Below are 144,179 nucleotides of genomic sequence, written 5' to 3' on the forward strand. Positions count from 1 at the left end.
AGCATTCTGACAAATTTCTTTATGCTGTGTGCATTCATCTCACAGAGTTGAACATTTCTTTTCATTGGCCAGTTTTGAAACACTGTTTTAGTAGAATCTGGAAGTGGACATTTGGAGCACTTTGAGGCCTATGGTGGAAAAGGAAATACGTTCACATAAAAACTAGACAGAAGCATACTGACAAACTCCTTTGGATGTGTGCATGCATCTCATGGCGTTGAATATTTCTGTGGATTGAGCAGCTTTGAAACCCTCTTTTTCTAGAATCTTCAAGGGGACATTTGGAGCACTTTCAGGCCTATGGTTCAATAGGAAATATCTTCGCATAAAAACTAGACAGAAGCATTCTGACAAACTTCTCTGTGATGTGTGCATACATCTCAGAGAGTTGAACATTTCTTTTGCTAGACCAGCTTTGAAACACTCCATTTGTAGAATCTGGGAGTGGACATTTGGAGTGCTTTGAGGCTTATGGTAGAAAGGGAAATATCTTCATATAAAAACTAGACAGAAGCATTCTGAAAAACTTCTTTGTGATATGTGCATTCATGTCAAAGAGTTGAACTTTTCTTTTGATTGAACAGTCATGAAACCCTCTTTCTGTAGAATCTGCAAACGGACATTTGTTGTGCTTTGAGGCCTATGGTGGAAAAGATAATATCTTCACATAAAAACTAGTCAGAAGCATTCTGAAAACTGTCTTTGTGATACGTGCATTCATCTCACAGAGTTGAACCTTACTTTGGATTGAGCAGTTTGAAAGACTTTTTTTGTACTATAGGAAAGTGGATAATTGGAGTGCTTTGAGGCCGATCATGGAAAATTAAATATCTTCACATAAGAACAAGACAGAAGCATTCTGACAAATTTCTTTGTGATATGTGCATTCATCTCACAGAGTTGAACCTTAATTTTCATTGAGCAGTTTTGAAACACTCTTTTTGTAGAATCTGCAAGTAGTCATTTGGAGCGCTTTGAGGCCTTTGTTGGAAAACGAAATGTCTTCATATAATAACTAGACAGAAGCATTCTGAGAAACTTATTTGTGATATCTGCATTCATCTCACAGAGTTGAATCTTTCCTTTGATTGAGCAGCTTTGATACACTCTTTTTGTAGAGTCTGCAAGTAGCCATTTGGAGCGCTTTGAGGCCTTTGTTGGAAAACGAAATGTCTTCATATAATAACTAGACAGAAGCATTCTGAGAAACTTATTTGTGATATCTGCATTCATCTCACAGAGTTGAATCTTTCCTTTGATTGAGCAGCTTTGAAACACTCTGTTCGTAGAATCTGCTAGTGGACCTTTGGAGCGCTTTGAGGCCTATGGTGGGAAAGGCAATATCTTCACATAAAAACTAGACAGAAGCATTCTGACAAACTTCTTTGTGATGTGTGAATTTATTTCATAGATTTCAACTTTGTTGTGATTGATCAGTTTTCAAACACTCTTTTTGTAGAATCTGCAAGTGGACATTTGGAACGCTATGAAGCCTAAAGTGGAAAAGGAAATATCTTCACATAAAAATTAGACAGACGCATTTTGACAAACTGCTTCGAGATGTGTGAATTCATCTCACAGAGTTGAACCTTTCTTTTGATTAAGCAATCTTGAAACACTCTTTTTGTACAATCTGCAAGTGGATATTTGTTGTGCTTTGAGGCCTACGGTGGAAAAGGAAATATCTTCAAATAAAAACTTGACAGAAGCACTCTGAGAGCCTCCTTTGGGCTGTGTGCATTTATCTCTCAGACTTGACCCTTACTTTTGATTGAGCATCTTTGAAAGACCACATTTGTAATAAATGCAAGTGGACATTCGAAGTGCTTTGAGGCCTATGGTGGAAAAGAAAATATCTTCACATCAGAAGGAGACAGAAGCATTCTGACCAATTTCTTTGTGGTGTGTGCATTAATCTCACAGAGTTAAACCTTACTTTCAATTGAGCCATTTTGAAACACTTTTCGTAGAATCTGCAAGTGGACATTTGAAGCGCTTTAAGGCCTAGGGTCGAAAAAGAAATATATTCACATAAAAACTAGATGGAAGCCTTCTGACAAACTACTTTCTGATGTGTGCATTCATCTCACGGAGTTGAACCTTTCTTTTGATTGAGCAGCTTTGAAACCCTCTTTTTGTAGAATTTGCATGTGAACATTTGAAGCGCTTTGAGGCCTGTGGAGCAAAAGGAAATATCTCCACCTAAAAACTAGACAGAAGCATTCTGACAAACTTCTTTGTGATGTGTGCATTCATCTCACAGAGATGATCCTTACTTTTCATTGAGCAGTTTTGAAACACTCTTTTTGTAGAATCTGCAGGTGGATATTTGGAGGGCTTTGAGGCCTCTGGTGGATAACGAAATATCTTCACATAATAACTAGACAGAAGAATTCTCACAAACTTCTTTGTAATGTGAGCATTCATCTCACAGAGTTGAACTGTTCTTTTGACTGAGCAGCTTTGAAACAGTATTTTTATAAAATCTGCAAGTGGACATTTGGATCGCTTTGAGGCCACTGGTGGAAAACGAAATAGCTTCACAATAAAACTGGAGAGAAGCGTTCTGACCAACTTCTTTGTGATGTGCACATTCATCTCACGGAGTAGAACCTTGCTTTTCATTGAGCAGTTTTGAAACACACTTTTTGTAGAATTTGAAAGTGGACCTTTGGATTGCTTGGAGGCCTATGGTGGAAAAGGAAATATCTTCACATAAAGACTAGACAGAAGCATTGTGACAAACTCCTTTGTGATGTGTGCATTCAACTCACAGAGTTGAAACTTTCTTTTGACTGAGCAACTTTGAAACACTCTATGTGTAGAATCTCCCAGTGGATATTTGCAGTGCCTTGAGGCCTCTGACGGAAAAGGAAATATCTTCACATAAAAACTAGACAGAAGCACTCTGACAAACTTTCTTGTGATGTGTGCATTCTTCTCACAGAGTTGAACCTTACTTCTCATTGAGGAATTTTTAAATACTCTTTTTGTAGAATCTGCAAGATGACATTTGGAGCGCTTCAAGGCCTATGGTGGATAACGAAACGTCTTCAAGTAATAACTAGGGAGAAGCATTATGAGAAACTCCAATGTGATGTGTGCTTTCGTATCACACAGACTTTAACTTTTCTTTTGATTGAGCAGCTTTGAAACATTCTTTTTGTAGAATCTGAAAGTGGATATTTGGAGCTCTTGGAGGACTATGGTGGATAAAGAAATGATTTCGTATAATAATAACTAGAGAGAAGCATTCTGAGAAGCTTCTTTGTGACGTGAGAATTCATCTCACAGATTTGAACCTTCATTTGATTGAGTAGCTTTGAAGCTCTCTTTTTGTAGAATCTGCAAATGGACATTTCTAGCGGTTTGAGGCCTACAGTGGAAAAGGAAACGTCCTCACATGAAAAGGAGACAGAAGCATTCTCACAACATTTTTGAGATATATGCATTCATCTCAAAAAGCTGAACCTTACTTTTGATTGAGCAGTTTGGAAACCCCCTTTTTCTACTATCTGAAAATGGACATTTGGAGTGCTTTGAGGCCTATGGTGGAAAAGGAAATATCTTCACTTAAGAAGTAGACAGAAGGATTCTGATAAATTTCTTTGTGATGTGTGCATTCATCTCACAGAGTTGAACCTTACTCTGGTTGAACAATTTTGAAACACTGTTTTCGTAGAATCTGCAAGTGGACATTTTGAGCGCTTGGAGGGCTATGGTGGTAAAGGAAATATCTTCCCATAAGAACTAGACACAAGCATTCTGACAAGCTTCTTTGTGATGTGTGCATTCGTCTCACAGAGTTGAAACTATCTTTTAATTGAGCAGCTTTGAAACACTCTTTCTGCAGAATCTGCAAGTAGGCATTTGGAAGGTTTGGGGCCTATGGTGGAAAAGGAAATATCTTCACACAAAAATTAGACAGAAGCATTCGGACAACCTTCTTTGTGATATGTGCATTTATCACACAGAGTGAAACCTTACTTTTTATTGAGCAGTTTTGAAACCCCCTTTTTGAATGATCTGCATGTGGACATTTGGAGTGCTTTGAGGTCTATTGTGGCCAAGGAAATATCTTCACCTAAGAACTAGACAGAAGCATTCTGAGAAATTTCTTGTGATATGTGTATTCATCTCACAGAGTTGAACCTTACTTTGGATTGACCAGTTTTGAAACACGAAAAGGAAATATCTTCACATTAAAACTAGACAGAAGGATTTTGACAAACTACTTTGTGATGTGTACATTCATCTCACAGAGTTGAACCTTACTTTCCATTGAGCAGTTTTGAAACCTTCCTTTGGGGAATCTGCAAGTGGATTTTTGGAGCACTTTGAGGCCTTGGCTGGAAAGGAAATACATTCACAAAAAACCTAGACAGAAGCATTCTCACAAACTACTTTGGGATGCATGCATTCATCTCACAGGGCTGAACCTTGCTTTTCATTGAGTAGTTTTGAAACACTCTTTTGTAGCATCTGCAAGTGGACATTTCGAGTGCTCTGAGGCCTACGGTGGATAACGAAATATCTTCATATCACAGCTAGACAGAAGCTATCTGAGAAGCTTTCTATGTGATGTGTGCATTCATCTCACAGAGTTGAACCTTACTTTTCACTGAACAGTTTTGAAACACTCTTTTGGCAGAATCTACAAGTGGACCTTTGGAACGCTTTGAGGCCTACGGTGGAAAAGGAAATATCTTCACATAAGAACTAGACAGAAGCATACTGACAAATTTCTTTTTCGTGTGCGCATTCATCTCACAGAGTTGAAAGTTAATTTTCATTGAGCAGTTATGAAACATTCTTTTTGTGGAATCTGGATGTCGACATTTGGAGCACTTTGAGGCCTATCACGGAAAGGGAAATATCTTCATATGAAAATTAGATGGAGGCATTCTGAAAAACATCTTTGTGATGTGTGCATTCATCTCACAGAGTTGAACCTTTCTTTTGATTGACCAGCTTCGAAATGCTCTTTTAGAAGAACCTGAAAGTGGACATTTGGAGCCTTTTGTGGCCTATTGCGGAAAAGGAAATATCTTCACGTAAAAAGTAGACAGAAGCATTCTGACAAATTTCTTTATGCTGTGTGCATTCATCTCACAGAGTTGAACATTTCTTTTCATTGGCCAGTTTTGAAACACTGTTTTAGTAGAATCTGGAAGTGGACATTTGGAGCACTTTGAGGCCTATGGTGGAAAAGGAAATACGTTCACATAAAAACTAGACAGAAGCATACTGACAAACTCCTTTGGATGTGTGCATGCATCTCATGGCGTTGAATATTTCTGTGGATTGAGCAGCTTTGAAACCCTCTTTTTCTAGAATCTTCAAGGGGACATTTGGAGCACTTTCAGGCCTATGGTTCAATAGGAAATATCTTCGCATAAAAACTAGACAGAAGCATTCTGACAAACTTCTCTGTGATGTGTGCATACATCTCAGAGAGTTGAACATTTCTTTTGCTAGACCAGCTTTGAAACACTCCATTTGTAGAATCTGGGAGTGGACATTTGGAGTGCTTTGAGGCTTATGGTAGAAAGGGAAATATCTTCATATAAAAACTAGACAGAAGCATTCTGAAAAACTTCTTTGTGATATGTGCATTCATGTCAAAGAGTTGAACTTTTCTTTTGATTGAACAGTCATGAAACCCTCTTTCTGTAGAATCTGCAAACGGACATTTGTTGTGCTTTGAGGCCTATGGTGGAAAAGATAATATCTTCACATAAAAACTAGTCAGAAGCATTCTGAAAACTGTCTTTGTGATACGTGCATTCATCTCACAGAGTTGAACCTTACTTTGGATTGAGCAGTTTGAAAGACTTTTTTTGTACTATAGGAAAGTGGATAATTGGAGTGCTTTGAGGCCGATCATGGAAAATTAAATATCTTCACATAAGAACAAGACAGAAGCATTCTGACAAATTTCCTTGTGATATGTGCATTCATCTCACAGAGTTGAACCTTAATTTTCATTGAGCAGTTTTGAAACACTCTTTTTGTAGAATCTGCAAGTAGTCATTTGGAGCGCTTTGAGGCCTTTGTTGGAAAACGAAATGTCTTCATATAATAACTAGACAGAAGCATTCTGAGAAACTTATTTGTGATATCTGCATTCATCTCACAGAGTTGAATCTTTCCTTTGATTGAGCAGCTTTGATACACTCTTTTTGTAGAGTCTGCAAGTAGCCATTTGGAGCGCTTTGAGGCCTTTGTTGGAAAACGAAATGTCTTCATATAATAACTAGACAGAAGCATTCTGAGAAACTTATTTGTGATATCTGCATTCATCTCACAGAGTTGAATCTTTCCTTTGATTGAGCAGCTTTGAAACACTCTGTTCGTAGAATCTGCTAGTGGACCTTTGGAGCGCTTTGAGGCCTATGGTGGGAAAGGCAATATCTTCACATAAAAACTAGACAGAAGCATTCTGACAAACTTCTTTGTGATGTGTGAATTTATTTCATAGATTTCAACTTTGTTGTGATTGATCAGTTTTCAAACACTCTTTTTGTAGAATCTGCAAGTGGACATTTGGAACGCTATGAAGCCTAAGGTGGAAAAGGAAATATCTTCACATAAAAATTAGACAGACGCATTTTGACAAACTGCTTCGAGATGTGTGAATTCATCTCACAGAGTTGAACCTTTCTTTTGATTAAGCAATCTTGAAACACTCTTTTTGTACAATCTGCAAGTGGATATTTGTTGTGCTTTGAGGCCTACGGTGGAAAAGGAAATATCTTCAAATAAAAACTTGACAGAAGCACTCTGAGAGCCTCCTTTGGGCTGTGTGCATTTATCTCTCAGACTTAACCCTTACTTTTGTTTGAGCATCTTTGAAAGACCGCATTTGTAATAAATGCAAGTGGACATTCGAAGTGCTTTGAGGCCTATGGTGGAAAAGAAAATATCTTCACATCAGAAGGAGACAGAAGCATTCTGACCAATTTCTTTGTGGTGTGTGCATTAATCTCACAGAGTTAAACCTTACTTTCAATTGAGCCATTTTGAAACACTTTTCGTAGAATCTGCAAGTGGACATTTGAAGCGCTTTGAGGCCTAGGGTCGAAAAAGAAATATATTCACATAAAAACTAGATGGAAGCCTTCTGACAAACTACTTTCTGATGTGTGCATTCATCTCACGGAGTTGAACCTTTCTTTTGATTGAGCAGCTTTGAAACCCTCTTTTTGTAGAATTTGCATGTGAACATTTGAAGCGCTTTGAGGCCTGTGGAGCAAAAGGAAATATCTCCACCTAAAAACTAGACAGAAGCATTCTGACAAACTTCTTTGTGATGTGTGCATTCATCTCACAGAGATGATCCTTACTTTTCATTGAGCAGTTTTGAAACACTCTTTTTGTAGAATCTGCAGGTGGATATTTGGAGGGCTTTGAGGCCTCTGGTGGATAACGAAATATCTTCACATAATAACTAGACAGAAGAATTCTCACAAACTTCTTTGTAATGTGAGCATTCATCTCACAGAGTTGAACTGTTCTTTTGACTGAGCAGCTTTGAAACAGTATTTTTATAAAATCTGCAAGTGGACATTTGGATCGCTTTGAGGCCACTGGTGGAAAACGAAATAGCTTCACAATAAAACTGGAGAGAAGCGTTCTGACCAACTTCTTTGTGATGTGCACATTCATCTCACGGAGTAGAACCTTGCTTTTCATTGAGCAGTTTTGAAACACACTTTTTGTAGAATTTGAAAGTGGACCTTTGGATTGCTTGGAGGCCTATGGTGGAAAAGGAAATATCTTCACATAAAGACTAGACAGAAGCATTGTGACAAACTCCTTTGTGATGTGTGCATTCAACTCACAGAGTTGAAACTTTCTTTTGACTGAGCAACTTTGAAACACTCTATGTGTAGAATCTCCCAGTGGATATTTGCAGTGCCTTGAGGCCTCTGACGGAAAAGGAAATATCTTCACATAAAAACTAGACAGAAGCACTCTGACAAACTTTCTTGTGATGTGTGCATTCTTCTCACAGAGTTGAACCTTACTTTTCATTGAGGAATTTTTAAATACTCTTTTTGTAGAATCTGCAAGATGACATTTGGAGCGCTTCAAGGCCTATGGTGGATAACGAAACGTCTTCAAGTAATAACTAGGGAGAAGCATTATGAGAAACTCCAATGTGATGTGTGCTTTCGTATCACACAGACTTTAACTTTTCTTTTGATTGAGCAGCTTTGAAACATTCTTTTTGTAGAATCTGAAAGTGGATATTTGGAGCTCTTGGAGGACTATGGTGGATAAAGAAATGATTTCGTATAATAATAACTAGAGAGAAGCATTCTGAGAAGCTTCTTTGTGACGTGAGAATTCATCTCACAGATTTGAACCTTCATTTGATTGAGTAGCTTTGAAGCTCTCTTTTTGTAGAATCTGCAAATGGACATTTCTAGCGGTTTGAGGCCTACAGTGGAAAAGGAAACGTCCTCACATGAAAAGGAGACAGAAGCATTCTCACAACATTTTTGAGATATATGCATTCATCTCAAAAAGCTGAACCTTACTTTTGATTGAGCAGTTTGGAAACCCCCTTTTTCTACTATCTGAAAATGGACATTTGGAGTGCTTTGAGGCCTATGGTGGAAAAGGAAATATCTTCACTTAAGAAGTAGACAGAAGGATTCTGATAAATTTCTTTGTGATGTGTGCATTCATCTCACAGAGTTGAATCTTACTCTGGTTGAACAATTTTGAAACACTGTTTTCGTAGAATCTGCAAGTGGACATTTTGAGCGCTTGGAGGGCTATGGTGGTAAAGGAAATATCTTCCCATAAGAACTAGACACAAGCATTCTGACAAGCTTCTTTGTGATGTGTGCATTCGTCTCACAGAGTTGAAACTATCTTTTAATTGAGCAGCTTTGAAACACTCTTTCTGCAGAATCTGCAAGTAGGCATTTGGAAGGTTTGGGGCCTATGGTGGAAAAGGAAATATCTTCACACAAAAATTAGACAGAAGCATTCGGACAACCTTCTTTGTGATATGTGCATTTATCACACAGAGTGAAACCTTACTTTTTATTGAGCAGTTTTGAAACCCCCTTTTTGAATGATCTGCATGTGGACATTTGGAGTGCTTTGAGGTCTATTGTGGCCAAGGAAATATCTTCACCTAAGAACTAGACAGAAGCATTCTGAGAAATTTCTTGTGATATGTGTATTCATCTCACAGAGTTGAACCTTACTTTGGATTGACCAGTTTTGAAACACGAAAAGGAAATATCTTCACATTAAAACTAGACAGAAGGATTTTGACAAACTACTTTGTGATGTGTACATTCATCTCACAGAGTTGAACCTTACTTTCCATTGAGCAGTTTTGAAACCTTCCTTTGGGGAATCTGCAAGTGGATTTTTGGAGCACTTTGAGGCCTTGGCTGGAAAGGAAATACATTCACAAAAAACCTAGACAGAAGCATTCTCACAAACTACTTTGGGATGCATGCATTCATCTCACAGGGCTGAACCTTGCTTTTCATTGAGTAGTTTTGAAACACTCTTTTGTAGCATCTGCAAGTGGACATTTCGAGTGCTCTGAGGCCTACGGTGGATAACGAAATATCTTCATATCACAGCTAGACAGAAGCTATCTGAGAAGCTTTCTATGTGATGTGTGCATTCATCTCACAGAGTTGAACCTTACTTTTCACTGAACAGTTTTGAAACACTCTTTTGGCAGAATCTACAAGTGGACCTTTGGAACGCTTTGAGGCCTACGGTGGAAAAGGAAATATCTTCACATAAGAACTAGACAGAAGCATACTGACAAATTTCTTTTTCGTGTGCGCATTCATCTCACAGAGTTGAAAGTTAATTTTCATTGAGCAGTTATGAAACATTCTTTTTGTGGAATCTGGATGTCGACATTTGGAGCACTTTGAGGCCTATCACGGAAAGGGAAATATCTTCATATGAAAATTAGATGGAGGCATTCTGAAAAACATCTTTGTGATGTGTGCATTCATCTCACAGAGTTGAACCTTCCTTTTGATTGACCAGCTTCGAAATGCTCTTTTAGAAGAACCTGAAAGTGGACATTTGGAGCCTTTTGTGGCCTATTGCGGAAAAGGAAATATCTTCACGTAAAAAGTAGACAGAAGCATTCTGACAAATTTCTTTATGCTGTGTGCATTCATCTCACAGAGTTGAACATTTCTTTTCATTGGCCAGTTTTGAAACACTGTTTTAGTAGAATCTGGAAGTGGACATTTGGAGCACTTTGAGGCCTATGGTGGAAAAGGAAATACGTTCACATAAAAACTAGACAGAAGCATACTGACAAACTCCTTTGGATGTGTGCATGCATCTCATGGCGTTGAATATTTCTGTGGATTGAGCAGCTTTGAAACCCTCTTTTTCTAGAATCTTCAAGGGGACATTTGGAGCACTTTCAGGCCTATGGTTCAATAGGAAATATCTTCGCATAAAAACTAGACAGAAGCATTCTGACAAACTTCTCTGTGATGTGTGCATACATCTCAGAGAGTTGAACATTTCTTTTGCTAGACCAGCTTTGAAACACTCCATTTGTAGAATCTGGGAGTGGACATTTGGAGTGCTTTGAGGCTTATGGTAGAAAGGGAAATATCTTCATATAAAAACTAGACAGAAGCATTCTGAAAAACTTCTTTGTGATATGTGCATTCATGTCAAAGAGTTGAACTTTTCTTTTGATTGAACAGTCATGAAACCCTCTTTCTGTAGAATCTGCAAACGGACATTTGTTGTGCTTTGAGGCCTATGGTGGAAAAGATAATATCTTCACATAAAAACTAGTCAGAAGCATTCTGAAAACTGTCTTTGTGATACGTGCATTCATCTCACAGAGTTGAACCTTACTTTGGATTGAGCAGTTTGAAAGACTTTTTTTGTACTATAGGAAAGTGGATAATTGGAGTGCTTTGAGGCCGATCATGGAAAATTAAATATCTTCACATAAGAACAAGACAGAAGCATTCTGACAAATTTCTTTGTGATATGTGCATTCATCTCACAGAGTTGAACCTTAATTTTCATTGAGCAGTTTTGAAACACTCTTTTTGTAGAATCTGCAAGTAGTCATTTGGAGCGCTTTGAGGCCTTTGTTGGAAAACGAAATGTCTTCATATAATAACTAGACAGAAGCATTCTGAGAAACTTATTTGTGATATCTGCATTCATCTCACAGAGTTGAATCTTTCCTTTGATTGAGCAGCTTTGATACACTCTTTTTGTAGAGTCTGCAAGTAGCCATTTGGAGCGCTTTGAGGCCTTTGTTGGAAAACGAAATGTCTTCATATAATAACTAGACAGAAGCATTCTGAGAAACTTATTTGTGATATCTGCATTCATCTCACAGAGTTGAATCTTTCCTTTGATTGAGCAGCTTTGAAACACTCTGTTCGTAGAATCTGCTAGTGGACCTTTGGAGCGCTTTGAGGCCTATGGTGGGAAAGGCAATATCTTCACATAAAAACTAGACAGAAGCATTCTGACAAACTTCTTTGTGATGTGTGAATTTATTTCATAGATTTCAACTTTGTTGTGATTGATCAGTTTTCAAACACTCTTTTTGTAGAATCTGCAAGTGGACATTTGGAACGCTATGAAGCCTAAGGTGGAAAAGGAAATATCTTCACATAAAAATTAGACAGACGCATTTTGACAAACTGCTTCGAGATGTGTGAATTCATCTCACAGAGTTGAACCTTTCTTTTGATTAAGCAATCTTGAAACACTCTTTTTGTAGAATCTGCAAGTGGATATTTGTTGTGCTTTGAGGCCTACGGTGGAAAAGGAAATATCTTCAAATAAAAACTTGACAGAAGCACTCTGAGAGCCTCCTTTGGGCTGTGTGCATTTATCTCTCAGACTTGACCCTTACTTTTGATTGAGCATCTTTGAAAGACCACTTTTGTAATAAATGCAAGTGGACATCCGAAGTGCTTTGAGGCCTATGGTGGAAAAGAAAATATCTTCACATCAGAAGGAGACAGAAGCATTCTGACCAATTTCTTTGTGGTTTGTGCATTAATCTCACAGAGTTAAACATTACTTTCAATTGAGCCATTTTGAAACACTTTTCGTAGAATCTGCAAGTGGACATTTGAAGCGTTTTGAGGCCTAGGGTCGAAAAAGAAATATATTCACATAAAAACTAGATGGAAGCCTTCTGACAAACTACTTTCTGATGTGTGCATTCATCTCACGGAGTTGAACCTTTCTTTTGATTGAGCAGCTTTGAAACCCTCTTTTTGTAGAATTTGCATGTGAACATTTGAAGCGCTTTGAGGCCTGTGGAGCAAAAGGAAATATCTCCACCTAAAAACTAGACAGAAGCATTCTGACAAACTTCTTTGTGATGTGTGCATTCATCTCACAGAGATGATCCTTACTTTTCATTGAGCAGTTTTGAAACACTCTTTTTGTAGAATCTGCAGGTGGATATTTGGAGGGCTTTGAGGCCTCTGGTGGATAACGAAATATCTTCACATAATAACTAGACAGAAGAATTCTCACAAACTTCTTTGTAATGTGAGCATTCATCTCACAGAGTTGAACAGTTCTTTTGACTGAGCAGCTTTGAAACAGTATTTTTATAAAATCTGCAAGTGGACATTTGGATCGCTTTGAGGCCACTGGTGGAAAACGAAATAGCTTCACAATAAAACTTGGAGAGAAGCGTTCTGACAAACTTCTTTGTGATGTGTGAATTTATTTCATAGATTTCAACTTTCTTGTGATTGAGCAGTTGTGAAACACTCTTTTTGTAGAATCTGCAAGTGGACATTTGGAACGCTATGAAGCCTAAGGTGGAAAAGGAAATATCTTCACGTAAAAAGTAGACAGAAGCATTCTGACAAATTCCTTTATGCTGTGTGCATTCATCTCACAGAGTTGAACATTTCTTTTCATTGGCCAGTTTTGAAACACTGTTTTAGTAGAATCTGGAAGTGGACATTTGGAGCACTTTGAGGCCTATTGTGGAAAAGGAAATACCTTCACATAAAAACTAGACAGAAGCATTCTGACAAACTCCTTTGGATGTGTGCATGCATCTCATGGCGTTGAATATTTCTGTGGATTGAGCAGCTTTGAAACACTCTTTTTCTAGAATCTTCAAGGGGACATTTGGAGCACTTTCAGGCCTATGGTTCAATAGGAAATATCTTCACATAAAAACTAGACAGAAGCATTCTGACAAACTTCTCTGTGATGTGTGCATACATCTCAGAGAGTTGAACATTTCTTTTGCTAGACCAGCTTTGAAACACTCCATTTGTAGAATCTGGGAGTGGACATTTGGAGTGCTTTGAGGCTTATGGTAGAAAGGGAAATATCTTCATATAAAAACTAGACAGAAGCATTCTGAAAAACTTCTTTGTGATATGTGCATTCATGTCAAAGAGTTGAACTTTTCTTTTGATTGAACAGTCATGAAACTCTCTTTCTGTAGAATCTGCAAACGGACATTTGTTGTGCTTTGAGGCCTATGGTGGAAAAGATAATATCTTCACATAAAAACTAGTCAGAAGCATTCTGAAAACTGTCTTTGTGATACGTGCATTCATCTCACAGAGTTGAACCTTACTTTGGATTGAGCAGTTTGAAAGACTTTTTTTGTACTATAGGAAAGTGGATAATTGGAGTGCTTTGAGGCCGATCATGGAAAATTAAATATCTTCACATAAGAACAAGACAGAAGCATTCTGACAAATTTCTTTGTGATATGTGCATTCATCTCACAGAGTTGAACCTTAATTTTCATTGAGCAGTTTTGAAACACTCTTTTTGTAGAATCTGCAAGTAGTCATTTGGAGCGCTTTGAGGCCTTTGTTGGAAAATGAAATGTCTTCATATAATAACTAGACAGAAGCATTCTGAGAAACTTATTTGTGATATCTGCATTCATCTCACAGAGTTGAATCTTTCCTTTGATTCAGCAGCTTTGAAACACTCTTTTCGTAGAATCCGCTAGTGGACCTTTGGAGCGCTTTGAGGCCTATGGTGGGAAAGGCAATATCTTCACATAAAAACTAGACAGAAGCATTCTGACAAACTTCTTTGTGATGTGTGAATTTATTTCATAGATTTCAACTTTCTTGTGATTGAGCAGTTGTGAAACACTCTTTTTGTAGAATCTGCAAGTGGACATTTGGAACGCTATGAAGCCTAAGGTGGAAAAGGAAATATCTTCACATAAAAATTAGACAGACGCATTTTGACAAACTTCTTCGAGATGTGTGCATTCATCTCACAGAATTGAACCTTTCTTTTGATTAAGCAATCTTGAAACACTCTTTTTGTAGAATCTGCAAGTGGATATTTGTTGTGCTTTGAGGCCTATGGTGGAAAAGGAAATATCTTCAAATAAAAACTTGACAGAAGCACTCTGAGAGCCTCCTTTGGGCTGTGTGCATTTATCTCTCAGACTTGACCCTTACTTTTGATTGAGCATCTTTGAAAGACCACTTTTGTAATAAATGCATGTGGACATTCGAAGTGCTTTGAGGCCTATGGTGGAAAAGAAAATATCTTCACATCAGAAGGAGACAGAAGCATTCTGACCAATTTCTTTGTGGTGTGTGCATTAATCTCACAGAGTTAAACCTTACTTTCAATTGAGCCATTTTGAAACACTTTTCGTAGAATCTGCAAGTGGACATTTGAAGCGCTTTGAGGCCTAGGGTCGAAAAAGAAATATATTCACATAAAAACTACATGGAAGCCTTCTGACAAACTTCTTTCTGATGTGTGCATTCATCTCACGGAGTTGAACCTTTCTTTTGATTGAGCAGCTTTGAAACCCTCTTTTTGTAGAATTTGCATGTGAACATTTGAAGCGCTTTGAGGCCTGTGGAGCAAAAGGAAATATCTCCAACTAAAAACTAGACAGAAGCATTCTGACAAACTTCTTTGTGATGTGTGCATTCATCTCACGGAGTTGATCCTTACTTTTCATTGAGCAGTTTTGAAACACTCTTTTTGTAGAATCTGCAGGTGGATATTTGGAGGGATTTGAGGCCTCTGGTGGATAACGAAATATCTTCACATAATAACTAGACAGAAGAATTCTCACAAACTTCTTTGTAATGTGAGCATTCGTCTCACAGAGTTGAACTGTTCTTTTGACTGAGCAGCTTTGAAACAGTATTTTCATAAAATCTGCAAGTGGACATTTGGATCGCTTTGAGGCCTCTGGTGGAAAACGAAATAGCTTCACAATAAAACTGGAGAGAAGCGTTCTGACAAACTTCTTTGTGATGTGCACATTCATCTCACGGAGTTGAACCTTGCTTTTCATTGAGCAGTTTTGAAACACACTTTTTGTAGAATTTGAAAGTGGACCTTTGGATTGCTTGGAGGCCTATGGTGGAAAAGGAAATATCTTCACATAAAGACTAGACAGAAGCATTGTGACAAACTCCTTTGTGATGTGTGCATTCAACTCACAGAGTTGAAACTTTCTTTTGACTGAGCAACTTTGAAACACTCTATGTGTAGAATCTCCCAGTGGATATTTGCAGTGCCTTGAGGCCTCTGACGGAAAAGGAAATATCTTCACATAAAAACTAGACAGAAGCACTCTGACAAACTTTCTTGTGATGTGTGCATTCTTCTCACAGAGTTGAACCTTACTTTTCATTGAGGAATTTTTAAATACTCTTTTTGTAGAATCTGCAACATGACATTTGGAGCGCTTCAAGGCCTATGGTGGATAACGAAACGTCTTCAAGTAATAACTAGGGAGAAGCATTATGAGAAACTCCAATGTGATGTGTGCTTTCGTATCACACAGACTTTAACTTTTCTTTTGATTGAGCAGCTTTGAAACATTCTTTTTGTAGAATCTGAAAGTGGATATTTGGAGCTCTTGGAGGACTATGGTGGATAAAGAAATGATTTCGTATAATAATAACTAGAGAGAAGCATTCTGAGAAGCTTCTTTGTGACGTGAGAATTCATCTCACAGATTTGAACCTTCATTTGATTGAGTAGCTTTGAAGCTCTCTTTTTGTAGAATCTGCAAATGGACATTTCTAGCGGTTTGAGGCCTACAGTGGAAAAGGAAACGTCCTCACATGAAAAGGAGACAGAAGCATTCTCACAACATTTTTGAGATATATGCATTCATCTCAAAAAGCTGAACCTTACTTTTGATTGAGCAGTTTGGAAACCCCCTTTTTCTACTATCTGAAAATGGACATTTGGAGTGCTTTGAGGCCTATGGTGGAAAAGGAAATATCTTCACTTAAGAAGTAGACAGAAGGATTCTGATAAATTTCTTTGTGATGTGTGCATTCATCTCACAGAGTTGAACCTTACTCTGGTTGAACAATTTTGAAACACTGTTTTCGTAGAATCTGCAAGTGGACATTTTGAGCGCTTGGAGGGCTATGGTGGTAAAGGAAATATCTTCCCATAAGAACTAGACACAAGCATTCTGACAAGCTTCTTTGTGATGTGTGCATTCGTCTCACAGAGTTGAAACTATCTTTTAATTGAGCAGCTTTGAAACACTCTTTCTGCAGAATCTGCAAGTAGGCATTTGGAAGGTTTGGGGCCTATGGTGGAAAAGGAAATATCTTCACACAAAAATTAGACAGAAGCATTCGGACAACCTTCTTTGTGATATGTGCATTTATCACACAGAGTGAAACCTTACTTTTTATTGAGCAGTTTTGAAACCCCCTTTTTGAATGATCTGCATGTGGACATTTGGAGTGCTTTGAGGTCTATTGTGGCCAAGGAAATATCTTCACCTAAGAACTAGACAGAAGCATTCTGAGAAATTTCTTGTGATATGTGTATTCATCTCACAGAGTTGAACCTTACTTTGGATTGACCAGTTTTGAAACACGAAAAGGAAATATCTTCACATTAAAACTAGACAGAAGGATTTTGACAAACTACTTTGTGATGTGTACATTCATCTCACAGAGTTGAACCTTACTTTCCATTGAGCAGTTTTGAAACCTTCCTTTGGGGAATCTGCAAGTGGATTTTTGGAGCACTTTGAGGCCTTGGCTGGAAAGGAAATACATTCACAAAAAACCTAGACAGAAGCATTCTCACAAACTACTTTGGGATGCATGCATTCATCTCACAGGGCTGAACCTTGCTTTTCATTGAGTAGTTTTGAAACACTCTTTTGTAGCATCTGCAAGTGGACATTTCGAGTGCTCTGAGGCCTACGGTGGATAACGAAATATCTTCATATCACAGCTAGACAGAAGCTATCTGAGAAGCTTTCTATGTGATGTGTGCATTCATCTCACAGAGTTGAACCTTACTTTTCACTGAACAGTTTTGAAACACTCTTTTGGCAGAATCTACAAGTGGACCTTTGGAACGCTTTGAGGCCTACGGTGGAAAAGGAAATATCTTCACATAAGAACTAGACAGAAGCATACTGACAAATTTCTTTTTCGTGTGCGCATTCATCTCACAGAGTTGAAAGTTAATTTTCATTGAGCAGTTATGAAACATTCTTTTTGTGGAATCTGGATGTCGACATTTGGAGCACTTTGAGGCCTATCACGGAAAGGGAAATATCTTCATATGAAAATTAGATGGAGGCATTCTGAAAAACATCTTTGTGATGTGTGCATTCATCTCACAGAGTTGAACCTTCCTTTTGATTGACCAGCTTCGAAATGCTCTTTTAGAAGAACCTGAAAGTGGACATTTGGAGCCTTTTGTGGCCTATTGCGGAAAAGGAAATATCTTCACGTAAAAAGTAGACAGAAGCATTCTGACAAATTTCTTTATGCTGTGTGCATTCATCTCACAGAGTTGAACATTTCTTTTCATTGGCCAGTTTTGAAACACTGTTTTAGTAGAATCTGGAAGTGGACATTTGGAGCACTTTGAGGCCTATGGTGGAAAAGGAAATACGTTCACATAAAAACTAGACAGAAGCATACTGACAAACTCCTTTGGATGTGTGCATGCATCTCATGGCGTTGAATATTTCTGTGGATTGAGCAGCTTTGAAACCCTCTTTTTCTAGAATCTTCAAGGGGACATTTGGAGCACTTTCAGGCCTATGGTTCAATAGGAAATATCTTCGCATAAAAACTAGACAGAAGCATTCTGACAAACTTCTCTGTGATGTGTGCATACATCTCAGAGAGTTGAACATTTCTTTTGCTAGACCAGCTTTGAAACACTCCATTTGTAGAATCTGGGAGTGGACATTTGGAGTGCTTTGAGGCTTATGGTAGAAAGGGAAATATCTTCATATAAAAACTAGACAGAAGCATTCTGAAAAACTTCTTTGTGATATGTGCATTCATGTCAAAGAGTTGAACTTTTCTTTTGATTGAACAGTCATGAAACCCTCTTTCTGTAGAATCTGCAAACGGACATTTGTTGTGCTTTGAGGCCTATGGTGGAAAAGATAATATCTTCACATAAAAACTAGTCAGAAGCATTCTGAAAACTGTCTTTGTGATACGTGCATTCATCTCACAGAGTTGAACCTTACTTTGGATTGAGCAGTTTGAAAGACTTTTTTTGTACTATAGGAAAGTGGATAATTGGAGTGCTTTGAGGCCGATCATGGAAAATTAAATATCTTCACATAAGAACAAGACAGAAGCATTCTGACAAATTTCTTTGTGATATGTGCATTCATCTCACAGAGTTGAACCTTAATTTTCATTGAGCAGTTTTGAAACACTCTTTTTGTAGAATCTGCAAGTAGTCATTTGGAGCGCTTTGAGGCCTTTGTTGGAAAACGAAATGTCTTCATATAATAACTAGACAGAAGCATTCTGAGAAACTTATTTGTGATATCTGCATTCATCTCACAGAGTTGAATCTTTCCTTTGATTGAGCAGCTTTGATACACTCTTTTTGTAGAGTCTGCAAGTAGCCATTTGGAGCGCTTTGAGGCCTTTGTTGGAAAACGAAATGTCTTCATATAATAACTAGACAGAAGCATTCTGAGAAACTTATTTGTGATATCTGCATTCATCTCACAGAGTTGAATCTTTCCTTTGATTGAGCAGCTTTGAAACACTCTGTTCGTAGAATCTGCTAGTGGACCTTTGGAGCGCTTTGAGGCCTATGGTGGGAAAGGCAATATCTTCACATAAAAACTAGACAGAAGCATTCTGACAAACTTCTTTGTGATGTGTGAATTTATTTCATAGATTTCAACTTTGTTGTGATTGATCAGTTTTCAAACACTCTTTTTGTAGAATCTGCAAGTGGACATTTGGAACGCTATGAAGCCTAAGGTGGAAAAGGAAATATCTTCACATAAAAATTAGACAGACGCATTTTGACAAACTGCTTCGAGATGTGTGAATTCATCTCACAGAGTTGAACCTTTCTTTTGATTAAGCAATCTTGAAACACTCTTTTTGTACAATCTGCAAGTGGATATTTGTTGTGCTTTGAGGCCTACGGTGGAAAAGGAAATATCTTCAAATAAAAACTTGACAGAAGCACTCTGAGAGCCTCCTTTGGGCTGTGTGCATTTATCTCTCAGACTTAACCCTTACTTTTGATTGAGCATCTTTGAAAGACCGCATTTGTAATAAATGCAAGTGGACATTCGAAGTGCTTTGAGGCCTATGGTGGAAAAGAAAATATCTTCACATCAGAAGGAGACAGAAGCATTCTGACCAATTTCTTTGTGGTGTGTGCATTAATCTCACAGAGTTAAACCTTACTTTCAATTGAGCCATTTTGAAACACTTTTCGTAGAATCTGCAAGTGGACATTTGAAGCGCTTTGAGGCCTAGGGTCGAAAAAGAAATATATTCACATAAAAACTAGATGGAAGCCTTCTGACAAACTACTTTCTGATGTGTGCATTCATCTCACGGAGTTGAACCTTTCTTTTGATTGAGCAGCTTTGAAACCCTCTTTTTGTAGAATTTGCATGTGAACATTTGAAGCGCTTTGAGGCCTGTGGAGCAAAAGGAAATATCTCCACCTAAAAACTAGACAGAAGCATTCTGACAAACTTCTTTGTGATGTGTGCATTCATCTCACAGAGATGATCCTTACTTTTCATTGAGCAGTTTTGAAACACTCTTTTTGTAGAATCTGCAGGTGGATATTTGGAGGGCTTTGAGGCCTCTGGTGGATAACGAAATATCTTCACATAATAACTAGACAGAAGAATTCTCACAAACTTCTTTGTAATGTGAGCATTCATCTCACAGAGTTGAACTGTTCTTTTGACTGAGCAGCTTTGAAACAGTATTTTTATAAAATCTGCAAGTGGACATTTGGATCGCTTTGAGGCCACTGGTGGAAAACGAAATAGCTTCACAATAAAACTGGAGAGAAGCGTTCTGACCAACTTCTTTGTGATGTGCACATTCATCTCACGGAGTAGAACCTTGCTTTTCATTGAGCAGTTTTGAAACACACTTTTTGTAGAATTTGAAAGTGGACCTTTGGATTGCTTGGAGGCCTATGGTGGAAAAGGAAATATCTTCACATAAAGACTAGACAGAAGCATTGTGACAAACTCCTTTGTGATGTGTGCATTCAACTCACAGAGTTGAAACTTTCTTTTGACTGAGCAACTTTGAAACACTCTATGTGTAGAATCTCCCAGTGGATATTTGCAGTGCCTTGAGGCCTCTGACGGAAAAGGAAATATCTTCACATAAAAACTAGACAGAAGCACTCTGACAAACTTTCTTGTGATGTGTGCATTCTTCTCACAGAGTTGAACCTTACTTTTCATTGAGGAATTTTTAAATACTCTTTTTGTAGAATCTGCAAGATGACATTTGGAGCGCTTCAAGGCCTATGGTGGATAACGAAACGTCTTCAAGTAATAACTAGGGAGAAGCATTATGAGAAACTCCAATGTGATGTGTGCTTTCGTATCACACAGACTTTAACTTTTCTTTTGATTGAGCAGCTTTGAAACATTCTTTTTGTAGAATCTGAAAGTGGATATTTGGAGCTCTTGGAGGACTATGGTGGATAAAGAAATGATTTCGTATAATAATAACTAGAGAGAAGCATTCTGAGAAGCTTCTTTGTGACGTGAGAATTCATCTCACAGATTTGAACCTTCATTTGATTGAGTAGCTTTGAAGCTCTCTTTTTGTAGAATCTGCAAATGGACATTTCTAGCGGTTTGAGGCCTACAGTGGAAAAGGAAACGTCCTCACATGAAAAGGAGACAGAAGCATTCTCACAACATTTTTGAGATATATGCATTCATCTCAAAAAGCTGAACCTTACTTTTGATTGAGCAGTTTGGAAACCCCCTTTTTCTACTATCTGAAAATGGACATTTGGAGTGCTTTGAGGCCTATGGTGGAAAAGGAAATATCTTCACTTAAGAAGTAGACAGAAGGATTCTGATAAATTTCTTTGTGATGTGTGCATTCATCTCACAGAGTTGAACCTTACTCTGGTTGAACAATTTTGAAACACTGTTTTCGTAGAATCTGCAAGTGGACATTTTGAGCGCTTGGAGGGCTATGGTGGTAAAGGAAATATCTTCCCATAAGAACTAGACACAAGCATTCTGACAAGCTTCTTTGTGATGTGTGCATTCGTCTCACAGAGTTGAAACTATCTTTTAATTGAGCAGCTTTGAAACACTCTTTCTGCAGAATCTGCAAGTAGGCATTTGGAAGGTTTGGGGCCTATGGTGGAAAAGGAAATATCTTCACACAAAAATTAGACAGAAGCATTCGGACAACCTTCTTTGTGATATGTGCATTTATCACACAGAGTGAAACCTTACTTTTTATTGAGCAGTTTTGAAACCCCCTTTTTGAATGATCTGCATGTGGACATTTGGAGTGCTTTGAGGTCTATTGTGTCCAAGGAAATATCTTCACCTAAGAACTAGACAGAAGCATTCTGAGAAATTTCTTGTGATATGTGTATTCATCTCACAGAGTTGAACCTTACTTTGGATTGACCAGTTTTGAAACACGAAAAGGAAATATCTTCACATTAAAACTAGACAGAAGGATTTTGACAAACTACTTTGTGATGTGTACATTCATCTCACAGAGTTGAACCTTACTTTCCATTGAGCAGTTTTGAAACCTTCCTTTGGGGAATCTGCAAGTGGATTTTTGGAGCACTTTGAGGCCTTGGCTGGAAAGGAAATACATTCACAAAAAACCTAGACAGAAGCATTCTCACAAACTACTTTGGGATGCATGCATTCATCTCACAGGGCTGAACCTTGCTTTTCATTGAGTAGTTTTGAAACACTCTTTTGTAGCATCTGCAAGTGGACATTTCGAGTGCTCTGAGGCCTACGGTGGATAACGAAATATCTTCATATCACAGCTAGACAGAAGCTATCTGAGAAGCTTTCTATGTGATGTGTGCATTCATCTCACAGAGTTGAACCTTACTTTTCACTGAACAGTTTTGAAACACTCTTTTGGCAGAATCTACAAGTGGACCTTTGGAACGCTTTGAGGCCTACGGTGGAAAAGGAAATATCTTCACATAAGAACTAGACAGAAGCATACTGACAAATTTCTTTTTCGTGTGCGCATTCATCTCACAGAGTTGAAAGTTAATTTTCATTGAGCAGTTATGAAACATTCTTTTTGTGGAATCTGGATGTCGACATTTGGAGCACTTTGAGGCCTATCACGGAAAGGGAAATATCTTCATATGAAAATTAGATGGAGGCATTCTGAAAAACATCTTTGTGATGTGTGCATTCATCTCACAGAGTTGAACCTTCCTTTTGATTGACCAGCTTCGAAATGCTCTTTTAGAAGAACCTGAAAGTGGACATTTGGAGCCTTTTGTGGCCTATTGCGGAAAAGGAAATATCTTCACGTAAAAAGTAGACAGAAGCATTCTGACAAATTTCTTTATGCTGTGTGCATTCATCTCACAGAGTTGAACATTTCTTTTCATTGGCCAGTTTTGAAACACTGTTTTAGTAGAATCTGGAAGTGGACATTTGGAGCACTTTGAGGCCTATGGTGGAAAAGGAAATACGTTCACATAAAAACTAGACAGAAGCATACTGACAAACTCCTTTGGATGTGTGCATGCATCTCATGGCGTTGAATATTTCTGTGGATTGAGCAGCTTTGAAACCCTCTTTTTCTAGAATCTTCAAGGGGACATTTGGAGCACTTTCAGGCCTATGGTTCAATAGGAAATATCTTCGCATAAAAACTAGACAGAAGCATTCTGACAAACTTCTCTGTGATGTGTGCATACATCTCAGAGAGTTGAACATTTCTTTTGCTAGACCAGCTTTGAAACACTCCATTTGTAGAATCTGGGAGTGGACATTTGGAGTGCTTTGAGGCTTATGGTAGAAAGGGAAATATCTTCATATAAAAACTAGACAGAAGCATTCTGAAAAACTTCTTTGTGATATGTGCATTCATGTCAAAGAGTTGAACTTTTCTTTTGATTGAACAGTCATGAAACCCTCTTTCTGTAGAATCTGCAAACGGACATTTGTTGTGCTTTGAGGCCTATGGTGGAAAAGATAATATCTTCACATAAAAACTAGTCAGAAGCATTCTGAAAACTGTCTTTGTGATACGTGCATTCATCTCACAGAGTTGAACCTTACTTTGGATTGAGCAGTTTGAAAGACTTTTTTTGTACTATAGGAAAGTGGATAATTGGAGTGCTTTGAGGCCGATCATGGAAAATTAAATATCTTCACATAAGAACAAGACAGAAGCATTCTGACAAATTTCTTTGTGATATGTGCATTCATCTCACAGAGTTGAACCTTAATTTTCATTGAGCAGTTTTGAAACACTCTTTTTGTAGAATCTGCAAGTAGTCATTTGGAGCGCTTTGAGGCCTTTGTTGGAAAACGAAATGTCTTCATATAATAACTAGACAGAAGCATTCTGAGAAACTTATTTGTGATATCTGCATTCATCTCACAGAGTTGAATCTTTCCTTTGATTGAGCAGCTTTGATACACTCTTTTTGTAGAGTCTGCAAGTAGCCATTTGGAGCGCTTTGAGGCCTTTGTTGGAAAACGAAATGTCTTCATATAATAACTAGACAGAAGCATTCTGAGAAACTTATTTGTGATATCTGCATTCATCTCACAGAGTTGAATCTTTCCTTTGATTGAGCAGCTTTGAAACACTCTGTTCGTAGAATCTGCTAGTGGACCTTTGGAGCGCTTTGAGGCCTATGGTGGGAAAGGCAATATCTTCACATAAAAACTAGACAGAAGCATTCTGACAAACTTCTTTGTGATGTGTGAATTTATTTCATAGATTTCAACTTTGTTGTGATTGATCAGTTTTCAAACACTCTTTTTGTAGAATCTGCAAGTGGACATTTGGAACGCTATGAAGCCTAAGGTGGAAAAGGAAATATCTTCACATAAAAATTAGACAGACGCATTTTGACAAACTGCTTCGAGATGTGTGAATTCATCTCACAGAGTTGAACCTTTCTTTTGATTAAGCAATCTTGAAACACTCTTTTTGTACAATCTGCAAGTGGATATTTGTTGTGCTTTGAGGCCTACGGTGGAAAAGGAAATATCTTCAAATAAAAACTTGACAGAAGCACTCTGAGAGCCTCCTTTGGGCTGTGTGCATTTATCTCTCAGACTTAACCCTTACTTTTGATTGAGCATCTTTGAAAGACCGCATTTGTAATAAATGCAAGTGGACATTCGAAGTGCTTTGAGGCCTATGGTGGAAAAGAAAATATCTTCACATCAGAAGGAGACAGAAGCATTCTGACCAATTTCTTTGTGGTGTGTGCATTAATCTCACAGAGTTAAACCTTACTTTCAATTGAGCCATTTTGAAACACTTTTCGTAGAATCTGCAAGTGGACATTTGAAGCGCTTTGAGGCCTAGGGTCGAAAAAGAAATATATTCACATAAAAACTAGATGGAAGCCTTCTGACAAACTACTTTCTGATGTGTGCATTCATCTCACGGAGTTGAACCTTTCTTTTGATTGAGCAGCTTTGAAACCCTCTTTTTGTAGAATTTGCATGTGAACATTTGAAGCGCTTTGAGGCCTGTGGAGCAAAAGGAAATATCTCCACCTAAAAACTAGACAGAAGCATTCTGACAAACTTCTTTGTGATGTGTGCATTCATCTCACAGAGATGATCCTTACTTTTCATTGAGCAGTTTTGAAACACTCTTTTTGTAGAATCTGCAGGTGGATATTTGGAGGGCTTTGAGGCCTCTGGTGGATAACGAAATATCTTCACATAATAACTAGACAGAAGAATTCTCACAAACTTCTTTGTAATGTGAGCATTCATCTCACAGAGTTGAACTGTTCTTTTGACTGAGCAGCTTTGAAACAGTATTTTTATAAAATCTGCAAGTGGACATTTGGATCGCTTTGAGGCCACTGGTGGAAAACGAAATAGCTTCACAATAAAACTGGAGAGAAGCGTTCTGACCAACTTCTTTGTGATGTGCACATTCATCTCACGGAGTAGAACCTTGCTTTTCATTGAGCAGTTTTGAAACACACTTTTTGTAGAATTTGAAAGTGGACCTTTGGATTGCTTGGAGGCCTATGGTGGAAAAGGAAATATCTTCACATAAAGACTAGACAGAAGCATTGTGACAAACTCCTTTGTGATGTGTGCATTCAACTCACAGAGTTGAAACTTTCTTTTGACTGAGCAACTTTGAAACACTCTATGTGTAGAATCTCCCAGTGGATATTTGCAGTGCCTTGAGGCCTCTGACGGAAAAGGAAATATCTTCACATAAAAACTAGACAGAAGCACTCTGACAAACTTTCTTGTGATGTGTGCATTCTTCTCACAGAGTTGAACCTTACTTTTCATTGAGGAATTTTTAAATACTCTTTTTGTAGAATCTGCAAGATGACATTTGGAGCGCTTCAAGGCCTATGGTGGATAACGAAACGTCTTCAAGTAATAACTAGGGAGAAGCATTATGAGAAACTCCAATGTGATGTGTGCTTTCGTATCACACAGACTTTAACTTTTCTTTTGATTGAGCAGCTTTGAAACATTCTTTTTGTAGAATCTGAAAGTGGATATTTGGAGCTCTTGGAGGACTATGGTGGATAAAGAAATGATTTCGTATAATAATAACTAGAGAGAAGCATTCTGAGAAGCTTCTTTGTGACGTGAGAATTCATCTCACAGATTTGAACCTTCATTTGATTGAGTAGCTTTGAAGCTCTCTTTTTGTAGAATCTGCAAATGGACATTTCTAGCGGTTTGAGGCCTACAGTGGAAAAGGAAACGTCCTCACATGAAAAGGAGACAGAAGCATTCTCACAACATTTTTGAGATATATGCATTCATCTCAAAAAGCTGAACCTTACTTTTGATTGAGCAGTTTGGAAACCCCCTTTTTCTACTATCTGAAAATGGACATTTGGAGTGCTTTGAGGCCTATGGTGGAAAAGGAAATATCTTCACTTAAGAAGTAGACAGAAGGATTCTGATAAATTTCTTTGTGATGTGTGCATTCATCTCACAGAGTTGAATCTTACTCTGGTTGAACAATTTTGAAACACTGTTTTCGTAGAATCTGCAAGTGGACATTTTGAGCGCTTGGAGGGCTATGGTGGTAAAGGAAATATCTTCCCATAAGAACTAGACACAAGCATTCTGACAAGCTTCTTTGTGATGTGTGCATTCGTCTCACAGAGTTGAAACTATCTTTTAATTGAGCAGCTTTGAAACACTCTTTCTGCAGAATCTGCAAGTAGGCATTTGGAAGGTTTGGGGCCTATGGTGGAAAAGGAAATATCTTCACACAAAAATTAGACAGAAGCATTCGGACAACCTTCTTTGTGATATGTGCATTTATCACACAGAGTGAAACCTTACTTTTTATTGAGCAGTTTTGAAACACCCTTTTTGAATGATCTGCATGTGGACATTTGGAGTGCTTTGAGGTCTATTGTGGCCAAGGAAATATCTTCACCTAAGAACTAGACAGAAGCATTCTGAGAAATTTCTTGTGATATGTGTATTCATCTCACAGAGTTGAACCTTACTTTGGATTGACCAGTTTTGAAACACGAAAAGGAAATATCTTCACATTAAAACTAGACAGAAGGATTTTGACAAACTACTTTGTGATGTGTACATTCATCTCACAGAGTTGAACCTTACTTTCCATTGAGCAGTTTTGAAACCTTCCTTTGGGGAATCTGCAAGTGGATTTTTGGAGCACTTTGAGGCCTTGGCTGGAAAGGAAATACATTCACAAAAAACCTAGACAGAAGCATTCTCACAAACTACTTTGGGATGCATGCATTCATCTCACAGGGCTGAACCTTGCTTTTCATTGAGTAGTTTTGAAACACTCTTTTGTAGCATCTGCAAGTGGACATTTCGAGTGCTCTGAGGCCTACGGTGGATAACGAAATATCTTCATATCACAGCTAGACAGAAGCTATCTGAGAAGCTTTCTATGTGATGTGTGCATTCATCTCACAGAGTTGAACCTTACTTTTCACTGAACAGTTTTGAAACACTCTTTTGGCAGAATCTACAAGTGGACCTTTGGAACGCTTTGAGGCCTACGGTGGAAAAGGAAATATCTTCACATAAGAACTAGACAGAAGCATACTGACAAATTTCTTTTTCGTGTGTGCATTCATCTCACAGAGTTGAAAGTTAATTTTCATTGAGCAGTTATGAAACATTCTTTTTGTGGAATCTGGATGTCGACATTTGGAGCACTTTGAGGCCTATCACGGAAAGGGAAATATCTTCATATGAAAATTAGATGGAGGCATTCTGAAAAACATCTTTGTGATGTGTGCATTCATCTCACAGAGTTGAACCTTCCTTTTGATTGACCAGCTTCGAAATGCTCTTTTAGAAGAACCTGAAAGTGGACATTTGGAGCCTTTTGTGGCCTATTGCGGAAAAGGAAATATCTTCACGTAAAAAGTAGACAGAAGCATTCTGACAAATTTCTTTATGCTGTGTGCATTCATCTCACAGAGTTGAACATTTCTTTTCATTGGCCAGTTTTGAAACACTGTTTTAGTAGAATCTGGAAGTGGACATTTGGAGCACTTTGAGGCCTATGGTGGAAAAGGAAATACGTTCACATAAAAACTAGACAGAAGCATACTGACAAACTCCTTTGGATGTGTGCATGCATCTCATGGCGTTGAATATTTCTGTGGATTGAGCAGCTTTGAAACCCTCTTTTTCTAGAATCTTCAAGGGGACATTTGGAGCACTTTCAGGCCTATGGTTCAATAGGAAATATCTTCGCATAAAAACTAGACAGAAGCATTCTGACAAACTTCTCTGTGATGTGTGCATACATCTCAGAGAGTTGAACATTTCTTTTGCTAGACCAGCTTTGAAACACTCCATTTGTAGAATCTGGGAGTGGACATTTGGAGTGCTTTGAGGCTTATGGTAGAAAGGGAAATATCTTCATATAAAAACTAGACAGAAGCATTCTGAAAAACTTCTTTGTGATATGTGCATTCATGTCAAAGAGTTGAACTTTTCTTTTGATTGAACAGTCATGAAACCCTCTTTCTGTAGAATCTGCAAACGGACATTTGTTGTGCTTTGAGGCCTATGGTGGAAAAGATAATATCTTCACATAAAAACTAGTCAGAAGCATTCTGAAAACTGTCTTTGTGATACGTGCATTCATCTCACAGAGTTGAACCTTACTTTGGATTGAGCAGTTTGAAAGACTTTTTTTGTACTATAGGAAAGTGGATAATTGGAGTGCTTTGAGGCCGATCATGGAAAATTAAATATCTTCACATAAGAACAAGACAGAAGCATTCTGACAAATTTCTTTGTGATATGTGCATTCATCTCACAGAGTTGAACCTTAATTTTCATTGAGCAGTTTTGAAACACTCTTTTTGTAGAATCTGCAAGTAGTCATTTGGAGCGCTTTGAGGCCTTTGTTGGAAAACGAAATGTCTTCATATAATAACTAGACAGAAGCATTCTGAGAAACTTATTTGTGATATCTGCATTCATCTCACAGAGTTGAATCTTTCCTTTGATTGAGCAGCTTTGATACACTCTTTTTGTAGAGTCTGCAAGTAGCCATTTGGAGCGCTTTGAGGCCTTTGTTGGAAAACGAAATGTCTTCATATAATAACTAGACAGAAGCATTCTGAGAAACTTATTTGTGATATCTGCATTCATCTCACAGAGTTGAATCTTTCCTTTGATTGAGCAGCTTTGAAACACTCTGTTCGTAGAATCTGCTAGTGGACCTTTGGAGCGCTTTGAGGCCTATGGTGGGAAAGGCAATATCTTCACATAAAAACTAGACAGAAGCATTCTGACAAACTTCTTTGTGATGTGTGAATTTATTTCATAGATTTCAACTTTGTTGTGATTGATCAGTTTTCAAACACTCTTTTTGTAGAATCTGCAAGTGGACATTTGGAACGCTATGAAGCCTAAGGTGGAAAAGGAAATATCTTCACATAAAAATTAGACAGACGCATTTTGACAAACTGCTTCGAGATGTGTGAATTCATCTCACAGAGTTGAACCTTTCTTTTGATTAAGCAATCTTGAAACACTCTTTTTGTACAATCTGCAAGTGGATATTTGTTGTGCTTTGAGGCCTACGGTGGAAAAGGAAATATCTTCAAATAAAAACTTGACAGAAGCACTCTGAGAGCCTCCTTTGGGCTGTGTGCATTTATCTCTCAGACTTGACCCTTACTTTTGATTGAGCATCTTTGAAAGACCACTTTTGTAATAAATGCAAGTGGACATCCGAAGTGCTTTGAGGCCTATGGTGGAAAAGAAAATATCTTCACATCAGAAGGAGACAGAAGCATTCTGACCAATTTCTTTGTGGTTTGTGCATTAATCTCACAGAGTTAAACATTACTTTCAATTGAGCCATTTTGAAACACTTTTCGTAGAATCTGCAAGTGGACATTTGAAGCGCTTTGAGGCCTAGGGTCGAAAAAGAAATATATTCACATAAAAACTAGATGGAAGCCTTCTGACAAACTACTTTCTGATGTGTGCATTCATCTCACGGAGTTGAACCTTTCTTTTGATTGAGCAGCTTTGAAACCCTCTTTTTGTAGAATTTGCATGTGAACATTTGAAGCGCTTTGAGGCCTGTGGAGCAAAAGGAAATATCTCCACCTAAAAACTAGACAGAAGCATTCTGACAAACTTCTTTGTGATGTGTGCATTCATCTCACAGAGATGATCCTTACTTTTCATTGAGCAGTTTTGAAACACTCTTTTTGTAGAATCTGCAGGTGGATATTTGGAGGGCTTTGAGGCCTCTGGTGGATAACGAAATATCTTCACATAATAACTAGACAGAAGAATTCTCACAAACTTCTTTGTAATGTGAGCATTCATCTCACAGAGTTGAACAGTTCTTTTGACTGAGCAGCTTTGAAACAGTATTTTTATAAAATCTGCAAGTGGACATTTGGATCGCTTTGAGGCCACTGGTGGAAAACGAAATAGCTTCACAATAAAACTTGGAGAGAAGCGTTCTGACAAACTTCTTTGTGATGTGTGAATTTATTTCATAGATTTCAACTTTCTTGTGATTGAGCAGTTGTGAAACACTCTTTTTGTAGAATCTGCAAGTGGACATTTGGAACGCTATGAAGCCTAAGGTGGAAAAGGAAATATCTTCACGTAAAAAGTAGACAGAAGCATTCTGACAAATTCCTTTATGCTGTGTGCATTCATCTCACAGAGTTGAACATTTCTTTTCATTGGCCAGTTTTGAAACACTGTTTTAGTAGAATCTGGAAGTGGACATTTGGAGCACTTTGAGGCCTATTGTGGAAAAGGAAATACCTTCACATAAAAACTAGACAGAAGCATTCTGACAAACTCCTTTGGATGTGTGCATGCATCTCATGGCGTTGAATATTTCTGTGGATTGAGCAGCTTTGAAACACTCTTTTTCTAGAATCTTCAAGGGGACATTTGGAGCACTTTCAGGCCTATGGTTCAATAGGAAATATCTTCACATAAAAACTAGACAGAAGCATTCTGACAAACTTCTCTGTGATGTGTGCATACATCTCAGAGAGTTGAACATTTCTTTTGCTAGACCAGCTTTGAAACACTCCATTTGTAGAATCTGGGAGTGGACATTTGGAGTGCTTTGAGGCTTATGGTAGAAAGGGAAATATCTTCATATAAAAACTAGACAGAAGCATTCTGAAAAACTTCTTTGTGATATGTGCATTCATGTCAAAGAGTTGAACTTTTCTTTTGATTGAACAGTCATGAAACTCTCTTTCTGTAGAATCTGCAAACGGACATTTGTTGTGCTTTGAGGCCTATGGTGGAAAAGATAATATCTTCACATAAAAACTAGTCAGAAGCATTCTGAAAACTGTCTTTGTGATACGTGCATTCATCTCACAGAGTTGAACCTTACTTTGGATTGAGCAGTTTGAAAGACTTTTTTTGTACTATAGGAAAGTGGATAATTGGAGTGCTTTGAGGCCGATCATGGAAAATTAAATATCTTCACATAAGAACAAGACAGAAGCATTCTGACAAATTTCTTTGTGATATGTGCATTCATCTCACAGAGTTGAACCTTAATTTTCATTGAGCAGTTTTGAAACACTCTTTTTGTAGAATCTGCAAGTAGTCATTTGGAGCGCTTTGAGGCCTTTGTTGGAAAATGAAATGTCTTCATATAATAACTAGACAGAAGCATTCTGAGAAACTTATTTGTGATATCTGCATTCATCTCACAGAGTTGAATCTTTCCTTTGATTGAGCAGCTTTGAAACACTCTTTTCGTAGAATCCGCTAGTGGACCTTTGGAGCGCTTTGAGGCCTATGGTGGGAAAGGCAATATCTTCACATAAAAACTAGACAGAAGCATTCTGACAAACTTCTTTGTGATGTGTGAATTTATTTCATAGATTTCAACTTTCTTGTGATTGAGCAGTTGTGAAACACTCTTTTTGTAGAATCTGCAAGTGGACATTTGGAACGCTATGAAGCCTAAGGTGGAAAAGGAAATATCTTCACATAAAAATTAGACAGACGCATTTTGACAAACTTCTTCGAGATGTGTGCATTCATCTCACAGAATTGAACCTTTCTTTTGATTAAGCAATCTTGAAACACTCTTTTTGTAGAATCTGCAAGTGGATATTTGTTGTGCTTTGAGGCCTATGGTGGAAAAGGAAATATCTTCAAATAAAAACTTGACAGAAGCACTCTGAGAGCCTCCTTTGGGCTGTGTGCATTTATCTCTCAGACTTGACCCTTACTTTTGATTGAGCATCTTTGAAAGACCACTTTTGTAATAAATGCATGTGGACATTCGAAGTGCTTTGAGGCCTATGGTGGAAAAGAAAATATCTTCACATCAGAAGGAGACAGAAGCATTCTGACCAATTTCTTTGTGGTGTGTGCATTAATCTCACAGAGTTAAACCTTACTTTCAATTGAGCCATTTTGAAACACTTTTCGTAGAATCTGCAAGTGGACATTTGAAGCGCTTTGAGGCCTAGGGTCGAAAAAGAAATATATTCACATAAAAACTACATGGAAGCCTTCTGACAAACTTCTTTCTGATGTGTGCATTCATCTCACGGAGTTGAACCTTTCTTTTGATTGAGCAGCTTTGAAACCCTCTTTTTGTAGAATTTGCATGTGAACATTTGAAGCGCTTTGAGGCCTGTGGAGCAAAAGGAAATATCTCCAACTAAAAACTAGACAGAAGCATTCTGACAAACTTCTTTGTGATGTGTGCATTCATCTCACGGAGTTGATCCTTACTTTTCATTGAGCAGTTTTGAAACACTCTTTTTGTAGAATCTGCAGGTGGATATTTGGAGGGATTTGAGGCCTCTGGTGGATAACGAAATATCTTCACATAATAACTAGACAGAAGAATTCTCACAAACTTCTTTGTAATGTGAGCATTCGTCTCACAGAGTTGAACTGTTCTTTTGACTGAGCAGCTTTGAAACAGTATTTTCATAAAATCTGCAAGTGGACATTTGGATCGCTTTGAGGCCTCTGGTGGAAAACGAAATAGCTTCACAATAAAACTGGAGAGAAGCGTTCTGACAAACTTCTTTGTGATGTGCACATTCATCTCACGGAGTTGAACCTTGCTTTTCATTGAGCAGTTTTGAAACACACTTTTTGTAGAATTTGAAAGTGGACCTTTGGATTGCTTGGAGGCCTATGGTGGAAAAGGAAATATCTTCACATAAAGACTAGACAGAAGCATTGTGACAAACTCCTTTGTGATGTGTGCATTCAACTCACAGAGTTGAACCTTTCTTTTGACTGAGCAACTTTGAAACACTCTCTCTGTAGAATCTCCCAGTGGATATTTGCAGTGGCTTGAGGCCTCTGACGGAAAAGGAAATATCTTCACATAACAACTAGACAGAAGCACTCTGACAAACTTTTCTGTGATGTGTGCGTTCTTCTCACAGAGTTGAACCTTACTTTTCATTGAGGAATTTTTAAATACTCTTTTTGTAGAATCTGCAAGATGACATTTGGAGCGCTTCAAGGCCTATGGTGGATAACGAAACGTCTTCAAGTAATAACTAGGCAGAAGCATTATGAGAAACTCCAATGTGATGTGTGCTTTCGTATCACACAGACTTTAACTTTTCTTTTGATTGAGCAGCTTTGAAACATTCTTTTTGTAGAATCTGAAAGTGGATATTTGGAGCTCTTGGAGGCCTATCATGGATAAAGAAATGACTTCGTATAATAATAACTAGAGAGATGCATTCTGAGAAGCTTCTTTGTGACATGAGAATTCATCTCACAGATTTGAACCTTCGTTTGATTGAGTAGCTTTGAAGCTCTCTTTTTGTAGAATCTGAAAATGGACATTTGGAGCGGTTTGAGGCCTACAGTGGAAAAGGAAACGTCCTCACATAAAAAGGCGACAGAAGCATTCTCACAACATTCTTTGAGTTATATGCATTCATCTCACAAAGCTGAACCTTACTTTTGATTGAGCAGTTTGGAAACCCCCTTTTTCTACTATCTGAAAATGGACATTTGGAGTGCTTTGAGGCCTATGGTGGAAAAGGAAATATCTTCACTTAAGAAGTAGACAGAAGGATTCTGATAAATTTCTTTGTGATGTGTGCATTCATCTCACAGAGTTGAACCTTACTCTGGTTGAACAGTTTTGAAACACTGTTTTCGTAGAATCTGCAAGTGGACATTTGGAGCGCTTGGAGGGCTATGGTGGTAAAGGAAATATCTTCCCATAAGAACTAGACACAAGCATTCTGACAAGCTTCTTTGTGATGTGTGCATTCGTCTCACAGAGTTGAAACTATCTTTTAATTGAGCAGCTTTGAAACACTCTTTCTGCAGAATCTGCAAGTAGGCATTTGGAAGGTTTGGGGCCTGTGGTGGAAAAGGAAATATCTTCACATAAAAATTAGACAGAAGCATTCTGACAACCTTCTTTGTGATATGTGCATTTATCACACAGAGTGAAACCTTACTTTTTATTGAGCAGTTTTGAAACACCCTTTTTGAGTGATCTGCATGTGGACATTTGGAGTGCTTTGAGGTCTATTGTGGCCAAGGAAATATCTTCACCTAAGAACTAGACAGAAGCATTCTGAGAAATTTCTTGTGATATGTGTATTCATCTCACAGAGTTGAACCTTACTTTGGATTGACCAGTTTTGAAACACGAAAAGGAAATATCTTCACATTAAAACTAGACAGAAGGATTTTGACAAACTACTTTGTGATGTGTACATTCATCTCACAGAGTTGAACCTTACTTTCCATTGAGCAGTTTTGATACCTTCCTTTGGGGAATCTGCAAGTGGATTTTTGGAGCACTTTGAGGCCTTGGCTGGAAAGGAAATACATTCACAAAAAACCTAGACAGAAGCATTCTCACAAACTACTTTGGGATGCATGCATTCATCTCACGGGGCTGTACCTTGCTTTTCATTGAGTAGTTTTGAAACACTCTTTTGTAGCATCTGCAAGTGGACATTTCGAGTGCTCTGAGGCCTACGGTGGATAACGAAATATCTTCATATCACAGCTAGACAGAAGCTATCTGAGAAGCTTTCTATGTGATGTGTGCATTCATCTCACAGAGTTGAACCTTACTTTTCACTGAACAGTTTTGAAACACTCTTTTGGCAGAATCTACAAGTGGACCTTTGGAACGCTTTGAGGCCTACGGTGGAAAAGGAAATATCTTCACATAAGAACTAGACAGAAGCATACTGACAAATTTGTTTTTCGTGTGCGCATTCATCTCACAGAGTTGAAAGTTAATTTTCATTGAGCAGTTATGAAACATTCTTTTTGTGGAATCTGGATGTCGACATTTGGAGCACTTTGAGGCCTATCACGGAAAGGGAAATATCTTCATATGAAAATTAGATGGAGGCATTCTGAAAAACATCTTTGTGATGTGTGCATTCATCTCACAGAGTTGAACCTTTCTTTTGATTGACCAGCTTCGAAATGCTCTTTTAGTAGAACCTGGAAGTGGACATTTGGAGCCTTTTGTGGCCTATTGCGGAAAAGGAAGTATCTTCACGTAAAAAGTAGACAGAAGCATTCTGACAAATTCCTTTATGCTGTGTGCATTCATCTCACAGAGTTGAACATTTCTTTTCATTGACCAGTTTTGAAACACTGTTTTAGTAGAATCTGGAAGTGGACATTTGTAGCACTTTGAGGCCTATGGTGGAAAAGGAAATACGTTCACATAAAAACTAGACAGAAGCATTCTGACAAACTCCTTTGGATGTGTGCATGCATCTCATGGCATTGAATATTTCTGTGGATTGAGCAGCTTTGAAACCCTCTTTTTCTAGAATCTTCAAGGGGACATTTGGAGCACTTTCAGGCCTATGGTTCAATAGGAAATATCTTCACATAAAAACTAGACAGAAGCATTCTGACAAACTTCTCTGTGATGTGTGCATACATCTCAGAGAGTTGAACATTTCTTTTGATAGACCAGCTTTGAAACACTCCATTTGTAGAATCTGGGAGTGGACATTTGGAGTGCTTTGAGGCTTATGGTAGAAAGGGAAATATCTTCATATAAAAACTAGACAGAAGCATTCTGAAAAACTTCTTTGTGATATGTGCATTCATGTCAAAGAGTTGAACTTTTCTTTTGATTGAACAGTCATGAAACTCTCTTTCTGTAGAATCTGCAAACGGACATTTGTTGTGCTTTGAGGCCTATGGTGGAAAAGATAATATCTTCACATAAAAACTAGTCAGAAGCATTCTGAAAACTGTCTTTGTAATACGTGCATTCGTCTCACAGAGTTGAACCTTACTTTGGATTGAGCAGTTTGAAAGACTTTTTTTGTACTATAGGAAAGTGGATAATTGGAGTGCTTTGAGGCCGATCATGGAAAATTAAATATCTTCACATAAGAACAAGACAGAAGCATTCTGACAAATTTCTTTGTGATATGTGCATTCATCTCACAGAGTTGAACCTTAATTTTCATTGAGCAGTTTTGAAACACTCTTTTTGTAGAATCTGCAAGTAGTCATTTGGAGCGCTTTGAGGCCTTTGTTTGAAAATGAAATGTCTTCATATAATAACTAGACAGAAGCATTCTGAGAAACTTATTTGTGATATCTGCATTCATCTCACAGAGTTGAATCTTTCCTTTGATTGAGCAGCTTTGAAACACTCTTTTCGTAGAATCCGCTAGTGGACCTTTGGAGCGCTTTGAGGCCTATGGTGGGAAAGGCAATATCTTCACATAAAAACTAGACAGAAGCATTCTGACAAACTTCTTTGTGATGTGTGAATTTATTTCATAGATTTCAACTTTCTTGTGATTGAGCAGTTGTGAAACACTCTTTTTGTAGAATCTGCAAGTGGACATTTGGAACGCTATGAAGCCTAAGGTGGAAAAGGAAATATCTTCACATAAAAATTAGACAGACGCATTTTGACAAACTTCTTCGAGATGTGTGCATTCATCTCACAGAATTGAACCTTTCTTTTGATTAAGCAATCTTGAAACACTCTTTTTGTAGAATCTGCAAGTGGATATTTGTTGTGCTTTGAGGCCTATGGTGGAAAAGGAAATATCTTCAAATAAAAACTTGACAGAAGCACTCTGAGAGCCTCCTTTGGGCTGTGTGCATTTATCTCTCAGACTTGACCCTTACTTTTGATTGAGCATCTTTGAAAGACCACTTTTGTAATAAATGCATGTGGACATTCGAAGTGCTTTGAGGCCTATGGTGGAAAAAAAAATATCTTCACATCAGAAGGAGACAGAAGCATTCTGACCAATTTCTTTGTGGTGTGTGCATTAATCTCACAGAGTTAAACCTTACTTTCAATTGAGCCATTTTGAAACACTTTTCGTAGAATCTGCAAGTGGACATTTGAAGCGCTTTGAGGCCTAGGGTCGAAAAAGAAATATATTCACATAAAAACTACATGGAAGCCTTCTGACAAACTTCTTTCTGATGTGTGCATTCATCTCACAGAGTTGAACCTTTCTTTTGATTGAGCAGCTTTGAAACCCTCTTTTTGTAGAATTTGCATGTGAACATTTGAAGCGCTTTGAGGCCTGTGGAGCAAAAGGAAATATCTCCACCTAAAAACTAGACAGAAGCATTCTGACAAACTTCTTTGTGATGTGTGCATTCATCTCACAGAGTTGATCCTTACTTTTCATTGAGCAGTTTTGAAACACTCATTTTGTAGAATCTGCAGGTGGATATTTGGAGGGATTTGAGGCCTCTGGTGGATAACGAAATATCTTCACATAATAACTAGACAGAAGAATTCTCACAAACTTCTTTGTAATGTGAGCATTCGTCTCACAGAGTTGAACTGTTCTTTTGACTGAGCAGCTTTGAAACAGTATTTTCATAAAATCTGCAAGTGGACATTTGGATCGCTTTGAGGCCTCTGGTGGAAAACGAAATAGCTTCACAATAAAACTGGTGAGAAGCGTTCTGACAAACTTCTTTGTGATGTGCACATTCATCTCACGGAGTTGAACCTTGCTTTTCATTGAGCAGTTTTGAAACACACTTTTTGTAGAATTTGAAAGTGGACCTTTGGATTGCTTGGAGGCCTATGGTGGAAAAGGAAATATCTTCACATAAAGACTAGACAGAAGCATTGTGACAAACTCCTTTGTGATGTGTGCATTCAACTCACAGAGTTGAACCTTTCTTTTGACTGAGCAACTTTGAAACACTCTCTCTGTAGAATCTCCCAGTGGATATTTGCAGTGGCTTGAGGCCTCTGACGGAAAAGGAAATATCTTCACATAACAACTAGACAGAAGCACTCTGACAAACTTTTCTGTGATGTGTGCGTTCTTCTCACAGAGTTGAACCTTACTTTTCATTGAGGAATTTTTAAATACTCTTTTTGTAGAATCTGCAAGATGACATTTGGAGCGCTTCAAGGCCTATGGTGGATAACGAAACGTCTTCAAGTAATAACTAGGCAGAAGCATTATGAGAAACTCCAATGTGATGTGTGCTTTCGTATCACACAGACTTTAACTTTTCTTTTGATTGAGCAGCTTTGAAACATTCTTTTTGTAGAATCTGAAAGTGGATATTTGGAGCTCTTGGAGGCCTATGATGGATAAAGAAATGACTTCGTATAATAATAACTAGAGAGATGCATTCTGAGAAGCTTCTTTGTGACATGAGAATTCATCTCACAGATTTGAACCTTCGTTTGATTGAGTAGCTTTGAAGCTCTCTTTTTGTAGAATCTGAAAATGGACATTTGGAGCGGTTTGAGGCCTACAGTGGAAAAGGAAACGTCCTCACATAAAAAGGCGACAGAAGCATTCTCACAACATTCTTTGAGTTATATGCATTCATCTCACAAAGCTGAACCTTACTTTTGATTGAGCAGTTTGGAAACCCCCTTTTTCTACTATCTGAAAATGGACATTTGGAGTGCTTTGAGGCCTATGGTGGAAAAGGAAATATCTTCACTTAAGAAGTAGACAGAAGGATTCTGATAAATTTCTTTGTGATGTGTGCATTCATCTCACAGAGTTGAACCTTACTCTGGTTGAACAGTTTTGAAACACTGTTTTCGTAGAATCTGCAAGTGGACATTTGGAGCGCTTGGAGGGCTGTGGTGGTAAAGGAAATATCTTCCCATAAGAACTAGACACAAGCATTCTGACAAGCTTCTTTGTGATGTGTGCATTCGTCTCACAGAGTTGAAACTATCTTTTAATTGAGCAGCTTTGAAACACTCTTTCTGCAGAATCTGCAAGTAGGCATTTGGAAGGTTTGGGGCCTGTGGTGGAAAAGGAAATATCTTCACATAAAAATTAGACAGAAGCATTCTGACAACCTTCTTTGTGATATGTGCATTTATCACACAGAGTGAAACCTTACTTTTTATTGAGCAGTTTTGAAACACCCTTTTTGAGTGATCTGCATGTGGACATTTGGAGTGCTTTGAGGTCTATTGTGTCCAAGGAAATATCTTCACCTAAGAACTAGACAGAAGCATTCTGAGAAATTTCTTGTGATATGTGTATTCATCTCACAGAGTTGAACCTTACTTTGGATTGACCAGTTTTGAAACACGAAAAGGAAATATCTTCACATTAAAACTAGACAGAAGGATTTTGACAAACTACTTTGTGATGTGTACATTCATCTCACAGAGTTGAACCTTACTTTCCATTGAGCAGTTTTGATACCTTCCTTTGGGGAATCTGCAAGTGGATTTTTGGAGCACTTTGAGGCCTTGGCTGGAAAGGAAATACATTCACAAAAAACCTAGACAGAAGCATTCTCACAAACTACTTTGGGATGCATGCATTCATCTCACGGGGCTGTACCTTGCTTTTCATTGAGTAGTTTTGAAACACTCTTTTGTAGCATCTGCAAGTGGACATTTTGAGTGCTCTGAGGCCTACGGTGGATAACGAAATATCTTCATATCACAGCTAGACAGAAGCTATCTGAGAAGCTTTCTATGTGATGTGTGCATTCATCTCACAGAGTTGAACCTTACTTTTCACTGAACAGTTTTGAAACACTCTTTTGGCAGAATCTACAAGTGGACCTTTGGAACGCTTTGAGGCCTACGGTGGAAAAGGAAATATCTTCACATAAGAACTAGACAGAAGCATACTGACAAATTTGTTTTTCGTGTGCGCATTCATCTCACAGAGTTGAAAGTTAATTTTCATTGAGCAGTTATGAAACATTCTTTTTGTGGAATCTGGATGTCGACATTTGGAGCACTTTGAGGCCTATCACGGAAAGGGAAATATCTTCATATGAAAATTAGATGGAGGCATTCTGAAAAACATCTTTGTGATGTGTGCATTCATCTCACAGAGTTGAACCTTTCTTTTGATTGACCAGCTTCGAAATGCTCTTTTAGTAGAACCTGGAAGTGGACATTTGGAGCCTTTTGTGGCCTATTGCGGAAAAGGAAGTATCTTCACGTAAAAAGTAGACAGAAGCATTCTGACAAATTCCTTTATGCTGTGTGCATTCATCTCACAGAGTTGAACATTTCTTTTCATTGACCAGTTTTGAAACACTGTTTTAGTAGAATCTGGAAGTGGACATTTGTAGCACTTTGAGGCCTATGGTGGAAAAGGAAATACGTTCACATAAAAACTAGACAGAAGCATTCTGACAAACTCCTTTGGATGTGTGCATGCATCTCATGGCATTGAATATTTCTGTGGATTGAGCAGCTTTGAAACCCTCTTTTTCTAGAATCTTCAAGGGGACATTTGGAGCACTTTCAGGCCTATGGTTCAATAGGAAATATCTTCACATAAAAACTAGACAGAAGCATTCTGACAAACTTCTCTGTGATGTGTGCATACATCTCAGAGAGTTGAACATTTCTTTTGCTAGACCAGCTTTGAAACACTCCATTTGTAGAATCTGGGAGTGGACATTTGGAGTGCTTTGAGGCTTATGGTAGAAAGGGAAATATCTTCATATAAAAACTAGACAGAAGCATTCTGAAAAACTTCTTTGTGATATGTGCATTCATGTCAAAGAGTTGAACTTTTCTTTTGATTGAACAGTCATGAAACTCTCTTTCTGTAGAATCTGCAAACGGACATTTGTTGTGCTTTGAGGCCTATGGTGGAAAAGATAATATCTTCACATAAAAACTAGTCAGAAGCATTCTGAAAACTGTCTTTGTGATACGTGCATTCATCTCACAGAGTTGAACCTTACTTTGGATTGAGCAGTTTGAAAGACTTTTTTTGTACTATAGGAAAGTGGATAATTGGAGTGCTTTGAGGCCGATCATGGAAAATTAAATATCTTCACATAAGAACAAGACAGAAGCATTCTGACAAATTTCTTTGTGATATGTGCATTCATCTCACAGAGTTGAACCTTAATTTTCATTGAGCAGTTTTGAAACACTCTTTTTGTAGAATCTGCAAGTAGTCATTTGGAGCGCTTTGAGGCCTTTGTTGGAAAATGAAATGTCTTCATATAATAACTAGACAGAAGCATTCTGAGAAACTTATTTGTGATATCTGCATTCATCTCACAGAGTTGAATCTTTCCTTTGATTGAGCAGCTTTGAAACACTCTTTTCGTAGAATCCGCTAGTGGACCTTTGGAGCGCTTTGAGGCCTATGGTGGGAAAGGCAATATCTTCACATAAAAACTAGACAGAAGCATTCTGACAAACTTCTTTGTGATGTGTGAATTTATTTCATAGATTTCAACTTTCTTGTGATTGATCAGTTTTCAAACACTCTTTTTGTAGAATCTGCAAGTGGACATTTGGAACGCTATGAAGCCTAAGGTGGAAAAGGAAATATCTTCACATAAAAATTAGACAGACGCATTTTGACAAACTTCTTCGAGATGTGTGCATTCATCTCACAGAATTGAAACTTTCTTTTGATTAAGCAATCTTGAAACACTCTTTTTGTAGAATCTGCAAGTGGATATTTGTTGTGCTTTGAGGCCTATGGTGGAAAAGGAAATATCTTCAAATAAAAACTTGACAGAAGCACTCTGAGAGCCTCCTTTGGGCTGTGTGCATTTATCTCTCAGACTTGACCCTTACTTTTGATTGAGCATCTTTGAAAGACCACTTTTGTAATAAATGCATGTGGACATTCGAAGTGCTTTGAGGCCTATGGTGGAAAAGAAAATATCTTCACATCAGAAGGAGACAGAAGCATTCTGACCAATTTCTTTGTGGTGTGTGCATTAATCTCACAGAGTTAAACCTTACTTTCAATTGAGCCATTTTGAAACACTTTTCGTAGAATCTGCAAGTGGACATTTGAAGCGCTTTGAGGCCTAGGGTCGAAAAAGAAATATATTCACATAAAAACTAGATGGAAGCCTTCTGACAAACTTCTTTCTGATGTGTGCATTCATCTCACAGAGTTGAACCTTTCTTTTGATTGAGCAGCTTTGAAACCCTCTTTTTGTAGAATTTGCATGTGAACATTTGAAGCGCTTTGAGGCCTGTGGAGCAAAAGGAAATATCTCCACCTAAAAACTAGACAGAAGCATTCTGACAAACTTCTTTGTGATGTGTGCATTCATCTCACAGAGTTGATCCTTACTTTTCATTGAGCAGTTTTGAAACACTCATTTTGTAGAATCTGCAGGTGGATATTTGGAGGGATTTGAGGCCTCTGGTGGATAACGAAATATCTTCACATAATAACTAGACAGAAGAATTCTCACAAACTTCTTTGTAATGTGAGCATTCGTCTCACAGAGTTGAACTGTTCTTTTGACTGAGCAGCTTTGAAACAGTATTTTCATAAAATCTGCAAGTGGACATTTGGATCGCTTTGAGGCCTCTGGTGGAAAACGAAATAGCTTCACAATAAAACTGGAGAGAAGCGTTCTGACAAACTTCTTTGTGATGTGCACATTCATCTCACGGAGTTGAACCTTGCTTTTCATTGAGCAGTTTTGAAACACACTTTTTGTAGAATTTGAAAGTGGACCTTTGGATTGCTTGGAGGCCTATGGTGGAAAAGGAAATATCTTCACATAAAGACTAGACAGAAGCATTGTGACAAACTCCTTTGTGATGTGTGCATTCAACTCACAGAGTTGAACCTTTCTTTTGACTGAGCAACTTTGAAACACTCTCTCTGTAGAATCTCCCAGTGGATATTTGCAGTGGCTTGAGGCCTCTGACGGAAAAGGAAATATCTTCACATAACAACTAGACAGAAGCACTCTGACAAACTTTTCTGTGATGTGTGCGTTCTTCTCACAGAGTTGAACCTTACTTTTCATTGAGGAATTTTTAAATACTCTTTTTGTAGAATCTGCAAGATGACATTTGGAGCGCTTCAAGGCCTATGGTGGATAACGAAACGTCTTCAAGTAATAACTAGGCAGAAGCATTATGAGAAACTCCAATGTGATGTGTGCTTTCGTATCACACAGACTTTAACTTTTCTTTTGATTGAGCAGCTTTGAAACATTCTTTTTGTAGAATCTGAAAGTGGATATTTGGAGCTCTTGGAGGCCTATGATGGATAAAGAAATGACTTCGTATAATAATAACTAGAGAGATGCATTCTGAGAAGCTTCTTTGTGACATGAGAATTCATCTCACAGATTTGAACCTTCGTTTGATTGAGTAGCTTTGAAGCTCCCTTTTTGTAGAATCTGAAAATGGACATTTGGAGCGGTTTGAGGCCTACAGTGGAAAAGGAAACGTCCTCACATAAAAAGGCGACAGAAGCATTCTCACAACATTCTTTGAGTTACATGCATTCATCTCACAAATCTGAACCTTACTTTTGATTGAGCAGTTTGGAAACCCCCTTTTTCTACTATCTGAAAATGGACATTTGGAGTGCTTTGAGGCCTATGGTGGAAAAGGAAATATCTTCACTTAAGAAGTAGACAGAAGGATTCTGATAAATTTCTTTGTGATGTGTGCATTCATCTCACAGAGTTGAACCTTACTCTTGTTGAACAATTTTGAAACACTGTTTTCATAGAATCTGCAAGTGGACATTTGGAGCGCTTGGAGGGCTGTGGTGGTAAAGGAAATATCTTCCCATAAGAACTAGACACAAGCATTCTGACAAGCTTCTTTGTGATGTGTGCATTCGTCTCACAGAGTTGAAACTATCTTTTAATTGAGCAGCTTTGAAACACTCTTTCTGCAGAATCTGCAAGTAGGCATTTGGAAGGTTTGGGGCCTGTGGTGGAAAAGGAAATATCTTCACATAAAAATTAGACAGAAGCATTCTGACAACCTTCTTTGTGATATGTGCATTTATCACACAGAGTGAAACCTTACTTTTTATTGAGCAGTTTTGAAACACCCTTTTTGAGTGATCTGCATGTGGACATTTGGAGTGCTTTGAGGTCTATTGTGGCCAAGGAAATATCTTCACCTAAGAACTAGACAGAAGCATTCTGAGAAATTTCTTGTGATATGTGTATTCATCTCACAGAGTTGAACCTTACTTTGGATTGACCAGTTTTGAAACACGAAAAGGAAATATCTTCACATTAAAACTAGACAGAAGGATTTTGACAAACTACTTTGTGATGTGTACATTCATCTCACAGAGTTGAACCTTACTTTCCATTGAGCAGTTTTGATACCTTCCTTTGGGGAATCTGCAAGTGGATTTTTGGAGCACTTTGAGGCCTTGGCTGGAAAGGAAATACATTCACAAAAAACCTAGACAGAAGCATTCTCACAAACTACTTTGGGATGCATGCATTCATCTCACGGGGCTGTACCTTGCTTTTCATTGAGTAGTTTTGAAACACTCTTTTGTAGCATCTGCAAGTGGACATTTCGAGTGCTCTGAGGCCTACGGTGGATAACGTAATATCTTCATTTCACAGCTAGACAGAAGCTATCTGAGAAGCTTTCTATGTGATGTGTGCATTCATCTCACAGAGTTGAACCTTACTTTTCACTGAACAGTTTTGAAACACTCTTTTGGCAGAATCTACAAGTGGACCTTTGGAACGCTTTGAGGCCTACGGTGGAAAAGGAAATATCTTCACATAAGAACTAGACAGAAGCATACTGACAAATTTGTTTTTCGTGTGCGCATTCATCTCACAGAGTTGAAAGTTAATTTTCATTGAGCAGTTATGAAACATTCTTTTTGTGGAATCTGGATGTCGACATTTGGAGCACTTTGAGGCCTATCACGGAAAGGGAAATATCTTCATATGAAAATTAGATGGAGGCATTCTGAAAAACATCTTTGTGATGTGTGCATTCATCTCACAGAGTTGAAACTTTCTTTTGATTGACCAGCTTCGAAATGCTCTTTTAGTAGAACCTGGAAGTGGACATTTCGAGCCTTTTGTGGCCTAATGCGGAAAAGGAAATATCTTCACGTAAAAAGTAGACAGAAGCATTCTGACAAATTCCTTTATGCTGTGTGCATTCATCTCACAGAGTTGAACATTTCTTTTCATTGGCCAGTTTTGAAACACTGTTTTAGTAGAATCTGGAAGTGGACATTTGGAGCACTTTGAGGCCTATTGTGGAAAAGGAAATACCTTCACATAAAAACTAGACAGAAGCATTCTGACAAACTCCTTTGGATGTGTGCATGCATCTAATGGCGTTGAATATTTCTGTGGATTGAGCAGCTTTGAAACACTCTTTTTCTAGAATCTTCAAGGGGACATTTGGAGCACTTTCAGGCCTATGGTTCAATAGGAAATATCTTCACATAAAAACTAGACAGAAGCATTCTGACAAACTTCTCTGTGATGTGTGCATACATCTCAGAGATTTGAACATTTCTTTTGCTAGACCAGCTTTGAAACACTCCATTTGTAGAATCTGGGAGTGGACATTTGGAGTGCTTTGAGGCTTATGGTAGAAAGGGAAATGTCTTCATATAAAAACTAGACAGAAGCATTCTGAAAAACTTCTTTGTGATATGTGCATTCATGTCAAAGAGTTGAACTTTTCTTTTGATTGAACAGTCATGAAACTCTCTTTCTGTAGAATCTGCAAACGGACATTTGTTGTGCTTTGAGGCCTATGGTGGAAAAGATAATATCTTCACATAAAAACTAGTCAGAAGCATTCTGAAAACTGTCTTTGTGATACGTGCATTCATCTCACAGAGTTGAACCTTACTTTGGATTGAGCAGTTTGAAAGACTTTTTCTGTACTATAGGAAAGTGGATAATTGGAGTGCTTTGAGGCCGATCATGGAAAATTAAATATCTTCACATAAGAACAAGACAGAAGCATTCTGACAAATTTCTTTGTGATATGTGCATTCATCTCACAGAGTTGAACCTTAATTTTCATTGAGCAGTTTTGAAACACTCTTTTTGTAGAATCTGCAAGTAGTCATTTGGAGCGCTTTGAGGCCTTTGTTGGAAAACGAAATGTCTTCATATAATAACTAGACAGAAGCATTCTGAGAAACTTATTTGTGATATCTGCATTCATCTCACAGAGTTGAATCTTTCCTTTGATTCAGCAGCTTTGAAACACTCTTTTCGTAGAATCCGCTAGTGGACCTTTGGAGCGCTTTGAGGCCTATGGTGGGAAAGGCAATATCTTCACATAAAAACTAGACAGAAGCATTCTGACAAACTTCTTTGTGATGAGTGAATTTATTTCATAGATTTCAACTTTCTTGTGATTGATCAGTTTTCAAACACTCTTTTTGTAGAATCTGCAAGTGGACATTTGGAACGCTATGAAGCCTAAGGTGGAAAAGGAAATATCTTCACATAAAAATTAGACAGACGCATTTTGACAAACTTCTTCGAGATGTGTGCATTCATCTCACAGAATTGAACCTTTCTTTTGATTAAGCAATCTTGAAACACTCTTTTTGTAGAATCTGCAAGTGGATATTTGTTGTGCTTTGAGGCCTATGGTGGAAAAGGAAATATCTTCAAATAAAAACTTGACAGAAGCACTCTGAGAGCCTCCTTTGGGCTGTGTGCATTTATCTCTCAGACTTGACCCTTACTTTTGATTGAGCATCTTTGAAAGACCACTTTTGTAATAAATGCATGTGGACATTCGAAGTGCTTTGAGGCCTATGGTGGAAAAGAAAATATCTTCACATCAGAAGGAGACAGAAGCATTCTGACCAATTTCTTTGTGGTGTGTGCATTAATCTCACAGAGTTAAACCTTACTTTCAATTGAGCCATTTTGAAACACTTTTCGTAGAATCTGCAAGTGGACATTTGAAGCGCTTTGAGGCCTAGGGTCGAAAGAGAAATATATTCACATAAAAACTACATGGAAGCCTTCTGACAAACTTCTTTCTGATGTGTGCATTCATCTCACAGAGTTGAACCTTTCTTTTGATTGAGCAGCTTTGAAACCCTCTTTTTGTAGAATTTGCATGTGAACATTTGAAGCGCTTTGAGGCCTGTGGAGCAAAAGGAAATATCTCCAACTAAAAACTAGACAGAAGCATTCTGACAAACTTCTTTGTGATGTGTGCATTCATCTCACGGAGTTGATCCTTACTTTTCATTGAGCAGTTTTGAAACACTCATTTTGTAGAATCTGCAGGTGGATATTTGGAGGGATTTGAGGCCTCTGGTGGATAACGAAATATCTTCACATAATAACTAGACAGAAGAATTCTCACAAACTTCTTTGTAATGTGAGCATTCGTCTCACAGAGTTGAACTGTTCTTTTGACTGAGCAGCTTTGAAACAGTATTTTCATAAAATCTGCAAGTGGACATTTGGATCGCTTTGAGGCCTCTGGTGGAAAACGAAATAGCTTCACAATAAAACTGGAGAGAAGCGTTCTGACAAACTTCTTTGTGATGTGCACATTCATCTCACGGAGTTGAACCTTGCTTTTCATTGAGCAGTTTTGAAACACACTTTTTGTAGAATTTGAAAGTGGACCTTTGGATTGCTTGGAGGCCTATGGTGGAAAAGGAAATATCTTCACATAAAGACTAGACAGAAGCATTGTGACAAACTCCTTTGTGATGTGTGCATTCAACTCACAGAGTTGAACCTTTCTTTTGACTGAGCAACTTTGAAACACTCTCTCTGTAGAATCTCCCAGTGGATATTTGCAGTGGCTTGAGGCCTCTGACGGAAAAGGAAATATCTTCACATAACAACTAGACAGAAGCACTCTGACAAACTTTTCTGTGATGTGTGCGTTCTTCTCACAGAGTTGAACCTTACTTTTCATTGAGGAATTTTTAAATACTCTTTTTGTAGAATCTGCAAGATGACATTTGGAGCGCTTCAAGGCCTATGGTGGATAACGAAACGTCTTCAAGTAATAACTAGGCAGAAGCATTATGAGAAACTCCAATGTGATGTGTGCTTTCGTATCACACAGACTTTAACTTTTCTTTTGATTGAGCAGCTTTGAAACATTCTTTTTGTAGAATCTGAAAGTGGATATTTGGAGCTCTTGGAGGCCTATGATGGATAAAGAAATGACTTCGTATAATAATAACTAGAGAGATGCATTCTGAGAAGCTTCTTTGTGACATGAGAATTCATCTCACAGATTTGAACCTTCGTTTGATTGAGTAGCTTTGAAGCTCTCTTTTTGTAGAATCTGAAAATGGACATTTGGAGCGGTTTGAGGCCTACAGTGGAAAAGGAAACGTCCTCACATAAAAAGGCGACAGAAGCATTCTCACAACATTCTTTGAGTTATATGCATTCATCTCACAAAGCTGAACCTTACTTTTGATTGAGCAGTTTGGAAACCCCCTTTTTCTACTATCTGAAAATGGACATTTGGAGTGCTTTGAGGCCTATGGTGGAAAAGGAAATATCTTCACTTAAGAAGTAGACAGAAGGATTCTGATAAATTTCTTTGTGATGTGTGCATTCATCTCACAGAGTTGAACCTTACTCTGGTTGAACAGTTTTGAAACACTGTTTTCGTAGAATCTGCAAGTGGACATTTGGAGCGCTTGGAGGGCTATGGTGGTAAAGGGAATATCTTCCCATAAGAACTAGACACAAGCATTCTGACAAGCTTCTTTGTGATGTGTGCATTCGTCTCACAGAGTTGAAACTATCTTTTAATTGAGCAGCTTTGAAACACTCTTTCTGCAGAATCTGCAAGTAGGCATTTGGAAGGTTTGGGGCCTGTGGTGGAAAAGGAAATATCTTCACATAAAAATTAGACAGAAGCATTCGGACAACCTTCTTTGTGATATGTGCATTTATCACACAGAGTGAAACCTTACTTTTTATTGAGCAGTTTTGAAACACCCTTTTTGAGTGATCTGCATGAGGACATTTGGAGTGCTTTGAGGTCTATTGTGGCCAAGGAAATATCTTCACCTAAGAACTAGACAGAAGCATTCTGAGAAATTTCTTGTGATATGTGTATTCATCTCACAGAGTTGAACCTTACTTTGGATTGACCAGTTTTGAAACACGAAAAGGAAATATCTTCACATTAAAACTAGACAGAAGGATTTTGACAAACTACTTTGTGATGTGTACATTCATCTCACAGAGTTGAACCTTACTTTCCATTGAGCAGTTTTGATACCTTCCTTTGGGGAATCTGCAAGTGGATTTTTGGAGCACTTTGAGGCCTTGGCTGGAAAGGAAATACATTCACAAAAAACCTAGACAGAAGCATTCTCACAAACTACTTTGGGATGCATGCATTCATCTCACGGGGCTGTACCTTGCTTTTCATTGAGTAGTTTTGAAACACTCTTTTGTAGCATCTGCAAGTGGACATTTCGAGTGCTCTGAGGCCTACGGTGGATAACGAAATATCTTCATATCACAGCTAGACAGAAGCTATCTGAGAAGCTTTCTATGTGATGTGTGCATTCATCTCACAGAGTTGAACCTTACTTTACACTGAACAGTTTTGAAACACTCTTTTGGCAGAATCTACAAGTGGACCTTTGGAACGCTTTGAGGCCTACGGTGGAAAAGGAAATATCTTCACATAAGAACTAGACAGAAGCATACTGACAAATTTCTTTTTCGTGTGCGCATTCATCTCACAGAGTTGAAAGTTAATTTTCATTGAGCAGTTATGAAACATTCTTTTTGTGGAATCTGGATGTCGACATTTGGAGCACTTTGAGGCCTATCACGGAAAGGGAAATATCTTCATATGAAAATTAGATGGAGGCATTCTGAAAAACAACTTTGTGATGTGTGCATTCATCTCACAGAGTTGAACCTTTCTTTTGATTGACCAGCTTCGAAATGCTCTTTTAGTAGAACCTGGAAGTGGACATTTGGAGCCTTTTGTGGCCTATTGCGGAAAAGGAAGTATCTTCACGTAAAAAGTAGACAGAAGCATTCTGACAAATTCCTTTATGCTGTGTGCATTCATCTCACAGAGTTGAACATTTCTTTTCATTGACCAGTTTTGAAACACTGTTTTAGTAGAATCTGGAAGTGGACATTTGGAGCACTTTGAGGCCTATGGTGGAAAAGGAAATACGTTCACATAAAAACTAGACAGAAGCATTCTGACAAACTCCTTTGGATGTGTGCATGCATCTCATGGCATTGAATATTTCTGTGGATTGAGCAGCTTTGAAACCCTCTTTTTCTAGAATCTTCAAGGGGACATTTGGAGCACTTTCAGGCCTATGGTTCAATAGGAAATATCTTCACATAAAAACTAGACAGAAGCATTCTGACAAACTTCTCTGTGATGTGTGCATACATCTCAGAGAGTTGAACATTTCTTTTGCTAGACCAGCTTTGAAACACTCCATTTGTAGAATCTGGGAGTGGACATTTGGAGTGCTTTGAGGCTTATGGTAGAAAGGGAAATATCTTCATATAAAAACTAGACAGAAGCATTCTGAAAAACTTCTTTGTGATATGTGCATTCATGTCAAAGAGTTGAACTTTTCTTTTGATTGAACAGTCATGAAACTCTCTTTCTGTAGAATCTGCAAACGGACATTTGTTGTGCTTTGAGGCCTATGGTGGAAAAGATAATATCTTCACATAAAAACTAGTCAGAAGCATTCTGAAAACTGTCTTTGTGATACGTGCATTCATCTCACAGAGTTGAACCTTACTTTGGATTGAGCAGTTTGAAAGACTTTTTTTGTACTATAGGAAAGTGGATAATTGGAGTGCTTTGAGGCCGATCATGTAAAATTAAATATCTTCACATAAGAACAAGACAGAAGCATTCTGACAAATTTCTTTGTGATATGTGCATTCATCTCACAGAGTTGAACCTTAATTTTCATTGAGCAGTTTTGAAACACTCTTTTTGTAGAATCTGCAAGTAGTCATTTGGAGCGCTTTGAGGCCTTTGTTGGAAAACGAAATGTCTTCATATAATAACTAGACAGAAGCATTCTGAGAAACTTATTTGTGATATCTGCATTCATCTCACAGAGTTGAATCTTTCCTTTGATTGAGCAGCTTTGAAACACTCTTTTCGTAGAATCCGCTAGTGGACCTTTGGAGCGCTTTGAGGCCTATGGTGGGAAAGGCAATATCTTCACATAAAAACTAGACAGAAGCATTCTGACAAACTTCTTTGTGATGTGTGAATTTATTTCATAGATTTCAACTTTCTTGTGATTGATCAGTTTTCAAACACTCTTTTTGTAGAATCTGCAAGTGGACATTTGGAACGCTATGAAGCCTAAGGTGGAAAAGGAAATATCTTCACATAAAAATTAGACAGACGCATTTTGACAAACTTCTTCGAGATGTGTGCATTCATCTCACAGAATTGAACCTTTCTTTTGATTAAGCAATCTTGAAACACTCTTTTTGTAGAATCTGCAAGTGGATATTTGTTGTGCTTTGAGGCCTATGGTGGAAAAGGAAATATCTTCAAATAAAAACTTGACAGAAGCACTCTGAGAGCCTCCTTTGGGCTGTGTGCATTTATCTCTCAGACTTGACCCTTACTTTTGATTGAGCATCTTTGAAAGACCACTTTTGTAATAAATGCATGTGGACATTCGAAGTGCTTTGAGGCCTATGGTGGAAAAGAAAATATCTTCACATCAGAAGGAGACAGAAGCATTCTGACCAATTTCTTTGTGGTGTGTGCATTAATCTCACAGAGTTAAACCTTACTTTCAATTGAGCCATTTTGAAACACTTTTCGTAGAATCTGCAAGTGGACATTTGAAGCGCTTTGAGGCCTAGGGTCGAAAAAGAAATATATTCACATAAAAACTACATGGAAGCCTTCTGACAAACTTCTTTCTGATGTGTGCATTCATCTCACAGAGTTGAACCTTTCTTTTGATTGAGCAGCTTTGAAACCCTCTTTTTGTAGAATTTGCATGTGAACATTTGAAGCGCTTTGAGGCCTGTGGAGCAAAAGGAAATATCTCCACCTAAAAACTAGACAGAAGCATTCTGACAAACTTCTTTGTGATGTGTGCATTCATCTCACAGAGTTGATCCTTACTTTTCATTGAGCAGTTTTGAAACACTCATTTTGTAGAATCTGCAGGTGGATATTTGGAGGGATTTGAGGCCTCTGGTGGATAACGAAATATCTTCACATAATAACTAGACAGAAGAATTCTCACAAACTTCTTTGTAATGTGAGCATTCGTCTCACAGAGTTGAACTGTTCTTTTGACTGAGCAGCTTTGAAACAGTATTTTCATAAAATCTGCAAGTGGACATTTGGATCGCTTTGAGGCCTCTGGTGGAAAACGAAATAGCTTCACAATAAAACTGGAGAGAAGCGTTCTGACAAACTTCTTTGTGATGTGCACATTCATCTCACGGAGTTGAACCTTGCTTTTCATTGAGCAGTTTTGAAACACACTTTTTGTAGAATTTGAAAGTGGACCTTTGGATTGCTTGGAGGCCTATGGTGGAAAAGGAAATATCTTCACATAAAGACTAGACAGAAGCATTGTGACAAACTCCTTTGTGATGTGTGCATTCAACTCACAGAGTTGAACCTTTCTTTTGACTGAGCAACTTTGAAACACTCTCTCTGTAGAATCTCCCAGTGGATATTTGCAGTGGCTTGAGGCCTCTGACGGAAAAGGAAATATCTTCACATAACAACTAGACAGAAGCACTCTGACAAACTTTTCTGTGATGTGTGCGTTCTTCTCACAGAGTTGAACCTTACTTTTCATTGAGGAATTTTTAAATACTCTTTTTGTAGAATCTGCAAGATGACATTTGGAGCGCTTCAAGGCCTATGGTGGATAACGAAACGTCTTCAAGTAATAACTAGGCAGAAGCATTATGAGAAACTCCAATGTGATGTGTGCTTTCGTATCACACAGACTTTAACTTTTCTTTTGATTGAGCAGCTTTGAAACATTCTTTTTGTAGAATCTGAAAGTGGATATTTGGAGCTCTTGGAGGCCTATGATGGATAAAGAAATGACTTCGTATAATAATAACTAGAGAGATGCATTCTGAGAAGCTTCTTTGTGACATGAGAATTCATCTCACAGATTTGAACCTTCGTTTGATTGAGTAGCTTTGAAGCTCCCTTTTTGTAGAATCTGAAAATGGACATTTGGAGCGGTTTGAGGCCTACAGTGGAAAAGGAAACGTCCTCACATAAAAAGGCGACAGAAGCATTCTCACAACATTCTTTGAGTTACATGCATTCATCTCACAAAGCTGAACCTTACTTTTGATTGAGCAGTTTGGAAACCCCCTTTTTCTACTATCTGAAAATGGACATTTGGAGTGCTTTGAGGCCTATGGTGGAAAAGGAAATATCTTCACTTAAGAAGTAGACAGAAGGATTCTGATAAATTTCTTTGTGATGTGTGCATTCATCTCACAGAGTTGAACCTTACTCTTGTTGAACAATTTTGAAACACTGTTTTCATAGAATCTGCAAGTGGACATTTGGAGCGCTTGGAGGGCTGTGGTGGTAAAGGAAATATCTTCCCATAAGAACTAGACACAAGCATTCTGACAAGCTTCTTTGTGATGTGTGCATTCGTCTCACAGAGTTGAAACTATCTTTTAATTGAGCAGCTTTGAAACACTCTTTCTGCAGAATCTGCAAGTAGGCATTTGGAAGGTTTGGGGCCTGTGGTGGAAAAGGAAATATCTTCACATAAAAATTAGACAGAAGCATTCTGACAACCTTCTTTGTGATATGTGCATTTATCACACAGAGTGAAACCTTACTTTTTATTGAGCAGTTTTGAAACACCCTTTTTGAGTGATCTGCATGTGGACATTTGGAGTGCTTTGAGGTCTATTGTGGCCAAGGAAATATCTTCACCTAAGAACTAGACAGAAGCATTCTGAGAAATTTCTTGTGATATGTGTATTCATCTCACAGAGTTGAACCTTACTTTGGATTGACCAGTTTTGAAACACGAAAAGGAAATATCTTCACATTAAAACTAGACAGAAGGATTTTGACAAACTACTTTGTGATGTGTACATTCATCTCACAGAGTTGAACCTTACTTTCCATTGAGCAGTTTTGATACCTTCCTTTGGGGAATCTGCAAGTGGATTTTTGGAGCACTTTGAGGCCTTGGCTGGAAAGGAAATACATTCACAAAAAACCTAGACAGAAGCATTCTCACAAACTACTTTGGGATGCATGCATTCATCTCACGGGGCTGTACCTTGCTTTTCATTGAGTAGTTTTGAAACACTCTTTTGTAGCATCTGCAAGTGGACATTTCGAGTGCTCTGAGGCCTACGGTGGATAACGTAATATCTTCATTTCACAGCTAGACAGAAGCTATCTGAGAAGCTTTCTATGTGATGTGTGCATTCATCTCACAGAGTTGAACCTTACTTTTCACTGAACAGTTTTGAAACACTCTTTTGGCAGAATCTACAAGTGGACCTTTGGAACGCTTTGAGGCCTACGGTGGAAAAGGAAATATCTTCACATAAGAACTAGACAGAAGCATACTGACAAATTTGTTTTTCGTGTGCGCATTCATCTCACAGAGTTGAAAGTTAATTTTCATTGAGCAGTTATGAAACATTCTTTTTGTGGAATCTGGATGTCGACATTTGGAGCACTTTGAGGCCTATCACGGAAAGGGAAATATCTTCATATGAAAATTAGATGGAGGCATTCTGAAAAACATCTTTGTGATGTGTGCATTCATCTCACAGAGTTGAAACTTTCTTTTGATTGACCAGCTTCGAAATGCTCTTTTAGTAGAACCTGGAAGTGGACATTTCGAGCCTTTTGTGGCCTAATGCGGAAAAGGAAATATCTTCACGTAAAAAGTAGACAGAAGCATTCTGACAAATTCCTTTATGCTGTGTGCATTCATCTCACAGAGTTGAACATTTCTTTTCATTGGCCAGTTTTGAAACACTGTTTTAGTAGAATCTGGAAGTGGACATTTGGAGCACTTTGAGGCCTATTGTGGAAAAGGAAATACCTTCACATAAAAACTAGACAGAAGCATTCTGACAAACTCCTTTGGATGTGTGCATGCATCTAATGGCGTTGAATATTTCTGTGGATTGAGCAGCTTTGAAACACTCTTTTTCTAGAATCTTCAAGGGGACATTTGGAGCACTTTCAGGCCTATGGTTCAATAGGAAATATCTTCACATAAAAACTAGACAGAAGCATTCTGACAAACTTCTCTGTGATGTGTGCATACATCTCAGAGATTTGAACATTTCTTTTGCTAGACCAGCTTTGAAACACTCCATTTGTAGAATCTGGGAGTGGACATTTGGAGTGCTTTGAGGCTTATGGTAGAAAGGGAAATGTCTTCATATAAAAACTAGACAGAAGCATTCTGAAAAACTTCTTTGTGATATGTGCATTCATGTCAAAGAGTTGAACTTTTCTTTTGATTGAACAGTCATGAAACTCTCTTTCTGTAGAATCTGCAAACGGACATTTGTTGTGCTTTGAGGCCTATGGTGGAAAAGATAATATCTTCACATAAAAACTAGTCAGAAGCATTCTGAAAACTGTCTTTGTGATACGTGCATTCATCTCACAGAGTTGAACCTTACTTTGGATTGAGCAGTTTGAAAGACTTTTTCTGTACTATAGGAAAGTGGATAATTGGAGTGCTTTGAGGCCGATCATGGAAAATTAAATATCTTCACATAAGAACAAGACAGAAGCATTCTGACAAATTTCTTTGTGATATGTGCATTCATCTCACAGAGTTGAACCTTAATTTTCATTGAGCAGTTTTGAAACACTCTTTTTGTAGAATCTGCAAGTAGTCATTTGGAGCGCTTTGAGGCCTTTGTTGGAAAACGAAATGTCTTCATATAATAACTAGACAGAAGCATTCTGAGAAACTTATTTGTGATATCTGCATTCATCTCACAGAGTTGAATCTTTCCTTTGATTCAGCAGCTTTGAAACACTCTTTTCGTAGAATCCGCTAGTGGACCTTTGGAGCGCTTTGAAGCCTATGGTGGGAAAGGCAATATCTTCACATAAAAACTAGACAGAAGCATTCTGACAAACTTCTTTGTGATGTGTGAATTTATTTCATAGATTTCAACTTTCTTGTGATTGATCAGTTTTCAAACACTCTTTTTGTAGAATCTGCAAGTGGACATTTGGAACGCTATGAAGCCTAAGGTGGAAAAGGAAATATCTTCACATAAAAATTAGACAGACGCATTTTGACAAACTTCTTCGAGATGTGTGCATTCATCTCACAGAATTGAACCTTTCTTTTGATTAAGCAATCTTGAAACACTCTTTTTGTAGAATCTGCAAGTGGATATTTGTTGTGCTTTGAGGCCTATGGTGGAAAAGGAAATATCTTCAAATAAAAACTTGACAGAAGCACTCTGAGAGCCTCCTTTGGGCTGTGTGCATTTATCTCTCAGACTTGACCCTTACTTTTGATTGAGCATCTTTGAAAGACCACTTTTGTAATAAATGCATGTGGACATTCGAAGTGCTTTGAGGCCTATGGTGGAAAAGAAAATATCTTCACATCAGAAGGAGACAGAAGCATTCTGACCAATTTCTTTGTGGTGTGTGCATTAATCTCACAGAGTTAAACCTTACTTTCAATTGAGCCATTTTGAAACACTTTTCGTAGAATCTGCAAGTGGACATTTGAAGCGCTTTGAGGCCTAGGGTCGAAAAAGAAATATATTCACATAAAAACTACATGGAAGCCTTCTGACAAACTTCTTTCTGATGTGTGCATTCATCTCACAGAGTTGAACCTTTCTTTTGATTGAGCAGCTTTGAAACCCTCTTTTTGTAGAATTTGCATGTGAACATTTGAAGCGCTTTGAGGCCTGTGGAGCAAAAGGAAATATCTCCACCTAAAAACTAGACAGAAGCATTCTGACAAACTTCTTTGTGATGTGTGCATTCATCTCACAGAGTTGATCCTTACTTTTCATTGAGCAGTTTTGAAACACTCATTTTGTAGAATCTGCAGGTGGATATTTGGAGGGATTTGAGGCCTCTGGTGGATAACGAAATATCTTCACATAATAACTAGACAGAAGAATTCTCACAAACTTCTTTGTAATGTGAGCATTCGTCTCACAGAGTTGAACTGTTCTTTTGACTGAGCAGCTTTGAAACAGTATTTTCATAAAATCTGCAAGTGGACATTTGGATCGCTTTGAGGCCTCTGGTGGAAAACGAAATAGCTTCACAATAAAACTGGAGAGAAGCGTTCTGACAAACTTCTTTGTGATGTGCACATTCATCTCACGGAGTTGAACCTTGCTTTTCATTGAGCAGTTTTGAAACACACTTTTTGTAGAATTTGAAAGTGGACCTTTGGATTGCTTGGAGGCCTATGGTGGAAAAGGAAATATCTTCACATAAAGACTAGACAGAAGCATTGTGACAAACTCCTTTGTGATGTGTGCATTCAACTCACAGAGTTGAACCTTTCTTTTGACTGAGCAACTTTGAAACACTCTCTCTGTAGAATCTCCCAGTGGATATTTGCAGTGGCTTGAGGCCTCTGACGGAAAAGGAAATATCTTCACATAACAACTAGACAGAAGCACTCTGACAAACTTTTCTGTGATGTGTGCGTTCTTCTCACAGAGTTGAACCTTACTTTTCATTGAGGAATTTTTAAATACTCTTTTTGTAGAATCTGCAAGATGACATTTGGAGCGCTTCAAGGCCTATGGTGGATAACGAAACGTCTTCAAGTAATAACTAGGCAGAAGCATTATGAGAAACTCCAATGTGATGTGTGCTTTCGTATCACACAGACTTTAACTTTTCTTTTGATTGAGCAGCTTTGAAACATTCTTTTTGTAGAATCTGAAAGTGGATATTTGGAGCTCTTGGAGGCCTATGATGGATAAAGAAATGACTTCGTATAATAATAACTAGAGAGATGCATTCTGAGAAGCTTCTTTGTGACATGAGAATTCATCTCACAGATTTGAACCTTCGTTTGATTGAGTAGCTTTGAAGCTCTCTTTTTGTAGAATCTGAAAATGGACATTTGGAGCGGTTTGAGGCCTACAGTGGAAAAGGAAACGTCCTCACATAAAAAGGCGACAGAAGCATTCTCACAACATTCTTTGAGTTATATGCATTCATCTCACAAAGCTGAACCTTACTTTTGATTGAGCAGTTTGGAAACCCCCTTTTTCTACTATCTGAAAATGGACATTTGGAGTGCTTTGAGGCCTATGGTGGAAAAGGAAATATCTTCACTTAAGAAGTAGACAGAAGGATTCTGATAAATTTCTTTGTGATGTGTGCATTCATCTCACAGAGTTGAACCTTACTCTGGTTGAACAGTTTTGAAACACTGTTTTCGTAGAATCTGCAAGTGGACATTTGGAGCGCTTGGAGGGCTGTGGTGGTAAAGGAAATATCTTCCCATAAGAACTAGACACAAGCATTCTGACAAGCTTCTTTGTGATGTGTGCATTCATCTCACAGAGTTGAAACTATCTTTTAATTGAGCAGCTTTGAAACACTCTTTCTTCAGAATCTGCAAGTAGGCATTTGGAAGGTTTGGGGCCTATGGTGGAAAAGGAAATATCTTCACACAAAAATTAGACAGAAGCATTCTGACAACCTTCTTTGTGATATGTGCATTTATCACACAGAGTGAAACCTTACTTTTTATTGAGCAGTTTTGAAACACCCTTTTTGAGTGATCTGCATGTGGACATTTGGAGTGCTTTGAGGTCTATTGTGGCCAAGGAAATATCTTCACCTAAGAACTAGACAGAAGCATTCTGAGAAATTTCTTGTGATATGTGTATTCATCTCACAGAGTTGAACCTTACTTTGGATTGACCAGTTTTGAAACACGAAAAGGAAATATCTTCACATTAAAACTAGACAGAAGGATTTTGACAAACTACTTTGTGATGTGTACATTCATCTCACAGAGTTGAACCTTACTTTCCATTGAGCAGTTTTGATACCTTCCTTTGGGGAATCTGCAAGTGGATTTTTGGAGCACTTTGAGGCCTTGGCTGGAAAGGAAATACATTCACAAAAAACCTAGACAGAAGCATTCTCACAAACTACTTTGGGATGCGTGCATTCATCTCACGGGGCTGTACCTTGCTTTTCATTGAGTAGTTTTGAAACACTCTTTTGTAGCATCTGCAAGTGGACATTTCGAGTGCTCTGAGGCCTACGGTGGATAACGAACTATCTTCATATCACAGCTAGACAGAAGCTATCTGAGAAGCTTTCTATGTGATGTGTGCATTCATCTCACAGAGTTGAACCTTACTTTTCACTGAACAGTTTTGAAACACTCTTTTGGCAGAATCTACAAGTGGACCTTTGGAACGCCTTGAGGCCTACGGTGGAAAAGGAAATATCTTCACATAAGAACTAGACAGAAGCATACTGACAAATTTGTTTTTCGTGTGCGCATTCATCTCACAGAGTTGAAAGTTAATTTTCATTGAGCAGTTATGAAACATTCTTTTTGTGGAATCTGGATGTCGACATTTGGAGCACTTTGAGGCCTATCACGGAAAGGGAAATATCTTCATATGAAAATTAGATGGAGGCATTCTGAAAAACATCTTTGTGATGTGTGCATTCATCTCACAGAGTTGAACCTTTCTTTTGATTGACCAGCTTCGAAATGCTCTTTTAGTAGAACCTGGAAGTGGACATTTGGAGCCTTTTGTGGCCTATTGCGGAAAAGAAGTATCTTCACGTAAAAAGTAGACAGAAGCATTCTGACAAATTCCTTTATGCTGTGTGCATTCATCTCACAGAGTTGAACATTTCTTTTCATTGGCCAGTTTTGAAACACTGTTTTAGTAGAATCTGGAAGTGGACATTTGGAGCACTTTGAGGCCTATGGTGGAAAAGGAAATACCTTCACATAAAAACTAGACAGAAGCATTCTGACAAACTCCTTTGGATGTGTGCATGCATCTCATGGCGTTGAATATTTCTGTGGATTGAGCAGCTTTGAAACACTCTTTTTCTAGAATCTTCAAGGGGACATTTGGAGCACTTTCAGGCCTATGGTTCAATAGGAAATATCTTCACATAAAAACTAGACAGAAGCATTCTGACAAACTTCTCTGTGATGTGTGCATACATCTCAGAGAGTTGAACATTTCTTTTGCTAGACCAGCTTTGAAACACTCCATTTGTAGAATCTGGGAGTGGACATTTGGAGTGCTTTGAGGCTTATGGTAGAAAGGGAAATATCTTCATATAAAAACTAGACAGAAGCATTCTGAAAAACTTCTTTGTGATATGTGCATTCATGTCAAAGAGTTGAACTTTTCTTTTGATTGAACAGTCATGAAACTCTCTTTCTGTAGAATCTGCAAACGGACATTTGTTGTGCTTTGAGGCCTATGGTGGAAAAGATAATATCTTCACATAAAAACTAGTCAGAAGCATTCTGAAAACTGTCTTTGTGATACGTGCATTCATCTCACAGAGTTGAACCTTACTTTGGATTGAGCAGTTTGAAAGACTTTTTTTGTACTATAGGAAAGTGGATAATTGGAGTGCTTTGAGGCCGATCATGGAAAATTAAATATCTTCACATAAGAACAAGACAGAAGCATTCTGACAAATTTCTTTGTGATATGTGCATTCATCTCACAGAGTTGAACCTTAATTTTCATTGAGCAGTTTTGAAACACTCTTTTTGTAGAATCTGCAAGTAGTCATTTGGAGCGCTTTGAGGCCATTGTTGGAAAACGAAATGTCTTCATATAATAACTAGACAGAAGCATTCTGAGAAACTTATTTGTGATATCTGCATTCATCTCACAGAGTTGAATCTTTCCTTTGATTGAGCAGCTTTGAAACACTCTTTTTGTAGAATCTGCAAGTGGACATTTGGAACGCTATGAAGCCTAAGGTGGAAAAGGAAATATCTTCACATAAAAATTAGACAGACGAATTTTGACAAACTTCTTCAAGATGTGTGCATTCATCTCACAGAGTTGAACCTTTCTTTTGATTAAGCAATCTTGAAACACTCTTTTTGTAGAATCTGCAAGTGGATATTTGTTGTGCTTTGAGGCCTATGGTGGAAAAGGAAATATCTTCAAATAAAAACTTGACAGAAGCACTCTGAGAGCCTCCTTTGGGCTGTGTGCATTTATCTCTCAGACTTGACCCTTACTTTTGATTGAGCATCTTTGAAAGACCACTTTTGTAATAAATGCATGTGGACATTCGAAGTGCTTTGAGGCCTATGGTGGAAAAGAAAATATCTTCACATCAGAAGGAGACAGAAGCATTCTGACCAATTTCTTTGTGGTGTGTGCATTAATCTCACAGAGTTAAACCTTACTTTCAATTGAGCCATTTTGAAACACTTTTCGTAGAATCTGCAAGTGGACATTTGAAGCGCTTTGAGGCCTAGGGTCGAAAAAGAAATATATTAACATAAAAACTACATGGAAGCCTTCTGACAAACTTCTTTCTGATGTGTGCATTCATCTCACAGAGTTGAACCTTTCTTTTGATTGAGCAGCTTTGAAACCCTCTTTTTGTAGAATTTGCATGTGAACATTTGAAGCGCTTTGAGGCCTGTGGAGCAAAAGGAAATATCTCCACCTAAAAACTAGACAGAAGCATTCTGACAAACTTCTTTGTGATGTGTGCATTCATCTCACAGAGTTGATCCTTACTTTTCATTGAGCAGTTTTGAAACACTCATTTTGTAGAATCTGCAGGTGGATATTTGGAGGGATTTGAGGCCTCTGGTGGATAACGAAATATCTTCACATAATAACTAGACAGAAGAATTCTCACAAACTTCTTTGTAATGTGAGCATTCGTCTCACAGAGTTGAACTGTTCTTTTGACTGAGCAGCTTTGAAACAGTATTTTCATAAAATCTGCAAGTGGACATTTGGATCGCTTTGAGGCCTCTGGTGGAAAACGAAATAGCTTCACAATAAAACTGGAGAGAAGCGTTCTGACAAACTTCTTTGTGATGTGCACATTCATCTCACGGAGTTGAACCTTGCTTTTCATTGAGCAGTTTTGAAACACACTTTTTGTAGAATTTGAAAGTGGACCTTTGGATTGCTTGGAGGCCTATGGTGGAAAAGGAAATATCTTCACATAAAGACTAGACAGAAGCATTGTGACAAACTCCTTTGTGATGTGTGCATTCAACTCACAGAGTTGAACCTTTCTTTTGACTGAGCAACTTTGAAACACTCTCTCTGTAGAATCTCCCAGTGGATATTTGCAGTGGCTTGAGGCCTCTGACGGAAAAGGAAATATCTTCACATAACAACTAGACAGAAGCACTCTGACAAACTTTTCTGTGATGTGTGCGTTCTTCTCACAGAGTTGAACCTTACTTTTCATTGAGGAATTTTTAAATACTCTTTTTGTAGAATCTGCAAGATGACATTTGGAGCGCTTCAAGGCCTATGGTGGATAACGAAACGTCTTCAAGTAATAACTAGGCAGAAGCATTATGAGAAACTCCAATGTGATGTGTGCTTTCGTATCACACAGACTTTAACTTTTCTTTTGATTGAGCAGCTTTGAAACATTCTTTTTGTAGAATCTGAAAGTGGATATTTGGAGCTCTTGGAGGCCTATGATGGATAAAGAAATGACTTCGTATAATAATAACTAGAGAGATGCATTCTGAGAAGCTTCTTTGTGACATGAGAATTCATCTCACAGATTTGAACCTTCGTTTGATTGAGTAGCTTTGAAGCTCTCTTTTTGTAGAATCTGAAAATGGACATTTGGAGCGGTTTGAGGCCTACAGTGGAAAAGGAAACGTCCTCACATAAAAAGGCGACAGAAGCATTCTCACAACATTCTTTGAGTTATATGCATTCATCTCACAAAGCTGAACCTTACTTTTGATTGAGCAGTTTGGAAACCCCCTTTTTCTACTATCTGAAAATGGACATTTGGAGTGCTTTGAGGCCTATGGTGGAAAAGGAAATATCTTCACTTAAGAAGTAGACAGAAGGATTCTGATAAATTTCTTTGTGATGTGTGCATTCATCTCACAGAGTTGAACCTTACTCTGGTTGAACAGTTTTGAAACACTGTTTTCGTAGAATCTGCAAGTGGACATTTGGAGCGCTTGGAGGGCTGTGGTGGTAAAGGAAATATCTTCCCATAAGAACTAGACACAAGCATTCTGACAAGCTTCTTTGTGATGTGTGCATTCGTCTCACAGAGTTGAAACTATCTTTTAATTGAGCAGCTTTGAAACACTCTTTCTTCAGAATCTGCAAGTAGGCATTTGGAAGGTTTGGGGCCTATGGTGGAAAAGGAAATATCTTCACACAAAAATTAGACAGAAGCATTCTGACAACCTTCTTTGTGATATGTGCATTTATCACACAGAGTGAAACCTTACTTTTTATTGAGCAGTTTTGAAACACCCTTTTTGAGTGATCTGCATGTGGACATTTGGAGTGCTTTGAGGTCTATTGTGGCCAAGGAAATATCTTCACCTAAGAACTAGACAGAAGCATTCTGAGAAATTTCTTGTGATATGTGTATTCATCTCACAGAGTTGAACCTTACTTTGGATTGACCAGTTTTGAAACACGAAAAGGAAATATCTTCACATTAAAACTAGACAGAAGGATTTTGACAAACTACTTTGTGATGTGTACATTCATCTCACAGAGTTGAACCTTACTTTCCATTGAGCAGTTTTGATACCTTCCTTTGGGGAATCTGCAAGTGGATTTTTGGAGCACTTTGAGGCCTTGGCTGGAAAGGAAATACATTCACAAAAAACCTAGACAGAAGCATTCTCACAAACTACTTTGGGATGCGTGCATTCATCTCACGGGGCTGTACCTTGCTTTTCATTGAGTAGTTTTGAAACACTCTTTTGTAGCATCTGCAAGTGGACATTTCGAGTGCTCTGAGGCCTACGGTGGATAACGAACTATCTTCATATCACAGCTAGACAGAAGCTATCTGAGAAGCTTTCTATGTGATGTGTGCATTCATCTCACAGAGTTGAACCTTACTTTTCACTGAACAGTTTTGAAACACTCTTTTGGCAGAATCTACAAGTGGACCTTTGGAACGCCTTGAGGCCTACGGTGGAAAAGGAAATATCTTCACATAAGAACTAGACAGAAGCATACTGACAAATTTGTTTTTCGTGTGCGCATTCATCTCACAGAGTTGAAAGTTAATTTTCATTGAGCAGTTATGAAACATTCTTTTTGTGGAATCTGGATGTCGACATTTGGAGCACTTTGAGGCCTATCACGGAAAGGGAAATATCTTCATATGAAAATTAGATGGAGGCATTCTGAAAAACATCTTTGTGATGTGTGCATTCATCTCACAGAGTTGAACCTTTCTTTTGATTGACCAGCTTCGAAATGCTCTTTTAGTAGAACCTGGAAGTGGACATTTGGAGCCTTTTGTGGCCTATTGCGGAAAAGAAGTATCTTCACGTAAAAAGTAGACAGAAGCATTCTGACAAATTCCTTTATGCTGTGTGCATTCATCTCACAGAGTTGAACATTTCTTTTCATTGGCCAGTTTTGAAACACTGTTTTAGTAGAATCTGGAAGTGGACATTTGGAGCACTTTGAGGCCTATGGTGGAAAAGGAAATACCTTCACATAAAAACTAGACAGAAGCATTCTGACAAACTCCTTTGGATGTGTGCATGCATCTCATGGCGTTGAATATTTCTGTGGATTGAGCAGCTTTGAAACACTCTTTTTCTAGAATCTTCAAGGGGACATTTGGAGCACTTTCAGGCCTATGGTTCAATAGGAAATATCTTCACATAAAAACTAGACAGAAGCATTCTGACAAACTTCTCTGTGATGTGTGCATACATCTCAGAGAGTTGAACATTTCTTTTGCTAGACCAGCTTTGAAACACTCCATTTGTAGAATCTGGGAGTGGACATTTGGAGTGCTTTGAGGCTTATGGTAGAAAGGGAAATATCTTCATATAAAAACTAGACAGAAGCATTCTGAAAAACTTCTTTGTGATATGTGCATTCATGTCAAAGAGTTGAACTTTTCTTTTGATTGAACAGTCATGAAACTCTCTTTCTGTAGAATCTGCAAACGGACATTTGTTGTGCTTTGAGGCCTATGGTGGAAAAGATAATATCTTCACATAAAAACTAGTCAGAAGCATTCTGAAAACTGTCTTTGTGATACGTGCATTCATCTCACAGAGTTGAACCTTACTTTGGATTGAGCAGTTTGAAAGACTTTTTTTGTACTATAGGAAAGTGGATAATTGGAGTGCTTTGAGGCCGATCATGGAAAATTAAATATCTTCACATAAGAACAAGACAGAAGCATTCTGACAAATTTCTTTGTGATATGTGCATTCATCTCACAGAGTTGAACCTTAATTTTCATTGAGCAGTTTTGAAACACTCTTTTTGTAGAATCTGCAAGTAGTCATTTGGAGCGCTTTGAGGCCATTGTTGGAAAACGAAATGTCTTCATATAATAACTAGACAGAAGCATTCTGAGAAACTTATTTGTGATATCTGCATTCATCTCACAGAGTTGAATCTTTCCTTTGATTGAGCAGCTTTGAAACACTCTTTTTGTAGAATCTGCAAGTGGACATTTGGAACGCTATGAAGCCTAAGGTGGAAAAGGAAATATCTTCACATAAAAATTAGACAGACGAATTTTGACAAACTTCTTCAAGATGTGTGCATTCATCTCACAGAGTTGAACCTTTCTTTTGATTAAGCAATCTTGAAACACTCTTTTTGTAGAATCTGCAAGTGGATATTTGTTGTGCTTTGAGGCCTATGGTGGAAAAGGAAATATCTTCAAATAAAAACTTGACAGAAGCACTCTGAGAGCCTCCTTTGGGCTGTGTGCATTTATCTCTCAGACTTGACCCTTACTTTTGATTGAGCATCTTTGAAAGACCACTTTTGTAATAAATGCATGTGGACATTCGAAGTGCTTTGAGGCCTATGGTGGAAAAGAAAATATCTTCACATCAGAAGGAGACAGAAGCATTCTGACCAATTTCTTTGTGGTGTGTGCATTAATCTCACAGAGTTAAACCTTACTTTCAATTGAGCCATTTTGAAACACTTTTCGTAGAATCTGCAAGTGGACATTTGAAGCGCTTTGAGGCCTAGGGTCGAAAAAGAAATATATTAACATAAAAACTACATGGAAGCCTTCTGACAAACTTCTTTCTGATGTGTGCATTCATCTCACAGAGTTGAACCTTTCTTTTGATTGAGCAGCTTTGAAACCCTCTTTTTGTAGAATTTGCATGTGAACATTTGAAGCGCTTTGAGGCCTGTGGAGCAAAAGGAAATATCTCCACCTAAAAACTAGACAGAAGCATTCTGACAAACTTCTTTGTGATGTGTGCATTCATCTCACAGAGTTGATCCTTACTTTTCATTGAGCAGTTTTGAAACACTCATTTTGTAGAATCTGCAGGTGGATATTTGGAGGGATTTGAGGCCTCTGGTGGATAACGAAATATCTTCACATAATAACTAGACAGAAGAATTCTCACAAACTTCTTTGTAATGTGAGCATTCGTCTCACAGAGTTGAACTGTTCTTTTGACTGAGCAGCTTTGAAACAGTATTTTCATAAAATCTGCAAGTGGACATTTGGATCGCTTTGAGGCCTCTGGTGGAAAACGAAATAGCTTCACAATAAAACTGGAGAGAAGCGTTCTGACAAACTTCTTTGTGATGTGCACATTCATCTCACGGAGTTGAACCTTGCTTTTCATTGAGCAGTTTTGAAACACACTTTTTGTAGAATTTGAAAGTGGACCTTTGGATTGCTTGGAGGCCTATGGTGGAAAAGGAAATATCTTCACATAAAGACTAGACAGAAGCATTGTGACAAACTCCTTTGTGATGTGTGCATTCAACTCACAGAGTTGAACCTTTCTTTTGACTGAGCAACTTTGAAACACTCTCTCTGTAGAATCTCCCAGTGGATATTTGCAGTGGCTTGAGGCCTCTGACGGAAAAGGAAATATCTTCACATAACAACTAGACAGAAGCACTCTGACAAACTTTTCTGTGATGTGTGCGTTCTTCTCACAGAGTTGAACCTTACTTTTCATTGAGGAATTTTTAAATACTCTTTTTGTAGAATCTGCAAGATGACATTTGGAGCGCTTCAAGGCCTATGGTGGATAACGAAACGTCTTCAAGTAATAACTAGGCAGAAGCATTATGAGAAACTCCAATGTGATGTGTGCTTTCGTATCACACAGACTTTAACTTTTCTTTTGATTGAGCAGCTTTGAAACATTCTTTTTGTAGAATCTGAAAGTGGATATTTGGAGCTCTTGGAGGCCTATGATGGATAAAGAAATGACTTCGTATAATAATAACTAGAGAGATGCATTCTGAGAAGCTTCTTTGTGACATGAGAATTCATCTCACAGATTTGAACCTTCGTTTGATTGAGTAGCTTTGAAGCTCTCTTTTTGTAGAATCTGAAAATGGACATTTGGAGCGGTTTGAGGCCTACAGTGGAAAAGGAAACGTCCTCATAAAAAGGCGACAGAAGCATTCTCACAACATTCTTTGAGTTATATGCATTCATCTCACAAAGCTGAACCTTACTTTTGATTGAGCAGTTTGGAAACCCCCTTTTTCTACTATCTGAAAATGGACATTTGGAGTGCTTTGAGGCCTATGGTGGAAAAGGAAATATCTTCACTTAAGAAGTAGACAGAAGGATTCTGATAAATTTCTTTGTGATGTGTGCATTCATCTCACAGAGTTGAACCTTACTCTGGCTGAACAGTTTTGAAACACTGTTTTCGTAGAATCTGCAAGTGGACATTTGGAGCGCTTGGAGGGCTGTGGTGGTAAAGGAAATATCTTCCCATAAGAACTAGACACAAGCATTCTGACAAGCTTCTTTGTGATGTGTGCATTCGTCTCACAGAGTTGAAACTATCTTTTAATTGAGCAGCTTTGAAACACTCTTTCTGCAGAATCTGCAAGTAGGCATTTGGAAGGTTTGGGGCCTGTGGTGGAAAAGGAAATATCTTCACATAAAAATTAGACAGAAGCATTCTGACAACCTTCTTTGTGATATGTGCATTTATCACACAGAGTGAAACCTTACTTTTTATTGAGCAGTTTTGAAACACCCTTTTTGAGTGATCTGCATGTGGACATTTGGAGTGCTTTGAGGTCTATTGTGGCCAAGGAAATATCTTCACCTAAGAACTAGACAGAAGCATTCTGAGAAATTTCTTGTGATATGTGTATTCATCTCACAGAGTTGAACCTTACTTTGGATTGACCAGTTTTGAAACACGAAAAGGAAATATCTTCACATTAAAACTAGACAGAAGGATTTTGACAAACTACTTTGTGATGTGTACATTCATCTCACAGAGTTGAACCTTACTTTCCATTGAGCAGTTTTGATACCTTCCTTTGGGGAATCTGCAAGTGGATTTTTGGAGCACTTTGAGGCCTTGGCTGGAAAGGAAATACATTCACAAAAAACCTAGACAGAAGCATTCTCACAAACTACTTTGGGATGCATGCATTCATCTCACGGGGCTGTACCTTGCTTTTCATTGAGTAGTTTTGAAACACTCTTTTGTAGCATCTGCAAGTGGACATTTCGAGTGCTCTGAGGCCTACGGTGGATAACGAAATATCTTCATATCACAGCTAGACAGAAGCTATCTGAGAAGCTTTCTATGTGATGTGTGCATTCATCTCACAGAGTTGAACCTTACTTTTCACTGAACAGTTTTGAAACACTCTTTTGGCAGAATCTACAAGTGGACCTTTGGAACGCTTTGAGGCCTACGGTGGAAAAGGAAATATCTTCACATAAGAACTAGACAGAAGCATACTGACAAATTTGTTTTTCGTGTGCGCATTCATCTCACAGAGTTGAAAGTTAATTTTCATTGAGCAGTTATGAAACATTCTTTTTGTGGAATCTGGATGTCGACATTTGGAGCACTTTGAGGCCTATCACGGAAAGGGAAATATCTTCATATGAAAATTAGATGGAGGCATTCTGAAAAACATCTTTGTGATGTGTGCATTCATCTCACAGAGTTGAACCTTTCTTTTGATTGACCAGCTTCGAAATGCTCTTTTAGTAGAACCTGGAAGTGGACATTTGGAGCCTTTTGTGGCCTATTGCGGAAAAGAAGTATCTTCACGTAAAAAGTAGACAGAAGCATTCCGACAAATTCCTTTATGCTGTGTGCATTCATCTCACAGAGTTGAACATTTCTTTTCATTGGCCAGTTTTGAAACACTGTTTTAGTAGAATCTGGAAGTGGACATTTGGAGCACTTTGAGGCCTATGGTGGAAAAGGAAATACCTTCACATAAAAACTAGACAGAAGCATTCTGACAAACTCCTTTGGATGTGTGCATGCATCTCATGGCGTTGAATATTTCTGTGGATTGAGCAGCTTTGAAACACTCTTTTTCTAGAATCTTCAAGGGGACATTTGGAGCACTTTCAGGCCTATGGTTCAATAGGAAATATCTTCACATAAAAACTAGACAGAAGCATTCTGACAAACTTCTCTGTGATGTGTGCATACATCTCAGAGAGTTGAACATTTCTTTTGCTAGACCAGCTTTGAAACACTCCATTTGTAGAATCTGGGAGTGGACATTTGGAGTGCTTTGAGGCTTATGGTAGAAAGGGAAATATCTTCATATAAAAACTAGACAGAAGCATTCTGAAAAACTTCTTTGTGATATGTGCATTCATGTCAAAGAGTTGAACTTTTCTTTTGATTGAACAGTCATGAAACTCTCTTTCTGTAGAATCTGCAAACGGACATTTGTTGTGCTTTGAGGCCTATGGTGGAAAAGATAATATCTTCACATAAAAACTAGTCAGAAGCATTCTGAAAACTGTCTTTGTGATACGTGCATTCATCTCACAGAGTTGAACCTTACTTTGGATTGAGCAGTTTGAAAGACTTTTTTTGTACTATAGGAAAGTGGATAATTGGAGTGCTTTGAGGCCGATCATGGAAAATTAAATATCTTCACATAAGAACAAGACAGAAGCATTCTGACAAATTTCTTTGTGATATGTGCATTCATCTCACAGAGTTGAACCTTAATTTTCATTGAGCAGTTTTGAAACACTCTTTTTGTAGAATCTGCAAGTAGTCATTTGGAGCGCTTTGAGGCCATTGTTGGAAAACGAAATGTCTTCATATAATAACTAGACAGAAGCATTCTGAGAAACTTATTTGTGATATCTGCATTCATCTCACAGAGTTGAATCTTTCCTTTGATTGAGCAGCTTTGAAACACTCTTTTTGTAGAATCTGCAAGTGGACATTTGGAACGCTATGAAGCCTAAGGTGGAAAAGGAAATATCTTCACATAAAAATTAGACAGACGAATTTTGACAAACTTCTTCAAGATGTGTGCATTCATCTCACAGAGTTGAACCTTTCTTTTGATTAAGCAATCTTGAAACACTCTTTTTGTAGAATCTGCAAGTGGATATTTGTTGTGCTTTGAGGCCTATGGTGGAAAAGGAAATATCTTCAAATAAAAACTTGACAGAAGCACTCTGAGAGCCTCCTTTGGGCTGTGTGCATTTATCTCTCAGACTTGACCCTTACTTTTGATTGAGCATCTTTGAAAGACCACTTTTGTAATAAATGCATGTGGACATTCGAAGTGCTTTGAGGCCTATGGTGGAAAAGAAAATATCTTCACATCAGAAGGAGACAGAAGCATTCTGACCAATTTCTTTGTGGTGTGTGCATTAATCTCACAGAGTTAAACCTTACTTTCAATTGAGCCATTTTGAAACACTTTTCGTAGAATCTGCAAGTGGACATTTGAAGCGCTTTGAGGCCTAGGGTCGAAAAAGAAATATATTAACATAAAAACTACATGGAAGCCTTCTGACAAACTTCTTTCTGATGTGTGCATTCATCTCACAGAGTTGAACCTTTCTTTTGATTGAGCAGCTTTGAAACCCTCTTTTTGTAGAATTTGCATGTGAACATTTGAAGCGCTTTGAGGCCTGTGGAGCAAAAGGAAATATCTCCACCTAAAAACTAGACAGAAGCATTCTGACAAACTTCTTTGTGATGTGTGCATTCATCTCACAGAGTTGATCCTTACTTTTCATTGAGCAGTTTTGAAACACTCATTTTGTAGAATCTGCAGGTGGATATTTGGAGGGATTTGAGGCCTCTGGTGGATAACGAAATATCTTCACATAATAACTAGACAGAAGAATTCTCACAAACTTCTTTGTAATGTGAGCATTCGTCTCACAGAGTTGAACTGTTCTTTTGACTGAGCAGCTTTGAAACAGTATTTTCATAAAATCTGCAAGTGGACATTTGGATCGCTTTGAGGCCTCTGGTGGAAAACGAAATAGCTTCACAATAAAACTGGAGAGAAGCGTTCTGACAAACTTCTTTGTGATGTGCACATTCATCTCACGGAGTTGAACCTTGCTTTTCATTGAGCAGTTTTGAAACACACTTTTTGTAGAATTTGAAAGTGGACCTTTGGATTGCTTGGAGGCCTATGGTGGAAAAGGAAATATCTTCACATAAAGACTAGACAGAAGCATTGTGACAAACTCCTTTGTGATGTGTGCATTCAACTCACAGAGTTGAACCTTTCTTTTGACTGAGCAACTTTGAAACACTCTCTCTGTAGAATCTCCCAGTGGATATTTGCAGTGGCTTGAGGCCTCTGACGGAAAAGGAAATATCTTCACATAACAACTAGACAGAAGCACTCTGACAAACTTTTCTGTGATGTGTGCGTTCTTCTCACAGAGTTGAACCTTACTTTTCATTGAGGAATTTTTAAATACTCTTTTTGTAGAATCTGCAAGATGACATTTGGAGCGCTTCAAGGCCTATGGTGGATAACGAAACGTCTTCAAGTAATAACTAGGCAGAAGCATTATGAGAAACTCCAATGTGATGTGTGCTTTCGTATCACACAGACTTTAACTTTTCTTTTGATTGAGCAGCTTTGAAACATTCTTTTTGTAGAATCTGAAAGTGGATATTTGGAGCTCTTGGAGGCCTATGATGGATAAAGAAATGACTTCGTATAATAATAACTAGAGAGATGCATTCTGAGAAGCTTCTTTGTGACATGAGAATTCATCTCACAGATTTGAACCTTCGTTTGATTGAGTAGCTTTGAAGCTCTCTTTTTGTAGAATCTGAAAATGGACATTTGGAGCGGTTTGAGGCCTACAGTGGAAAAGGAAACGTCCTCACATAAAAAGGCGACAGAAGCATTCTCACAACATTCTTTGAGTTATATGCATTCATCTCACAAAGCTGAACCTTACTTTTGATTGAGCAGTTTGGAAACCCCCTTTTTCTACTATCTGAAAATGGACATTTGGAGTGCTTTGAGGCCTATGGTGGAAAAGGAAATATCTTCACTTAAGAAGTAGACAGAAGGATTCTGATAAATTTCTTTGTGATGTGTGCATTCATCTCACAGAGTTGAACCTTACTCTGGTTGAACAGTTTTGAAACACTGTTTTCGTAGAATCTGCAAGTGGACATTTGGAGCGCTTGGAGGGCTGTGGTGGTAAAGGAAATATCTTCCCATAAGAACTAGACACAAGCATTCTGACAAGCTTCTTTGTGATGTGTGCATTCGTCTCACAGAGTTGAAACTATCTTTTAATTGAGCAGCTTTGAAACACTCTTTCTGCAGAATCTGCAAGTAGGCATTTGGAAGGTTTGGGGCCTGTGGTGGAAAAGGAAATATCTTCACATAAAAATTAGACAGAAGCATTCTGACAACCTTCTTTGTGATATGTGCATTTATCACACAGAGTGAAACCTTACTTTTTATTGAGCAGTTTTGAAACACCCTTTTTGAGTGATCTGCATGTGGACATTTGGAGTGCTTTGAGGTCTATTGTGGCCAAGGAAATATCTTCACCTAAGAACTAGACAGAAGCATTCTGAGAAATTTCTTGTGATATGTGTATTCATCTCACAGAGTTGAACCTTACTTTGGATTGACCAGTTTTGAAACACGAAAAGGAAATATCTTCACATTAAAACTAGACAGAAGGATTTTGACAAACTACTTTGTGATGTGTACATTCATCTCACAGAGTTGAACCTTACTTTCCATTGAGCAGTTTTGATACCTTCCTTTGGGGAATCTGCAAGTGGATTTTTGGAGCACTTTGAGGCCTTGGCTGGAAAGGAAATACATTCACAAAAAACCTAGACAGAAGCATTCTCACAAACTACTTTGGGATGCATGCATTCATCTCACGGGGCTGTACCTTGCTTTTCATTGAGTAGTTTTGAAACACTCTTTTGTAGCATCTGCAAGTGGACATTTCGAGTGCTCTGAGGCCTACGGTGGATAACGAAATATCTTCATATCACAGCTAGACAGAAGCTATCTGAGAAGCTTTCTATGTGATGTGTGCATTCATCTCACAGAGTTGAACCTTACTTTTCACTGAACAGTTTTGAAACACTCTTTTGGCAGAATCTACAAGTGGACCTTTGGAACGCTTTGAGGCCTACGGTGGAAAAGGAAATATCTTCACATAAGAACTAGACAGAAGCATACTGACAAATTTGTTTTTCGTGTGCGCATTCATCTCACAGAGTTGAAAGTTAATTTTCATTGAGCAGTTATGAAACATTCTTTTTGTGGAATCTGGATGTCGACATTTGGAGCACTTTGAGGCCTATCACGGAAAGGGAAATATCTTCATATGAAAATTAGATGGAGGCATTCTGAAAAACATCTTTGTGATGTGTGCATTCATCTCACAGAGTTGAACCTTTCTTTTGATTGACCAGCTTCGAAATGCTCTTTTAGTAGAACCTGGAAGTGGACATTTGGAGCCTTTTGTGGCCTATTGCGGAAAAGAAGTATCTTCACGTAAAAAGTAGACAGAAGCATTCTGACAAATTCCTTTATGCTGTGTGCATTCATCTCACAGAGTTGAACATTTCTTTTCATTGGCCAGTTTTGAAACACTGTTTTAGTAGAATCTGGAAGTGGACATTTGGAGCACTTTGAGGCCTATGGTGGAAAAGGAAATACCTTCACATAAAAACTAGACAGAAGCATTCTGACAAACTCCTTTGGATGTGTGCATGCATCTCATGGCGTTGAATATTTCTGTGGATTGAGCAGCTTTGAAACACTCTTTTTCTAGAATCTTCAAGGGGACATTTGGAGCACTTTCAGGCCTATGGTTCAATAGGAAATATCTTCACATAAAAACTAGACAGAAGCATTCTGACAAACTTCTCTGTGATGTGTGCATACATCTCAGAGAGTTGAACATTTCTTTTGCTAGACCAGCTTTGAAACACTCCATTTGTAGAATCTGGGAGTGGACATTTGGAGTGCTTTGAGGCTTATGGTAGAAAGGGAAATATCTTCATATAAAAACTAGACAGAAGCATTCTGAAAAACTTCTTTGTGATATGTGCATTCATGTCAAAGAGTTGAACTTTTCTTTTGATTGAACAGTCATGAAACTCTCTTTCTGTAGAATCTGCAAACGGACATTTGTTGTGCTTTGAGGCCTATGGTGGAAAAGATAATATCTTCACATAAAAACTAGTCAGAAGCATTCTGAAAACTGTCTTTGTGATACGTGCATTCATCTCACAGAGTTGAACCTTACTTTGGATTGAGCAGTTTGAAAGACTTTTTTTGTACTATAGGAAAGTGGATAATTGGAGTGCTTTGAGGCCGATCATGGAAAATTAAATATCTTCACATAAGAACAAGACAGAAGCATTCTGACAAATTTCTTTGTGATATGTGCATTCATCTCACAGAGTTGAACCTTAATTTTCATTGAGCAGTTTTGAAACACTCTTTTTGTAGAATCTGCAAGTAGTCATTTGGAGCGCTTTGAGGCCATTGTTGGAAAACGAAATGTCTTCATATAATAACTAGACAGAAGCATTCTGAGAAACTTATTTGTGATATCTGCATTCATCTCACAGAGTTGAATCTTTCCTTTGATTGAGCAGCTTTGAAACACTCTTTTTGTAGAATCTGCAAGTGGACATTTGGAACGCTATGAAGCCTAAGGTGGAAAAGGAAATATCTTCACATAAAAATTAGACAGACGAATTTTGACAAACTTCTTCAAGATGTGTGCATTCATCTCACAGAGTTGAACCTTTCTTTTGATTAAGCAATCTTGAAACACTCTTTTGTAGAATCTGCAAGTGGATATTTGTTCTGCTTTGAGGCCTATGGTGGAAAAGGAAATATCTTCAAATAAAAACTTGACAGAAGCACTCTGAGAGCCTCCTTTGGGCTGTGTGCATTTATCTCTCAGACTTGACCCTTACTTTTGATTGAGCATCTTTGAAAGACCACTTTTGTAATAAATGCATGTGGACATTCGAAGTGCTTTGAGGCCTATGGTGGAAAAGAAAATATCTTCACATCAGAAGGAGACAGAAGCATTCTGACCAATTTCTTTGTGGTGTGTGCATTAATCTCACAGAGTTAAACCTTACTTTCAATTGAGCCATTTTGAAACACTTTTCGTAGAATCTGCAAGTGGACATTTGAAGCGCTTTGAGGCCTAGGGTCGAAAAAGAAATATATTCACATAAAAACTACATGGAAGCCTTCTGACAAACTTCTTTCTGATGTGTGCATTCATCTCACAGAGTTGAACCTTTCTTTTGATTGAGCCGCTTTGAAACCCTCTTTTTGTAGAATTTGCATGTGAACATTTGAAGCGCTTTGAGGCCTGTGGAGCAAAAGGAAATATCTCCACCTAAAAACTAGACAGAAGCATTCTGACAAACTTCTTTGTGATGTGTGCATTCATCTCACAGAGTTGATCCTTACTTTTCATTGAGCAGTTTTGAAACACTCATTTTGTAGAATCTGCAGGTGGATATTTGGAGGGATTTGAGGCCTCTGGTGGATAACGAAATATCTTCACATAATAACTAGACAGAAGAATTCTCACAAACTTCTTTGTAATGTGAGCATTCGTCTCACAGAGTTGAACTGTTCTTTTGACTGAGCAGCTTTGAAACAGTATTTTCATAAAATCTGCAAGTGGACATTTGGATCGCTTTGAGGCCTCTGGTGGAAAACGAAATAGCTTCACAATAAAACTGGAGAGAAGCGTTCTGACAAACTTCTTTGTGATGTGCACATTCATCTCACGGAGTTGAACCTTGCTTTTCATTGAGCAGTTTTGAAACACACTTTTTGTAGAATTTGAAAGTGGACCTTTGGATTGCTTGGAGGCCTATGGTGGAAAAGGAAATATCTTCACATAAAGACTAGACAGAAGCATTGTGACAAACTCCTTTGTGATGTGTGCATTCAACTCACAGAGTTGAACCTTTCTTTTGACTGAGCAACTTTGAAACACTCTCTCTGTAGAATCTCCCAGTGGATATTCGCAGTGGCTTGAGGCCTCTGACGGAAAAGGAAATATCTTCACATAACAACTAGACAGAAGCACTCTGACAAACTTTTCTGTGATGTGTGCGTTCTTCTCACAGAGTTGAACCTTACTTTTCATTGAGGAATTTTTAAATACTCTTTTTGTAGAATCTGCAAGATGACATTTGGAGCGCTTCAAGGCCTATGGTGGATAACGAAACGTCTTCAAGTAATAACTAGGCAGAAGCATTATGAGAAACTCCAATGTGATGTGTGCTTTCGTATCACACAGACTTTAACTTTTCTTTTGATTGAGCAGCTTTGAAACATTCTTTTTGTAGAATCTGAAAGTGGATATTTGGAGCTCTTGGAGGCCTATGATGGATAAAGAAATGACTTCGTATAATAATAACTAGAGAGATGCATTCTGAGAAGCTTCTTTGTGACATGAGAATTCATCTCACAGATTTGAACCTTCGTTTGATTGAGTAGCTTTGAAGCTCTCTTTTTGTAGAATCTGAAAATGGACATTTGGAGCGGTTTGAGGCCTACAGTGGAAAAGGAAACGTCCTCACATAAAAAGGCGACAGAAGCATTCTCACAACATTCTTTGAGTTATATGCATTCATCTCACAAAGCTGAACCTTACTTTTGATTGAGCAGTTTGGAAACCCCCTTTTTCTACTATCTGAAAATGGACATTTGGAGTGCTTTGAGGCCTATGGTGGAAAAGGAAATATCTTCACTTAAGAAGTAGACAGAAGGATTCTGATAAATTTCTTTGTGATGTGTGCATTCATCTCACAGAGTTGAACCTTACTCTGGTTGAACAGTTTTGAAACACTGTTTTCGTAGAATCTGCAAGTGGACATTTGGAGCGCTTGGAGGGCTGTGGTGGTAAAGGAAATATCTTCCCATAAGAACTAGACACAAGCATTCTGACAAGCTTCTTTGTGATGTGTGCATTCGTCTCACAGAGTTGAAACTATCTTTTAATTGAGCAGCTTTGAAACACTCTTTCTGCAGAATCTGCAAGTAGGCATTTGGAAGGTTTGGGGCCTGTGGTGGAAAAGGAAATATCTTCACATAAAAATTAGACAGAAGCATTCTGACAACCTTCTTTGTGATATGTGCATTTATCACACAGAGTGAAACCTTACTTTTTATTGAGCAGTTTTGAAACACCCTTTTTGAGTGATCTGCATGTGGACATTTGGAGTGCTTTGAGGTCTATTGTGGCCAAGGAAATATCTTCACCTAAGAACTAGACAGAAGCATTCTGAGAAATTTCTTGTGATATGTGTATTCATCTCACAGAGTTGAACCTTACTTTGGATTGACCAGTTTTGAAACACGAAAAGGAAATATCTTCACATTAAAACTAGACAGAAGGATTTTGACAAACTACTTTGTGATGTGTACATTCATCTCACAGAGTTGAACCTTACTTTCCATTGAGCAGTTTTGATACCTTCCTTTGGGGAATCTGCAAGTGGATTTTTGGAGCACTTTGAGGCCTTGGCTGGAAAGGAAATACATTCACAAAAAACCTAGACAGAAGCATTCTCACAAACTACTTTGGGATGCATGCATTCATCTCACGGGGCTGTACCTTGCTTTTCATTGAGTAGTTTTGAAACACTCTTTTGTAGCATCTGCAAGTGGACATTTCGAGTGCTCTGAGGCCTACGGTGGATAACGAAATATCTTCATATCACAGCTAGACAGAAGCTATCTGAGAAGCTTTCTATGTGATGTGTGCATTCATCTCACAGAGTTGAACCTTACTTTTCACTGAACAGTTTTGAAACACTCTTTTGGCAGAATCTACAAGTGGACCTTTGGAACGCTTTGAGGCCTACGGTGGAAAAGGAAATATCTTCACATAAGAACTAGACAGAAGCATACTGACAAATTTCTTTTTCGTGTGCGCATTCATCTCACAGAGTTGAAAGTTAATTTTCATTGAGCAGTTATGAAACATTCTTTTTGTGGAATCTGGATGTCGACATTTGGAGCACTTTGAGGCCTATCACGGAAAGGGAAATATCTTCATATGAAAATTAGATGGAGGCATTCTGAAAAACATCTTTGTGATGTGTGCATTCATCTCACAGAGTTGAACCTTTCTTTTGATTGACCAGCTTCGAAATGCTCTTTTAGTAGAACCTGGAAGTGGACATTTGGAGCCTTTTGTGGCCTATTGCGGAAAAGAAGTATCTTCACGTAAAAAGTAGACAGAAGCATTCTGACAAATTCCTTTATGCTGTGTGCATTCATCTCACAGAGTTGAACATTTCTTTTCATTGGCCAGTTTTGAAACACTGTTTTAGTAGAATCTGGAAGTGGACATTTGGAGCACTTTGAGGCCTATGGTGGAAAAGGAAAAACCTTCACATAAAAACTAGACAGAAGCATTCTGACAAACTCCTTTGGATGTGTGCATGCATCTCATGGCGTTGAATATTTCTGTGGATTGAGCAGCTTTGAAACACTCTTTTTCTAGAATCTTCAAGGGGACATTTGGAGCACTTTCAGGCCTATGGTTCAATAGGAAATATCTTCACATAAAAACTAGACAGAAGCATTCTGACAAACTTCTCTGTGATGTGTGCATACATCTCAGAGAGTTGAACATTTCTTTTGCTAGACCAGCTTTGAAACACTCCATTTGTAGAATCTGGGAGTGGACATTTGGAGTGCTTTGAGGCTTATGGTAGAAAGGGAAATATCTTCATATAAAAACTAGACAGAAGCATTCTGAAAAACTTCTTTGTGATATGTGCATTCATGTCAAAGAGTTGAACTTTTCTTTTGATTGAACAGTCATGAAACTCTCTTTCTGTAGAATCTGCAAACGGACATTTGTTGTGCTTTGAGGCCTATGGTGGAAAAGATAATGTCTTCACATAAAAATTAGTCAGAAGCATTCTGAAAACTGTCTTTGTGATACGTGCATTCATCTCACAGAGTTGAACCTTACTTTGGATTGAGCAGTTTGAAAGACTTTTTTTGTACTATAGGAAAGTGGATAATTGGAGTGCTTTGAGGCCGATCATGGAAAATTAAATATCTTCACATAAGAACAAGACAGAAGCATTCTGACAAATTTCTTTGTGATATGTGCATTCATCTCACAGAGTTGAACCTTAATTTTCATTGAGCAGTTTTGAAACACTCTTTTTGTAGAATCTGCAAGTAGTCATTTGGAGCGCTTTGAGGCCATTGTTGGAAAACGAAATGTCTTCATATAATAACTAGACAGAAGCATTCTGAGAAACTTATTTGTGATATCTGCATTCATCTCACAGAGTTGAATCTTTCCTTTGATTGAGCAGCTTTGAAACACTCTTTTTGTAGAATCTGCAAGTGGACATTTGGAACGCTATGAAGCCTAAGGTGGAAAAGGAAATATCTTCACATAAAAATTAGACAGACGCATTTTGACAAACTTCTTCAAGATGTGTGCATTCATCTCACAGAGTTGAACCTTTCTTTCGATTAAGCAATCTTGAAACACTCTTTTTGTAGAATCTGCAAGTGGATATTTGTTGTGCTTTGAGGCCTATGGTGGAAAAGGAAATATCTTCAAATAAAAACTTGACAGAAGCACTCTGAGAGCCTCCTTTGGGCTGTGTGCATTTATCTCTCAGACTTGACCCTTACTTTTGATTGAGCATCTTTGAAAGACCACTTTTGTAATAAATGCATGTGGACATTCGAAGTGCTTTGAGGCCTATGGTGGAAAAGAAAATATCTTCACATCAGAAGGAGACAGAAGCATTCTGACCAATTTCTTTGTGGTGTGTGCATTAATCTCACAGAGTTAAACCTTACTTTCAATTGAGCCATTTTGAAACACTTTTCGTAGAATCTGCAAGTGGACATTTGAAGCGCTTTGAGGCCTAGGGTCGAAAAAGAAATATATTCACATAAAAACTACATGGAAGCCTTCTGACAAACTTCTTTCTGATGTGTGCATTCATCTCACAGAGTTGAACCTTTCTTTTGATTGAGCAGCTTTGAAACCCTCTTTTTGTAGAATTTGCATGTGAACATTTGAAGCGCTTTGAGGCCTGTGGAGCAAAAGGAAGTATCTCCACCTAAAAACTAGACAGAAGCATTCTGACAAACTTCTTTGTGATGTGTGCATTCATCTCACAGAGTTGATCCTTACTTTTCATTGAGCAGTTTTGAAACACTCATTTTGTAGAATCTGCAGGTGGATATTTGGAGGGATTTGAGGCCTCTGGTGGATAACGAAATATCTTCACATAATAACTAGACAGAAGAATTCTCACAAACTTCTTTGTAATGTGAGCATTCGTCTCAGAGAGTTGAACTGTTCTTTTGACTGAGCAGCTTTGAAACAGTATTTTCATAAAATCTGCAAGTGGACATTTGGATCGCTTTGAGGCCTCTGGTGGACAACGAAATAGCTTCACAATAAAACTGGAGAGAAGCGTTCTGACAAACTTCTTTGTGATGTGCACATTCATCTCACGGAGTTGAACCTTGCTTTTCATTGAGCAGTTTTGAAACACACTTTTTGTAGAATTTGAAAGTGGACCTTTGGATTGCTTGGAGGCCTATGGTGGAAAAGGAAATATCTTCACATAAAGACTAGACAGAAGCATTGTGACAAACTCCTTTGTGATGTGTGCATTCAACTCACAGAGTTGAACCTTTCTGTTGACTGAGCAACTTTGAAACACTCTATCAGTAGAATCTCCCAGTGGATATTTGCAGTGGCTTGAGGCATCTGACGGAAAAGGAAATATCTTCACATAACAACTAGACAGAAGCACTCTGACAAACTTTTCTGTGATGTGTGCGTTCTTCTCACAGAGTTGAACCTTACTTTTCATTGAGGAATTTTTAAATACTCTTTTTGTAGAATCTGCAAGATGACATTTGGAGCGCTTCAAGGCCTATGGTGGATAACGAAACGTCTTCAAGTAATAACTAGGCAGAAGCATTATGAGAAACTCCAATGTGATGTGTGCTTTCGTATCACACAGACTTTAACTTTTCTTTTGATTGAGCAGCTTTGAAACATTCTTTTTGTAGAATCTGAAAGTGGATATTTGGAGCTCTTGGAGGCCTATGATGGATAAAGAAATGACTTCGTATAATAATAACTAGAGAGATGCATTCTGAGAAGCTTCTTTGTGACATGAGAATTCATCTCACAGATTTGAACCTTCGTTTGATTGAGTAGCTTTGAAGCTCTCTTTTTGTAGAATCTGAAAATGGACATTTGGAGCGGTTTGAGGCCTACAGTGGAAAAGGAAACGTCCTCACATAAAAAGGCGACAGAAGCATTCTCACAACATTCTTTGAGTTATATGCATTCATCTCACAAAGCTGAACCTTACTTTTGATTGAGCAGTTTGGAAACCCCCTTTTTCTACTATCTGAAAATGGACATTTGGAGTGCTTTGAGGCCTATGGTGGAAAAGGAAATATCTTCACTTAAGAAGTAGACAGAAGGATTCTGATAAATTTCTTTGTGATGTGTGCATTCATCTCACAGAGTTGAACCTTACTCTGGTTGAACAGTTTTGAAACACTGTTTTCGTAGAATCTGCAAGTGGACATTTGGAGCGCTTGGAGGGCTGTGTGGTAAAGGAAATATCTTCCCATAAGAACTAGACACAAGCATTCTGACAAGCTTCTTTGTGATGTGTGCATTCGTCTCACAGAGTTGAAACTATCTTTTAATTGAGCAGCTTTGAAACACTCTTTCTGCAGAATCTGCAAGTAGGCATTTGGAAGGTTTGGGGCCTATGGTGGAAAAGGAAATATCTTCACATAAAAATTAGACAGAAGCATTCTGACAACCTTCTTTGTGATATGTGCATTTATCACACAGAGTGAAACCTTACTTTTTATTGAGCAGTTTTGAAACACCCTTTTTGAGTGATCTGCATGTGGACATTTGGAGTGCTTTGAGGTCTATTGTGGCCAAGGAAATATCTTCACCTAAGAACTAGACAGAAGCATTCTGAGAAATTTCTTGTGATATGTGTATTCATCTCACAGAGTTGAAACTTACTTTGGATTGACCAGTTTTGAAACACGAAAAGGAAATATCTTCACATTAAAACTAGACAGAAGCATTCTGACAAACTTCTCTGTGATGTGTGCATACATCTCAGAGAGTTGAACATTTCTTTTGATAGACCAGCTTTGAAACACTCCATTTGTAGAATCTGGGAGTGGACATTTGGAGTGCTTTGAGGCTTATGGTAGAAAGGGAAATATCTTCATATAAAAACTAGACAGAAGCATTCTGAAAAACTTCTTTGTGATATGTGCATTCATGTCAAAGAGTTGAACTTTTCTTTTGATTGAACAGTCATGAAACTCTCTTTCTGTAGAATCTGCAAACGGACATTTGTTGTGCTTTGAGGCCTATGGTGGCAAAGATAATATCTTCACATAAAAACTAGTCAGAAGCATTCTGAAAACGGTCTTTGTAATACGTGCATTCGTCTCACAGAGTTGAACCTTACTTTGGATTGAGCAGTTTGAAAGACTTTTTTTGTACTATAGGAAAGTGGATAATTGGAGTGCTTTGAGGCCGATCATGGAAAATTAAATATCTTCACATAAGAACAAGACAGAAGCATTCTGACAAATTTCTTTGTGATATGTGCATTCATCTCACAGAGTTGAACCTTAATTTTCATTGAGCAGCTTTGATACACTCTTTTTGTAGAATCTGCAAGTAGTCATTTGGAGCGCTTTGAGGCCTTTGTTGGAAAACGAAATGTCTTCATATAATAACTAGACAGAAGCATTCTGAGAAACTTATTTGTGATATCTGCATTCATCTCACAGAGTTGAATCTTTCCTTTGATTGAGCAGCTTTGATACACTCTTTTTGTAGAATCTGCAAGTAGTCATTTGGAGCGCTTTGAGGCCTTTGTTGGAAAACGAAATGTCTTCATATAATAACTAGACAGAAGCATTCTGAGAAACTTATTTGTGATATCTGCATTCATCTCACAGAGTTGAATCTTTCCTTTGATTGAGCAGCTTTGAAACACTCTTTTCGTAGAATCTGCTAGTGGACCTTTGGAGCGCTTTGAGGCCTATGGTGGGAAAGGCAATATCTTCATATAAAAACTAGACAGAAGCATTCTGACAAACTTCTTTGTGATGTGTGAATTTATTTCATAGATTTCAACTTTCTTGTGATTGATCAGTTTTCAAACACTCTTTTTGTAGCATCTGCAAGTGGACATTTGGAACGCTATGAAGCCTAAAGTGGAAAAGGAAATATCTTCACATAAAAATTAGACAGACGCATTTTGACAAACTTCTTCGAGATGTGTGCATTCATCTCACAGAGTTGAACCTTTGTTTTGATTAAGCAATCTTGAAACACACTTTTTGTAGAATCTGCAAGTGGATATTTGTTGTGCTTTGAGGCCTACGGTGGAAAAGGAAATATCTTCAAATAAAAACTTGACAGAAGCACTCTGAGAGCCTCCTTTGGGCTGTGTGCATTTATCTCTCAGACTTGACCCTTACTTTTGATTGAGCATCTTTGAAAGACCACTTTTGTAATAAATGCAAGTGGACATTCGAAGTGCTTTGAGGCCTATGGTGGAAAAGAAAATATCTTCACATCAGAAGGAGACAGAAGCATTCTGACCAATTGCTTTGTGGTGTGTGCATTAATCTCACAGAGTTAAACCTTACTTTCAATTGAGCCATTTTGTAACACTTTTCGTAGAATCTGCAAGTGGACATTTGAAGCGCTTTGAGGCCTAGGGTCGAAAAAGAAATATATTCACATAAAAACTAGATGGAAGCCTTCTGACAAACTTCTTTCTGATGTGTGCATTCATCTCACGGAGTTGAACCTTTCTTTTGATTGAGCAGCTTTGAAACCCTCTTTTTGTAGAATTTGCATGTGAACATTTGAAGCGCTTTGAGGCCTGTGGAGCAAAAGGAAATATCTCCACCTAAAAACTAGACAGAAGCATTCTGACAAACTTCTTTGTGATGTGTGCATTCATCTCACAGAGATGATCCTTACTTTTCATTGAGCAGTTTTGAAACACTCTTTTTGTAGAATCTGCAGGTGGATATTTGGAGGGCTTTGAGGCCTCTGGTGGATAACGAAATATCTTCACATAATAACTAGACAGAAGAATTCTCACAAACTTCTTTGTAATGTGAGCATTCATCTCACAGAGTTGAACTGTTCTTTTGACTGAGCAGCTTTGAAACAGTATTTTTATAAAATCTGCAAGTGGACATTTGGATCGCTTTGAGGCCACTGGTGGAAAACGAAATAGCTTCACAATAAAACTGGAGAGAAGCGTTCTGACAAACTTCTTTGTGATGTGCACATTCATCTCACGGAGTTGAACCTTGCTTTTCATGGAGCAGTTTTGAAACACACTTTTTGTAGAATTTGAAAGTGGACCTTTGGATTGCTTGGAGGCCTATGGTGGAAAAGGAAATATCTTCACATAAAGACTAGACAGAAGCATTGTGACAAACTACTTTGTGATGTGTGCATTCAACTCACAGAGTTGAACCTTTCTTTTGACTGAGCAACTTTGAAACACTCTATCTGTAGAATCTCCCACTGGATATTTGCAGTGGCTTGAGGCATCTGACGGAAAAGGAAATATCTTCACATAACTACTAGACAGAAGCACTCTGACAAACTTTTCTGTGATGTGTGCGTTCTTCTCACAGAGTTGAACCTTACTTTTCATTGAGGAATTTTTAAATACTCTTTTTGTAGAATCTGCAAGATGACATTTGGAGCGCTTCAAGGCCTATGGTGGATAACGAAACGTCTTCAAGTAATAACTAGGGAGAAGCATTATGAGAAACTCCAATGTGATGTGTGCTTTCGTATCACACAGACTTTAACTTTTCTTTTGATTGAGCAGCTTTGAAACATTCTTTTTGTAGAATCTGAAAGTGGATATTTGGAGCTCTTGGAGGCCTATGATGGATAAAGAAATGACTTCGTATAATAATAACTAGAGAGATGCATTCTGAGAAGCTTCTTTGTGACATGAGAATTCATCTCACAGATTTGAACCTTCGTTTGATTGAGTAGCTTTGAAGCTCTCTTTTTGTAGAATCTGAAAATGGACATTTGGAGCGGTTTGAGGCCTACAGTGGAAAAGGAAACGTCCTCACATAAAAAGGCGACAGAAGCATTCTCACAACATTCTTTGAGTTATATGCATTCATCTCACAAAGCTGAACCTTACTTTTGATTGAGCAGTTTGGAAACCCCCTTTTTCTACTATCTGAAAATGGACATTTGGAGTGCTTTGAGGCCTATGGTGGAAAAGGAAATATCTTCACTTAAGAAGTAGACAGAAGGATTCTGATAAATTTCTTTGTGATGTGTGCATTCATCTCACAGAGTTGAACCTTACTCTGGTTGAACAGTTTTGAAACACTGTTTTCGTAGAATCTGCAAGTGGACATTTGGAGCGCTTGGAGGGCTGTGTGGTAAAGGAAATATCTTCCCATAAGAACTAGACACAAGCATTCTGACAAGCTTCTTTGTGATGTGTGCATTCGTCTCACAGAGTTGAAACTATCTTTTAATTGAGCAGCTTTGAAACACTCTTTCTGCAGAATCTGCAAGTAGGCATTTGGAAGGTTTGGGGCCTATGGTGGAAAAGGAAATATCTTCACATAAAAATTAGACAGAAGCATTCTGACAACCTTCTTTGTGATATGTGCATTTATCACACAGAGTGAAACCTTACTTTTTATTGAGCAGTTTTGAAACACCCTTTTTGAGTGATCTGCATGTGGACATTTGGAGTGCTTTGAGGTCTATTGTGGCCAAGGAAATATCTTCACCTAAGAACTAGACAGAAGCATTCTGAGAAATTTCTTGTGATATGTGTATTCATCTCACAGAGTTGAACCTTACTTTGGATTGACCAGTTTTGAAACACGAAAAGGAAATATCTTCACATTAAAACTAGACAGAAGGATTTTGACAAACTACTTTGTGATGTGTACATTCATCTCACAGAGTTGAACCTTACTTTCCATTGAGCAGTTTTGATACCTTCCTTTGGGGAATCTGCAAGTGGATTTTTGGAGCACTTTGAGGCCTTGGCTGGAAAGGAAATACATTCACAAAAAACCTAGACAGAAGCATTCTCACAAACTACTTTGGGATGCATGCATTCATCTCACGGGGCTGTACCTTGCTTTTCATTGAGTAGTTTTGAAACACTCTTTTGTAGCATCTGCAAGTGGACATTTCGAGTGCTCTGAGGCCTACGGTGGATAACGAAATATCTTCATATCACAGCTAGACAGAAGCTATCTGAGAAGCTTTCTATGTGATGTGTGCATTCATCTCACAGAGTTGAACCTTACTTTTCACTGAACAGTTTTGAAACACTCTTTTGGCAGAATCTACAAGTGGACCTTTGGAACGCTTTGAGGCCTACGGTGGAAAAGGAAATATCTTCACATAAGAACTAGACAGAAGCATACTGACAAATTTGTTTTTCGTGTGCGCATTCATCTCACAGAGTTGAAAGTTAATTTTCATTGAGCAGTTATGAAACATTCTTTTTGTGGAATCTGGATGTCGACATTTGGAGCACTTTGAGGCCTATCACGGAAAGGGAAATATCTTCATATGAAAATTAGATGGAGGCATTCTGAAAAACATCTTTGTGATGTGTGCATTCATCTCACAGAGTTGAACCTTTCTTTTGATTGACCAGCTTCGAAATGCTCTTTTAGAAGAACCTGAAAATGGACATTTGGAGCCTTTTGTGGCCTATTGCGGAAAAGGAAATATCTTCACGTAAAAAGTAGACAGAAACATTCTGACAAATTTCTTTATGCTGTGTGCATTCATCTCACAGAGTTGAACATTTCTTTTCATTGGCCAGTTTTGAAACACTGTTTTAGTAGAATCTGGAAGTGGACATTTGGAGCACTTTGAGGCCTATGGTGGAAAAGGAAATACGTTCACATAAAAACTAGACAGAAGCATTCTGACAAACTCCTTTGGATGTGTGCATGCATCTCATGGCGTTGAATATTTCTGTGGATTGAGCAGCTTTGAAACCCTCTTTTTCTAGAATCTTCAAGGGGACATTTGGAGCACTTTCAGGCCTATGGTTCAATAGGAAATATCTTCACATAAAAACTAGACAGAAGCATTCTGACAAACTTCTCTGTGATGTGTGCATACATCTCAGAGAGTTGAACATTTCTTTTGATAGACCAGCTTTGAAACACTCCATTTGTAGAATCTGGGAGTGGACATTTGGAGTGCTTTGAGGCTTATGGTAGAAAGGGAAATATCTTCATATAAAAACTAGACAGAAGCATTCGGAAAAACTTCTTTGTGATATGTGCATTCATGTCAAAGAGTTGAACTTTTCTTTTGATTGAACAGTCATGAAACTCTCTTTCTGTAGAATCTGCAAACGGACATTTGTTGTGCTTTGAGGCCTATGGTGGAAAAGATAATATCTTCACATAAAAACTAGTCAGAAGCATTCTGAAAACGGTCTTTGTAATACGTGCATTCGTCTCACAGAGTTGAACCTTACTTTGGATTGAGCAGTTTGAAAGACTTTTTTTGTACTATAGGAAAGTGGATAATTGGAGTGCTTTGAGGCCGATCATGGAAAATTAAATATCTTCACATAAGAACAAGACAGAAGCATTCTGACAAATTTCTTTGTGATATGTGCATTCATCTCACAGAGTTGAACCTTAATTTTCATTGAGCAGTTTTGAAACACTCTTTTTGTAGAATCTGCAAGTAGTCATTTGGAGCGCTTTGAGGCCTTTGTTGGAAAACAAAATGTCTTCATATAATAACTAGACAGAAGCATTCTGAGAAACTTATTTGTGATATCTGCATTCATCTCACAGAGTTGAATCTTTCCTTTGATTGAGCAGCTTTGATACACTCTTTTTGTAGAATCTGCAAGTAGTCATTTGGAGCGCTTTGAGGCCTTTGTTGGAAAACGAAATGTCTTCATATAATAACTAGACAGAAGCATTCTGAGAAACTTATTTGTGATATCTGCATTCATCTCACAGAGTTGAATCTTTCCTTTGATTGAGCAGCTTTGAAACACTCTTTTCGTAGAATCTGCTAGTGGACCTTTGGAGCGCTTTGAGGCCTATGGTGGGAAAGGCAATATCTTCATATAAAAACTAGACAGAAGCATTCTGACAAACTTCTTTGTGATGTGTGAATTTATTTCATAGATTTCAACTTTCTTGTGATTGATCAGTTTTCAAACACTCTTTTTGTAGCATCTGCAAGTGGACATTTGGAACGCTATGAAGCCTAAGGTGGAAAAGGAAATATCTTCACATAAAAATTAGACAGACGCATTTTGACAAACTTCTTCAAGATGTGTGCATTCATCTCACAGAGTTGAACCTTTCTTTCGATTAAGCAATCTTGAAACACTCTTTTTGTAGAATCTGCAAGTGGATATTTGTTGTGCTTAGAGGCCTATGGTGGAAAAGGAAATATCTTCAAATAAAAACTTGACAGAAGCACTCTGAGAGCCTCCTTTGGGCTGTGTGCATTTATCTCTCAGACTTGACCCTTACTTTTGATTGAGCATCTTTGAAAGACCACTTTTGTAATAAATGCATGTGGACATTCGAAGTGCTTTGAGGCCTATGGTGGAAAAGAAAATATCTTCACATCAGAAGGAGACAGAAGCATTCTGACCAATTTCTTTGTGGTGTGTGCATTAATCTCACAGAGTTAAACCTTACTTTCAATTGAGCCATTTTGAAACACTTTTCGTAGAATCTGCAAGTGGACATTTGAAGCGCTTTGAGGCCTAGGGTCGAAAAAGAAATATATTCACATAAAAACTACATGGAAGCCTTCTGACAAACTTCTTTCTGATGTGTGCATTCATCTCACAGAGTTGAACCTTTCTTTTGATTGAGCAGCTTTGAAACCCTCTTTTTGTAGAATTTGCATGTGAACATTTGAAGCGCTTTGAGGCCTGTGGAGCAAAAGGAAGTATCTCCACCTAAAAACTAGACAGAAGCATTCTGACAAACTTCTTTGTGATGTGTGCATTCATCTCACAGAGTTGATCCTTACTTTTCATTGAGCAGTTTTGAAACACTCATTTTGTAGAATCTGCAGGTGGATATTTGGAGGGATTTGAGGCCTCTGGTGGATAACGAAATATCTTCACATAATAACTAGACAGAAGAATTCTCACAAACTTCTTTGTAATGTGAGCATTCGTCTCAGAGAGTTGAACTGTTCTTTTGACTGAGCAGCTTTGAAACAGTATTTTCATAAAATCTGCAAGTGGACATTTGGATCGCTTTGAGGCCTCTGGTGGACAACGAAATAGCTTCACAATAAAACTGGAGAGAAGCGTTCTGACAAACTTCTTTGTGATGTGCACATTCATCTCACGGAGTTGAACCTTGCTTTTCATTGAGCAGTTTTGAAACACACTTTTTGTAGAATTTGAAAGTGGACCTTTGGATTGCTTGGAGGCCTATGGTGGAAAAGGAAATATCTTCACATAAAGACTAGACAGAAGCATTGTGACAAACTCCTTTGTGATGTGTGCATTCAACTCACAGAGTTGAACCTTTCTGTTGACTGAGCAACTTTGAAACACTCTATCAGTAGAATCTCCCAGTGGATATTTGCAGTGGCTTGAGGCATCTGACGGAAAAGGAAATATCTTCACATAACAACTAGACAGAAGCACTCTGACAAACTTTTCTGTGATGTGTGCGTTCTTCTCACAGAGTTGAACCTTACTTTTCATTGAGGAATTTTTAAATACTCTTTTTGTAGAATCTGCAAGATGACATTTGGAGCGCTTCAAGGCCTATGGTGGATAACGAAACGTCTTCAAGTAATAACTAGGCAGAAGCATTATGAGAAACTCCAATGTGATGTGTGCTTTCGTATCACACAGACTTTAACTTTTCTTTTGATTGAGCAGCTTTGAAACATTCTTTTTGTAGAATCTGAAAGTGGATATTTGGAGCTCTTGGAGGCCTATGATGGATAAAGAAATGACTTCGTATAATAATAACTAGAGAGATGCATTCTGAGAAGCTTCTTTGTGACATGAGAATTCATCTCACAGATTTGAACCTTCGTTTGATTGAGTAGCTTTGAAGCTCTCTTTTTGTAGAATCTGAAAATGGACATTTGGAGCGGTTTGAGGCCTACAGTGGAAAAGGAAACGTCCTCACATAAAAAGGCGACAGAAGCATTCTCACAACATTCTTTGAGTTATATGCATTCATCTCACAAAGCTGAACCTTACTTTTGATTGAGCAGTTTGGAAACCCCCTTTTTCTACTATCTGAAAATGGACATTTGGAGTGCTTTGAGGCCTATGGTGGAAAAGGAAATATCTTCACTTAAGAAGTAGACAGAAGGATTCTGATAAATTTCTTTGTGATGTGTGCATTCATCTCACAGAGTTGAACCTTACTCTGGTTGAACAGTTTTGAAACACTGTTTTCGTAGAATCTGCAAGTGGACATTTGGAGCGCTTGGAGGGCTGTGTGGTAAAGGAAATATCTTCCCATAAGAACTAGACACAAGCATTCTGACAAGCTTCTTTGTGATGTGTGCATTCGTCTCACAGAGTTGAAACTATCTTTTAATTGAGCAGCTTTGAAACACTCTTTCTGCAGAATCTGCAAGTAGGCATTTGGAAGGTTTGGGGCCTATGGTGGAAAAGGAAATATCTTCACATAAAAATTAGACAGAAGCATTCTGACAACCTTCTTTGTGATATGTGCATTTATCACACAGAGTGAAACCTTACTTTTTATTGAGCAGTTTTGAAACACCCTTTTTGAGTGATCTGCATGTGGACATTTGGAGTGCTTTGAGGTCTATTGTGGCCAAGGAAATATCTTCACCTAAGAACTAGACAGAAGCATTCTGAGAAATTTCTTGTGATATGTGTATTCATCTCACAGAGTTGAAACTTACTTTGGATTGACCAGTTTTGAAACACGAAAAGGAAATATCTTCACATTAAAACTAGACAGAAGCATTCTGACAAACTTCTCTGTGATGTGTGCATACATCTCAGAGAGTTGAACATTTCTTTTGATAGACCAGCTTTGAAACACTCCATTTGTAGAATCTGGGAGTGGACATTTGGAGTGCTTTGAGGCTTATGGTAGAAAGGGAAATATCTTCATATAAAAACTAGACAGAAGCATTCTGAAAAACTTCTTTGTGATATGTGCATTCATGTCAAAGAGTTGAACTTTTCTTTTGATTGAACAGTCATGAAACTCTCTTTCTGTAGAATCTGCAAACGGACATTTGTTGTGCTTTGAGGCCTATGGTGGCAAAGATAATATCTTCACATAAAAACTAGTCAGAAGCATTCTGAAAACGGTCTTTGTAATACGTGCATTCGTCTCACAGAGTTGAACCTTACTTTGGATTGAGCAGTTTGAAAGACTTTTTTTGTACTATAGGAAAGTGGATAATTGGAGTGCTTTGAGGCCGATCATGGAAAATTAAATATCTTCACATAAGAACAAGACAGAAGCATTCTGACAAATTTCTTTGTGATATGTGCATTCATCTCACAGAGTTGAACCTTAATTTTCATTGAGCAGCTTTGATACACTCTTTTTGTAGAATCTGCAAGTAGTCATTTGGAGCGCTTTGAGGCCTTTGTTGGAAAACGAAATGTCTTCATATAATAACTAGACAGAAGCATTCTGAGAAACTTATTTGTGATATCTGCATTCATCTCACAGAGTTGAATCTTTCCTTTGATTGAGCAGCTTTGATACACTCTTTTTGTAGAATCTGCAAGTAGTCATTTGGAGCGCTTTGAGGCCTTTGTTGGAAAACGAAATGTCTTCATATAATAACTAGACAGAAGCATTCTGAGAAACTTATTTGTGATATCTGCATTCATCTCACAGAGTTGAATCTTTCCTTTGATTGAGCAGCTTTGAAACACTCTTTTCGTAGAATCTGCTAGTGGACCTTTGGAGCGCTTTGAGGCCTATGGTGGGAAAGGCAATATCTTCATATAAAAACTAGACAGAAGCATTCTGACAAACTTCTTTGTGATGTGTGAATTTATTTCATAGATTTCAACTTTCTTGTGATTGATCAGTTTTCAAACACTCTTTTTGTAGCATCTGCAAGTGGACATTTGGAACGCTATGAAGCCTAAAGTGGAAAAGGAAATATCTTCACATAAAAATTAGACAGACGCATTTTGACAAACTTCTTCGAGATGTGTGCATTCATCTCACAGAGTTGAACCTTTGTTTTGATTAAGCAATCTTGAAACACACTTTTTGTAGAATCTGCAAGTGGATATTTGTTGTGCTTTGAGGCCTACGGTGGAAAAGGAAATATCTTCAAATAAAAACTTGACAGAAGCACTCTGAGAGCCTCCTTTGGGCTGTGTGCATTTATCTCTCAGACTTGACCCTTACTTTTGATTGAGCATCTTTGAAAGACCACTTTTGTAATAAATGCAAGTGGACATTCGAAGTGCTTTGAGGCCTATGGTGGAAAAGAAAATATCTTCACATCAGAAGGAGACAGAAGCATTCTGACCAATTGCTTTGTGGTGTGTGCATTAATCTCACAGAGTTAAACCTTACTTTCAATTGAGCCATTTTGTAACACTTTTCGTAGAATCTGCAAGTGGACATTTGAAGCGCTTTGAGGCCTAGGGTCGAAAAAGAAATATATTCACATAAAAACTAGATGGAAGCCTTCTGACAAACTTCTTTCTGATGTGTGCATTCATCTCACGGAGTTGAACCTTTCTTTTGATTGAGCAGCTTTGAAACCCTCTTTTTGTAGAATTTGCATGTGAACATTTGAAGCGCTTTGAGGCCTGTGGAGCAAAAGGAAATATCTCCACCTAAAAACTAGACAGAAGCATTCTGACAAACTTCTTTGTGATGTGTGCATTCATCTCACAGAGATGATCCTTACTTTTCATTGAGCAGTTTTGAAACACTCTTTTTGTAGAATCTGCAGGTGGATATTTGGAGGGCTTTGAGGCCTCTGGTGGATAACGAAATATCTTCACATAATAACTAGACAGAAGAATTCTCACAAACTTCTTTGTAATGTGAGCATTCATCTCACAGAGTTGAACTGTTCTTTTGACTGAGCAGCTTTGAAACAGTATTTTTATAAAATCTGCAAGTGGACATTTGGATCGCTTTGAGGCCACTGGTGGAAAACGAAATAGCTTCACAATAAAACTGGAGAGAAGCGTTCTGACAAACTTCTTTGTGATGTGCACATTCATCTCACGGAGTTGAACCTTGCTTTTCATGGAGCAGTTTTGAAACACACTTTTTGTAGAATTTGAAAGTGGACCTTTGGATTGCTTGGAGGCCTATGGTGGAAAAGGAAATATCTTCACATAAAGACTAGACAGAAGCATTGTGACAAACTACTTTGTGATGTGTGCATTCAACTCACAGAGTTGAACCTTTCTTTTGACTGAGCAACTTTGAAACACTCTATCTGTAGAATCTCCCACTGGATATTTGCAGTGGCTTGAGGCATCTGACGGAAAAGGAAATATCTTCACATAACTACTAGACAGAAGCACTCTGACAAACTTTTCTGTGATGTGTGCGTTCTTCTCACAGAGTTGAACCTTACTTTTCATTGAGGAATTTTTAAATACTCTTTTTGTAGAATCTGCAAGATGACATTTGGAGCGCTTCAAGGCCTATGGTGGATAACGAAACGTCTTCAAGTAATAACTAGGGAGAAGCATTATGAGAAACTCCAATGTGATGTGTGCTTTCGTATCACACAGACTTTAACTTTTCTTTTGATTGAGCAGCTTTGAAACATTCTTTTTGTAGAATCTGAAAGTGGATATTTGGAGCTCTTGGAGGCCTATGATGGATAAAGAAATGACTTCGTATAATAATAACTAGAGAGATGCATTCTGAGAAGCTTCTTTGTGACATGAGAATTCATCTCACAGATTTGAACCTTCGTTTGATTGAGTAGCTTTGAAGCTCTCTTTTTGTAGAATCTGAAAATGGACATTTGGAGCGGTTTGAGGCCTACAGTGGAAAAGGAAACGTCCTCACATAAAAAGGCGACAGAAGCATTCTCACAACATTCTTTGAGTTATATGCATTCATCTCACAAAGCTGAACCTTACTTTTGATTGAGCAGTTTGGAAACCCCCTTTTTCTACTATCTGAAAATGGACATTTGGAGTGCTTTGAGGCCTATGGTGGAAAAGGAAATATCTTCACTTAAGAAGTAGACAGAAGGATTCTGATAAATTTCTTTGTGATGTGTGCATTCATCTCACAGAGTTGAACCTTACTCTGGTTGAACAGTTTTGAAACACTGTTTTCGTAGAATCTGCAAGTGGACATTTGGAGCGCTTGGAGGGCTGTGTGGTAAAGGAAATATCTTCCCATAAGAACTAGACACAAGCATTCTGACAAGCTTCTTTGTGATGTGTGCATTCGTCTCACAGAGTTGAAACTATCTTTTAATTGAGCAGCTTTGAAACACTCTTTCTGCAGAATCTGCAAGTAGGCATTTGGAAGGTTTGGGGCCTATGGTGGAAAAGGAAATATCTTCACATAAAAATTAGACAGAAGCATTCTGACAACCTTCTTTGTGATATGTGCATTTATCACACAGAGTGAAACCTTACTTTTTATTGAGCAGTTTTGAAACACCCTTTTTGAGTGATCTGCATGTGGACATTTGGAGTGCTTTGAGGTCTATTGTGGCCAAGGAAATATCTTCACCTAAGAACTAGACAGAAGCATTCTGAGAAATTTCTTGTGATATGTGTATTCATCTCACAGAGTTGAACCTTACTTTGGATTGACCAGTTTTGAAACACGAAAAGGAAATATCTTCACATTAAAACTAGACAGAAGGATTTTGACAAACTACTTTGTGATGTGTACATTCATCTCACAGAGTTGAACCTTACTTTCCATTGAGCAGTTTTGATACCTTCCTTTGGGGAATCTGCAAGTGGATTTTTGGAGCACTTTGAGGCCTTGGCTGGAAAGGAAATACATTCACAAAAAACCTAGACAGAAGCATTCTCACAAACTACTTTGGGATGCATGCATTCATCTCACGGGGCTGTACCTTGCTTTTCATTGAGTAGTTTTGAAACACTCTTTTGTAGCATCTGCAAGTGGACATTTCGAGTGCTCTGAGGCCTACGGTGGATAACGAAATATCTTCATATCACAGCTAGACAGAAGCTATCTGAGAAGCTTTCTATGTGATGTGTGCATTCATCTCACAGAGTTGAACCTTACTTTTCACTGAACAGTTTTGAAACACTCTTTTGGCAGAATCTACAAGTGGACCTTTGGAACGCTTTGAGGCCTACGGTGGAAAAGGAAATATCTTCACATAAGAACTAGACAGAAGCATACTGACAAATTTGTTTTTCGTGTGCGCATTCATCTCACAGAGTTGAAAGTTAATTTTCATTGAGCAGTTATGAAACATTCTTTTTGTGGAATCTGGATGTCGACATTTGGAGCACTTTGAGGCCTATCACGGAAAGGGAAATATCTTCATATGAAAATTAGATGGAGGCATTCTGAAAAACATCTTTGTGATGTGTGCATTCATCTCACAGAGTTGAACCTTTCTTTTGATTGACCAGCTTCGAAATGCTCTTTTAGAAGAACCTGAAAATGGACATTTGGAGCCTTTTGTGGCCTATTGCGGAAAAGGAAATATCTTCACGTAAAAAGTAGACAGAAACATTCTGACAAATTTCTTTATGCTGTGTGCATTCATCTCACAGAGTTGAACATTTCTTTTCATTGGCCAGTTTTGAAACACTGTTTTAGTAGAATCTGGAAGTGGACATTTGGAGCACTTTGAGGCCTATGGTGGAAAAGGAAATACGTTCACATAAAAACTAGACAGAAGCATTCTGACAAACTCCTTTGGATGTGTGCATGCATCTCATGGCGTTGAATATTTCTGTGGATTGAGCAGCTTTGAAACCCTCTTTTTCTAGAATCTTCAAGGGGACATTTGGAGCACTTTCAGGCCTATGGTTCAATAGGAAATATCTTCACATAAAAACTAGACAGAAGCATTCTGACAAACTTCTCTGTGATGTGTGCATACATCTCAGAGAGTTGAACATTTCTTTTGATAGACCAGCTTTGAAACACTCCATTTGTAGAATCTGGGAGTGGACATTTGGAGTGCTTTGAGGCTTATGGTAGAAAGGGAAATATCTTCATATAAAAACTAGACAGAAGCATTCGGAAAAACTTCTTTGTGATATGTGCATTCATGTCAAAGAGTTGAACTTTTCTTTTGATTGAACAGTCATGAAACTCTCTTTCTGTAGAATCTGCAAACGGACATTTGTTGTGCTTTGAGGCCTATGGTGGCAAAGATAATATCTTCACATAAAAACTAGTCAGAAGCATTCTGAAAACGGTCTTTGTAATACGTGCATTCGTCTCACAGAGTTGAACCTTACTTTGGATTGAGCAGTTTGAAAGACTTTTTTTGTACTATAGGAAAGTGGATAATTGGAGTGCTTTGAGGCCGATCATGGAAAATTAAATATCTTCACATAAGAACAAGACAGAAGCATTCTGACAAATTTCTTTGTGATATGTGCATTCATCTCACAGAGTTGAACCTTAATTTTCATTGAGCAGTTTTGAAACACTCTTTTTGTAGAATCTGCAAGTAGTCATTTGGAGCGCTTTGAGGCCTTTGTTGGAAAACGAAATGTCTTCATATAATAACTAGACAGAAGCATTCTGAGAAACTTATTTGTGATATCTGCATTCATCTCACAGAGTTGAATCTTTCCTTTGATTGAGCAGCTTTGATACACTCTTTTTGTAGAATCTGCAAGTAGTCATTTGGAGCGCTTTGAGGCCTTTGTTGGAAAACGAAATGTCTTCATATAATAACTAGACAGAAGCATTCTGAGAAACTTATTTGTGATATCTGCATTCATCTCACAGAGTTGAATCTTTCCTTTGATTGAGCAGCTTTGAAACACTCTTTTCGTAGAATCTGCTAGTGGACCTTTGGAGCGCTTTGAGGCCTATGGTGGGAAAGGCAATATCTTCATATAAAAACTAGACAGAAGCATTCTGACAAACTTCTTTGTGATGTGTGAATTTATTTCATAGATTTCAACTTTCTTGTGATTGATCAGTTTTCAAACACTCTTTTTGTAGCATCTGCAAGTGGACATTTGGAACGCTATGAAGCCTAAAGTGGAAAAGGAAATATCTTCACATAAAAATTAGACAGACGCATTTTGACAAACTTCTTCGAGATGTGTGCATTCATCTCACAGAGTTGAACCTTTCTTTTGATTAAGCAATCTTGAAACACTCTTTTTGTAGAATCTGCAAGTGGATATTTGTTGTGCTTTGAGGCCTACGGTGGAAAAGGAAATATCTTCAAATAAAAACTTGACAGAAGCACTCTGAGAGCCTCCTTTGGGCTGTGTGCATTTATCTCTCAGACTTGACCCTTACTTTTGATTGAGCATCTTTGAAAGACCACTTTTGTAATAAATGCAAGTGGACATTCGAAGTGCTTTGAGGCCTATGGTGGAAAAGAAAATATCTTCACATCAGAAGGAGACAGAAGCATTCTGACCAATTGCTTTGTGGTGTGTGCATTAATCTCACAGAGTTAAACCTTACTTTCAATTGAGCCATTTTGTAACACTTTTCGTAGAATCTGCAAGTGGACATTTGAAGCGCTTTGAGGCCTAGGGTCGAAAAAGAAATATATTCACATAAAAACTAGATGGAAGCCTTCTGACAAACTTCTTTCTGATGTGTGCATTCATCTCACGGAGTTGAACCTTTCTTTTGATTGAGCAGCTTTGAAACCCTCTTTTTGTAGAATTTGCATGTGAACATTTGAAGCGCTTTGAGGCCTGTGGAGCAAAAGGAAATATCTCCACCTAAAAACTAGACAGAAGCATTCTGACAAACTTCTTTGTGATGTGTGCATTCATCTCACAGAGATGATCCTTACTTTTCATTGAGCAGTTTTGAAACACTCTTTTTGTAGAATCTGCAGGTGGATATTTGGAGGGCTTTGAGGCCTCTGGTGGATAACGAAATATCTTCACATAATAACTAGACAGAAGAATTCTCACAAACTTCTTTGTAATGTGAGCATTCATCTCACAGAGTTGAACTGTTCTTTTGACTGAGCAGCTTTGAAACAGTATTTTTATAAAATCTGCAAGTGGACATTTGGATCGCTTTGAGGCCACTGGTGGAAAACGAAATAGCTTCACAATAAAACTGGAGAGAAGCGTTCTGACAAACTTCTTTGTGATGTGCACATTCATCTCACGGAGTTGAACCTTGCTTTTCATGGAGCAGTTTTGAAACACACTTTTTGTAGAATTTGAAAGTGGACCTTTGGATTGCTTGGAGGCCTATGGTGGAAAAGGAAATATCTTCACATAAAGACTAGACAGAAGCATTGTGACAAACTACTTTGTGATGTGTGCATTCAACTCACAGAGTTGAACCTTTCTTTTGACTGAGCAACTTTGAAACACTCTATCTGTAGAATCTCCCACTGGATATTTGCAGTGGCTTGAGGCATCTGACGGAAAAGGAAATATCTTCACATAACAACTAGACAGAAGCACTCTGACAAACTTTTCTGTGATGTGTGCGTTCTTCTCACAGAGTTGAACCTTACTTTTCATTGAGGAATTTTTAAATACTCTTTTTGTAGAATCTGCAAGATGACATTTGGAGCGCTTCAAGGCCTATGGTGGATAACGAAACGTCTTCAAGTAATAACTAGGCAGAAGCATTATGAGAAACTCCAATGTGATGTGTGCTTTCGTATCACACAGACTTTAACTTTTCTTTTGATTGAGCAGCTTTGAAACATTCTTTTTGTAGAATCTGAAAGTGGATATTTGGAGCTCTTGGAGGCCTATGATGGATAAAGAAATGACTTCGTATAATAATAACTAGAGAGATGCATTCTGAGAAGCTTCTTTGTGACATGAGAATTCATCTCACAGATTTGAACCTTCGTTTGATTGAGTAGCTTTGAAGCTCTCTTTTTGTAGAATCTGAAAATGGACATTTGGAGCGGTTTGAGGCCTACAGTGGAAAAGGAAACGTCCTCACATAAAAAGGCGACAGAAGCATTCTCACAACATTCTTTGAGTTATATGCATTCATCTCACAAAGCTGAACCTTACTTTTGATTGAGCAGTTTGGAAACCCCCTTTTTCTACTATCTGAAAATGGACATTTGGAGTGCTTTGAGGCCTATGGTGGAAAAGGAAATATCTTCACTTAAGAAGTAGACAGAAGGATTCTGATAAATTTCTTTGTGATGTGTGCATTCATCTCACAGAGTTGAACCTTACTCTGGTTGAACAGTTTTGAAACACTGTTTTCGTAGAATCTGCAAGTGGACATTTGGAGCGCTTGGAGGGCTGTGTGGTAAAGGAAATATCTTCCCATAAGAACTAGACACAAGCATTCTGACAAGCTTCTTTGTGATGTGTGCATTCGTCTCACAGAGTTGAAACTATCTTTTAATTGAGCAGCTTTGAAACACTCTTTCTGCAGAATCTGCAAGTAGGCATTTGGAAGGTTTGGGGCCTATGGTGGAAAAGGAAATATCTTCACATAAAAATTAGACAGAAGCATTCTGACAACCTTCTTTGTGATATGTGCATTTATCACACAGAGTGAAACCTTACTTTTTATTGAGCAGTTTTGAAACACCCTTTTTGAGTGATCTGCATGTGGACATTTGGAGTGCTTTGAGGTCTATTGTGGCCAAGGAAATATCTTCACCTAAGAACTAGACAGAAGCATTCTGAGAAATTTCTTGTGATATGTGTATTCATCTCACAGAGTTGAACCTTACTTTGGATTGACCAGTTTTGAAACACGAAAAGGAAATATCTTCACATTAAAACTAGACAGAAGGATTTTGACAAACTACTTTGTGATGTGTACATTCATCTCACAGAGTTGAACCTTACTTTCCATTGAGCAGTTTTGATACCTTCCTTTGGGGAATCTGCAAGTGGATTTTTGGAGCACTTTGAGGCCTTGGCTGGAAAGGAAATACATTCACAAAAAACCTAGACAGAAGCATTCTCACAAACTACTTTGGGATGCATGCATTCATCTCACGGGGCTGTACCTTGCTTTTCATTGAGTAGTTTTGAAACACTCTTTTGTAGCATCTGCAAGTGGACATTTCGAGTGCTCTGAGGCCTACGGTGGATAACGAAATATCTTCATATCACAGCTAGACAGAAGCTATCTGAGAAGCTTTCTATGTGATGTGTGCATTCATCTCACAGAGTTGAACCTTACTTTTCACTGAACAGTTTTGAAACACTCTTTTGGCAGAATCTACAAGTGGACCTTTGGAACGCTTTGAGGCCTACGGTGGAAAAGGAAATATCTTCACATAAGAACTAGACAGAAGCATACTGACAAATTTGTTTTTCGTGTGCGCATTCATCTCACAGAGTTGAAAGTTAATTTTCATTGAGCAGTTATGAAACATTCTTTTTGTGGAATCTGGATGTCGACATTTGGAGCACTTTGAGGCCTATCACGGAAAGGGAAATATCTTCATATGAAAATTAGATGGAGGCATTCTGAAAAACATCTTTGTGATGTGTGCATTCATCTCACAGAGTTGAACCTTTCTTTTGATTGACCAGCTTCGAAATGCTCTTTTAGAAGAACCTGAAAATGGACATTTGGAGCCTTTTGTGGCCTATTGCGGAAAAGGAAGTATCTTCACGTAAAAAGTAGACAGAAGCATTCTGACAAATTTCTTTATGCTGTGTGCATTCATCTCACAGAGTTGAACATTTCTTTTCATTGGCCAGTTTTGAAACACTGTTTTAGTAGAATCTGGAAGTGGAAATTTGGAGCACTTTGAGGCCTATGGTGGAAAAGGAAATACGTTCACATAAAAACTAGACAGAAGCATTCTGACAAACTCCTTTGTATGTGTGCATGCATCTCATGGCGTTGAATATTTCTGTGGATTGAGCAGCTTTGAAACCCTCTTTTTCTAGAATCTTCAAGGGGACATTTGGAGCACTTTCAGGCCTATGGTTCAATAGGAAATATCTTCACATAAAAACTAGACAGAAGCATTCTGACAAACTTCTCTGTGATGTGTGCATACATCTCAGAGAGTTGAACATTTCTTTTGATAGACCAGCTTTGAAACACTCCATTTGTAGAATCTGGGAGTGGACATTTGGAGTGCTTTGAGGCTTATGGTAGAAAGGGAAATATCTTCATATAAAAACTAGACAGAAGCATTCTGAAAAACTTCTTTGTGATATGTGCATTCATGTCAAAGAGTTGAACTTTTCTTTTGATTGAACAGTCATGAAACTCTCTTTCTGTAGAATCTGCAAACGGACATTTGTTGTGCTTTGAGGCCTATGGTGGCAAAGATAATATCTTCACATAAAAACTAGTCAGAAGCATTCTGAAAACGGTCTTTGTAATACGTGCATTCGTCTCACAGAGTTGAACCTTACTTTGGATTGAGCAGTTTGAAAGACTTTTTTTGTACTATAGGAAAGTGGATAATTGGAGTGCTTTGAGGCCGATCATGGAAAATTAAATATCTTCACATAAGAACAAGACAGAAGCATTCTGACAAATTTCTTTGTGATATGTGCATTCATCTCACAGAGTTGAACCTTAATTTTCATTGAGCAGTTTTGAAACACTCTTTTTGTAGAATCTGCAAGTAGTCATTTGGAGCGCTTTGAGGCCTTTGTTGGAAAACGAAATGTCTTCATATAATAACTAGACAGAAGCATTCTGAGAAACTTATTTGTGATATCTGCATTCATCTCACAGAGTTGAATCTTTCCTTTGATTGAGCAGCTTTGATACACTCTTTTTGTAGAATCTGCAAGTAGTCATTTGGAGCGCTTTGAGGCCTTTGTTGGAAAACGAAATGTCTTCATATAATAACTAGACAGAAGCATTCTGAGAAACTTATTTGTGATATCTGCATTCATCTCACAGAGTTGAATCTTTCCTTTGATTGAGCAGCTTTGAAACACTCTTTTCGTAGAATCTGCTAGTGGACCTTTGGAGCGCTTTGAGGCCTATGGTGGGAAAGGCAATATCTTCATATAAAAACTAGACAGAAGCATTCTGACAAACTTCTTTGTGATGTGTGAATTTATTTCATAGATTTCAACTTTCTTGTGATTGATCAGTTTTCAAACACTCTTTTTGTAGCATCTGCAAGTGGACATTTGGAACGCTATGAAGCCTAAAGTGGAAAAGGAAATATCTTCACATAAAAATTAGACAGACGCATTTTGACAAACTTCTTCGAGATGTGTGCATTCATCTCACAGAGTTGAACCTTTCTTTTGATTAAGCAATCTTGAAACACTCTTTTTGTAGAATCTGCAAGTGGATATTTGTTGTGCTTTGAGGCCTACGGTGGAAAAGGAAATATCTTCAAATAAAAACTTGACAGAAGCACTCTGAGAGCCTCCTTTGGGCTGTGTGCATTTATCTCTCAGACTTGACCCTTACTTTTGATTGAGCATCTTTGAAAGACCACTTTTGTAATAAATGCAAGTGGACATTCGAAGTGCTTTGAGGCCTATGGTGGAAAAGAAAATATCTTCACATCAGAAGGAGACAGAAGCATTCTGACCAATTGCTTTGTGGTGTGTGCATTAATCTCACAGAGTTAAACCTTACTTTCAATTGAGCCATTTTGTAACACTTTTCGTAGAATCTGCAAGTGGACATTTGAAGCGCTTTGAGGCCTAGGGTCGAAAAAGAAATATATTCACATAAAAACTAGATGGAAGCCTTCTGACAAACTTCTTTCTGATGTGTGCATTCATCTCACGGAGTTGAACCTTTCTTTTGATTGAGCAGCTTTGAAACCCTCTTTTTGTAGAATTTGCATGTGAACATTTGAAGCGCTTTGAGGCCTGTGGAGCAAAAGGAAATATCTCCACCTAAAAACTAGACAGAAGCATTCTGACAAACTTCTTTGTGATGTGTGCATTCATCTCACAGAGATGATCCTTACTTTTCATTGAGCAGTTTTGAAACACTCTTTTTGTAGAATCTGCAGGTGGATATTTGGAGGGCTTTGAGGCCTCTGGTGGATAACGAAATATCTTCACATAATAACTAGACAGAAGAATTCTCACAAACTTCTTTGTAATGTGAGCATTCATCTCACAGAGTTGAACTGTTCTTTTGACTGAGCAGCTTTGAAACAGTATTTTTATAAAATCTGCAAGTGGACATTTGGATCGCTTTGAGGCCACTGGTGGAAAACGAAATAGCTTCACAATAAAACTGGAGAGAAGCGTTCTGACAAACTTCTTTGTGATGTGCACATTCATCTCACGGAGTTGAACCTTGCTTTTCATGGAGCAGTTTTGAAACACACTTTTTGTAGAATTTGAAAGTGGACCTTTGGATTGCTTGGAGGCCTATGGTGGAAAAGGAAATATCTTCACATAAAGACTAGACAGAAGCATTGTGACAAACTACTTTGTGATGTGTGCATTCAACTCACAGAGTTGAACCTTTCTTTTGACTGAGCAACTTTGAAACACTCTATCTGTAGAATCTCCCAGTGGATATTTGCAGTGGCTTGAGGCCTCTGACGGAAAAGGAAATATCTTCACATAACTACTAGACAGAAGCACTCTGACAAACTTTTCTGTGATATGTGCGTTCTTCTCACAGAGTTGAACCTTACTTTTCATTGAGGAATTTTTAAATACTCTTTTTGTAGAATCTGCAAGATGACATTTGGAGCGCTTCAAGGCCTATGGTGGATAACGAAACGTCTTCAAGTAATAACTAGGCAGAAGCATTATGAGAAACTCCAATGTGATGTGTGCTTTCGTATCACACAGACTTTAACTTTTCTTTTGATTGAGCAGCTTTGAAACATTCTTTTTGTAGAATCTGAAAGTGGATATTTGGAGCTCTTGGAGGCCTATGATGGATAAAGAAATGACTTCGTATAATAATAACTAGAGAGATGCATTCTGAGAAGCTTCTTTGTGACATGAGAATTCATCTCACAGATTTGAACCTTCGTTTGATTGAGTAGCTTTGAAGCTCTCTTTTTGTAGAATCTGAAAATGGACATTTGGAGCGGTTTGAGGCCTACAGTGGAAAAGGAAACGTCCTCACATAAAAAGGCGACAGAAGCATTCTCACAACATTCTTTGAGTTATATGCATTCATCTCACAAAGCTGAACCTTACTTTTGATTGAGCAGTTTGGAAACCCCCTTTTTCTACTATCTGAAAATGGACATTTGGAGTGCTTTGAGGCCTATGGTGGAAAAGGAAATATCTTCACTTAAGAAGTAGACAGAAGGATTCTGATAAATTTCTTTGTGATGTGTGCATTCATCTCACAGAGTTGAACCTTACTCTGGTTGAACAGTTTTGAAACACTGTTTTCGTAGAATCTGCAAGTGGACATTTGGAGCGCTTGGAGGGCTGTGGTGGTAAAGGAAATATCTTCCCATAAGAACTAGACACAAGCATTCTGACAAGCTTCTTTGTGATGTGTGCATTCGTCTCACAGAGTTGAAACTATCTTTTAATTGAGCAGCTTTGAAACACTCTTTCTTCAGAATCTGCAAGTAGGCATTTGGAAGGTTTGGGGCCTATGGTGGAAAAGGAAATATCTTCACATAAAAATTAGACAGAAGCATTCTGACAACCTTCTTTGTGATATGTGCATTTATCACACAGAGTGAAACCTTACTTTTTATTGAGCAGTTTTGAAACACCCTTTTTGAGTGATCTGCATGTGGACATTTGGAGTGCTTTGAGGTCTATTGTGGCCAAGGAAATATCTTCACCTAAGAACTAGACAGAAGCATTCTGAGAAATTTCTTGTGATATGTGTATTCATCTCACAGAGTTGAACCTTACTTTGGATTGACCAGTTTTGAAACACGAAAAGGAAATATCTTCACATTAAAACTAGACAGAAGGATTTTGACAAACTACTTTGTGATGTGTACATTCATCTCACAGAGTTGAACCTTACTTTCCATTGAGCAGTTTTGATACCTTCCTTTGGGGAATCTGCAAGTGGATTTTTGGAGCACTTTGAGGCCTTGGCTGGAAAGGAAATACATTCACAAAAAACCTGGACAGAAGCATTCTCACAAACTACTTTGGGATGCATGCATTCATCTCACGGGGCTGTACCTTGCTTTTCATTGAGTAGTTTTGAAACACTCTTTTGTAGCATCTGCAAGTGGACATTTCGAGTGCTCTGAGGCCTACGGTGGATAACGAAATATCTTCATATCACAGCTAGACAGAAGCTATCTGAGAAGCTTTCTATGTGATGTGTGCATTCATCTCACAGAGTTGAACCTTACTTTTCACTGAACAGTTTTGAAACACTCTTTTGGCAGAATCTACAAGTGGACCTTTGGAACGCTTTGAGGCCTACGGTGGAAAAGGAAATATCTTCACATAAGAACTAGACAGAAGCATACTGACAAATTTCTTTTTCGTGTGCGCATTCATCTCACAGAGTTGAAAGTTAATTTTCATTGAGCAGTTATGAAACATTCTTTTTGTGGAATCTGGATGTCGACATTTGGAGCACTTTGAGGCCTATCACGGAAAGGGAAATATCTTCATATGAAAATTAGATGGAGGCATTCTGAAAAACATCTTTGTGATGTGTGCATTCATCTCACAGAGTTGAACCTTTCTTTTGATTGACCAGCTTCGAAATGCTCTTTTAGAAGAACCTGAAAATGGACATTTGGAGCCTTTTGTGGCCTATTGCGGAAAAGGAAATATCTTCACGTAAAAAGTAGACAGAAGCATTCTGACAAATTTCTTTATGCTGTGTGCATTCATCTCACAGAGTTGAACATTTCTTTTCATTGGCCAGTTTTGAAACACTGTTTTAGTAGAATCTGGAAGTGGATATTTGGAGCACTTTGAGGCCTATGGTGGAAAAGGAAATACGTTCACATAAAAACTAGACAGAAGCATTCTGACAAACTCCTTTGGATGTGTGCATGCATCTCATGGCGTTGAATATTTCTGTGGATTGAGCAGCTTTGAAACCCTCTTTTTCTAGAATCTTCAAGGGGACATTTGGAGCACTTTCAGGCCTATGGTTCAATAGGAAATATCTTCACATAAAAACTAGACAGAAGCATTCTGACAAACTTCTCTGTGATGTGTGCATACATCTCAGAGAGTTGAACATTTCTTTTGCTAGACCAGCTTTGAAACACTCCATTTGTAGAATCTGGGAGTGGACATTTGGAGTGCTTTGAGGCTTATGGTAGAAAGGGAAATATCTTCATATAAAAACTAGACAGAAGCATTCTGAAAAACTTCTTTGTGATATGTGCATTCATGACAAAGAGTTGAACTTTTCTTTTGATTGAACAGTCATGAAACTCTCTTTCTGTAGAATCTGCAAACGGACATTTGTTGTGCTTTGAGGCCTATGGTGGAAAAGATAATATCTTCACATAAAAACTAGTCAGGAGCATTCTGAAAACTGTCTTTGTAATACGTGCATTCGTCTCACAGAGTTGAACCTTACTTTGGATTGAGCAGTTTGAAAGACTTTTTTTGTACTATAGGAAAGTGGATAATTGGAGTGCTTTGAGGCCGATCATGGAAAATTAAATATCTTCACATAAGAACAAGACAGAAGCATTCTGACAAATTTCTTTGTGATATGTGCATTCATCTCACAGAGTTGAACCTTAATTTTCATTGAGCAGTTTTGAAACACTCTTTTTGTAGAATCTGCAAGTAGTCATTTGGAGCGCTTTGAGGCCTTTGTTGGAAAACGAAATGTCTTCATATAATAACTAGACAGAAGCATTCTGAGAAACTTATTTGTGATATGTGCATTCATCTCACAGAGTTGAATCTTTCCTTTGATTGAGCAGCTTTGATACACTCTTTTTGTAGAATCTGCAAGTAGTCATTTGGAGCGCTTTGAGGCCTTTGTTGGAAAACGAAATGTCTTCATATAATAACTAGACAGAAGCATTCTGAGAAACTTATTTGTGATATCTGCATTCATCTCACAGAGTTGAATCTTTCCTTTGATTGAGCAGCTTTGATACACTCTTTTTGTAGAATCTGCAAGTAGTCATTTGGAGCGCTTTGAGGCCTTTGTTGGAAAACGAAATGTCTTCATATAATAACTAGACAGAAGCATTCTGAGAAACTTATTTGTGATATCTGCATTCATCTCACAGAGTTGAATCTTTCCTTTGATTGAGCAGCTTTGAAACACTCTTTTCGTAGAATCTGCTAGTGGACCTTTGGAGAGCTTTGAGGCCTATGGTGGGAAAGGCAATATCTTCATATAAAAACTAGACAGAAGCATTCTGACAAACTTCTTTGTGATGTGTGAATTTATTTCATAGATTTCAACTTTCTTGTGATTGATCAGTTTTCAAACACTCTTTTTGTAGCATCTGCAAGTGGGCATTTGGAACGCTATGAAGCCTAAAGTGGAAAAGGAAATATCTTCTCATAAAAATTAGACAGACGCATTTTGACAAACTTCTTCGAGATGTGTGCATTCATCTCACAGAGTTGAACCTTTCTTTTGATTAAGCAATCTTGAAACACTCTTTTTGTAGAATCTGCAAGTGGATATTTGTTGTGCTTTGAGGCCTACGGTGGAAAAGGAAATATCTTCAAATAAAAACTTGACAGAAGCACTCTGAGAGCCTCCTTTGGGCTGTGTGCATTTATCTCTCAGACTTGACCCTTACTTTTGATTGAGCATCTTTGAAAGACCACTTTTGTAATAAATGCAAGTGGACATTCGAAGTGCTTTGAGGCCTATGGTGGAAAAGAAAATATCTTCACATCAGAAGGAGACAGAAGCATTCTGACCAATTGCTTTGTGGTGTGTGCATTAATCTCACAGAGTTAAACCTTACTTTCAATTGAGCCATTTTGTAACACTTTTCGTAGAATCTGCAAGTGGACATTTGAAGCGCTTTGAGGCCTAGGGTCGAAAAAGAAATATATTCACATAAAAACTAGATGGAAGCCTTCTGACAAACTTCTTTCTGATGTGTGCATTCATCTCACGGAGTTGAACCTTTCTTTTGATTGAGCAGCTTTGAAACCCTCTTTTTGTAGAATTTGCATGTGAACATTTGAAGCGCTTTGAGGCCTGTGGAGCAAAAGGAAATATCTCCACCTAAAAACTAGACAGAAGCATTCTGACAAACTTCTTTGTGATGTGTGCATTCATCTCACAGAGATGATCCTTACTTTTCATTGAGCAGTTTTGAAACACTCTTTTTGTAGAATCTGCAGGTGGATATTTGGAGGGCTTTGAGGCCTCTGGTGGATAACGAAATATCTTCACATAATAACTAGACAGAAGAATTCTCACAAACTTCTTTGTAATGTGAGCATTCATCTCACAGAGTTGAACTGTTCTTTTGACTGAGCAGCTTTGAAACAGTATTTTTATAAAATCTGCAAGTGGACATTTGGATCGCTTTGAGGCCACTGGTGGAAAACGAAATAGCTTCACAATAAAACTGGAGAGAAGCGTTCTGACAAACTTCTTTGTGATGTGCACATTCATCTCACGGAGTTGAACCTTGCTTTTCATGGAGCAGTTTTGAAACACACTTTTTGTAGAATTTGAAAGTGGACCTTTGGATTGCTTGGAGGCCTATGGTGGAAAAGGAAATATCTTCACATAAAGACTAGACAGAAGCATTGTGACAAACTACTTTGTGATGTGTGCATTCAACTCACAGAGTTGAACCTTTCTTTTGACTGAGCAACTTTGAAACACTCTATCTGTAGAATCTCCCACTGGATATTTGCAGTGGCTTGAGGCATCTGACGGAAAAGGAAATATCTTCACATAACTACTAGACAGAAGCACTCTGACAAACTTTTCTGTGATGTGTGCGTTCTTCTCACAGAGTTGAACCTTACTTTTCATTGAGGAATTTTTAAATACTCTTTTTGTAGAATCTGCAAGATGACATTTGGAGCGCTTCAAGGCCTATGGTGGATAACGAAACGTCTTCAAGTAATAACTAGGCAGAAGCATTATGAGAAACTCCAATGTGATGTGTGCTTTCGTATCACACAGACTTTAACTTTTCTTTTGATTGAGCAGCTTTGAAACATTCTTTTTGTAGAATCTGAAAGTGGATATTTGGAGCTCTTGGAGGCCTATGATGGATAAAGAAATGACTTCGTATAATAATAACTAGAGAGATGCATTCTGAGAAGCTTCTTTGTGACATGAGAATTCATCTCACAGATTTGAACCTTCGTTTGATTGAGTAGCTTTGAAGCTCTCTTTTTGTAGAATCTGAAAATGGACATTTGGAGCGGTTTGAGGCCTACAGTGGAAAAGGAAACGTCCTCACATAAAAAGGCGACAGAAGCATTCTCACAACATTCTTTGAGTTATATGCATTCATATCACAAAGCTGAACCTTACTTTTGATTGAGCAGTTTGGAAACCCCCTTTTTCTACTATCTGAAAATGGACATTTGGAGTGCTTTGAGGCCTATGGTGGAAAAGGAAATATCTTCACTTAAGAAGTAGACAGAAGGATTCTGATAAATTTCTTTGTGATGTGTGCATTCATCTCACAGAGTTGAACCTTACTCTGGTTGAACAGTTTTGAAACACTGTTTTCGTAGAATCTGCAAGTGGACATTTGGAGCGCTTGGAGGGCTGTGGTGGTAAAGGAAATATCTTCCCATAAGAACTAGACACAAGCATTCTGACAAGCTTCTTTGTGATGTGTGCATTCGTCTCACAGAGTTGAAACTATCTTTTAATTGAGCAGCTTTGAAACACTCTTTCTTCAGAATCTGCAAGTAGGCATTTGGAAGGTTTGGGGCCTATGGTGGAAAAGGAAATATCTTCACATAAAAATTAGACAGAAGCATTCTGACAACCTTCTTTGTGATATGTGCATTTATCACACAGAGTGAAACCTTACTTTTTATTGAGCAGTTTTGAAACACCCTTTTTGAGTGATCTGCATGTGGACATTTGGAGTGCTTTGAGGTCTATTGTGGCCAAGGAAATATCTTCACCTAAGAACTAGACAGAAGCATTCTGAGAAATTTCTTGTGATATGTGTATTCATCTCACAGAGTTGAACCTTACTTTGGATTGACCAGTTTTGAAACACGAAAAGGAAATATCTTCACATTAAAACTAGACAGAAGGATTTTGACAAACTACTTTGTGATGTGTACATTCATCTCACAGAGTTGAACCTTACTTTCCATTGAGCAGTTTTGATACCTTCCTTTGGGGAATCTGCAAGTGGATTTTTGGAGCACTTTGAGGCCTTGGCTGGAAAGGAAATACATTCACAAAAAACCTGGACAGAAGCATTCTCACAAACTACTTTGGGATGCATGCATTCATCTCACGGGGCTGTACCTTGCTTTTCATTGAGTAGTTTTGAAACACTCTTTTGTAGCATCTGCAAGTGGACATTTCGAGTGCTCTGAGGCCTACGGTGGATAACGAAATATCTTCATATCACAGCTAGACAGAAGCTATCTGAGAAGCTTTCTATGTGATGTGTGCATTCATCTCACAGAGTTGAACCTTACTTTTCACTGAACAGTTTTGAAACACTCTTTTGGCAGAATCTACAAGTGGACCTTTGGAACGCTTTGAGGCCTACGGTGGAAAAGGAAATATCTTCACATAAGAACTAGACAGAAGCATACTGACAAATTTCTTTTTCGTGTGCGCATTCATCTCACAGAGTTGAAAGTTAATTTTCATTGAGCAGTTATGAAACATTCTTTTTGTGGAATCTGGATGTCGACATTTGGAGCACTTTGAGGCCTATCACGGAAAGGGAAATATCTTCATATGAAAATTAGATGGAGGCATTCTGAAAAACATCTTTGTGATGTGTGCATTCATCTCACAGAGTTGAACCTTTCTTTTGATTGACCAGCTTCGAAATGCTCTTTTAGAAGAACCTGAAAATGGACATTTGGAGCCTTTTGTGGCCTATTGCGGAAAAGGAAATATCTTCACGTAAAAAGTAGACAGAAGCATTCTGACAAATTTCTTTATGCTGTGTGCATTCATCTCACAGAGTTGAACATTTCTTTTCATTGGCCAGTTTTGAAACACTGTTTTAGTAGAATCTGGAAGTGGATATTTGGAGCACTTTGAGGCCTATGGTGGAAAAGGAAATACGTTCACATAAAAACTAGACAGAAGCATTCTGACAAACTCCTTTGGATGTGTGCATGCATCTCATGGCGTTGAATATTTCTGTGGATTGAGCAGCTTTGAAACCCTCTTTTTCTAGAATCTTCAAGGGGACATTTGGAGCACTTTCAGGCCTATGGTTCAATAGGAAATATCTTCACATAAAAACTAGACAGAAGCATTCTGACAAACTTCTCTGTGATGTGTGCATACATCTCAGAGAGTTGAACATTTCTTTTGCTAGACCAGCTTTGAAACACTCCATTTGTAGAATCTGGGAGTGGACATTTGGAGTGCTTTGAGGCTTATGGTAGAAAGGGAAATATCTTCATATAAAAACTAGACAGAAGCATTCTGAAAAACTTCTTTGTGATATGTGCATTCATGACAAAGAGTTGAACTTTTCTTTTGATTGAACAGTCATGAAACTCTCTTTCTGTAGAATCTGCAAACGGACATTTGTTGTGCTTTGAGGCCTATGGTGGAAAAGATAATATCTTCACATAAAAACTAGTCAGGAGCATTCTGAAAACTGTCTTTGTAATACGTGCATTCGTCTCACAGAGTTGAACCTTACTTTTGATTGAGCAGTTTGAAAGACTTTTTTTGTACTATAGGAAAGTGGATAATTGGAGTGCTTTGAGGCCGATCATGGAAAATTAAATATCTTCACATAAGAACAAGACAGAAGCATTCTGACAAATTTCTTTGTGATATGTGCATTCATCTCACAGAGTTGAACCTTAATTTTCATTGAGCAGTTTTGAAACACTCTTTTTGTAGAATCTGCAAGTAGTCATTTGGAGCGCTTTGAGGCCTTTGTTGGAAAACGAAATGTCTTCATATAATAACTAGACAGAAGCATTCTGAGAAACTTATTTGTGATATGTGCATTCATCTCACAGAGTTGAATCTTTCCTTTGATTGAGCAGCTTTGATACACTCTTTTTGTAGAATCTGCAAGTAGTCATTTGGAGCGCTTTGAGGCCTTTGTTGGAAAACGAAATGTCTTCATATAATAACTAGACAGAAGCATTCTGAGAAACTTATTTGTGATATCTGCATTCATCTCACAGAGTTGAATCTTTCCTTTGATTGAGCAGCTTTGATACACTCTTTTTGTAGAATCTGCAAGTAGTCATTTGGAGCGCTTTGAGGCCTTTGTTGGAAAACGAAATGTCTTCATATAATAACTAGACAGAAGCATTCTGAGAAACTTATTTGTGATATCTGCATTCATCTCACAGAGTTGAATCTTTCCTTTGATTGAGCAGCTTTGAAACACTCTTTTCGTAGAATCTGCTAGTGGACCTTTGGAGAGCTTTGAGGCCTATGGTGGGAAAGGCAATATCTTCATATAAAAACTAGACAGAAGCATTCTGACAAACTTCTTTGTGATGTGTGAATTTATTTCATAGATTTCAACTTTCTTGTGATTGATCAGTTTTCAAACACTCTTTTTGTAGCATCTGCAAGTGGGCATTTGGAACGCTATGAAGCCTAAAGTGGAAAAGGAAATATCTTCTCATAAAAATTAGACAGACGCATTTTGACAAACTTCTTCGAGATGTGTGCATTCATCTCACAGAGTTGAACCTTTCTTTTGATTAAGCAATCTTGAAACACTCTTTTTGTAGAATCTGCAAGTGGATATTTGTTGTGCTTTGAGGCCTACGGTGGAAAAGGAAATATCTTCAAATAAAAACTTGACAGAAGCACTCTGAGAGCCTCCTTTGGGCTGTGTGCATTTATCTCTCAGACTTGACCCTTACTTTTGATTGAGCATCTTTGAAAGACCACTTTTGTAATAAATGCAAGTGGACATTCGAAGTGCTTTGAGGCCTATGGTGGAAAAGAAAATATCTTCACATCAGAAGGAGACAGAAGCATTCTGACCAATTGCTTTGTGGTGTGTGCATTAATCTCACAGAGTTAAACCTTACTTTCAATTGAGCCATTTTGTAACACTTTTCGTAGAATCTGCAAGTGGACATTTGAAGCGCTTTGAGGCCTAGGGTCGAAAAAGAAATATATTCACATAAAAACTAGATGGAAGCCTTCTGACAAACTTCTTTCTGATGTGTGCATTCATCTCACGGAGTTGAACCTTTCTTTTGATTGAGCAGCTTTGAAACCCTCTTTTTGTAGAATTTGCATGTGAACATTTGAAGCGCTTTGAGGCCTGTGGAGCAAAAGGAAATATCTCCACCTAAAAACTAGACAGAAGCATTCTGACAAACTTCTTTGTGATGTGTGCATTCATCTCACAGAGATGATCCTTACTTTTCATTGAGCAGTTTTGAAACACTCTTTTTGTAGAATCTGCAGGTGGATATTTGGAGGGCTTTGAGGCCTCTGGTGGATAACGAAATATCTTCACATAATAACTAGACAGAAGAATTCTCACAAACTTCTTTGTAATGTGAGCATTCATCTCACAGAGTTGAACTGTTCTTTTGACTGAGCAGCTTTGAAACAGTATTTTTATAAAATCTGCAAGTGGACATTTGGATCGCTTTGAGGCCACTGGTGGAAAACGAAATAGCTTCACAATAAAACTGGAGAGAAGCGTTCTGACAAACTTCTTTGTGATGTGCACATTCATCTCACGGAGTTGAACCTTGCTTTTCATGGAGCAGTTTTGAAACACACTTTTTGTAGAATTTGAAAGTGGACCTTTGGATTGCTTGGAGGCCTATGGTGGAAAAGGAAATATCTTCACATAAAGACTAGACAGAAGCATTGTGACAAACTACTTTGTGATGTGTGCATTCAACTCACAGAGTTGAACCTTTCTTTTGACTGAGCAACTTTGAAACACTCTATCTGTAGAATCTCCCACTGGATATTTGCAGTGGCTTGAGGCATCTGACGGAAAAGGAAATATCTTCACATAACTACTAGACAGAAGCACTCTGACAAACTTTTCTGTGATGTGTGCGTTCTTCTCACAGAGTTGAACCTTACTTTTCATTGAGGAATTTTTAAATACTCTTTTTGTAGAATCTGCAAGATGACATTTGGAGCGCTTCAAGGCCTATGGTGGATAACGAAACGTCTTCAAGTAATAACTAGGCAGAAGCATTATGAGAAACTCCAATGTGATGTGTGCTTTCGTATCACACAGACTTTAACTTTTCTTTTGATTGAGCAGCTTTGAAACATTCTTTTTGTAGAATCTGAAAGTGGATATTTGGAGCTCTTGGAGGCCTATGATGGATAAAGAAATGACTTCGTATAATAATAACTAGAGAGATGCATTCTGAGAAGCTTCTTTGTGACATGAGAATTCATCTCACAGATTTGAACCTTCGTTTGATTGAGTAGCTTTGAAGCTCTCTTTTTGTAGAATCTGAAAATGGACATTTGGAGCGGTTTGAGGCCTACAGTGGAAAAGGAAACGTCCTCACATAAAAAGGCGACAGAAGCATTCTCACAACATTCTTTGAGTTATATGCATTCATATCACAAAGCTGAACCTTACTTTTGATTGAGCAGTTTGGAAACCCCCTTTTTCTACTATCTGAAAATGGACATTTGGAGTGCTTTGAGGCCTATGGTGGAAAAGGAAATATCTTCACTTAAGAAGTAGACAGAAGGATTCTGATAAATTTCTTTGTGATGTGTGCATTCATCTCACAGAGTTGAACCTTACTCTGGTTGAACAGTTTTGAAACACTGTTTTCGTAGAATCTGCAAGTGGACATTTGGAGCGCTTGGAGGGCTGTGGTGGTAAAGGAAATATCTTCCCATAAGAACTAGACACAAGCATTCTGACAAGCTTCTTTGTGATGTGTGCATTCGTCTCACAGAGTTGAAACTATCTTTTAATTGAGCAGCTTTGAAACACTCTTTCTTCAGAATCTGCAAGTAGGCATTTGGAAGGTTTGGGGCCTATGGTGGAAAAGGAAATATCTTCACATAAAAATTAGACAGAAGCATTCTGACAACCTTCTTTGTGATATGTGCATTTATCACACAGAGTGAAACCTTACTTTTTATTGAGCAGTTTTGAAACACCCTTTTTGAGTGCTCTGCATGTGGACATTTGGAGTGCTTTGAGGTCTATTGTGGCCAAGGAAATATCTTCACCTAAGAACTAGACAGAAGCATTCTGAGAAATTTCTTGTGATATGTGTATTCATCTCACAGAGTTGAACCTTACTTTGGATTGACCAGTTTTGAAACACGAAAAGGAAATATCTTCACATTAAAACTAGACAGAAGGATTTTGACAAACTACTTTGTGATGTGTACATTCATCTCACAGAGTTGAACCTTACTTTCCATTGAGCAGTTTTGATACCTTCCTTTGGGGAATCTGCAAGTGGATTTTTGGAGCACTTTGAGGCCTTGGCTGGAAAGGAAATACATTCACAAAAAACCTAGACAGAAGCATTCTCACAAACTACTTTGGGATGCATGCATTCATCTCACGGGGCTGTACCTTGCTTTTCATTGAGTAGTTTTGAAACACTCTTTTGTAGCATCTGCAAGTGGACATTTCGAGTGCTCTGAGGCCTACGGTGGATAACGAAATATCTTCATATCACAGCTAGACAGAAGCTATCTGAGAAGCTTTCTATGTGATGTGTGCATTCATCTCACAGAGTTGAACCTTACTTTTCACTGAACAGTTTTGAAACACTCTTTTGGCAGAATCTACAAGTGGACCTTTGGAACGCTTTGAGGCCTACGGTGGAAAAGGAAATATCTTCACATAAGAACTAGACAGAAGCATACTGACAAATTTGTTTTTCGTGTGCGCATTCATCTCACAGAGTTGAAAGTTAATTTTCATTGAGCAGTTATGAAACATTCTTTTTGTGGAATCTGGATGTCGACATTTGGAGCACTTTGAGGCCTATCACGGAAAGGGAAATATCTTCATATGAAAATTAGATGGAGGCATTCTGAAAAACATCTTTGTGATGTGTGCATTCATCTCACAGAGTTGAACCTTTCTTTTGATTGACCAGCTTCGAAATGCTCTTTTAGAAGAACCTGAAAATGGACATTTGGAGCCTTTTGTGGCCTATTGCGGAAAAGGAAGTATCTTCACGTAAAAAGTAGACAGAAGCATTCTGACAAATTTCTTTATGCTGTGTGCATTCATCTCACAGAGTTGAACATTTCTTTTCATTGGCCAGTTTTGAAACACTGTTTTAGTAGAATCTGGAAGTGGAAATTTGGAGCACTTTGAGGCCTATGGTGGAAAAGGAAATACGTTCACATAAAAACTAGACAGAAGCATTCTGACAAACTCCTTTGTATGTGTGCATGCGTCTCATGGCGTTGAATATTTCTGTGGATTGAGCAGCTTTGAAACCCTCTTTTTCTAGAATCTTCAAGGGGACATTTGGAGCACTTTCAGGCCTATGGTTCAATAGGAAATATCTTCACATAAAAACTAGACAGAAGCATTCTGACAAACTTCTCTGTGATGTGTGCATACATCTCAGAGAGTTGAACATTTCTTTTGATAGACCAGCTTTGAAACACTCCATTTGTAGAATCTGGGAGTGGACATTTGGAGTGCTTTGAGGCTTATGGTAGAAAGGGAAATATCTTCATATAAAAACTAGACAGAAGCATTCTGAAAAACTTCTTTGTGATATGTGCATTCATGTCAAAGAGTTGAACTTTTCTTTTGATTGAACAGTCATGAAACTCTCTTTCTGTAGAATCTGCAAACGGACATTTGTTGTGCTTTGAGGCCTATGGTGGAAAAGATAATATCTTCACATAAAAACTAGTCAGAAGCATTCTGAAAACTGTCTTTGTAATACGTGCATTCGTCTCACAGAGTTGAACCTTACTTTGGATTGAGCAGTTTGAAAGACTTTTTTTGTACTATAGGAAAGTGGATAATTGGAGTGCTTTGAGGCCGATCATGGAAAATTAAATATCTTCACATAAGAACAAGACAGAAGCATTCTGACAAATTTCTTTGTGATATGTGCATTCATCTCACAGAGTTGAACCTTAATTTTCATTGAGCAGTTTTGAAACACTCTTTTTGTAGAATCTGCAAGTAGTCATTTGGAGCGCTTTGAGGCCTTTGTTGGAAAACGAAATGTCTTCATATAATAACTAGACAGAAGCATTCTGAGAAACTTATTTGTGATATCTGCATTCATCTCACAGAGTTGAATCTTTCCTTTGATTGAGCAGCTTTGATACACTCTTTTTGTAGAATCTGCAAGTAGTCATTTGGAGCGCTTTGAGGCCTTTGTTGGAAAACGAAATGTCTTCATATAATAACTAGACAGAAGCATTCTGAGAAACTTATTTGTGATATCTGCATTCATCTCACAGAGTTGAATCTTTCCTTTGATTGAGCAGCTTTGAAACACTCTTTTCGTAGAATCTGCTAGTGGACCTTTGGAGCGCTTTGAGGCCTATGGTGGGAAAGGCAATATCTTCATATAAAAACTAGACAGAAGCATTCTGACAAACTTCTTTGTGATGTGTGAATTTATTTCATAGATTTCAACTTTCTTGTGATTGATCAGTTTTCAAACACTCTTTTTGTAGCATCTGCAAGTGGACATTTGGAACGCTATGAAGCCTAAAGTGGAAAAGGAAATATCTTCACATAAAAATTAGACAGACGCATTTTGACAAACTTCTTCGAGATGTGTGCATTCATCTCACAGAGTTGAACCTTTCTTTTGATTAAGCAATCTTGAAACACTCTTTTTGTAGAATCTGCAAGTGGATATTTGTTGTGCTTTGAGGCCTACGGTGGAAAAGGAAATATCTTCAAATAAAAACTTGACAGAAGCACTCTGAGAGCCTCCTTTGGGCTGTGTGCATTTATCTCTCAGACTTGACCCTTACTTTTGATTGAGCATCTTTGAAAGACCACTTTTGTAATAAATGCAAGTGGACATTCGAAGTGCTTTGAGGCCTATGGTGGAAAAGAAAATATCTTCACATCAGAAGGAGACAGAAGCATTCTGACCAATTGCTTTGTGGTGTGTGCATTAATCTCACAGAGTTAAACCTTACTTTCAATTGAGCCATTTTGTAACACTTTTCGTAGAATCTGCAAGTGGACATTTGAAGCGCTTTGAGGCCTAGGGTCGAAAAAGAAATATATTCACATAAAAACTACATGGAAGCCTTCTGACAAACTTCTTTCTGATGTGTGCATTCATCTCACGGAGTTGAACCTTTCTTTTGATTGAGCAGCTTTGAAACCCTCTTTTTGTAGAATTTGCATGTGAACATTTGAAGCGCTTTGAGGCCTGTGGAGCAAAAGGAAATATCTCCACCTAAAAACTAGACAGAAGCATTCTGACAAACTTCTTTGTGATGTGTGCATTCATCTCACAGAGATGATCCTTACTTTTCATTGAGCAGTTTTGAAACACTCTTTTTGTAGAATCTGCAGGTGGATATTTGGAGGGCTTTGAGGCCTCTGGTGGATAACGAAATATCTTCACATAATAACTAGACAGAAGAATTCTCACAAACTTCTTTGTAATGTGAGCATTCATCTCACAGAGTTGAACTGTTCTTTTGACTGAGCAGCTTTGAAACAGTATTTTTATAAAATCTGCAAGTGGACATTTGGATCGCTTTGAGGCCACTGGTGGAAAACGAAATAGCTTCACAATAAAACTGGAGAGAAGCGTTCTGACAAACTTCTTTGTGATGTGCACATTCATCTCACGGAGTTGAACCTTGCTTTTCATGGAGCAGTTTTGAAACACACTTTTTGTAGAATTTGAAAGTGGACCTTTGGATTGCTTGGAGGCCTATGGTGGAAAAGGAAATATCTTCACATAAAGACTAGACAGAAGCATTGTGACAAACTACTTTGTGATGTGTGCATTCAACTCACAGAGTTGAACCTTTCTTTTGACTGAGCAACTTTGAAACACTCTATCTGTAGAATCTCCCACTGGATATTTGCAGTGGCTTGAGGCATCTGACGGAAAAGGAAATATCTTCACATAACAACTAGACAGAAGCACTCTGACAAACTTTTCTGTGATGTGTGCGTTCTTCTCACAGAGTTGAACCTTACTTTTCATTGAGGAATTTTTAAATACTCTTTTTGTAGAATCTGCAAGATGACATTTGGAGCGCTTCAAGGCCTATGGTGGATAACGAAACGTCTTCAAGTAATAACTAGGCAGAAGCATTATGAGAAACTCCAATGTGATGTGTGCTTTCGTATCACACAGACTTTAACTTTTCTTTTGATTGAGCAGCTTTGAAACATTCTTTTTGTAGAATCTGAAAGTGGATATTTGGAGCTCTTGGAGGCCTATGATGGATAAAGAAATGACTTCGTATAATAATAACTAGAGAGATGCATTCTGAGAAGCTTCTTTGTGACATGAGAATTCATCTCACAGATTTGAACCTTCGTTTGATTGAGTAGCTTTGAAGCTCTCTTTTTGTAGAATCTGAAAATGGACATTTGGAGCGGTTTGAGGCCTACAGTGGAAAAGGAAACGTCCTCACATAAAAAGGCGACAGAAGCATTCTCACAACATTCTTTGAGTTATATGCATTCATCTCACAAAGCTGAACCTTACTTTTGATTGAGCAGTTTGGAAACCCCCTTTTTCTACTATCTGAAAATGGACATTTGGAGTGCTTTGAGGCCTATGGTGGAAAAGGAAATATCTTCACTTAAGAAGTAGACAGAAGGATTCTGATAAATTTCTTTGTGATGTGTGCATTCATCTCACAGAGTTGAACCTTACTCTGGTTGAACAGTTTTGAAACACTGTTTTCGTAGAATCTGCAAGTGGACATTTGGAGCGCTTGGAGGGCTGTGTGGTAAAGGAAATATCTTCCCATAAGAACTAGACACAAGCATTCTGACAAGCTTCTTTGGGATGTGTGCATTCGTCTCACAGAGTTGAAACTATCTTTTAATTGAGCAGCTTTGAAACACTCTTTCTGCAGAATCTGCAAGTAGGCATTTGGAAGGTTTGGGGCCTATGGTGGAAAAGGAAATATCTTCACATAAAAATTAGACAGAAGCATTCTGACAACCTTCTTTGTGATATGTGCATTTATCACACAGAGTGAAACCTTACTTTTTATTGAGCAGTTTTGAAACACCCTTTTTGAGTGATCTGCATGTGGACATTTGGAGTGCTTTGAGGTCTATTGTGGCCAAGGAAATATCTTCACCTAAGAACTAGACAGAAGCATTCTGAGAAATTTCTTGTGATATGTGTATTCATCTCACAGAGTTGAACCTTACTTTGGATTGACCAGTTTTGAAACACGAAAAGGAAATATCTTCACATTAAAACTAGACAGAAGGATTTTGACAAACTACTTTGTGATGTGTACATTCATCTCACAGAGTTGAACCTTACTTTCCATTGAGCAGTTTTGATACCTTCCTTTGGGGAATCTGCAAGTGGATTTTTGGAGCACTTTGAGGCCTTGGCTGGAAAGGAAATACATTCACAAAAAACCTAGACAGAAGCATTCTCACAAACTACTTTGGGATGCATGCATTCATCTCACGGGGCTGTACCTTGCTTTTCATTGAGTAGTTTTGAAACACTCTTTTGTAGCATCTGCAAGTGGACATTTCGAGTGCTCTGAGGCCTACGGTGGATAACGAAATATCTTCATATCACAGCTAGACAGAAGCTATCTGAGAAGCTTTCTATGTGATGTGTGCATTCATCTCACAGAGTTGAACCTTACTTTTCACTGAACAGTTTTGAAACACTCTTTTGGCAGAATCTACAAGTGGACCTTTGGAACGCTTTGAGGCCTACGGTGGAAAAGGAAATATCTTCACATAAGAACTAGACAGAAGCATACTGACAAATTTGTTTTTCGTGTGCGCATTCATCTCACAGAGTTGAAAGTTAATTTTCATTGAGCAGTTATGAAACATTCTTTTTGTGGAATCTGGATGTCGACATTTGGAGCACTTTGAGGCCTATCACGGAAAGGGAAATATCTTCATATGAAAATTAGATGGAGGCATTCTGAAAAACATCTTTGTGATGTGTGCATTCATCTCACAGAGTTGAACCTTTCTTTTGATTGACCAGCTTCGAAATGCTCTTTTAGAAGAACCTGAAAATGGACATTTGGAGCCTTTTGTGGCCTATTGCGGAAAAGGAAGTATCTTCACGTAAAAAGTAGACAGAAGCATTCTGACAAATTTCTTTATGCTGTGTGCATTCATCTCACAGAGTTGAACATTTCTTTTCATTGGCCAGTTTTGAAACACTGTTTTAGTAGAATCTGGAAGTGGAAATTTGGAGCACTTTGAGGCCTATGGTGGAAAAGGAAATACGTTCACATAAAAACTAGACAGAAGCATTCTGACAAACTCCTTTGTATGTGTGCATGCGTCTCATGGCGTTGAATATTTCTGTGGATTGAGCAGCTTTGAAACCCTCTTTTTCTAGAATCTTCAAGGGGACATTTGGAGCACTTTCAGGCCTATGGTTCAATAGGAAATATCTTCACATAAAAACTAGACAGAAGCATTCTGACAAACTTCTCTGTGATGTGTGCATACATCTCAGAGAGTTGAACATTTCTTTTGATAGACCAGCTTTGAAACACTCCATTTGTAGAATCTGGGAGTGGACATTTGGAGTGCTTTGAGGCTTATGGTAGAAAGGGAAATATCTTCATATAAAAACTAGACAGAAGCATTCTGAAAAACTTCTTTGTGATATGTGCATTCATGTCAAAGAGTTGAACTTTTCTTTTGATTGAACAGTCATGAAACTCTCTTTCTGTAGAATCTGCAAACGGACATTTGTTGTGCTTTGAGGCCTATGGTGGAAAAGATAATATCTTCACATAAAAACTAGTCAGAAGCATTCTGAAAACTGTCTTTGTAATACGTGCATTCGTCTCACAGAGTTGAACCTTACTTTGGATTGAGCAGTTTGAAAGACTTTTTTTGTACTATAGGAAAGTGGATAATTGGAGTGCTTTGAGGCCGATCATGGAAAATTAAATATCTTCACATAAGAACAAGACAGAAGCATTCTGACAAATTTCTTTGTGATATGTGCATTCATCTCACAGAGTTGAACCTTAATTTTCATTGAGCAGTTTTGAAACACTCTTTTTGTAGAATCTGCAAGTAGTCATTTGGAGCGCTTTGAGGCCTTTGTTGGAAAACGAAATGTCTTCATATAATAACTAGACAGAAGCATTCTGAGAAACTTATTTGTGATATCTGCATTCATCTCACAGAGTTGAATCTTTCCTTTGATTGAGCAGCTTTGATACACTCTTTTTGTAGAATCTGCAAGTAGTCATTTGGAGCGCTTTGAGGCCTTTGTTGGAAAACGAAATGTCTTCATATAATAACTAGACAGAAGCATTCTGAGAAACTTATTTGTGATATCTGCATTCATCTCACAGAGTTGAATCTTTCCTTTGATTGAGCAGCTTTGAAACACTCTTTTCGTAGAATCTGCTAGTGGACCTTTGGAGCGCTTTGAGGCCTATGGTGGGAAAGGCAATATCTTCATATAAAAACTAGACAGAAGCATTCTGACAAACTTCTTTGTGATGTGTGAATTTATTTCATAGATTTCAACTTTCTTGTGATTGATCAGTTTTCAAACACTCTTTTTGTAGCATCTGCAAGTGGGCATTTGGAACGCTATGAAGCCTAAAGTGGAAAAGGAAATATCTTCTCATAAAAATTAGACAGACGCATTTTGACAAACTTCTTCGAGATGTGTGCATTCATCTCACAGAGTTGAACCTTTCTTTTGATTAAGCAATCTTGAAACACTCTTTTTGTAGAATCTGCAAGTGGATATTTGTTGTGCTTTGAGGCCTACGGTGGAAAAGGAAATATCTTCAAATAAAAACTTGACAGAAGCACTCTGAGAGCCTCCTTTGGGCTGTGTGCATTTATCTCTCAGACTTGACCCTTACTTTTGATTGAGCATCTTTGAAAGACCACTTTTGTAATAAATGCAAGTGGACATTCGAAGTGCTTTGAGGCCTATGGTGGAAAAGAAAATATCTTCACATCAGAAGGAGACAGAAGCATTCTGACCAATTGCTTTGTGGTGTGTGCATTAATCTCACAGAGTTAAACCTTACTTTCAATTGAGCCATTTTGTAACACTTTTCGTAGAATCTGCAAGTGGACATTTGAAGCGCTTTGAGGCCTAGGGTCGAAAAAGAAATATATTCACATAAAAACTACATGGAAGCCTTCTGACAAACTTCTTTCTGATGTGTGCATTCATCTCACGGAGTTGAACCTTTCTTTTGATTGAGCAGCTTTGAAACCCTCTTTTTGTAGAATTTGCATGTGAACATTTGAAGCGCTTTGAGGCCTGTGGAGCAAAAGGAAATATCTCCACCTAAAAACTAGACAGAAGCATTCTGACAAACTTCTTTGTGATGTGTGCATTCATCTCACAGAGATGATCCTTACTTTTCATTGAGCAGTTTTGAAACACTCTTTTTGTAGAATCTGCAGGTGGATATTTGGAGGGCTTTGAGGCCTCTGGTGGATAACGAAATATCTTCACATAATAACTAGACAGAAGAATTCTCACAAACTTCTTTGTAATGTGAGCATTCATCTCACAGAGTTGAACTGTTCTTTTGACTGAGCAGCTTTGAAACAGTATTTTTATAAAATCTGCAAGTGGACATTTGGATCGCTTTGAGGCCACTGGTGGAAAACGAAATAGCTTCACAATAAAACTGGAGAGAAGCGTTCTGACAAACTTCTTTGTGATGTGCACATTCATCTCACGGAGTTGAACCTTGCTTTTCATGGAGCAGTTTTGAAACACACTTTTTGTAGAATTTGAAAGTGGACCTTTGGATTGCTTGGAGGCCTATGGTGGAAAAGGAAATATCTTCACATAAAGACTAGACAGAAGCATTGTGACAAACTACTTTGTGATGTGTGCATTCAACTCACAGAGTTGAACCTTTCTTTTGACTGAGCAACTTTGAAACACTCTATCTGTAGAATCTCCCACTGGATATTTGCAGTGGCTTGAGGCATCTGACGGAAAAGGAAATATCTTCACATAACAACTAGACAGAAGCACTCTGACAAACTTTTCTGTGATGTGTGCGTTCTTCTCACAGAGTTGAACCTTACTTTTCATTGAGGAATTTTTAAATACTCTTTTTGTAGAATCTGCAAGATGACATTTGGAGCGCTTCAAGGCCTATGGTGGATAACGAAACGTCTTCAAGTAATAACTAGGCAGAAGCATTATGAGAAACTCCAATGTGATGTGTGCTTTCGTATCACACAGACTTTAACTTTTCTTTTGATTGAGCAGCTTTGAAACATTCTTTTTGTAGAATCTGAAAGTGGATATTTGGAGCTCTTGGAGGCCTATGATGGATAAAGAAATGACTTCGTATAATAATAACTAGAGAGATGCATTCTGAGAAGCTTCTTTGTGACATGAGAATTCATCTCACAGATTTGAACCTTCGTTTGATTGAGTAGCTTTGAAGCTCTCTTTTTGTAGAATCTGAAAATGGACATTTGGAGCGGTTTGAGGCCTACAGTGGAAAAGGAAACGTCCTCACATAAAAAGGCGACAGAAGCATTCTCACAACATTCTTTGAGTTATATGCATTCATCTCACAAAGCTGAACCTTACTTTTGATTGAGCAGTTTGGAAACCCCCTTTTTCTACTATCTGAAAATGGACATTTGGAGTGCTTTGAGGCCTATGGTGGAAAAGGAAATATCTTCACTTAAGAAGTAGACAGAAGGATTCTGATAAATTTCTTTGTGATGTGTGCATTCATCTCACAGAGTTGAACCTTACTCTGGTTGAACAGTTTTGAAACACTGTTTTCGTAGAATCTGCAAGTGGACATTTGGAGCGCTTGGAGGGCTGTGTGGTAAAGGAAATATCTTCCCATAAGAACTAGACACAAGCATTCTGACAAGCTTCTTTGTGATGTGTGCATTCGTCTCACAGAGTTGAAACTATCTTTTAATTGAGCAGCTTTGAAACACTCTTTCTGCAGAATCTGCAAGTAGGCATTTGGAAGGTTTGGGGCCTATGGTGGAAAAGGAAATATCTTCACATAAAAATTAGACAGAAGCATTCTGACAACCTTCTTTGTGATATGTGCATTTATCACACAGAGTGAAACCTTACTTTTTATTGAGCAGTTTTGAAACACCCTTTTTGAGTGATCTGCATGTGGACATTTGGAGTGCTTTGAGGTCTATTGTGGCCAAGGAAATATCTTCACCTAAGAACTAGACAGAAGCATTCTGAGAAATTTCTTGTGATATGTGTATTCATCTCACAGAGTTGAACCTTACTTTGGATTGACCAGTTTTGAAACACGAAAAGGAAATATCTTCACATTAAAACTAGACAGAAGGATTTTGACAAACTACTTTGTGATGTGTACATTCATCTCACAGAGTTGAACCTTACTTTCCATTGAGCAGTTTTGATACCTTCCTTTGGGGAATCTGCAAGTGGATTTTTGGAGCACTTTGAGGCCTTGGCTGGAAAGGAAATACATTCACAAAAAACCTAGACAGAAGCATTCTCACAAACTACTTTGGGATGCATGCATTCATCTCACGGGGCTGTACCTTGCTTTTCATTGAGTAGTTTTGAAACACTCTTTTGTAGCATCTGCAAGTGGACATTTCGAGTGCTCTGAGGCCTACGGTGGATAACGAAATATCTTCATATCACAGCTAGACAGAAGCTATCTGAGAAGCTTTCTATGTGATGTGTGCATTCATCTCACAGAGTTGAACCTTACTTTTCACTGAACAGTTTTGAAACACTCTTTTGGCAGAATCTACAAGTGGACCTTTGGAACGCTTTGAGGCCTACGGTGGAAAAGGAAATATCTTCACATAAGAACTAGACAGAAGCATACTGACAAATTTGTTTTTCGTGTGCGCATTCATCTCACAGAGTTGAAAGTTAATTTTCATTGAGCAGTTATGAAACATTCTTTTTGTGGAATCTGGATGTCGACATTTGGAGCACTTTGAGGCCTATCACGGAAAGGGAAATATCTTCATATGAAAATTAGATGGAGGCATTCTGAAAAACATCTTTGTGATGTGTGCATTCATCTCACAGAGTTGAACCTTTCTTTTGATTGACCAGCTTCGAAATGCTCTTTTAGAAGAACCTGAAAATGGACATTTGGAGCCTTTTGTGGCCTATTGCGGAAAAGGAAGTATCTTCACGTAAAAAGTAGACAGAAGCATTCTGACAAATTTCTTTATGCTGTGTGCATTCATCTCACAGAGTTGAACATTTCTTTTCATTGGCCAGTTTTGAAACACTGTTTTAGTAGAATCTGGAAGTGGAAATTTGGAGCACTTTGAGGCCTATGGTGGAAAAGGAAATACGTTCACATAAAAACTAGACAGAAGCATTCTGACAAACTCCTTTGTATGTGTGCATGCGTCTCATGGCGTTGAATATTTCTGTGGATTGAGCAGCTTTGAAACCCTCTTTTTCTAGAATCTTCAAGGGGACATTTGGAGCACTTTCAGGCCTATGGTTCAATAGGAAATATCTTCACATAAAAACTAGACAGAAGCATTCTGACAAACTTCTCTGTGATGTGTGCATACATCTCAGAGAGTTGAACATTTCTTTTGATAGACCAGCTTTGAAACACTCCATTTGTAGAATCTGGGAGTGGACATTTGGAGTGCTTTGAGGCTTATGGTAGAAAGGGAAATATCTTCATATAAAAACTAGACAGAAGCATTCTGAAAAACTTCTTTGTGATATGTGCATTCATGTCAAAGAGTTGAACTTTTCTTTTGATTGAACAGTCATGAAACTCTCTTTCTGTAGAATCTGCAAACGGACATTTGTTGTGCTTTGAGGCCTATGGTGGAAAAGATAATATCTTCACATAAAAACTAGTCAGAAGCATTCTGAAAACTGTCTTTGTAATACGTGCATTCGTCTCACAGAGTTGAACCTTACTTTTGATTGAGCAGTTTGAAAGACTTTTTTTGTACTATAGGAAAGTGGATAATTGGAGTGCTTTGAGGCCGATCATGGAAAATTAAATATCTTCACATAAGAACAAGACAGAAGCATTCTGACAAATTTCTTTGTGATATGTGCATTCATCTCACAGAGTTGAACCTTAATTTTCATTGAGCAGTTTTGAAACACTCTTTTTGTAGAATCTGCAAGTAGTCATTTGGAGCGCTTTGAGGCCTTTGTTGGAAAACGAAATGTCTTCATATAATAACTAGACAGAAGCATTCTGAGAAACTTATTTGTGATATCTGCATTCATCTCACAGAGTTGAATCTTTCCTTTGATTGAGCAGCTTTGATACACTCTTTTTGTAGAATCTGCAAGTAGTCATTTGGAGCGCTTTGAGGCCTTTGTTGGAAAACGAAATGTCTTCATATAATAACTAGACAGAAGCATTCTGAGAAACTTATTTGTGATATCTGCATTCATCTCACAGAGTTGAATCTTTCCTTTGATTGAGCAGCTTTGAAACACTCTTTTCGTAGAATCTGCTAGTGGACCTTTGGAGCGCTTTGAGGCCTATGGTGGGAAAGGCAATATCTTCATATAAAAACTAGACAGAAGCATTCTGACAAACTTCTTTGTGATGTGTGAATTTATTTCATAGATTTCAACTTTCTTGTGATTGATCAGTTTTCAAACACTCTTTTTGTAGCATCTGCAAGTGGACATTTGGAACGCTATGAAGCCTAAAGTGGAAAAGGAAATATCTTCACATAAAAATTAGACAGACGCATTTTGACAAACTTCTTCGAGATGTGTGCATTCATCTCACAGAGTTGAACCTTTCTTTTGATTAAGCAATCTTGAAACACTCTTTTTGTAGAATCTGCAAGTGGATATTTGTTGTGCTTTGAGGCCTACGGTGGAAAAGGAAATATCTTCAAATAAAAACTTGACAGAAGCACTCTGAGAGCCTCCTTTGGGCTGTGTGCATTTATCTCTCAGACTTGACCCTTACTTTTGATTGAGCATCTTTGAAAGACCACTTTTGTAATAAATGCAAGTGGACATTCGAAGTGCTTTGAGGCCTATGGTGGAAAAGAAAATATCTTCACATCAGAAGGAGACAGAAGCATTCTGACCAATTGCTTTGTGGTGTGTGCATTAATCTCACAGAGTTAAACCTTACTTTCAATTGAGCCATTTTGTAACACTTTTCGTAGAATCTGCAAGTGGACATTTGAAGCGCTTTGAGGCCTAGGGTCGAAAAAGAAATATATTCACATAAAAACTACATGGAAGCCTTCTGACAAACTTCTTTCTGATGTGTGCATTCATCTCACGGAGTTGAACCTTTCTTTTGATTGAGCAGCTTTGAAACCCTCTTTTTGTAGAATTTGCATGTGAACATTTGAAGCGCTTTGAGGCCTGTGGAGCAAAAGGAAATATCTCCACCTAAAAACTAGACAGAAGCATTCTGACAAACTTCTTTGTGATGTGTGCATTCATCTCACAGAGATGATCCTTACTTTTCATTGAGCAGTTTTGAAACACTCTTTTTGTAGAATCTGCAGGTGGATATTTGGAGGGCTTTGAGGCCTCTGGTGGATAACGAAATATCTTCACATAATAACTAGACAGAAGAATTCTCACAAACTTCTTTGTAATGTGAGCATTCATCTCACAGAGTTGAACTGTTCTTTTGACTGAGCAGCTTTGAAACAGTATTTTTATAAAATCTGCAAGTGGACATTTGGATCGCTTTGAGGCCACTGGTGGAAAACGAAATAGCTTCACAATAAAACTGGAGAGAAGCGTTCTGACAAACTTCTTTGTGATGTGCACATTCATCTCACGGAGTTGAACCTTGCTTTTCATGGAGCAGTTTTGAAACACACTTTTTGTAGAATTTGAAAGTGGACCTTTGGATTGCTTGGAGGCCTATGGTGGAAAAGGAAATATCTTCACATAAAGACTAGACAGAAGCATTGTGACAAACTACTTTGTGATGTGTGCATTCAACTCACAGAGTTGAACCTTTCTTTTGACTGAGCAACTTTGAAACACTCTATCTGTAGAATCTCCCACTGGATATTTGCAGTGGCTTGAGGCATCTGACGGAAAAGGAAATATCTTCACATAACAACTAGACAGAAGCACTCTGACAAACTTTTCTGTGATGTGTGCGTTCTTCTCACAGAGTTGAACCTTACTTTTCATTGAGGAATTTTTAAATACTCTTTTTGTAGAATCTGCAAGATGACATTTGGAGCGCTTCAAGGCCTATGGTGGATAACGAAACGTCTTCAAGTAATAACTAGGCAGAAGCATTATGAGAAACTCCAATGTGATGTGTGCTTTCGTATCACACAGACTTTAACTTTTCTTTTGATTGAGCAGCTTTGAAACATTCTTTTTGTAGAATCTGAAAGTGGATATTTGGAGCTCTTGGAGGCCTATGATGGATAAAGAAATGACTTCGTATAATAATAACTAGAGAGATGCATTCTGAGAAGCTTCTTTGTGACATGAGAATTCATCTCACAGATTTGAACCTTCGTTTGATTGAGTAGCTTTGAAGCTCTCTTTTTGTAGAATCTGAAAATGGACATTTGGAGCGGTTTGAGGCCTACAGTGGAAAAGGAAACGTCCTCACATAAAAAGGCGACAGAAGCATTCTCACAACATTCTTTGAGTTATATGCATTCATCTCACAAAGCTGAACCTTACTTTTGATTGAGCAGTTTGGAAACCCCCTTTTTCTACTATCTGAAAATGGACATTTGGAGTGCTTTGAGGCCTATGGTGGAAAAGGAAATATCTTCACTTAAGAAGTAGACAGAAGGATTCTGATAAATTTCTTTGTGATGTGTGCATTCATCTCACAGAGTTGAACCTTACTCTGGTTGAACAGTTTTGAAACACTGTTTTCGTAGAATCTGCAAGTGGACATTTGGAGCGCTTGGAGGGCTGTGTGGTAAAGGAAATATCTTCCCATAAGAACTAGACACAAGCATTCTGACAAGCTTCTTTGGGATGTGTGCATTCGTCTCACAGAGTTGAAACTATCTTTTAATTGAGCAGCTTTGAAACACTCTTTCTGCAGAATCTGCAAGTAGGCATTTGGAAGGTTTGGGGCCTATGGTGGAAAAGGAAATATCTTCACATAAAAATTAGACAGAAGCATTCTGACAACCTTCTTTGTGATATGTGCATTTATCACACAGAGTGAAACCTTACTTTTTATTGAGCAGTTTTGAAACACCCTTTTTGAGTGATCTGCATGTGGACATTTGGAGTGCTTTGAGGTCTATTGTGGCCAAGGAAATATCTTCACCTAAGAACTAGACAGAAGCATTCTGAGAAATTTCTTGTGATATGTGTATTCATCTCACAGAGTTGAACCTTACTTTGGATTGACCAGTTTTGAAACACGAAAAGGAAATATCTTCACATTAAAACTAGACAGAAGGATTTTGACAAACTACTTTGTGATGTGTACATTCATCTCACAGAGTTGAACCTTACTTTCCATTGAGCAGTTTTGATACCTTCCTTTGGGGAATCTGCAAGTGGATTTTTGGAGCACTTTGAGGCCTTGGCTGGAAAGGAAATACATTCACAAAAAACCTAGACAGAAGCATTCTCACAAACTACTTTGGGATGCATGCATTCATCTCACGGGGCTGTACCTTGCTTTTCATTGAGTAGTTTTGAAACACTCTTTTGTAGCATCTGCAAGTGGACATTTCGAGTGCTCTGAGGCCTACGGTGGATAACGAAATATCTTCATATCACAGCTAGACAGAAGCTATCTGAGAAGCTTTCTATGTGATGTGTGCATTCATCTCACAGAGTTGAACCTTACTTTTCACTGAACAGTTTTGAAACACTCTTTTGGCAGAATCTACAAGTGGACCTTTGGAACGCTTTGAGGCCTACGGTGGAAAAGGAAATATCTTCACATAAGAACTAGACAGAAGCATACTGACAAATTTGTTTTTCGTGTGCGCATTCATCTCACAGAGTTGAAAGTTAATTTTCATTGAGCAGTTATGAAACATTCTTTTTGTGGAATCTGGATGTCGACATTTGGAGCACTTTGAGGCCTATCACGGAAAGGGAAATATCTTCATATGAAAATTAGATGGAGGCATTCTGAAAAACATCTTTGTGATGTGTGCATTCATCTCACAGAGTTGAACCTTTCTTTTGATTGACCAGCTTCGAAATGCTCTTTTAGAAGAACCTGAAAATGGACATTTGGAGCCTTTTGTGGCCTATTGCGGAAAAGGAAGTATCTTCACGTAAAAAGTAGACAGAAGCATTCTGACAAATTTCTTTATGCTGTGTGCATTCATCTCACAGAGTTGAACATTTCTTTTCATTGGCCAGTTTTGAAACACTGTTTTAGTAGAATCTGGAAGTGGAAATTTGGAGCACTTTGAGGCCTATGGTGGAAAAGGAAATACGTTCACATAAAAACTAGACAGAAGCATTCTGACAAACTCCTTTGTATGTGTGCATGCGTCTCATGGCGTTGAATATTTCTGTGGATTGAGCAGCTTTGAAACCCTCTTTTTCTAGAATCTTCAAGGGGACATTTGGAGCACTTTCAGGCCTATGGTTCAATAGGAAATATCTTCACATAAAAACTAGACAGAAGCATTCTGACAAACTTCTCTGTGATGTGTGCATACATCTCAGAGAGTTGAACATTTCTTTTGATAGACCAGCTTTGAAACACTCCATTTGTAGAATCTGGGAGTGGACATTTGGAGTGCTTTGAGGCTTATGGTAGAAAGGGAAATATCTTCATATAAAAACTAGACAGAAGCATTCTGAAAAACTTCTTTGTGATATGTGCATTCATGTCAAAGAGTTGAACTTTTCTTTTGATTGAACAGTCATGAAACTCTCTTTCTGTAGAATCTGCAAACGGACATTTGTTGTGCTTTGAGGCCTATGGTGGAAAAGATAATATCTTCACATAAAAACTAGTCAGAAGCATTCTGAAAACTGTCTTTGTAATACGTGCATTCGTCTCACAGAGTTGAACCTTACTTTTGATTGAGCAGTTTGAAAGACTTTTTTTGTACTATAGGAAAGTGGATAATTGGAGTGCTTTGAGGCCGATCATGGAAAATTAAATATCTTCACATAAGAACAAGACAGAAGCATTCTGACAAATTTCTTTGTGATATGTGCATTCATCTCACAGAGTTGAACCTTAATTTTCATTGAGCAGTTTTGAAACACTCTTTTTGTAGAATCTGCAAGTAGTCATTTGGAGCGCTTTGAGGCCTTTGTTGGAAAACGAAATGTCTTCATATAATAACTAGACAGAAGCATTCTGAGAAACTTATTTGTGATATCTGCATTCATCTCACAGAGTTGAATCTTTCCTTTGATTGAGCAGCTTTGATACACTCTTTTTGTAGAATCTGCAAGTAGTCATTTGGAGCGCTTTGAGGCCTTTGTTGGAAAACGAAATGTCTTCATATAATAACTAGACAGAAGCATTCTGAGAAACTTATTTGTGATATCTGCATTCATCTCACAGAGTTGAATCTTTCCTTTGATTGAGCAGCTTTGATACACTCTTTTTGTAGAATCTGCAAGTAGTCATTTGGAGCGCTTTGAGGCCTTTGTTGGAAAACGAAATGTCTTCATATAATAACTAGACAGAAGCATTCTGAGAAACTTATTTGTGATATCTGCATTCATCTCACAGAGTTGACTCTTTCCTTTGATTGAGCAGCTTTGAAACACTCTTTTCGTAGAATCTGCTAGTGGACCTTTGGAGCGCTTTGAGGCCTATGGTGGGAAAGGCAATATCTTCATATAAAAACTAGACAGAAGCATTCTGACAAACTTCTTTGTGATGTGTGAATTTATTTCATAGATTTCAACTTTCTTGTGATTGATCAGTTTTCAAACACTCTTTTTGTAGCATCTGCAAGTGGACATTTGGAACGCTATGAAGCCTAAAGTGGAAAAGGAAATATCTTCACATAAAAATTAGACAGACGCATTTTGACAAACTTCTTCGAGATGTGTGCATTCATCTCACAGAGTTGAACCTTTCTTTTGATTAAGCAATCTTGAAACACTCTTTTTGTAGAATCTGCAAGTGGATATTTGTTGTGCTTTGAGGCCTACGGTGGAAAAGGAAATATCTTCAAATAAAAACTTGACAGAAGCACTCTGAGAGCCTCCTTTGGGCTGTGTGCATTTATCTCTCAGACTTGACCCTTACTTTTGATTGAGCATCTTTGAAAGACCACTTTTGTAATAAATGCAAGTGGACATTCGAAGTGCTTTGAGGCCTATGGTGGAAAAGAAAATATCTTCACATCAGAAGGAGACAGAAGCATTCTGACCAATTGCTTTGTGGTGTGTGCATTAATCTCACAGAGTTAAACCTTACTTTCAATTGAGCCATTTTGTAACACTTTTCGTAGAATCTGCAAGTGGACATTTGAAGCGCTTTGAGGCCTAGGGTCGAAAAAGAAATATATTCACATAAAAACTAGATGGAAGCCTTCTGACAAACTTCTTTCTGATGTGTGCATTCATCTCACGGAGTTGAACCTTTCTTTTGATTGAGCAGCTTTGAAACCCTCTTTTTGTAGAATTTGCATGTGAACATTTGAAGCGCTTTGAGGCCTGTGGAGCAAAAGGAAATATCTCCACCTAAAAACTAGACAGAAGCATTCTGACAAACTTCTTTGTGATGTGTGCATTCATCTCACAGAGATGATCCTTACTTTTCATTGAGCAGTTTTGAAACACTCTTTTTGTAGAATCTGCAGGTGGATATTGGGAGGGCTTTGAGGCCTCTGGTGGATAACGAAATATCTTCACATAATAACTAGACAGAAGAATTCTCACAAACTTCTTTGTAATGTGAGCATTCATCTCACAGAGTTGAACTGTCCTTTGACTGAGCAGCTTTGAAACAGTATTTTTATAAAATCTGCAAGTGGACATTTGGATCGCTTTGAGGCCACTGGTGGAAAACGAAATAGCTTCACAATAAAATTGGAGAGAAGCGTTCTGACAAACTTCTTTGTGATGTGCACATTCATCTCACGGAGTTGAACCTTGCTTTTCATTGAGCAGTTTTGAAACATTCTTTTTGTGGAATCTGGATGTCGACATTTGGAGCACTTTGAGGCCTATCACGGAAAGGGAAATATCTTCATATAAAAATTAGATGGAGGCATTCTGAAAAACATCTTTGTGATGTGTGCATTCATCTCACAGAGTTGAACCTTTCTTTTGATTGACCAGCTTCGAAATGCTCTTTTAGTAGAACCTGGAAGTGGACATTTGGAGCCTTTTGTGGCCTATTGCGGAAAGGGAAATATCTTCACGTAAAAAGTAGACAGAAGCATTCTGACAAATTTCTTTATGCTGTGTGCATTCATCTCACAGAGTTGAACATTTTTTTTCATTGGCCAGTTTGGAAACACTGTTTTAGTAGAATCTGGAAGTGGACATTTGGAGCACTTTGAGACCTAAGGTAGAAAAGGAAATACCTTCACATAAAAACTAGACTGAAGCATTCTGACAAACTCCTTTGGATGTGTGCATGCATCTCATGGCGTTGAATATTTCTGTGGATTGAGCAGCTTTGAAACACTCTTTTTCTAGAATCTTCAAGGGGACATTTGGAGCACTTTCAGGCCTATGGTTCAATAGGAAATATCTTCACATAAAAACTAGACAGAAGCATTCTGACAAACTTCTCTGTGATGTGTGCATACATCTCAGAGAGTTGAACATTTCTTTTGATAGACCAGCTTTGAAACACTCCATTTGTAGAATCTGGGAGTGGACATTTGGAGTGCTTTGAGGCTTATGGTAGAAAGGGAAATATCTTCATATAAAAACTAGACAGAAGCATTCTGAAAAACTTCTTTGTGATATGTGCATTCATGTCAAAGAGTTGAACTTTTCTTTTGATTGAACAGTCATGAAACTCTCTTTCTGTAGAATCTGCAAACGGACATTTGTTGTGCTTTGAGACCTATGGTGGAAAAGAAAATATCTTCACATACAAACTAGTCAGAAGCATTCTGAAAACTGTCTTTGTGATAAGTGCATTCATCTCACAGAGTTGAACCTTACTTTTGATTGAGCAGTTTGAAAGACTTTTTTTTGTACTATAGGAAAGTGGATAATTGGAGTGCTTTGAGGCCGATCATGGAAAATTAAATATCTTCACATAAGAACAAGACAGAAGCATTCTGACAAATTTCTTTGTGATATGTGCATTCATCTCACAGAGTTGAACCTTAATTTTCATTGAGCAGTTTTGAAACACTCTTTTTGTAGAATCTGCAAGTAGTCATTTGGAGCGCTTTGAGGCCTTTGTTGGAAAACGAAATGTCTTCATATAATAACTAGACAGAAGCATTCTGAGAAACTTATTTGTGATATCTGCATTCATCTCACAGAGTTGAATCTTTCCTTTGATGGAGCAGCTTTGAAACACTCTTTTCGTAGAATCTGCTGGTGGACCTTTGGAGTGCTTTGAGGCCTATGGTGGAAAAGGCAATATCTTCACATAAAAAGTAGACAGAAGCATTCTGACAAACTTCTTTGTGATGTGTAAATTTATTTCATAGATTTCAAATTTCTTGTGATTGAGCAGTTTTGAAACACTCTTTTTGTAGAATCTGCAAGTGGACATTTGGAACGCTATGAAGCCTAAGTTGGAAAAGGAAATATCTTCACATAAAAATTAGACAGACGCATTTTGACAAACTTCTTCGAGATGTGTGCATTCATCTCACAGAGTTGAACCTTTCTTTTGATTAAGCAATCTTGAAACACTCTTTTTGTAGAATCTGCAAGTGGATATTTGTTGTGCTTTGAGGCCTACGGTGGAAAAGGAAATATCTTCACATAAAAACTTGACAGAAGCACTCTGAGAGCCTCCTATGGGATGTGTGCATTTATCTCTCAGACTTGACCCTTACTTTTGATTGAGCATCTTTGAAAGACCACTTTTGTATTAAATGCAAGTGGACATTCGAAGTGCTTTGAGGCCTACGGTGGAAAAGAAAATATCTTCACATCAGAAGGAGACAGAAGCATTCTGACCAATTTCTTTGTGGTGCGTGCATTAATCTCACAGAGTTATACCTTACTTTCAATTGAGCCATTTTGAAACACTTTTCGTAGAATCTGCAAGTGGACATTTGAAGCGCTTTGAGGCCTAGGGTCGAAAAAGAAATATATTCACATAAAAACTAGATGGAAGCCTTCTGACAAACTTCTTTCTGATGTGTGCATTCATCTCACAGAGTTGAACCTTTCTTTGGATTGAGCAGCTTTGAAACCCTCTTTTTGTAGATTTTGCATGTGAACATTTGAAGCGCTTTGAGGCCTGTGGAGCAAAAGGAAATATCTCCACATAAAAACTAGACAGAAGCATTCTGACAAACTTCTTTGTGATGTGTGCATTCATCTCACAGAGTTGATCCTTACTTTTCATTGAGCAGTTTTGAAACACTCTTTTTGTAGGATCTGCAGGTGGATAATTGGAGGGTTTTGAGGCCTCTGGTGGATAACGAAATATCTTCACATAATAACTAGACAGAAGAATTCTCACAAACTTCTTTGTAATGTGAGCATTCGTCTCACAGAGTTGAACTGTTCTTTTGACTGAGCAGCTTTGAAAGAGTACTTTTATAAAATCTGCAAGTGGACATTTCGATCGCTTTGAGGCCTCTGGTGGAAAAGGAAATAGCTTCACAATAAAACTGGAGAGAAGCGTTCTGACAAACTACTTTGTGATGTGTACATTCATCTCACGGATTTGAACCTTGCTTTTCATTGAGCAGTTTTGAAACACACTTTTTGTAGAATTTGAAAGTGGACCTTTGGATTGCTTGGAGGACTATGGTGGAAAAGGAAATAACTTCACATAAAGACTAGACAGAAGCATTGTGACAAACTACTTTGTGATGTGTGCATTCAACTCACAGAGTTGAACCTTTCTTTTGACTGAGCAACTTTGAAACACTCTCTCTGTAGAATCTCCCAGTGGATATTTGCAGTGGCTTGAGGCCTCTGACGGAAAAGGAAATATCTTCACATAACAACTAGCCAGAAGCACTCTGACAAACTTTTTTGTGATGTGTGCATTCTTCTCACAGAGTTGAACCTGACTTTTCATTGAGGAATTTTTAAATACTCTTTTGTAGAATCTGCAAGATGACATTTGGAGGGCTTCAAGGCCTATGGTGGATAACGAAACGTCTTCATGTAATAACTAGGCAGAAGCATTATGAGAAACTCCAATGTGATGTGTGCTTTCGTATCACACAGAGTTTAACTTTTCTTTTGATTGAGCAGCTTTGAAACATTCTTTTTGTAGAATCTGAAAGTGGATATTTGGAGTTCTTGGAGGCCTATGGTGGATAACGAAATGACTTCGTATAGTAATAACTAGAGAGAAGCATTCTGAGAAGCTTCTTTCTGACGTGAGAATTCCTCTCACAGATTTGAACCTTCGTTTGATTGAGTAGCTTTGAAGCACTCTTTTTGTAGAATCTGCAAATGGACATTTGGAGCGGTTTGAGGCCTACAGTGGAAAAGGAAACGTCCTCACATAAAAAGGAGACAGAAGCATTCTCACAACATTGTTTGAGATATATGCATTCATCTCACAAAGCTGAACCTTACTTTTGATTGAGCAGTTTGGAAACCCCCTTTTTCTACTATCTGAAAATGGACATTTGGAGCGCTTTGAGGCCTCTGGTGGAAAAGGAAATATCTTCACTTAAGAAGTAGACAGAAGGATTCTGATAAATTTCTTTGTGATGTGTGCATTCATCTCACAGAGTTGAACCTTAGTCTGGTTGAACAGCATTGAAACACTGTTTTCGTAGAATCTGCAAGTGGACATTTTGAGCGCTTGGAGGGCTATGGTGGTAAAGGAACTATCTTCCCATAAGAACTAGACACAAGCATTCTGACAAGCTTCTTTGTGATGTGTGCATTCGTCTCACAGAGTTGAAACTATGTTTTAATTGAGCAGCTTTGAAACACTCTTTCTGCAGAATCTGCAAGTAGGCATTTGGAAGGTTTGGGGCCTATGGTGGAAAAGGAAATATCTTCACACAAAAATTAGACAGATGCATTCTGACAACCTTCTTTGTGACATGTGCATTTATCACACAGAGTGAAACCTTAGTGTTTATTGAGCAGTTTTGAAACACCCTTTTTGAATGATCTGCATGTGGACATTTGGAGTGCTTTGAGGTCTATTGTGGCCAAGGAAATATCTTCACCTAAGAACTAGACAGAAGCATTCTGCGAAATTTCTTGTGATATGTGTATTCATCTCACAGAGTTGAACCTTACTTTGGATTGACCAGTTTTGAAACACGAAAAGGAAATATCTTCACAATAAAACTAGACAGAAGGATTTTGACAAACTACTTTGTGATGTGTACATTCATCTCACAGAGTTGAACCTTACTTTCCATTGAGCAGTTTTGAAACCTTCCTTTGGGGAATCTGCATGTGGATTTTTGGAGCACTTTGAGGCCTTTGCTGGTAAGGAAATACATTCACAGAAAACCTAGACAGAAGCATTCTCACAAACTTCTTTGGGATGCATGCATTCATCTCACGGGGCTGAACCTTGCTTTTCATTGAGTAGTTTTGAAACACTCTTTTGTAGCATCTGCAAGTGGACATTTCGAGTGCTCTGAGGCCTACGGTGGATAACGAAATATCTTCACATCACAGCTAGACAGAAGCTATCTGAGAAGCTTTCTATGTGATGTGTGCATTCATCTCACAGAGTTGAACCTTACTTTTCACTGAACTGTTGTGAAACACTCTTTTGGCAGAATCTACAAGTGGACCTTTGTAACGCTTTGAGGCCTACGGTGGAAAAGGAAATGTCTTCACATAAGAACTAGACAGAAGCATACTGACAAATTACTTTTTCGTGTGCGCATTCATCTCACAGAGTTGAAAGTTAATTTTCATTGAGCAGTTATGAAACATTCTTTTTGTGGAATCTGGATGTCGACATTTGGAGCACTTTGAGGCCTATCACGGAAAGGGAAATATCTTCATATAAAAATTAGATGGAGGCATTCTGAAAAACATCTTTGTGATGTGTGCATTCATCTCACAGAGTTGAACCTTTCTTTTGATTGACCAGCTTCGAAATGCTCTTTTAGTAGAACCTGGAAGTGGACATTTGGAGCCTTTTGTGGCCTATTGCGGAAAAGGAAATATCTTCACGTAAAAAGTAGACAGAAGCATTCTGACAAATTTCTTTATGCTGTGTGCATTCATCTCACAGAGTTGAACATTTTTTTTCATTGGCCAGTTTTGAAACACTGTTTTAGTAGAATCTGGAAGTGGACATTTGGAGCACTTTGAGGCCTATGGTGGAAAAGGAAATACGTTCACATAAAAACTAGACAGAAGCATTCTGACAAACTCCTTTGTATGTGTGCATGCGTCTCATGGCGTTGAATATTTCTGTGGATTGAGCAGCTTTGAAACACTCTTTTTCTAGAATCTTCAAGGGGACATTTGGAGCACTTTCAGGCCTATGGTTCAATAGGAAATATCTTCACATAAAAACTAGACAGAAGCATTCTGACAAACTTCTCTGTGATGTGTGCATACATCTCAGAGAGTTGAACATTTCTTTTGATAGACCAGCTTTGAAACACTCCATTTGTAGAATCTGGGAGTGGACATTTGGAGTGCTTTGAGGCTTATGGTAGAAAGGGAAATATCTTCATATAAAAACTAGACAGAAGCATTCTGAAAAACTTCTTTGTGATATGTGCATTCATGTCAAAGAGTTGAACTTTTCTTTTGATTGAACAGTCATGAAACTCTCTTTCTGTAGAATCTGCAAACGGACATTTGTTGTGGTTTGGGGCCTATGGTGGAAAAGATAATATCTTCACATAAAAACTAGTCAGAAGCATTCTGAAAACTGTCTTTGTGATACGTGCATTCATCTCACAGAGTTGAACCTTACTTTTGATTGAGCAGTTTGAAAGACTTTTTTTTGTACTATAGGAAAGTGGATAATTGGAGTGCTTTGAGGCCGATCATGGAAAATTAAATATCTTCACATAAGAACAAGACAGAAGCATTCTGACAAATTTCTTTGTGATATGTGCATTCATCTCACAGAGTTGAACCTTAATTTTCATTGAGCAGTTTTGAAACACTCTTTTTGTAGAATCTGCAAGTAGTCATTTGGAGCGCTTTGAGGCCTTTGTTGGAAAACGAAATGTCTTCATATAATAACTAGACAGAAGCATTCTGAGAAACTTATTTGTGATATCTGCATTCATCTCACAGAGTTGAATCTTTCCTTTGATTGAGCAGCTTTGATACACTCTTTTTGTAGAATCTGCAAGTAGTCATTTGGAACGCTTTGTGGCCTTTGTTGGAAAACGAAATGTCTTCATATTAACTAGACAGAAGCATTCTGAGAAACTTATTTGTGATATCTGCATTCATCTCACAGAGTTGAATCTTTCCTTTGATTGAGCAGCTTTGAAACACTCTTTTCGTAGAATCTGCTAGTGGACCTTTGGAGCGCTTTGAGGCCTATGGTGGGAAAGGCAATATCTTCATATAAAAACTAGACAGAAGCATTCTGACAAACTTCTTTGTGATGTGTGAATTTATTTCATAGATTTCAACTTTCTTGTGATTGATCAGTTTTCAAACACTCTTTTTGTAGCATCTGCAAGTGGACATTTGGAACGCTATGAAGCCTAAAGTGGAAAAGGAAATATCTTCACATAAAAATTAGACAGACGCATTTTGACAAACTTCTTCGAGATGTGTGCATTCATCTCACAGAGTTGAACCTTTCTTTTGATTAAGCAATCTTGAAACACTCTTTTTGTAGAATCTGCAAGTGGATATTTGTTGTGCTTTGAGGCCTACGGTGGAAAAGGAAATATCTTCAAATAAAAACTTGACAGAAGCACTCTGAGAGCCTCCTTTGGGCTGTGTGCATTTATCTCTCAGACTTGACCCTTACTTTTGATTGAGCATCTTTGAAAGACCACTTTTGTAATAAATGCAAGTGGACATTCGAAGTGCTTTGAGGCCTATGGTGGAAAAGAAAATATCTTCACATCAGAAGGAGACAGAAGCATTCTGACCAATTGCTTTGTGGTGTGTGCATTAATCTCACAGAGTTAAACCTTACTTTCAATTGAGCCATTTTGTAACACTTTTCGTAGAATCTGCAAGTGGACATTTGAAGCGCTTTGAGGCCTAGGGTCGAAAAAGAAATATATTCACATAAAAACTAGATGGAAGCCTTCTGACAAACTTCTTTCTGATGTGTGCATTCATCTCACGGAGTTGAACCTTTCTTTTGATTGAGCAGCTTTGAAACCCTCTTTTTGTAGAATTTGCATGTGAACATTTGAAGCGCTTTGAGGCCTGTGGAGCAAAAGGAAATATCTCCACCTAAAAACTAGACAGAAGCATTCTGACAAACTTCTTTGTGATGTGTGCATTCATCTCACAGAGATGATCCTTACTTTTCATTGAGCAGTTTTGAAACACTCTTTTTGTAGAATCTGCAGGTGGATATTTGGAGGGCTTTGAGGCCTCTGGTGGATAACGAAATATCTTCACATAATAACTAGACAGAAGAATTCTCACAAACTTCTTTGTAATGTGAGCATTCATCTCACAGAGTTGAACTGTTCTTTTGACTGAGCAGCTTTGAAACAGTATTTTTATAAAATCTGCAAGTGGACATTTGGATCGCTTTGAGGCCACTGGTGGAAAACGAAATAGCTTCACAATAAAACTGGAGAGAAGCGTTCTGACAAACTTCTTTGTGATGTGCACATTCATCTCACGGAGTTGAACCTTGCTTTTCATGGAGCAGTTTTGAAACACACTTTTTGTAGAATTTGAAAGTGGACCTTTGGATTGCTTGGAGGCCTATGGTGGAAAAGGAAATATCTTCACATAAAGACTAGACAGAAGCATTGTGAAAAACTACTTTGTGATGTGTGCATTCAACTCACAGAGTTGAACCTTTCTTTTGACTGAGCAACTTTGAAACACTCTATCTGTAGAATCTCCCAGTGGATATTTGCAGTGGCTTGAGGCATCTGACGAAAAGGAAATATCTTCACATAAAAACTAGACAGAAGCACTCTGACAAACTTTTTTGTGATGTGTGCATTCTTCTCACAGAGTTGAACCTCACTTTTCATTGAGGAATTTTTAAATACTCTTTTTATAGAATCTGCAAGATGACATTTGGAGCGCTTCAAGGCCTATGGTGGATAACGAAAGGTCTTCAAGTAATAACTAGGCAGAAGCATTATGAGAAACTCCAATGTGATGTGTGCTTTCGTATCACACAGACTTTAACTTTTCTTTTGATTGAGCAGCTTTGAAACATTCTTTTTGTAGAATCTGAAAGTGGATATTTGGAGCTCTTGGAGGCCTATGATGGATAAAGAAATGACTTCGTATAATAATAACTAGAGAGATGCATTCTGAGAAGCTTCTTTGTGACATGAGAATTCATCTCACAGATTTGAACCTTCGTTTGATTGAGTAGCTTTGAAGCTCTCTTTTTGTAGAATCTGAAAATGGACATTTGGAGCGGTTTGAGGCCTACAGTGGAAAAGGAAACGTCCTCACATAAAAAGGCGACAGAAGCATTCTCACAACATTCTTTGAGTTATATGCATTCATCTCACAAAGCTGAACCTTACTTTTGATTGAGCAGTTTGGAAACCCCCTTTTTCTACTATCTGAAAATGGACATTTGGAGTGCTTTGAGGCCTATGGTGGAAAAGGAAATATCTTCACTTAAGAAGTAGACAGAAGGATTCTGATAAATTTCTTTGTGATGTGTGCATTCATCTCACAGAGTTGAACCTTACTCTGGTTGAACAGTTTTGAAACACTGTTTTCGTAGAATCTGCAAGTGGACATTTGGAGCGCTTGGAGGGCTGTGGTGGTAAAGGAAATATCTTCCCATAAGAACTAGACACAAGCATTCTGACAAGCTTCTTTGTGATGTGTGCATTCGTCTCACAGAGTTGAAACTATCTTTTAATTGAGCAGCTTTGAAACACTCTTTCTTCAGAATCTGCAAGTAGGCA

The sequence above is a fragment of the Pan paniscus genome, chromosome Y (assembly GCF_029289425.2).
Source record: "Pan paniscus chromosome Y, NHGRI_mPanPan1-v2.0_pri, whole genome shotgun sequence".
Taxonomy (NCBI): Eukaryota; Metazoa; Chordata; class Mammalia; order Primates; family Hominidae; genus Pan; species Pan paniscus.